This window comes from Chenopodium album, chromosome 1 (assembly GCF_948465745.1).
Source record: "Chenopodium album chromosome 1, dcCheAlbu1.1, whole genome shotgun sequence".
Taxonomy (NCBI): domain Eukaryota; kingdom Viridiplantae; phylum Streptophyta; class Magnoliopsida; order Caryophyllales; family Amaranthaceae; genus Chenopodium; species Chenopodium album.
The window spans coordinates 90,637,441-90,759,336 of NC_137834.1; the positions used below are offsets into that span (position 1 = coordinate 90,637,441).

At 34.7% G+C, this 121,896-nt stretch overlaps 22 protein-coding genes and 1 non-coding gene across 27 annotated transcripts in view; 14 read left to right on the forward strand and 9 right to left on the reverse strand.

Moving 5' to 3' along the window:
• LOC145626600 (TPR repeat-containing thioredoxin TTL1-like) overlaps positions 1-1,225 on the reverse strand; it is a 5,457-nt gene extending 4,232 nt beyond the window's left edge. The window contains exon 1 of the mRNA XM_081679060.1: positions 1-1,225. This exon is cut by the window's left edge and continues 711 nt beyond it. Within this exon, the coding sequence (XP_081535186.1) occupies positions 1-347 (347 nt within the window). The 5' untranslated portion in view covers positions 348-1,225.
• A 1,084-nt stretch (positions 1,226-2,309) lies between these two features.
• LOC145562965 (protein HCC2-like) lies at positions 2,310-8,993 on the reverse strand. 2 transcript variants are annotated; one of them, XM_081623385.1, is made up of 8 exons: positions 8,728-8,993; positions 6,820-6,967; positions 6,567-6,633; positions 5,642-5,839; positions 5,467-5,556; positions 5,215-5,347; positions 5,015-5,131; positions 2,310-2,641 (listed from the first exon to the last, which is right to left on the reverse strand). In XM_081623385.1, exons 1-7 carry the CDS (start codon positions 8,790-8,792, stop codon positions 5,017-5,019), a joined length of 816 nt encoding a protein of 271 aa, XP_081479511.1. In that variant the 5' UTR covers positions 8,793-8,993; the 3' UTR covers positions 2,310-2,641; positions 5,015-5,016. The 2 variants fall into 2 exon arrangements, with proteins under 2 accessions (XP_081479511.1, XP_081479506.1); XM_081623380.1 differs by having other exon boundaries at positions 2,310-2,690.
• A 1,700-nt stretch (positions 8,994-10,693) lies between these two features.
• On the reverse strand, positions 10,694-11,988 carry LOC145626609 (succinate dehydrogenase [ubiquinone] iron-sulfur subunit 3, mitochondrial-like). Its single transcript, XM_081679073.1, has 3 exons — positions 11,608-11,988; positions 11,219-11,457; positions 10,694-11,122 (listed from the first exon to the last, which is right to left on the reverse strand). Exons 1-3 carry the CDS (start codon positions 11,926-11,928, stop codon positions 10,738-10,740), a joined length of 945 nt encoding a protein of 314 aa, XP_081535199.1. The 5' UTR covers positions 11,929-11,988; the 3' UTR covers positions 10,694-10,737.
• Positions 11,989-12,570: 582 nt separating this feature from the next.
• LOC145626617 (mediator of RNA polymerase II transcription subunit 30-like) lies at positions 12,571-15,699 on the forward strand. Its single transcript, XM_081679084.1, has 4 exons — positions 12,571-12,829; positions 13,970-14,352; positions 14,955-15,035; positions 15,373-15,699. Exons 2-4 carry the CDS (start codon positions 13,987-13,989, stop codon positions 15,475-15,477), a joined length of 552 nt encoding a protein of 183 aa, XP_081535210.1. The 5' UTR covers positions 12,571-12,829; positions 13,970-13,986; the 3' UTR covers positions 15,478-15,699.
• A 5,144-nt stretch (positions 15,700-20,843) lies between these two features.
• Positions 20,844-22,916, forward strand: LOC145626629 (uncharacterized). Its single transcript, XM_081679094.1, has 2 exons — positions 20,844-21,179; positions 21,329-22,916. Exons 1-2 carry the CDS (start codon positions 21,176-21,178, stop codon positions 22,642-22,644), a joined length of 1,320 nt encoding a protein of 439 aa, XP_081535220.1. The 5' UTR covers positions 20,844-21,175; the 3' UTR covers positions 22,645-22,916.
• Positions 22,917-29,516: 6,600 nt separating this feature from the next.
• Positions 29,517-33,983, forward strand: LOC145638786 (uncharacterized). Its single transcript, XM_081689819.1, has 6 exons — positions 29,517-29,911; positions 30,000-30,065; positions 30,115-30,805; positions 30,902-31,068; positions 31,712-32,045; positions 32,094-33,983. The coding sequence occupies exons 1-6, from the start codon at positions 29,517-29,519 to the stop codon at positions 33,981-33,983; spliced, it is 3,543 nt and encodes a 1,180-aa protein (XP_081545945.1).
• Positions 33,984-35,913: 1,930 nt separating this feature from the next.
• On the forward strand, positions 35,914-38,284 carry LOC145626635 (uncharacterized). The gene is made up of 3 exons (XM_081679106.1): positions 35,914-36,364; positions 36,797-37,548; positions 37,664-38,284. The coding sequence occupies exons 1-3, from the start codon at positions 36,077-36,079 to the stop codon at positions 38,196-38,198; spliced, it is 1,575 nt and encodes a 524-aa protein (XP_081535232.1). The 5' UTR covers positions 35,914-36,076; the 3' UTR covers positions 38,199-38,284.
• Positions 38,285-39,310: 1,026 nt separating this feature from the next.
• Positions 39,311-41,728, forward strand: LOC145626645 (uncharacterized). Its single transcript, XM_081679116.1, has 4 exons — positions 39,311-39,598; positions 40,166-40,914; positions 41,002-41,437; positions 41,562-41,728. The coding sequence occupies exons 1-4, from the start codon at positions 39,311-39,313 to the stop codon at positions 41,577-41,579; spliced, it is 1,491 nt and encodes a 496-aa protein (XP_081535242.1). The 3' UTR covers positions 41,580-41,728.
• Positions 41,729-43,526: 1,798 nt separating this feature from the next.
• Positions 43,527-45,296, forward strand: LOC145626655 (uncharacterized). The gene has a single exon (XM_081679125.1). The coding sequence runs from the start codon at positions 43,698-43,700 to the stop codon at positions 44,985-44,987; it is 1,290 nt and encodes a 429-aa protein (XP_081535251.1). The 5' UTR covers positions 43,527-43,697; the 3' UTR covers positions 44,988-45,296.
• A 5,839-nt stretch (positions 45,297-51,135) lies between these two features.
• LOC145638793 (uncharacterized) lies at positions 51,136-51,774 on the forward strand. Its single transcript, XM_081689833.1, has one exon. It carries the CDS (start codon positions 51,136-51,138, stop codon positions 51,772-51,774), a length of 639 nt encoding a protein of 212 aa, XP_081545959.1.
• A 950-nt stretch (positions 51,775-52,724) lies between these two features.
• Positions 52,725-56,044, forward strand: LOC145562978 (uncharacterized). The gene is made up of 5 exons (XM_081623393.1): positions 52,725-52,918; positions 53,078-53,151; positions 54,531-54,663; positions 54,761-55,072; positions 55,473-56,044. Exons 1-5 carry the CDS (start codon positions 52,799-52,801, stop codon positions 55,746-55,748), a joined length of 915 nt encoding a protein of 304 aa, XP_081479519.1. The 5' UTR covers positions 52,725-52,798; the 3' UTR covers positions 55,749-56,044.
• Positions 56,045-56,432: 388 nt separating this feature from the next.
• LOC145626664 (annexin Gh1-like) lies at positions 56,433-58,539 on the reverse strand. Its single transcript, XM_081679134.1, has 5 exons — positions 58,389-58,539; positions 58,071-58,216; positions 57,483-57,701; positions 56,960-57,172; positions 56,433-56,872 (listed from the first exon to the last, which is right to left on the reverse strand). Exons 1-5 carry the CDS (start codon positions 58,462-58,464, stop codon positions 56,576-56,578), a joined length of 951 nt encoding a protein of 316 aa, XP_081535260.1. The 5' UTR covers positions 58,465-58,539; the 3' UTR covers positions 56,433-56,575.
• A 575-nt stretch (positions 58,540-59,114) lies between these two features.
• On the reverse strand, positions 59,115-59,187 carry TRNAR-ACG (transfer RNA arginine (anticodon ACG)). The gene has a single exon. It is a non-coding gene; the product is annotated as a tRNA-Arg (tRNA).
• Positions 59,188-59,331: 144 nt separating this feature from the next.
• On the forward strand, positions 59,332-62,651 carry LOC145626672 (uncharacterized). Its single transcript, XM_081679142.1, has 8 exons — positions 59,332-59,618; positions 59,946-60,526; positions 60,638-60,710; positions 61,260-61,340; positions 61,429-61,492; positions 61,782-61,869; positions 62,131-62,215; positions 62,347-62,651. The coding sequence occupies exons 1-8, from the start codon at positions 59,505-59,507 to the stop codon at positions 62,428-62,430; spliced, it is 1,170 nt and encodes a 389-aa protein (XP_081535268.1). The 5' UTR covers positions 59,332-59,504; the 3' UTR covers positions 62,431-62,651.
• A 358-nt stretch (positions 62,652-63,009) lies between these two features.
• On the reverse strand, positions 63,010-69,689 carry LOC145562988 (asparagine synthetase [glutamine-hydrolyzing] 2). The gene is made up of 14 exons (XM_081623401.1): positions 69,347-69,689; positions 68,008-68,146; positions 67,527-67,628; positions 67,247-67,388; positions 66,804-66,899; positions 66,606-66,700; positions 66,139-66,300; positions 65,599-65,679; positions 65,278-65,499; positions 65,065-65,199; positions 64,491-64,571; positions 64,231-64,317; positions 64,009-64,116; positions 63,010-63,805 (listed from the first exon to the last, which is right to left on the reverse strand). The coding sequence occupies exons 1-14, from the start codon at positions 69,424-69,426 to the stop codon at positions 63,665-63,667; spliced, it is 1,671 nt and encodes a 556-aa protein (XP_081479527.1). The 5' UTR covers positions 69,427-69,689; the 3' UTR covers positions 63,010-63,664.
• Positions 69,690-71,516: 1,827 nt separating this feature from the next.
• On the forward strand, positions 71,517-76,523 carry LOC145626683 (UDP-N-acetylglucosamine transporter ROCK1-like). The gene is made up of 7 exons (XM_081679152.1): positions 71,517-71,797; positions 73,451-73,499; positions 73,579-73,805; positions 74,369-74,567; positions 74,645-74,788; positions 75,383-75,457; positions 76,002-76,523. Exons 1-7 carry the CDS (start codon positions 71,655-71,657, stop codon positions 76,161-76,163), a joined length of 999 nt encoding a protein of 332 aa, XP_081535278.1. The 5' UTR covers positions 71,517-71,654; the 3' UTR covers positions 76,164-76,523.
• A 782-nt stretch (positions 76,524-77,305) lies between these two features.
• Positions 77,306-78,273, forward strand: LOC145626695 (uncharacterized). The gene is made up of 2 exons (XM_081679161.1): positions 77,306-77,507; positions 77,599-78,273. Exons 1-2 carry the CDS (start codon positions 77,385-77,387, stop codon positions 78,025-78,027), a joined length of 552 nt encoding a protein of 183 aa, XP_081535287.1. The 5' UTR covers positions 77,306-77,384; the 3' UTR covers positions 78,028-78,273.
• Positions 78,274-78,414: 141 nt separating this feature from the next.
• On the reverse strand, positions 78,415-84,479 carry LOC145626706 (BTB/POZ domain-containing protein DOT3-like). 2 transcript variants are annotated; one of them, XM_081679170.1, is made up of 6 exons: positions 83,789-84,479; positions 83,527-83,596; positions 82,099-82,988; positions 81,427-81,691; positions 81,218-81,346; positions 78,415-79,531 (listed from the first exon to the last, which is right to left on the reverse strand). In XM_081679170.1, exons 1-6 carry the CDS (start codon positions 83,914-83,916, stop codon positions 79,163-79,165), a joined length of 1,851 nt encoding a protein of 616 aa, XP_081535296.1. In that variant the 5' UTR covers positions 83,917-84,479; the 3' UTR covers positions 78,415-79,162. The 2 variants fall into 2 exon arrangements, with proteins under 2 accessions (XP_081535296.1, XP_081535304.1); XM_081679178.1 differs by having other exon boundaries at positions 83,799-83,918.
• A 2,149-nt stretch (positions 84,480-86,628) lies between these two features.
• Positions 86,629-90,468, forward strand: LOC145562999 (ras-related protein RABH1e-like). Its single transcript, XM_081623411.1, has 6 exons — positions 86,629-86,919; positions 88,279-88,349; positions 88,758-88,846; positions 89,149-89,260; positions 89,532-89,622; positions 89,933-90,468. The coding sequence occupies exons 1-6, from the start codon at positions 86,803-86,805 to the stop codon at positions 90,074-90,076; spliced, it is 624 nt and encodes a 207-aa protein (XP_081479537.1). The 5' UTR covers positions 86,629-86,802; the 3' UTR covers positions 90,077-90,468.
• A 147-nt stretch (positions 90,469-90,615) lies between these two features.
• LOC145563011 (uncharacterized) lies at positions 90,616-93,096 on the reverse strand. Its single transcript, XM_081623422.1, has 5 exons — positions 92,939-93,096; positions 91,971-92,219; positions 91,767-91,863; positions 91,316-91,424; positions 90,616-90,876 (listed from the first exon to the last, which is right to left on the reverse strand). The coding sequence occupies exons 1-5, from the start codon at positions 92,960-92,962 to the stop codon at positions 90,798-90,800; spliced, it is 558 nt and encodes a 185-aa protein (XP_081479548.1). The 5' UTR covers positions 92,963-93,096; the 3' UTR covers positions 90,616-90,797.
• Positions 93,097-97,972: 4,876 nt separating this feature from the next.
• Positions 97,973-102,884, forward strand: LOC145563021 (putative mitochondrial adenine nucleotide transporter BTL3). The gene is made up of 4 exons (XM_081623432.1): positions 97,973-98,509; positions 99,732-100,035; positions 101,447-101,914; positions 102,066-102,884. Exons 1-4 carry the CDS (start codon positions 98,076-98,078, stop codon positions 102,135-102,137), a joined length of 1,278 nt encoding a protein of 425 aa, XP_081479558.1. The 5' UTR covers positions 97,973-98,075; the 3' UTR covers positions 102,138-102,884.
• A 74-nt stretch (positions 102,885-102,958) lies between these two features.
• On the reverse strand, positions 102,959-109,055 carry LOC145563029 (cyclin-dependent kinase C-1-like). The gene is made up of 12 exons (XM_081623438.1): positions 108,819-109,055; positions 106,413-106,494; positions 106,137-106,227; positions 105,988-106,026; positions 105,790-105,899; positions 105,615-105,687; positions 105,420-105,537; positions 105,168-105,285; positions 104,515-104,654; positions 104,350-104,407; positions 104,062-104,132; positions 102,959-103,905 (listed from the first exon to the last, which is right to left on the reverse strand). Exons 1-12 carry the CDS (start codon positions 108,932-108,934, stop codon positions 103,401-103,403), a joined length of 1,521 nt encoding a protein of 506 aa, XP_081479564.1. The 5' UTR covers positions 108,935-109,055; the 3' UTR covers positions 102,959-103,400.
• A 1,966-nt stretch (positions 109,056-111,021) lies between these two features.
• On the forward strand, positions 111,022-121,688 carry LOC145563040 (calmodulin-binding transcription activator 3-like). Of its 3 annotated transcripts, XM_081623463.1 has the most exons (12): positions 111,022-111,239; positions 113,830-113,949; positions 114,552-114,667; positions 114,947-115,035; positions 115,371-115,413; positions 116,531-116,726; positions 117,161-117,441; positions 118,583-118,972; positions 119,090-119,763; positions 120,341-120,926; positions 121,027-121,350; positions 121,451-121,688. In XM_081623463.1, the coding sequence occupies exons 1-12, from the start codon at positions 111,200-111,202 to the stop codon at positions 121,553-121,555; spliced, it is 2,964 nt and encodes a 987-aa protein (XP_081479589.1). In that variant the 5' UTR covers positions 111,022-111,199; the 3' UTR covers positions 121,556-121,688. The 3 variants fall into 3 exon arrangements, with proteins under 3 accessions (XP_081479589.1, XP_081479583.1, XP_081479574.1); XM_081623457.1 differs by lacking the exons at positions 111,022-111,239; positions 113,830-113,949 and having other exon boundaries at positions 114,640-114,696; XM_081623448.1 differs by lacking the exons at positions 111,022-111,239; positions 113,830-113,949; positions 114,552-114,667 and adding an exon at positions 114,675-114,763 and having other exon boundaries at positions 114,813-115,035.
• The last annotated feature ends 208 nt before the right edge of the window (positions 121,689-121,896 follow it).

The window sequence follows — 121,896 nt, forward strand, 5'->3', positions numbered from 1 at the left end:
TGATGTTGCTGCTGTTGCAATCGAACAGGAGGGCATTTTTGTTGAGGTTTAGGGCCACCGCGGCTAGAGGAAGGTTGAGAGGAGACGCTGCTGTTAGCATCAAGGTCATCAAAACTGCCTCGTCTCTTCTTGGAATTGTGGCCAACACTCGGAATTCTCTTGGGGCTGTCTACGTCATTAAGGCTACCATGTTGGCTAGGAAGGGAACCCGTTGACGTAGTTCTACTAGGCCAAAACTTTTTTGTTCCTCCAAAAACAGCCCCCAGCAGCCCACACCCTGATTTCTTCTGATCTGGTGATGACGCGCCACTGCTCATGTTTTCCTTTGATTTTTTACCAAACAACATGTAACAACGATGACTTATTCCCGATAATTTTCCGAATCAAACACCATCTATTTCAGCCTACTCCAGGAAGAATTTCCAGCATCCATGCATGTGAAATTGTAAAAACGAAATTGAAAGTTTCAAAAATGAAAAGGATGAGAAAAAAAAAAAACAACCCTCCCTTACAAAGCAGGGCTGTTCATCTTATGTTATCATCAATCATCTCATTTTATCATACAAAAAAGAGATGAGACCAAAAATGCCAAACTTATTACCTTTGATTTTCTCCTAATTTGATCACCCTTTTTATTCTTTGTTCAGATATTCAACCAAATATCGACAATGCAATGCAGGAGAGAGAAAGAAAGAGGAGGGGGAAAAGAAGGTGGGAGCCAACTTATGTTTTGAATAAATAATAAAATAATTATTTCAAAGATTTTGCTCAAAAAAGTTTTTTACTTGAAGGATTTTTTTTAATATAAAATGTTTATTTTATTTTTCCTTTTGTTCCAAATTATTTTTCCTCACTTGTCAACTTAATTTCCATTTGGAAAAAAAAAATTTTGGGGTTGGTGGATGGGAAGGAGAAAAGCTAGGAGACCAGGTCATTTGGGGATAATCAGGATCTCTAGATTTTTAGAAACCAATTTATATTTCTCTTAAATCTAATAAACAAATTAAGAAAAAAACAGCCTCATAATTTTTGGCGTTGAGTCCTTGTTGTCCTCAAATTACACACAGAAAATATAGGAAAATACTTTATTAAAAAAGATTGGAGGGAGGAAAAGGAAGACGTAATTACGTAAATTTTATATTAACTCCAGGTATGATTACTAGCTCCTTTACTACATGATTTCTCTCAAAGAGCTGTCAAATACAAGTAGTAAAAATATTTTTTAAAAAACTACAGCAGTTTTTTTTATGGCTCATTTTCAATAAAAAATATACTCGGTACTTTGTAATAATTTTTGCAGTAATACAAAGTATATTAAAGTCATTAGTAATTTTTGAACCATAAATTAATGTGCAAGAACATACGGAGTAGCAATTTTTTTTTTTAAGGACACATAGCAGTTTCAGACTGTACTACTTCAGTAAAAGGCAATAAAATCCTAGTTAATGTTCTATTTTTATTTTCCAGCTGGAAATTCAAATCCCAATCAAATATGACGTGTATTACCTTATAAAAAAAAATTCTTATCACATATGACGTGTAATCAGCTAATCTGATAATTATCTTCACCTGGCCACATACTTAACAATTTCAAGATTAGAGCACACGAGATTTCACACTATGGAGAGTACCTGTGCAATTAGTGCAATATGATTTCTTACCATTTTCATCATTTGCTCACGAGAATAATTCTCTTTCAGTTGTATATGGCATAAGGTAAGAAAACACCTATACTAAAAAATTACTCCGTATTTGCAAGATATAAATGTTGCACCTTAAGAAAGGTACATTCCAACATTGTCAAGGTGAAGCGTATAAAATACACGTCTAATATTATGTAAGTTTAAACTATCAACAATCGGCAACAAAATGTTGGCTCACTTAGATGGAAATCTCAATCAATCAATCAAAGCCTTAATCCCAAAAGTGTGATTGGCTCACTTGGATGGAAACCTCACCAAGCTTTCAAAAAAAAAAAAGAAATAAAGTACTTCGAATGTCACTTTAACAAGCCTGAAAATAAATCAGCCTAGCTCGCTGAACTCAACTTGGGTAGGAGATTGGTTCAAACACAATGGGGCAAACCTGATGCTACTCATGCTATCAAAACAAGCCTATAGTTTAAATACCGAATCACATTGCATCAATTCAACCTACAATCGCCTCTACTTCTAAGAACTCTGACGATTAGAAATGTCTAAATTTAAATTTTCATGATAAGATAATCATTTGTTTTTGACAACATCAATCATTTCATTTGCAATTAAACATTACTCCATCTGATAAAGACTAGAGAGTAGTCAAGTGAGTGATTACACAAAAATTGGTAAAACCACGAGGATTAAAAAACTCTACAATTGAGTCAATGACGTAAAGGGAAGTTCTCTATAATATTAAAGCAAATCAAATCACATTTGATTTGTCTTAGGCTACTTATTCAATGCTCAACCTACGTTAATGAAATGGCAAAATAAAAAATGCCAGCTTGGGTAACAATCAGTCTTAAAATCCAAATAACAGGAACACACAATCCATAAGACTGAGCCATGTCCTCCAAAGTAGGTCTAATCTGAGAAGTTTCCAAGAAGCTAAAAATCAGAAGGTAATTTGGCGTCGTGTATCTTCCCACCTAACTACGAGCCTGAGATATCCAAAATACTTGATTCCATCAGAAATGGGACCTTTGCATCCTAAACCAACAAGGAATAAGTGGATTAAAAGAAAAAAAAAATTGAATGTGTTTATATACTTTATAATCATTAAATAACAAGAAGATTATTATACAATTAGGGAAGGTATATATAATACTTAATTACTATATACTACGGAGTAGTAAATAAATTATTCCTCATTATATACCTTTGTCATCCATCCCTAGGCTGAAAAGACATCTTACCAAAATTGACTTTGTATCACAATAATGATGAGAATTAATTCAGGACCAGGTCGTACACTATTTTGCAACAACGTGCAGGTCAACAATATACCATAAGCAGATAATCCATACTTTAAAGAAAGTACAGAGATATCTAGTTACCTACATTGTGTTGAAAAAAGTTCCAACTTGCATTCCGACACCAAGATACCCCAGAACTTTATTCTGGAAATGATTGAGACACACAAACAAACATCCTTTATGGTAAGGTCAACTGCATCGGCAGTTCGCCATATATAGTTGCTACTCTAATATCCAGAAAGGATTCATGCCAGAGAACAATAGTAGGGACGTAGTAATTACGGATGTTTATAGGGTATTATACTTTTGTAATTCCAGTAAATGACTTGCAGCTCCTCAACTGTCATCATAAAAAAATGTCAACCTCCTTTACACGAGTTGCATTTTTCCGAGTCTGGAAACACGTTTTTTTACTAAAACTCTGTAAAATTCTTCAAGTAATTGAATCATAGTATCAGACCTAGAGTTCTTTCATCCTTAAGATCTCTACTTTTCCATAGCTGGCTATGCTTTCTAAAAATCATTCCTACAGAAATGAAAATGACATGATAGCCAACAAGCCTGCCTCACGTCATCTATAGTGAAAATTGAAAATGTTGCTGAAATCGATTTCTATATTAATTGGTAATTAGAAGTAGTATTTTGTTTTATATATTTTGGATTTCATAATCTAGATCTGCTTGCTACCTACCAAATCATTTTACTGCTCCCAGGCCATATATTTATGTGACATAGTTCCAACTCTTCCAAGTCTTGTGAAAATAATGAAATCACTAGCCTATAAAGCTTTCATCTTTCATACTTCCTTTGTTCATCATTAGTTGCAACAATTTCACAAATGCAGGACTTGAACCACTAATATATTAAAAATTATTTTTTGGTCAAACATTAAAAGTTGATACTAAAAAGATATGTACTTTGACAAATCCAAAAAGATCTGTCATTGCTATATATTTTACTAAGCATAAATCACCATATATGGTCAAATTGTTGCATATAAATAGTGTGAAAGTCATATTGTTGCAACTTATATAAATATTATGAATTTGTATATAAATTAAACCAAAACTATAGAAAGCTGGGATAGTCCTCTAGCTTTGATTCCCCATCCCCCCCTCTAAAGTCACTCTCAAAGAATGGTAAGTAGCTAGGTAACGGATGACATTATTTGTTTTATACTTTTGCATATAGAATATGTTGGTAAGAAAAGAAAAGTGATGTGTTATTTGTGACTGTTCCTAAGGACTTCAATCACCCGTCCACCTAATATTTACCTCCTTACTCCGTCCTCCCACCCTGTACAACAAAAGTAAGATAGAGATATCATTGTATACTAGACAATCCTAATAATTGTGATGTATCTCTCATTATAAAACTTGCTATGTGGGTTCAATTATGCTTTGAGTTCAGCTTTAGTCTAATTTCTAATCCAGAATAAATACTCCAACACTTCCTTGATCCAAGATACTAGTAGGTTAAATAACATGTCTCTCACACATGTAAACTCAAAGATTATATTAAGACCTTTAGTATCACAAAATTACAAGACTTCAATTGCAATTTACACACTTGATGTCAAAACCTCCAGTACTTAAGAGCAAAACACAGTTATCAACTCATAAATGTAGCTGGCTAGCTGCATATCATCCAGACAAGGTACAGACAGCGCCAAACAAGTGGATGAAGATCTTAAAAAAAAAAAAAAAAAAAAACAATAAACAAGCTACATTACAGCAATTCTCACATAGCATGTGCCAACAAGAACTTCCCAAATGGAACATTTCAAAATCATTACCTTTCTACAAAGGTTTTAACATATGGTATCATTATACTTCGTATTACTTATAGAGGGCCAAGGCTGCTTGCTTTTTATCGAAATGGATAACCTAAAATTTCGTGAATCTTAAGAGTTACAAGACACATGTACCTATACCACAAAATGCATATAATAAAGAATTTTGGAGATGGGCAGGCTTAAGCTACAATGAAAGATGAGCCAAATAACCCCCCCCCCCCCCCCCAAAAAAAAAAAAAAAAAAAAAAAAGCATCTCTCTTACCTCTAGGAAGATCCAGATCGCATCTTCAACTCTTTGCCTATAGCATCTGCCAGCTCTGTTGCATTATACTCTACCCCAAAATATCTCATTATTTCCATATTTGGGCTTATCAAGTACCTACACAATCCATCACATCCATGAAAATGCAAACTCACAGGACAGAAAGTGGAATAAAAGGTTTCAGAGGGAATAAAGTTTACATATTATGGGATGATTCAATTAGATAGTCACTCCCGTCCTCTTCAACCTTCTTAAAAAAAACCCGATATTCTTGTGCTATTTGCCTTATAGAGTTAACAGATCCAGTTAACCCCACTATTCTTGGATCAAACTCTGCATTCTTGAAGGAGTCGAAATGAGGCATCAATCGTAAGTTAATTTCAGCTCTCAACACATAATATAATAGATTAATAAGTAAGAATGAAGACACTTATATGGAATATGAAACCCACCTCCAAGATACCTTTTTAGCTGTTGAGGAGAGTCACGCTGGGGATCAATTGTGACAAAAACAGGTAGAAGCTTAACATTATGTTTTGACTCTAGTGACAACAAATAGAAAATGTCAGAGATTTATCACAATCAAGAACAAAAAAGCATTGATGAATTAAGGTGAATGCATTGAACCTAATATGTCGATGGCCTTGGCCATTTTCTGCACTTCCTCTGGCCCAATATCAGGTGATGATGTATAACCAAAGTATAAGAGTACCCAGTGTCCATGAAGATCCCGCTCAGTAACTATTTGGTGATCAGTATTAATCAATTCAAAAGGACCACCAATAATAGGCCCCTTGACAGTCATTCCTTCCCTTGATCCTTCACCTGATGAATTGGAAGAGGGAAATGACAGACATGTCAATCAAAAACATATAATTTCACTGCTCCAGCTATCATGATTGTATAACTCATTGCTTGAAGAAAGGGATTGGTCAATTATCAAAAGTGTTAAGCCACCCGAGCTAACTTGCAGACTCTCAAAGAGGATACTTCCCAAAAAAAATAAAATTAGGTGACCGCACATGTATTAAAAATTAGAAACTTGACAATTATTGCACCAGTATCCAAATGTGATCATCAATATTCCTTTTACATTCTAAATAGCAAATTCGGTTCCACTAAGGAAAACTGCATTAGTCTTTTTTTTTTTTTTTTTTTTTTTTTTTTTTGAATAGCCATTAGAATTAAAAAATGACGAGTACTAAAAAAATCATAAATAAATAAGCTACATCCATTAAAGAGGAGAAAAAAAAAATACGCAGGGAGCATAATTTGTGAGATTCAACAAATTATTTTTCAAGTCGAAAAAATCCAAAGTACTAGTAAATTGACCAGGAAATCCAGGGACAAGCTTAAATCCTCTTTCATTATCAGGCTAAGGATTTAACAAAGGAATTCTCTATATCCCAAAGATATCAAAGAAGCATAATTCAATGAAATTTACTGGCCTCAAACATTGAGTGATTAGGTTTTCCAGCATAGATAAAAGAAATAGAGTATTCATCAAAATAAAATACAATTAAAGCAAGTGCTTGTGTGTGAATCAATGTACCTTTTTGGATGGCTCTTCTCTCATCATTGTAACGAGCATAACCAGCCAGTCCAAGCAAAGCAACAGGCTGAATATTTTAATTAATTGGGCACGATGAGAAACCTTTAAACACAAGAAAGAAAGAAAGAAAGAAAGAAAAAAAAAAAAAAAGACAGCAAAATAAAGCAATCTAACAGAAAAAATTAGAATGATAAAGATCCGCGAAAAATAACACCCATGTTTTGGACTGGACATTGGAGTTTAAGATACATACAATAGCAAGAGCCATCAATGGCTTATAATTTGTAGTCTTGGCACTTGGATGCATCTCTGACTGTAATTCATGGCTATTTGATCTCTCAGAAGACTGTCTCGTTGATTTAGCATAACCACGATACAGGTACCTTTTTGATGGATCGAGCCTAAGAGGAAAAGGAAACATCCTAGTTAATTGAAGATATATTCAGAAGTAGAGCATTAAATACATAGCTAAATTCAAACTTTTGATATTTTGAATCACAGCATCAGACATAAGAACTTAAGATGATATCAACACCAAGGAAGAATCTGTGGCTTTAGTGAAATTAAGAAAGGCCACAGATACAGGACATGTCGTTTGATATTGATGAGCTCTCATGAGTTTGCACTATATTGAAGGGAAAAATTAAAATTTCTGATGCCTGGACCAAAAGATAACCTTGATACATAGAGTAATTTCAACTAATAAAGCCGAAATTCGCTAAATAGAGAGCAGTTAGTCTAGAAACAGAGCAGGCACCACCTAACAACCTTGTAGAACATTAATAATTGGTCATGCACAAATTTCTTGTTAGTATGAAAAAAAAAAAGGAATAAAAAAAAAATCTCTAACAAAAATCTGCAACTTAAATCACCAATAAGAAGGTATACATATTCTTTGTCATAGAATTATCTAGACTGTGCATTCATTGTCTGTCAATGGCAAAGTATGCACATCGACATAATAAGACAGAAGATAAGGAAAACACCCAAACCCTGAAGTTGGGCTTCTAGTGCAAAATTTATTAATGGCTTGATAGAGGAATTAAACTGTATACAACCAAACCGGAGTAGATGGTTTCTGCTGTTCTGCAGGCACAATATTAACTAATGCCAAAAAGAGCAAGGTCCTCTGCAAGACACCTAAATCGTTCCTCTGCAAGACCCCTGAATCTCGAAGATGAGAAAATATTCCAATCTCTTTCACATACCAAAAAATACAGGGTTCCCTCTAGTCTACTTGAAGGCCTGAAGGGAGATCATGTAACAGACAATTAATTTCACATATGCGGCCATTGTAAACTTATGATTTATAATAACTATAGATTATGAGCATAATGTTGTTGATTTGTCGACTACCTCACCAAATATCCATATTGCAGTCCAAATTAAAAACTAAACCATTAAGTGATCACGTGGAAGTACAATGGAGAGAGTTCATCCCGCATTGAATGATGATACAGCCTAGAACACATAGGACTTGTGAGTTACACTAGCCACTGGCAAATAGCAACTATATGGTTGAAGATGGAGCCCTACTTGGACATGTATGCACTTCAACGAGTTGAGACAAGGTCGATTTATGCTCCTCATCTATTACTTCAGCCTATATAAGCAACAGAAACAAGCACAACGTTCCAAATTATTTACTCCTACATCATAGTATGATTCCAGCTATTTTTAAAACCGCAATATTAGGCCGATTGCTTCTTACTACATACTAATTGATCATAGCAAATCCATTGCAAAATAATTACCTCAACACTTCAACAACAAATTCTGAGAAATTCCGAGTGATAGAAAACAATGGAATAATCAACAACAATATCAAAACCTCTACAATATTGACCAAACAAACTCGTGGAATCGGCTTTCCGAATTAAGAAAGTCAACGAATTACTCTCTGAGAAACTTCAATCAATCATAAACCCTAATTCTGAACCCAATTTACACAGAAATTACCTTAAATTGTAGCATAAAAACATGTAAATAAGCATCTGTAACTCAACCCTAGTATCAAAGAACTCTCCATCAATAAAACTGAAAATATTAATTCGATTACGAAATTGAAGAAGAATGCTGCATATTATCATAATTATTTAAGAATTTGAACCAAAAACTGAATTGAAAAAAACAAAAGGAGAAAGATATAACAATGACAAACCGTTGAAGTTGATTGACCGCCGGCTTAGAGCGTCCTCGAAGAGAGAGAAATGCTGACCTAAACATTGATCAACGAACTAGCCGCACGAAATTTTGAATCGATTGAATAGGGTTTTACAGAAGAAAATGAGAAGAAATTGGAATTTTCATGGAAAAATTGTTGGCAGCTAATCGGAGTGCTCAATTCGCTAAGCTTCGTTTCAGTTGGCTCACTTGTTTGCTGTGTTGAAGAAACTGGACAATTTAGGCGTGTTTTGTTGGATTTTTCTTGAGAAAGGAGTCACCTCATGATTTGGCGGCAATTTCTTTTCATCAATTTGATAATAACCCCCTTTAGGATTGTAGTTTCAAATTTCTCCCATTGTTTTCATTTACTTGCGGGTATGGCTAGTTTGGTTGAATGTAGTAAATATAAATTCCTTGGAGATTTAGGGCAGAAATTGAAAATTAATGAAAATTGATAAAATAAGTAGTGGAAAAAGTAAAAATGAGGAAAGTGGAAATTCATGGGAATTTCAACTTCCTACAAAACATGGGAAATAAATTACTTAACCTCCCTAGGTAGTATAAACTCCTATGGGAATTAAATTTCCATATCAACCAAACAACTCCTTATACTAATTCGCAACTTTGTTTTAAAAAAAAAAAAAACACCTTATATTTCCATTAATTGTGAAAGTAGAAATTTTCATAGAAAGTTCCACTTATTCAGATCTTCTTTTGAATAAAATACTTCTATTTTGTAGGACAAAAACTTTTGCATGCCCCCGGTTTACAATAATTTTATTGTACATCGAACATTTTTCGAAAAGGGACCTTTTTTACTTACAAAAGTGACCCTTTTTTTTTTACAAAAGTGACCCATATTTTCACAAAAGTGACCCTTTTTTTTCACAAAAGTAACCCTTTTTTCTTATAAAAGTGACCTGTATTTTTACAAAAGTGACATTTTATTTTCACAAAAGTGACTCTTTTTTCCACAAAAGTGACCTTTTTTTCCGCAAAAGTGTTTTTTTTTTATTTTCATAAAAGTGACCTTTTTTTTTCTTCACAAAAGTGACTTTTTTCCCAAAACAGAGTATCAAAATCAATAAAGACTTGAATATGTATCATAATGAAGTGTGCGTAAAGACTTGAATAGTCCTCTCAAGCTTAAGTGGGGGCAAAAAAACTCCCGTCAAGCTTAACGCCAACCATGTTATCCATTCCTTCATTACTCTCTCCTTCAAATTCACCCCTTTCTTCATCTTCTACAATACCCTGTTTTCTCTCTCCTCAAAACCACTCAAATCTCCAGCACTATCACGTATTAAAACCTTCAAGCAGTTGGGAGTGGCGAAAGGGTTGGTGGTTTGATGGTGGGTGTTTTTCTCGGCGGTGACTCCATTGCTTAGAGTTGATGAAGTTACATGCCCAGCCCGATTTACACTAATTTAGTGTAAATTGGATGTTATTAAATATTTGTAGTGAAAATTCATGAAAAATCCTGCTTTCCCTAGAAATTTCAACTTTTCATAATTTTTTCTTTGTCAACCAAACGACACCTTGAAGTTCAGATAAGATAATGAGGTGCATTTTAATAATTTCATTAGCTTAGGACGGAGTACTCCAGTACATTATTTATCGTTCTTGTTGCATTTCTAATGAAACTTTAGCTTTAAAAGCTTCTGATAACTTATGGAATAAGAAGAAAATCATATCACAAAAATATGACACCTACTAGGTCTGTCCCTTTCATTTGATTAAATCTCCATCCTACAAAATTATTTTACCCTTGCACCCCAAGTCATTTAGTCATTGATCTCAATTCAAGTCATTTGATTATGTACCTTTCATGATTGTATGGTAAACAACATTGTACAATCGAACTCTATCTTACCAATTACCAATTTAATTACAATTGCAAGAAAAAAACTTGATGATTTCTAAACGAACGGCTAAATAAACTTGGAGAATAGCTTAGAGCCTTAGAGAAAGATGGTACAATAGCAAATGGACATACATTATTTTGCTACTTATTTTCATAGTTAGAAAACCTATCCATCATCTTCATTTTGTCAATGGCAAAAGCAGGATCTAAGCTCTTAGGACATGCTGCAGTGCAATTCTTGATAATCCTGCAGCTGTACAATTTCATATCATCATCTGTTATAGCCTGTAATCTTTCCTTGGTATAATCGTCTCGAGTGTCCGAAATCCATCGATATGCATTAATCAAAGCTGCTGGACCCAAGTACTTCTCTGGATTCCACCAATATGCAGGGCATGAAGTGGTGCAACATGCACACAATATGCACTCATACAATCCATCAAGCTTCTTCCTATCTTTAGGCGATTGCCTATGTTCACGCCCATCCTCCGCTCCCTTCTTCGTCTTTAGCCACGGCTCAATCGACCTACACAATTTCATGTGTTTAACTAGTTATTAAGATCAGATCATCAAGAACATTGTACTTGTACAAAAAATCGGAATGTGTTAATAATATATATACTTGTATTGATTATAGAAATTGGTGAGATCGACGACGAGATCCTTGATAACGAACATATGAGGAAGGGGAGTGATTGTGTTAGGCTTAGTTATATCAGAATCAATGGGCTTAAGGCAAGCCACAGTGTTAAGGCCATCAATATTCATAGAACAGGACCCACAAATTCCTTCCCTGCATGATCTTCTATAGCTTAAACTTGAGTCATCCTCTGCCTTTATCTTTTGCAAAGCATCCAATACCTATCCAGTATCCACATTAGCTCAATGCAAGATACTCCGTAAATAATTAGTTAACATTCTTACAAATTAAGTCAGATTATTATGATGAAAATTTTATAGTGGTCGTTTGAAATATGACTATTAGAGTTGCGAAAAAAAAAATGTATGTACCATGGGGCCACAGGTAGAGAGGTCGACGAAGAAAGACTGAAGAAAGGGTTTTTGGTTGGGCAAGTCAGGGTTCCAACGGTATATTTGGAACTCTTTCGTCAGCGGTTGAGCCTGAGTCGTTGTCGTCGTTGTCCCCGTTGTGTGTTGCTGCACTCTCCTTTGTGATGTTGCGGCTTCCTCAGCATGAGTTTGGGCAGCAGGGTGGCCTTCAAGTGTAGGAAAATCGTCCCTTTTAGTAGAGTATCCTCTTACTTTCTGTACTCGCCCTATTGCTAATCTCTTCAGCCCCTGATTCCCTCCAATAATCCACCTTTTCCACATCTTTAATGTCTTTCTCTCCAAACTCACACGCCCGTGTTGTGTATGACCTTTTTTCACGGCCGTTTGATATATTTTGTAATGAAAGGAATGAAAGATAGTCAAGGATAAAGCATGTATGCGGTTGATTTGATCATGATATGTATGTGAGTATGTGACACATGGTTTGTTGCATGCTTAAGTGAAGCCTACGTGTACCATTTTCGCTGCTCTTCAATGCATTCCTCATTGCACTTTTAATCTGTTTGATTTTTTTTTGTGCAACATGAATAAGATTTTGGTAAGAAGAGCAAGCTCTTTGGAAAAAAAACTGAGTAGGTGTTTCTTATATTTATCAAAATTAAAAAGACCTAGTTAAGTTTGGTAAAATTTAATAACTTCAAAAAACAAAGTTAAATTAACCAAAAACAATCGCAAATAACTAATTGTCAAACAAGATCTATTTTCCGAAATACAAAGTGAATTAAACCGATCATAGCTTATGGAGTATATAAGATTAAACTTAAACTAACTTGAAGTTTTGAACATTGTGAAAACACAAGGGTAAATAAAGGCTAACCAGTTTTGAATCTTTTGACCATACTTTTATGACCCACATAAGCCATAAGTTAAATTGGGTCTCAAGTACTGTACAAGTAAAACGAGTCTTCAAAAAAAGGAAAAAAAAAAAACGAAGAATTGGAGAAAGCAGAACAACCGCAGCAACAACAGTAACACCGAACGGCGGCATCAGAAGGAGAGAGAGAGAGCAGGCGGCGGGTGTTGAGCTGTATTCTGCGGTCTGGAACTCTCCAGACCAGATCCCTTATTTGAAGGGATGATGGTTGCACTTTAGTTCTTTCAATTAGCCGCTACTACTAATCGGACGCTGAAGCTTTCAAAGATCTCTTACTCGTCATTTACGGTAGGTGATTTACCCAATTTCTAATTAGTTTTAATGCTCAATGGAATGGCAAATTTCCCAACTTTATTCTTGTTTTGCTTCCTGTAGTTTTTGATTTTATTATCAATTCTTTTGATTTGTTTTTGTTATTTGATGAAAACAATAACTTAGAGGCTTTTCCAATTCATGTGTAGAAAATGTTGAATCTTTGTCTAATTAAAGATTAGGGCGTAACCTAGTTAATTTGGTGGAGTAGTAATTTTCTCTTCTATATTTCCAATTACATCTTCTATTTTCTTCATATTTCTGACTTTTTCGTCCAGTAAATTAGAGAATTGGGTGTGTTTTAGTATAGTATAGTGGTGTATTTAGTTTTGGGGGCTCTTATGAGTTGTTGACATACTTGATGCTGCTGCGATTGCATTTAGCTATTATGTTTGGAGCTGTTTCATTTCGAAGACAAATCAAGAGTATGATAAGTTTATAACTTGTAAACCGCGATTTCATTCTGCTTTGGTCCTCCCAAATGTCCATTAATTGCCAGTGTTCATGTCATTGTAAGGAATCTGAAGTTGCTGTATGAGGTTTTGGTGAGGATTCTTGGTAATTCATGAGATAATTTACTCATTTTATCAAGAGTCTATTGCTTTAGAGGCCAACTAAGGGGCTAATTTGACGATTTTGTTGCTAGTTACTCCATATAGTGTACTCTGTACGATATATCTTTAATTGAATTAGGGCTAATGCTGCTGCATTCTTTTGAAACTGTTGTTAATAATCTTGATATATGTGCAGTACATCTGATGTGTGTGGTTCATGGGATTAATGTGTGGGAATTGGGACTGAATTTGTCAAAAAAAACAAATGGTCATGTTGGAGAAATACTAAGGCGTTAACTTGAACGTTTTAAAGCTTGTAATTTAAGATATTTATTCATGAATCTGAGAAAATACAAGTTTATCTTTGTGATAAACAAATCTGAGAGGCAAAAATAGGCAAAACCTTTGCTCTCCGTGATAAAACAAGTATCATTAATTGGGGTGGCCTCAATGAATCCATGGTTATTGTGCTCTTCCCTTGTGATAATTGATAAAAAGTAAACAGCATATTAGGCAATTAGGGAATTTACAGAGCTTGATAGGGTTTGTCTTATCTCTGAAGTTATCAACAGTACAACAATGGAAGACCAAGTAATGAGCGATGAAACCGTGAAATCAGCAAAGGAGCTTGCATCAGAAGGTCAGAAGCATCTAGAAGAGACAGTTGAGGCAGCATTTCAGATATTGTCTGCAATGAATGATGAGCTTTGCAACCCAACCTTGTGGTCTACAACTACCTCTTCTCCTGTTGCCATTCCTGATACTAGTACTGCCGCTACTATCAGTGCTAATGGGCATAGTGAGGGTTCAAATGGTGATGTTTCATTAGATTCAGCCCACCACTTCGATATGGGTGGTGGTGCTCTTGAAGAATCTCGTCTTCGTTATAAGTCTTCTGTTGCTTCTCTTCGTGCTGTTCTCAATGCCTTGCCTCAGGGAAACAAGGTAATTTCCTCTTTTATTGCAAGTGTCTATTCATCTATAGAATTTGGCGGTGAGTTTTTTCATTAACTTGATGTGCACCACCCCCTAGCTGATGATTGAAGTTTTTTTCTTATACTGTTTATTCTGAAAAGTGAATGACAATTGTTTAATAGAATCTTAGGAATGTTAGGATTGTGAATTTTGTATCAAGTAAATTCAGAATGTGAGAGCTATAAATGGAATCGAGTTTAAAACGCTATTTGTACTGGACAAAGGTTTAGATGAAAGTAGTATCAATCCCAGGTAATCACGTTTTCAAAATGTCTTCAGTTGGTTTGTTAAAGCAGAAAATAAAGCAAGTTAAATATTTTCTTTGGTGGCTATAAAAAAATATGATGCATTTTCCTTCACATGATGAGGGGAGTGGTTCTGTTGTTAGGAGTTACTTTGTAGGCCATAGCTCATAGGGGTTGACTTTGATGTCGATCGTAGTTATCATTTATTCTTGTTTGCTTAATATTTTGCCCCTTCAATCAAAATTCAATTATTGGATTTTCAAACAATAGGGTTACTGCTGCCGTCTGTAGGTGTCTGATTTGTTTAATTGTTTTCCTTTTGTTCAGGAAGACATGGATGATTCTGCCTCAGTTGAAGATGAGGCTGAAATCGGGAAGTTAGAAGAGCAAGTATCTAATTTAAAGACGGTAATGTTAAAGCTAAATTACTTTTGTTTTTATTTTGGAAAAAAAGTATTGTTACAAGTCCATATCTTGTGAATTATTTCCATTTTAATGGATGCATGGATGTTGAGTGCTTGTGTGAGGTCACGGAGTTTATTGTGGTGTAGTAAAGAATAGTGTTAAAATAGCACAACCGATCCTCGTGATTGTTAATCAATGGCTAGTTACTAATGTGATTGATGGGATGGGAGGATGGGATTTGTTTAAGAGGGAGTCCTTTTTAGCTATTTTGGTTTGCAGATGATTGTGCTGGTTTGGAAGAGGAAAAATCTATATTTATTTTCTACTTTTGTAATTGCAGGATCTTGCTAATAAGAATAAGCACCTCAAACATCTGATAGATCAATTTCGAGATCTTATAACGGATATATCAACATGGCAAAGTCCTTGTTCTGTTGCTAGATAGCTTGTTTTGAAAAAATGGAAATGCACCAGCAAGTTCCGTACTTGTTCTGTCTAAAGAGAGCCTCCATCATAATCTTGGCAGTAATTAGAGGAAATAGACTTCGCCTGTCAACTTCTTAGCCATCTATTGACGGGATATAGTGATTGATGCATTTGTTATTTTTTGTCGGCAATAATTTTGATCACAGAAACCCCTTATCATAGCAGCAGAGCTTTCATTCTATTGCATTTTGTTGGTTTGACATCAGGCTTGGGAAAATTTACCAAACCCGAAGCAAAATCTGTCCCGTACAATTATTTGATACATGGTAGACGGGTTGGCTCAAAATGACACGTACCGATGTCCACTGAATTCGAACTATCTGGACTGTGGACTCCGGTAACCAAGTTGTTTATGGGGTCTGTTCATAAATTGTTTCAGCTCAGGTAACTGTTTAGAATCGTTGACATTACTCAGAAATTCAATGAGAATGAAAAGTAATAAAGGGGGGAGAAAAAACTCAAAAAGTTGCTCCATCTACCGACCAATAATCATCACAACACGGTTACTGCTACAAGCACCAATTGCCGGTGTCCCCGACAATAAATTGAACTGTAACATCACCAACTGCATGAAATTGAGTGGCTTTTGTAAAAAAATTAAAAAAACTACCACAGATTGTGACGCTTTCCTATTCTAGCAACTAAGTACTATACTAAGATAATAAACTCTGCCATTGAAATTAAGTGAACAACTTAATTCGATATAATGTGAACTTTTACATATTTTAAGATTACATTAGGATGATATGCTATGTGTTGAGCTTTTTAGGAGTTAATGAGAATCGAACCGTACACACCGACACGGGTTGATAGAGAAATGGCATGTTAAGGTTTTTTTTATTACTCCGTAGTATGCCATCCCAGCTTCTCTTTTAAAATGCATTTCATGACAATGCTACCTATGTCAATTTAAATATTTAATACTTCGTATTGTTTATAAGTATGTAATATGTATCCGGCATGACTTGGTTCTCTATTATTGTTATACTCAATTATATGTACTATGTATATCGATTCCCAATGGAAGTAGGGAATAACGGCAAAGGAAAAACAAACATTATGAAAGAAAAAACAAAAAATATATATATTCTGATTTGAAGAATATTTTTTAAAGTTGCAATTATAATGGGCAATCGTTTCTTGCATAAGCTTTAATAAGCACTTAATCAAGATAAGTATATCATAAATTCATAATTAAGCAAATCTTGCTCGGGTTTTGAATCCCCCAATCAATTTGGAGAGAATTATTATGAATTCCTTTTTCAATGATCATTCAATATCATAGTGCTTAGGACAATCTTTCGTTTTACACATGCACCCCATGAATACTTGAGATTACAGATTTAAAGATCTGCTATCTAATCCATTTCCCGTAAATTACCGACCCTTTACTTTTTAGTTAAATGACTAAGGGCATGTTCTTTTCAGCTTAATTTTAATTCAATTCAGTTTAGTTTAGTTCAGTTCACTTCAATTCAGCTCCAATCAGCTCAGTATAGCTCAGTTCCTAATTACCTTCTCTCATAAACAAATCATTTTAGCCCTATTCAGTTTAGTTCAATTCTATTCAGCCCCTATCAATTCAATATAGTTGTTTTCAGTAAATGAAAACAGGCCCTAAGTCATTTGTTCCACTCACTAGTCTCCACTTTCAAAATAATAGACGGGGTCAAGATCTAAACATTCAACCTCTAACTAATTTAATAAATACTCGGGTACTTAACTTTTGGCAACAAATCTTAATGTAGAAGATCCTCCTTGTTTCCATAGGATATTAGGATCTAAGCATTTAACAACAATGGTTTAAACCCCAGACGAGATAAATTTTGTCCACATTATTGTTTTTTGTGTTTCTTATTAGATAATTTTTGTAAATTATTAAATGTAAACTCATCATGTAATGCTCAAGATTATAAATTTTAACATAAAGTACTTACCTCTAGAATTAGGATTAACCAAGAGAATTTTTTGTTCTTTTGCCTACATTTAGCTCATTATGGATCCTAGTACTTGACTAACTTTATTAGCTTAGAATCAAATTTTAGGATTATTAATTGGATACAGTTTTTCTCTTTAAAAAAAATATAAAGTATTTTTTTTTAGGGAAATTGGATACAGTTTGAATTACACCTGTATTGATAACGCGTTTTAGCTTTACATAAAAAATGACAAAACAAAAACACAAACAAACGAAATAATGTTGTGAAGCCAAAACTAAAAGAAGTTGAAAAGGAATATAATTATGAATTTATGGGATACATTGCATTACGGAAATAAAATAATGATGAGTAGGCCCACTTACCAGCCCATTGTTTAGCAAAGCCCATATACGGCTTAAGTCAATAATTTTGGTGCGAGCGTGCATCAAACACTTCTAGGTGGTACACTCGTACATTGCTAACATAAGTAAATAGTAAAGCGTTTTCCTTTGGTTGATAATAGGTGCACCCAACTTTAGATTGCTTCTTGTTCTACTGATGAGATGATAAGAGGTATTGAAAGTTGTCTTTAAATATGGTATCCGTAAGAGGTCATTTTCTCCTTACGATCATATATTATGAGACCGTCTCATACAAGATTTTGCCTTTACGAAAAGGTAGAGTTATATAAAGAAAAAAAAAATACTTTGATATTTCTCTGTCTTTCATCACTTACTTGAAAAGTTATATAGTATCTTGTTTGGCCCCCTTATCCTACGATAAATTACTAATAAATCTTTGGAACTGATAAGAATGCATTTCTCATTCTTAATTGCCCATAAGAACAAAAAAGGCATATAGATCCCTAAAAGGACCTTATGTTGTCAATAATAAGTTTATTTTCTCCTACTTTGATATATAATTTGGGTTAGTGACCACATAAATTCCTCTAAAATTGATAAGTATATATATACACATTATAGGTGATGATGTCAATTAAAGACGAGTGATTAATGTGCAAGGAAAACAAAGATTCGAGCTCAAAGGCATGACTAGATTACTATTAAGGATTTGTTAAGCTGAATTCTTTGTTTTGTCAATATTAGATATTGAGGTAATTTTATTTTCCTGTTTAGTGAGAGATGTAGAACCTTGTCACATTAGATTAATAAAGTATAATTAATGTCAAAACTGAAGTTATTGATATTGACTCATATCTACTACACGCTACTATGGCACTATGCTACTATTAACTATTTTGAATAAGTCAAAAGTGGAGTAATTACTAATTATCAACCATAACTCCATAAGTTATAAGATTTTATTATTTATTTATTTATGTTTTATCAATTAAGATATTTAAATGGAGAGGGGAAGGGTTTTGAAGGATCTCCAATGGTAATAGAGAATATCAGATGGTTAAAGGTTTCTTCTCATACGTTGAAATTCAGTTCAGTTCAGTTCAGCTCCTAATTTTCTTCTCTTATAAAATATTCAGTTCAGTTCAGTTCAGTCAATGAGAACAGGCCCTAGTGTGCAAATATTCAAGTCATGCCTTGCCATTAATATTAATGAGCTCTATGCATAACATTTTAAAGTGTTTTTTTTTTTAATTTTTTTTTATTATATTTTTTTATCTATATCAAAAAACTTATAAGCTTGTCAGTCTTACATTACACTATGTAAACATAAATTCAAAAAACTTGTACATAACCTTAAAAGTGTAATACTGATCCTAATTGGAGAGAGAATTTGTAAACGTCGTTTGGGAATTTGATCACAACTTGTTAGTTCCTAGCTAGTTTGATTACCAAATTATATGTGTTTTGCTTGTTTGATCATCTTATCTAATCGAAAATTCTAAAAGGTATTAGATGTACTCTTTAAATTAAAATTTATTCTTAGTCCGAAATTCGATTTAATCTATTATACTGAAATATAACGTCGTTATTCTCTATGCTTCCATATAAAGTAACCTATTGGTGGAGGTCGTTCTGCCAAATAAAGTTGCAAAATTGAGGATTACTAAAGTTCAGGAATCTTCTATGCTAAGTTGCTAACTAGTTTATGAGAATAGCCTTGGAATGTTACTTTGTATAGTTTAACATTGTGACTAAAAGTAGAAAAACGGTTTTACCTAATTTTCAATAGTAGTTGTGAGTGAAAAATAACTAGAATTGAGTATTTATTTGTTTGTTAGTTTGACTAGAAATTCAAATATTAGCTATTATCGATGAAATTACATGTTTGTGGCTCTTTTTGGTGCTTTCTACCTAGCAAATTAGAACTACTAACTTGTGGATTTTTATGAGGATACTATAAAAGTCATCTGAGCCATACCAGACATTAATAGAGTGATTAATTCGTTTGACCAAATGAAATTATAATTTTATATCTCAACATCATAGGAGAATATGACAATAGAAAAAATTAACCCTTTAACCTTAATAAGTGAAGCTCTCTTAGCTTTCATGTTACTTTCCAAGAAGATACAATATTAAGGTTCGATTCGAGTCAACAAGTCAAGTCAACCTTTTCAATCTATAAATGCAGAGACCATTGAGGCTTTGAGGGAGTAGTTAAAGTTGTAAAAATACTCCCTTTTTTTTTTTTTTAAAGTGACATACTTTATTAAATACACTTCCAAGACATGAAAAACATACTATGAAGTAATATTTTAAATTACCTCTCTCCTTCATTAGCCTCCATTAACAAACTAATAAATCCACTCTTTCTTTCTCACCACACATATTTCACTTTTTATCTAATTAAACTAAATATTTTAGTCATCCTATACAATTTTCTTAAAAATTTACAAAAATTATACTTTTAAAGTGCATGGAAAAAAAATTACTTCTTCAGTTTTTATTTATTTAAACAACATTTTTTTTATAATCAATCATTTTTTTTATTACAACACTCCCTTCATTAAAAATACTCAATAATATTTTATTATATATCTCTATTGATCTCGTAATTGTACTCACACATTTTTATTATTTCTATTCTATTACAATGCTTATTATTACATAAACTATTTACCCATTTTCACTTTTTTTTTTACTCGTAGTAGTTTTTAATTATTCAATAAATTCAACTTATTTTAACAAATTCAACTCAACTATATAAAACTTTGTAATTGAAGAGAGAAAGAGTAAAGAGTAGTGTCATCATTCACTAAAAAAAAAAAAAAAAATTAAGTTGAAACGTGGGAAAGAGTCCCTTGTTTAGTTGCCTCCTCCTCACTTTTTATGTTATCAACTTTTATTTATTGTTATTATTAATTTACCTTCCATCATGGTAAAAATAAAAAAAAAAGAAAAAAATAAAAAAGAAAAGGGAAATAAGTCAATAAGTAGTCCCTTGTCTACTCAAATCCTTTCCTTTTCTCCTTTTTCATCCCTTTGTTTGTTTTTCTCTCTCTTAATATTCATCTTCTTTTCTTTCGGAATACGAAATCCCTAATTCAGGCCATTGCCAATGGACCTGGTTTTTCCACTCTAAAGCCACCACTATCACCTCCCCAAACTAACCAAACCCATTTCTATCTATTCTTTATTATTTTTTTTTTCTTCAGAATTTTTGCTTCCTGAAAAGCTCAACTTGGACATATATCTTCTGCTGCTTTTACAACCACCCTTTTTGCTTGTTTTAAAATAAAAAGCTTAATTACTCGATCAATACCCACTTTACTCGATCACCCAGATCGTCTTTTTCCAGATCTTCGTTAAAAGCTTCATGGGTAACTTTCTCTAACCCCTGATTTCTTTGTCTCCTTACTTTCTACTGATCGAGTCAACGAATCTTATGCTGTTGATGATATACTGTATTACTAGTACTATAATTTTTTTTTTTTGAATAACTACTCATCTATCTGAAATTATATATCAGGAGATATGGATTCAGGGAATAGTGGAAGTATACAGTCTTCGAGCACGGGTGGTGGCGGCGGCGGCGGTGGTGGTTGTGGTGATGATCAAGAATACGAGTCACGCGGCGGCGGCGGCGGTGAGTCTATCTCCGCGTTTTTTAACTCCTTCAGCAATATGGGTGGTGGTGGTGTTCCGCTTCAACTTTACTCTTTGAGTAATGGATCATCTTCGTTTACTAATAACAACAACAATCAAGTATCCAACTATTTTGATCAACCACCTACTTTATCACAATCTTCTTCACTTGAGTGTCCAAACTTTATGATTAACCATAATACTACTACTACTAATAATAATAATAATGGTACCAATAATAATGATAATAATCAGCTAGACATGGTGTGGCCCAACAAATTCTCTTCAATTCGACCGTCTTTGTCAACCGATGATGCCAATTGCACTGAGGGTCCTTTTGGCTACACCATACCCAACAACAACCACCACCACCAACAACAACAACAACAAAACCCACCTCGCCCACTTCCTTTACCTATACCATCCCCGCCCGTGACCTCGCCACTGTCCTCAACAGCACCAACTATTACCGGATCAGGTCGAAACCCCAAGAAGAGGTCCAGAGCTTCTAGGAGAGCGCCTACTACTGTGCTGACTACCGACACCAACAATTTCAGACAAATGGTCCAGGAGTTTACTGGCATCCCTTCACCTCCCTTCACCGCCTTCTCCACTCGAGGCCGATTCGATCTTTTTGGTGGCTTAGGTGGTCTTACTAGCTCCGCAGTGCCTCCCCCTAGTTACCTTTTAAGGCCTTTTCCACAAAAGATACCTTCTATTCAACAACCACCGTATTTAGCCAATCATAATCCCTCTCTTCCTTCACATACTAGTAATAATACTAGTAATACTATTGATGGTCTAGGATTGTCCGCGACTCCAAGTTCTACTACGGCTAGCACTAGTATTAGCACCAGTGGTATAGCAGCAGCACCAGCTTCTGCCAATTTTCATATGTGTGATCCTCAACAGTTTCTTAGCACCAACCCTCAGCTCAGCTTTCAGTCTCTCCTCGAACAAACTTCTTCTGCATTAACTGATCATCATCAGCAAGATTCGAGCATGAGTCTTGGGTGTACTACTGTCACACCTCTTCAGACTAGCTGCTCTGTTAATCCTGCAGCTGGTAACTACCGCGGCATCAGTGCTATTACTTCTGCTGCTGCTGCTGCTGCTGTTGTCAATGGCGCCTCGGATAATAATGTAGGTGCCACTAAGGGTGAAGGTATGGTAGATTCATGGATTTGTTCATCTGATTAATTTATTAATTAATTAGTCGATCTTTGTTATATTTTGTGTATTTAATTGATTATATATGTAGCAAATTAAACTGTAAGTTTTAAAAAAATGATTATTAACTAGCACTAATTGGGGCGGGTTAATAGTTTTTTAGCTAACTAAGCTAGTACGAATCATTGAAGTATAGTATTGTATGTAACTTATTAACCATTTGAGGATCTACAATCATCTGTACTGTGTATATATTGCTAATATACATGAGTTCTGCTTCATTTGTTATACTATTATATGAATTCTATCTCAATTTTATTTACTAAATTATTTGAGCTCAAAACACACATCACTAGCTTAGGTTATATTTAATCACATAATTAGTGGTAGGAAATTAGGGGTTATATGCATATTTGTTTACTGTGTTTTACACTTAACTCTTATATCATAAGCGTTAAAGAAATACACATACTCTATACTTTTCAACTTTTGTATGACTGTATATTTAAAGTTTATCAACTTTTTGTCTAATATATTCGAGTAAATACAGGTAAAAATCTATTTGTAAGAAAGTCGAAAGGATTACGTACCTTGCTAATTAGGTGTGTTTGTTTTTTCAATTACTGTTGTTTTTCTACAAACACATTTTTAATTGTTTATAGTTTTTTATTTTAATACATTAGCTTCATATGTAATTCAATTAGTAGTGCTACTAATTTTCATAATAATATCTTCACTCTTATATATCGGACTAGTTACAAAATATTCAAATTTATTAAACATATTTGTACGTCAAAACAATATCTAAAGTACTTGCAACAATGAGTATTGCTATACTACCCCATTTTTCAAAATTCTAATACATACCCAATATTTCATTTTTTTTGTCCATGATAGTTCCTAAGGAGTTAGACTTCCTTTGTAATTATTTTTGCCTTTTTTGTAAACACTATTTCACCCTCACATCTCACAATAATTATATATTTCATTTTCTTATACTTTATCTAATATATACGGAGTATTTTTTTTTAATACAATCATTAATCATATTAGATATTTCTTACTCCATATTACATTTCATATTTTAACTAGTAACTTTTTTTTGTCTTTTTTACTCATTTTCTTAGACTCGTATCACTTTATCTACCATTTCATTTTTTTCTTACTTTGTATTTTTGTTTCCAAACAGTAAATGTTACTAGTAACACTTTCAGAAATAGATATTCTAATATTATCTCAATTGTTTGTAAATTCTACTCTTATCTTACTTTTTTTTTTTTTTTTTTAAAGACTTTATTGATGGATTAATATTTTTTGTATGTAGATATGAGAAAATAATTGAAAAATGGATTAAAATAGCAAATAATGCAATCTTAAACGGAAACATCAAATTGAAAAATAGAGCAACCTTTAAAGCTAATCCGGAGTGCTTAGTGGTTGTCACTTTATTTTCGTCCTTTCAAATTAATTAATTGATAGAGTACTACGTAGTAAAATTTTGACAAAATCACAGAAACTTCCTTGTATTTAAGGTAGTGAAGTGAAGTAGTTATTGTTGGGTTCTAGGAGGAGTAACTGGCCCTTAGTCCCTTACTGCTAGGAGATTGTGTAGCAGCCAATAACGAACCCATGATTTCTTCCTCGTACCCGTATATGTGTCCTATGATTTTAATTTTTCTTTTAGTAAATTTAAATTAGTATTTAACTTCCTCAAACAAAAAAAATAAAATAAAATTAAATTAAAGGGGTGGTTTAGAGCTAGGGGTGAGCAAAAATTCCGGGTACCCGGAATTGGAACCGGAACCGGTTAGGAACCGGCGGGTCCGGAACCGAGATTGGACCCGGTGGTTCCAATTCCGGGTAATAAATTAAGGACCCGTTTATAACCAATTCCAATTCCAATTCTCAACTTTTTGGACCCGGAACCGGTTGGGTACCCGGTTACCCAATATATCCTAAACTAAATAAATTTTAAATAATAAAAATATGTTAAATGTATCTAATTTGTACAATAAAAAAAGTATTATTAATACCTAACATGAATACAAATAGCTTAATGCATATATAAATATAAGTATTACACACTAATAATGATACTAACTAAAATAAGAATTATAATTTGTATTATTATTTTAACAATTACATACATAAGTGGGTACCCGGAACCGGAACCGGTACCCGGTGGTTCCAATTCCAATTCCTAAAATTTAGGACCCGGTTAAACCAATTCCAATTCCGGTTCCAAATTTTAGGACCCGGTTCCAACCAATTCCAAGTCCGGGTCCTAAAATTTTGACCGGGTACCCGGTTTGCTCACCCCTATTTAGAGCAATGGTAAGAAGCAATCAAGCAAAGATACGCCGTTGTCACGGAGTGAATGGTGGCGAAAATTGGGGAAATTATTGGTCGCCACAATCTTATTATGCTCAGATTTACCTCTCTTATCAAACTGACCATCTTTTTTTCTGGATAAGGTTAGGTACAATTAGACACATTAGCGTATAATTTAGTTGTTGCTCTTGTTATTAATACTACAATTATTATAGTAATTGACAATCATGTTACTTGTTAATTAGTGGTTTGTTGCATTGCAGGGTACTGTTTATACTGTAGATACTTGTATAATATTGGTACTCAGCTCAACTAATTAATTTGCTAATTTTGTGATGTATATAGTCTTGAAAATAAAATTAATTCTGAACATAAAGTATTGAGTGTGACGGACTCGTTAGGTACTCTGTGTTTGGGGTGACAGATTTATAATCTGAGACTTATAATGTAATATGTGATCGAGATTCATTGTTTATAATCCAAAAACTAAAATATGAAACTCGTTGCCGAATTGTATACCCGTTGCATGAGTAATTAACTAATTTTAATTTATACAGCAAGAAGTGTCCATTTCTACATGAAATAGTGATGTGGTCCAACCCAAGGCATAGAAAAGTTGTTTTCCTTTTTGTATCATCGATTAAAAGATGATGATCTATTTTTATTTATACCCCAATTATAGAACTTCCCGGCACCTTTCATTTAAATTTGGGTATTAATTATAGCTATGCTAGTGAAAACAAATTATACTCAGCAGACTTCTAAGTTCTAACTGTAGTAAAAATTTGCACAGTAGTAAAATAGTAAGTTATTCTTTTTTTCTTTAATTTGCTTTTCATCCCTTTTAATGATCATCCCTGTTAAATCACCAGGCTACCTCAGAATTATTTGTCCCCCTTACAAATGATTATTATTGATTGGCCAAGTGTTGTGATTGATGTTATGTTTAGCTTATTTTATTTTTTTTAATGGGTAATACTCTGTACATAATAATAAGTTTGTGCAACTAATATATATTTGGATAAGTTAATTCAATATACTCCGCACAAAATAAGTTATAATAACTTCAAGGAATATATGTTGAAAAAACAACAAATAAGTTCACATAAATTTAAATAAAGTGAAACAAGTTGAAGCGGACAAACACACCCTTAACTACTTAAGCACTTAAAAGCCTCTAATGCTAAACTACAAAAATTAACAAGACTTATGGTGAAATTTTGTTACAATGCATTACAACTCTTGGTCTCACAATACATCATTGTAATTTTTAAATTTGTCACTCTGCCACATACAAGAATTAGCCTTTGACCTATAGTATATATAAAGTGCATTTTTTTGAAAGTTATTTTTTTAAATAAAAATAAGTAAATAAATAAAATCTTGACATTATATGATTAATATCTAGATGCTAGAAGAATTGGGCCAAGCTATTGTTGGTAGCAATGATGGCTAATATTCTAAATCCATCTCTCTACTCAGAGAAAAGAAGAACACACGCTGTTTATTTTTAGCTTATTTGATTTTACATTTTTACTTTTACCAAGAGGTTGTGTAATTCCAATTTGCAAAATCTGTAAAAAGCTGGAATAGTATGGTTAACTGGCAAAAGTGCAATTATATCTATCCCTCTTTTATAACATTACAAGTTTACAACCCAATAAATATTACTACTATATAGACAACAAATGAGTAGTGTAGAGCAATAACAAGGAGAAGAAGGAGCCTTTTGGCTTTAGGCATCAACGATTCGCATCAAAAAGGCTGGCAAAAAATATTTTCTCTTGCTTGAAAGTTGAAACGAATGGCATCATTGTTCATCAGGGTGAAGCTGGATGCATATATTCAAATTCTCAACATTAGATGACAAAGAATGATATAAAATGGACCGTTTTCAAAAAGTATAGGCGGAGAAATAAAATACTACGTATATTACGTACAATGTAATGTTATTTTTTGTTTTTTGTCATTTATAATAACTACTCTTTTCGCCTCATTAATTTTCATGTTCGTCTAGTAATTTAGTGATAGTTGACATAAAAATTTAGTATAATGGATAGAGAGAGATCGAAAACAAGTAAGAGAAAGCAAATATTTGAATTGTTGAGTTAAAAAAAGTAAATAGAGCCGGTTTTTTTTTTTTTTTTTTTTTTTTTTTTTTTTTTTTTTACGTATAATTAAAAAAAAAAAAAGAGTAAACAGATAATTCATAGTTGACATGGTCACATGGATTTAATATATCAATGAAAAAAAAAATGGAAATCTATGACCTACTTTTTATTCTTCTTTTCTTCATTTTTTTTTTCTCCCTCAAGGAGTCAAGGAGAGTATGTTACTTATTTTTGCACATAGCTTCTAAAAATTGTTGTAAAAATATGTACTCGTATAAGTATGGAGCATGCATATAACTAATAACTAGTTTTAATTCTTTTAAAATAAAATTAAAATATTCTTTAGGTTAAACAACTTCTCTTATAAGTGTGTGGTCTTTTAAAGTTTTAATGTTATACAGATAGGGAGAAAAAGAAAAGTTGATTGAGTAGTACTCTTACTTAACATGTGTCATATTCATTTTCGATATCTTTTAAGAGTTTGTTTTCTTTAACATATATTTTTTTTTATTTAAAAAAAATTTCTTTAACATATTTTTCAATTGCACTAAACTTTTTATGTATTTTCTCTACTTTTCTAAACCTTTTTTTTTTATTCCATTCGTAAAAACAACAGTCATAGCTAATCCATGAATTTATTAGCCTATTATTTCTCTACTAAGGGAACAATATATGGTATGCTTAATTATATCTTCGGTCTAATTTTAGGATTAATTCATTTATATTAGCATCATAATATTTCATTTATTGTCAAAAAGCAAAGTTATAATTTGATGAAAATTTACATTTTAGATAATTTTATATTCCCCTTGTTTTGATAGGCCGGGCCCGGGAGACAATGGCAATAGTTAGGAAAAATATATGCTATGATTACACATTTACACATTACCTTTATTCAAGGTAGTGAGATCTTAAAAAGCCTCATTTCTGAATAATATTGTATAGTAATGATAGCACAATCCCCACTGAAATCTTTGAAGTGGGGGGTGTAAAGGAAACTGGCTATATTGATTTCAAATATATTAATAATCAAAATTAGCACAAGGTCAATATAATAAAGTATAAAGAGGAAGTAAATATATATTATACTCCATAGTAGTATAGAGAGAACCATCTTTAATTTGATTTATATTATACGAGATTACGAGTACAGTATTTCAGCCGTTATGAAGAAGGTTCTCATCACCTTTTCACCTCCCTCCCAAAGTGGCTTTATTATGGGAGTACAGTTTGAAAGAGATGTTGCTAAATTAATATTGGTACTACTATTCCAGTCTTCCCTAAACATGGCTCTAGTTATAGTACGGATAAGATATGGCCGCACATGCGACATGCCTGCTCGACAAGCCATGTTACGATAAATCTTCATTGAGTTTTTCGTTGGATAATCATGACACGTCCAGACATGATAGCCGCTAAAAATAAATTAAAATTACACTTAAACACATATGCTGGACATGTGCACAGATGTACCTTCATTAGTTAACCTTTAATACGTTGTGGCTCAACACAAGGCACAACCATTGCTTCATATTATATAAGCCGGTTATAATTCTAAAAACTTCATACACACATTTAAATTAATCTACACATGTAGAACATTTGCTTTTTATGAAAAACAAATGTATTCCGTACATGATAACCCATATATAGCAATTAGCAATATAGCAATATAGCATGGTGGGTCAGAAGTGAATTTCACGAACCAACATTGCCTGCCACTACGCCATCCTTACAGCAAGCAATATTGGGATCTTCTTCTTAATCTGTCTCTTTGATGGCCCCATTTTCATCCTAATTAACAAATCTTTGTGTATCTAATTGAACACTTTAATAGTCATAAAACTTTGTGAAATCTAGTTTGTATTGCTAAGGTGGGACAATACAGAAATTGTTTTTATTTTTATTTCCATAACAAATTAGTATTATCTGCAAGATTGCAAGTGCAAAAAATTATAATTTTATCTATGAATTAACCTCTCACACATCTTTTGTTTAACCCCAGCAATTTTGATTTGTAACATATAAATTCAATTAACAACTAAATCCTAGCACATTCTAATTCAATATTTGACTAACGTCGTCACTTAAAAGATAATACCCCCTCCGTCTCTAATAAGAGAAAGAGTATTAGGAAAAGATAAGATAAATATTGTGAAGATAAATATTGTGAATATTAGAATATATCTTAGAATATATTTTGTGAATAACTTGAGGTTATTTGGCTTGCCCTCCAAGTACCCTAACATATATATAATTGTATGTGGCCTTTTATGTAAGGATGAAATACAGAGAATATTATTCATACAATTTTACATGGTATCAAGAGCCTTGTGAGATCCGATTTTTTTTCTACATCTCTGTTTTTCATAAATATATTCTGTGATTGTGCATTGTTTCTGTGCGTCTCAAATCAATTCAATTTTTTTTTTCTCTCTTTTTCATCTTTGTCAGTGAGAGATGCCAGGAGGGGATGAAGGGAAGCCAAAGGTCGACTTGACCTTTCACCTAGATTCGAGTGACGGACCAGGCAATGTTATCACCCCTATTCAATTGAAGGGTGATAATTATGATGAATGGGCTAGGGCTGTGAGGACGGCTCTAAAGGCTAAGAGAAAGTTCGGTTTTATCGATGGCACAATTGTAAAACCGACTGCATCTGAGAAGCTTGAGGATTGGGTGGCTGTTCACTCTATGTCGGTTTCTTGGTTGTCAAATACCTTGGATCCGATTGTACGGTCAACTATTGGGGATTATGATGATGCGTGCTTGCTGTGGACGAATTTGAAGAACAGGTTTTGCGTGGTCAGTGGCACTCGTGTGTGTCAATTGAAGCGTTCGTTGGGTGAGTGCAAGTAAGGCTCCAACGAAGCAGTGGCTGTGTACTTTGGCCGATTGTCCAAAATTTGGGATGAATTGACATCGTATGTCTCTGTCCCAAAGTGCTCGTGTGGTGCGTGCACGTGCAACATCGTGGCTCAAGTTGAGAAGATTAGAGAAGAGGATTATGTACATCATTTTCTCATCGGTTTAGATGACGCATATGCATCGATTCGAGGCCAACTCTTGGCGCAAGAACCTCTGCCAAGTGTGACAGAGCATATCAGCAGCTTGTTCAAGCTGAGCAGCTGCGTAGAGGGGAGTCAACTCGTGATAATTCACGAGATAATGCTGTTGCCTTCAAGCTTCAGTACGATCCAAAGGCGAAGCCACGAGACAACTCCGATAAATTTTGTAAACACTGCAACCGTGAAGGGCACGATGAGGCTACGTGCTTTCAACTTCATGGGTTTCCTGACTGGTGGGGTGACCGGCCTCGAGGAGGCCGTGGCCCAGGACGTGGTGGTTCAACTGCTGGCCGTGGAGGACGTGCAGGGGGGAGGGGCAGAGGGTCATATTCCTCTGTTCGAGCGAACAAAACAGGTGGGCAGGCTGTCTCACAGAGCAGCAGCTCTGCTCCTCCTTCGAGTAGTGATGCGGCAGCACTTGCAGGGGTTTCGGCAGCTCAGATTCAACAGCTCCTTGACCACCTAAACTCTCTTAAACCCAAATTGCACGGTAAGAATGAATTGGGTTGGATAATTGATACCGGAGCCTCAAACCATGTGACTTGTGATCTCTCTTATTTGGAGAATGTGACGAATGTGACCCATTGTCCAGTGGGATTGCCGGATGGAACTTATGCTGAGGCCTCTAAAATAGGCACAGTCACATTGGATGGCGGCTTGATGATTACAAACGTCCTTTATGTGCCTCAATTGAATTGCAATTTAATTTCCGCAACTCAATTAAGTGATGAATCAAATTGTATTATGCAATTTACTAACAAAATTTGTGTTATACAGGACCTAATGACAAGGAAGGTGATTGGAGCGGGTGAACGTGTGGATGGACTTTATTATTTCCGAGGCGTTCCAACAGTGAAGACTTTGAAGACAGATGGGGATCAATCTACAAAGTTGTGGCATCAACGTTTAGGGCATCCTTCGGGAAAAGTTCTTGAGCAACTTCCGTTTGTGAGTAGTAGTAATAATTTTAAATATTGTGATGTATGCCCTAGGGCAAAACAACATAGGAGTAGTTTTCCTAAGAGTCAAAATAAAGCTAGTCGGATATTTGAACTAGTGCATTTAGATTTGTGGGGGCCTTACAAGACTCCTTCGTCTTGTGGTTCGTATTATTTTTTAACTATTGTCGATGATTATTCTAGAGGAGTGTGGACCTATTTATTGAAAAATAAAACGGAAGTTGCATACATGTTTTATAATTTTGTTGCTATTGTGAAACGACAATTTTCTCAAGAAATTAAAATTGTGCGTAGTGATAATGGTACGGAGTTTAACTCTTTGAAAGAGTATTTTTTTTAAGAATGGGATACATTTTGAGACATCGTGTGTGGGCACACCTCAACAAAATGGGAGAGTTAAACGAAAACACCAACATATTTTAAATGTAGCTAGAGCCTTGCGATTTCAAGCCAATTTACCTATCAAATTTTGGGGGGAGTGTGTGCAAGCGGCTTGTCATCTAATCAATCGAACCCTTTCTCGCTTACTTGATTATAAAACCCCCTTTCAAATTTTATTCAACAAACAACCTTCATATGAGCATATTAGGGTGTTTGGGAGTTTATGTTTTGCATATAATTTACGTAGTAAAGGGGACAAATTTGCTAGTAGAAGTAGGAGGTGCGTATTTGTTGGGTATCCTTTCGGGAAAAAGGGGTGGAAAGTCTATGATTTGGAGACTAAGGAATTTTTTATTTCGAGAGATGTGACGTTTGTGGAGCATGATTTTCCATTTATTAGCCCGCCTACTACTACTACGTTGCCTGTCTTTGTGAGTGGAGAAGAAGGGGCAAGTGATGATGAGGTTAGTGTGTTTGGTGAGGGATGTGTCGGTGATGATGAGGGCTGCCATAGAGATGTTGAGACAGCCCAACATGAGGCCGAGACAGAGCAGTCCACAACCCCCCTGCGGCATGAGCAGGTTGTTCACAGCTAGGCCGTGGAGGGCACTGCCCGCCACTCTGATCAGCACGCTGGCAACCCTGCGGGTGCTGGTGCGGAGTGTGAGGAAGACAGCAACGCAGGTGAGTGCTTCCAGCAGTCCGTGCCACACTCACAAGCCGAGCAGCAGCAACGAGGTGCTCTAGTAGAGCTTGGCAGTGACAATGCCTTGGGTAGAGGCATGAGACCGACAAAAACCCCTGGTAAATTCCGTGATTTTGTGATGCATACTATCCGAAATAAAAGTCCATCTACACCAACTCAGAGTTCACTCGTGATATCACCTTCCTCAGGTACTGTTTACCCGATAACACATTTTGTTGATTCTCACCGTTTTTCTGTGAACCATAGAAAATATATTGCTGCTATTACAGGAGGAAATGAACCCAAAAGTTTCAGGGAGACAATGAAACACGAGGGTTGGAGAAAGGCAATGGCAGATGAGATAAAGGCACTTGAAGAACAGGGTACTTGGGTGCTAGAAAAATTACCACCTGGTAAAAAGGCACTTGGGAGCAAGTGGGTTTACAAAGAAAAATATGATGAGCATGGGAACTTGCAGAGATTGAAGGCGAGGCTAGTCATTTTTGGTAATCATCAAGTTGAAGGTTTAGACTACAACGAGACATTTGCTCCAATAGCAAAAATGGTGACAGTTCGAACCTTCCTTGCAGTAGCGGCGGTGAAAAATTGGGAAGTTCATCAAGTGGACGTCCATAACGCATTTCTTCATGGTGATTTGGAAGAAGAGGTATATATGAAAATTCCCCCTGGTTTTGAGAAACATAATTCTGATAAAGTATGCAGGATGAAGAAATCGTTGTACGGGCTCAAACAAGCTCCAAGATGTTGGTTTGCAAAGCTAGCTACAGCTTTGAAAAATTATGGCTTTAAACAGTCATACTATGATTATTCTTTATTTACTCTGACAAAGGGTAAAGTGCAGCTTAATGTGTTAGTATATGTCGATGATTTAATTATTGCAGGCAATGATAAAAACGCTTTGCTCAATTTTAAATCATATCCAGGAGATTGTTTCAAGATGAAAGATCTTGGAGTGTTGAAGTATTTTTTGGGGCTAGAGGTAGCCCGGAATAAACAGGGAATTTTTATTTGTCAGAGGAAGTATGCTTTAGATATTATTACTGAAGCTGGATTACTTGATGCTAAACCTGCAGAGTTCTCTATGGAACAAAATCATAAGTTAGCATTGTCTCAGGGAGAATATTTTCATGATATTGAGAAATATCGGCGCCTTATAGGTCGATTGATTTACTTGTCTGTTACGAGACCTGATTTAGCATACTCTGTGCATATTTTATCCCAATTTATGCAAAATCCCAGGATTGATCACTGGGAAGCAGCTCTGCGAGTCGTTAAATATTTGAAGAAGAGTCCGGGACAGGGAATTTTATTGAGATCTGATAGTGCTTTGCAGTTGGAGGTTTGGTGTGACTCAGATTGGGCAGGTTGCTTTCTCTCCAGACGTTCCTTGAGTGGTTGGTTTATACTTCTTGGTTTGTCCCCAGTGTCATGGAAAACTAAGAAGCAACCCACTGTGGCTCTTTCCTCATCAGAAGCTGAATATCGCTGTATGAATGCAACGACTTGTGAATTGAAGTGGTTGAAGCGACTACTTGGTGACTTAGGTGTGAGACATGAGAATGGGATGCACCTCTATTGTGATAGTCAGTCTGCGTTATATATTGCGCAGAATCCAGTGTTTCATGAACGAACAAAACATATTGAGTCAGATTGTCACTTTGTTCGGGATGCAATTACAGATGGGACGATTATACCCTCGTATGTTCCTACGACGGTTCAGTTGGCTGACATTTTTACAAAAGCTTTAGGAAAAGCTAAATTCGAGTTTCTACTTCGCAAGTTGGGTGTCCGAGTTCCGTCCTCTCCAACTTGAGGGGGGGTATTAGGAAAAGATAAGATAAATATTGTGAAGATAAATATTGTGAATATTAGAATATATCTTAGAATATATTTTGTGAATATCTTGAGGTTATTTAGCTTGCCCTCCAAGTACCCTAGCATATATATAATTGTATGTGGCCTTTTATGTAAGGATGAAATACAGAGAATATTATTCATACTATTTTACAAAGAGGAATGTAATTTAGGGACGGAAGGAGTATCAATTTGGATACTCTTGTAATCTTGTTGATCAATGAACAAAGAGAGTAGAATGGAACTAATATCATCATTATTCCAATACTTGAATCAATACTTTCATGAATTGAAGATAGGAATTTTATCAAGAGAGGGTTATGTGGTAATATTTGATCAATTTGAAGTCATTGTCAATTACATTAGGTGATATTTTTTTTCATCATTTTGATAATTACAATTTGTTGTTCTAATAAGTTACACGTACGTTGTTGTTGGTAAAGCTTTTGTCTTCTGGAGTACCAACTACGTAGCACATTGGAGAATTTAGAATTGCAGTGCAACTGGCCCATGTAGAAGAAAAAAAGGCCCATATTATGTTTTTTCATTAGACCAAGGCCCACATTGATAATGATCCAATGCAGAGCCCAATTGGACTGGATTTATCTGATTTATCAGCTAAAATCTAAGCGACCTTTGCTGAAGATAACTCAAGCGGCTTGTAGCAGACCTGAATCTCTAACTTTCAAGAGCTTCTATACAGTTACGAGATGTATGTGTAATTATAATAGCAAGTTTTATTTTGTGAGTTTAGTTAACGTGACTTTAAGATCGTTTCCTACATGAGTTTGCTGTTATTGTAATCCCATTTGCTATGAACAAACAAATAACTACTTATTTATCAAGCACTTTATTACAACAGCTAATACAATTAATTTTAGCTTTTACTAATTTAAACAATTCAATACAAATTTATTGCCTATTAGTTTATGATTAGGTATAAATTACTCTGTACTTAATAATTCTTGCATTTGGGATAGATGTCTACTGATAAAACTTTTTCTCCCCTAACAATTTTTATTTTTAAATTTTTTTTTTTTTTTTTTTATCTTTAATGTCACCTACAAACTAAAGCAATATTTTTTGGTGCAGCAAATCACACCATGCGGTAAGGGTTACTCGAGTTTTTTTTGCTAGAGGTTACTTGAGTTTTTCAGTCGGGGGTTACTTGAGTTATTTGGTTAGGGGTTACTTGAGTGGTTCGAATAGAGGTTATTCTAGGGGTTCTTTCAGCTAAGGGTTAAGGGATAACTCGAGTTTCTTGGTCAGGCCGTATACAAAAAATTGTGACTCGAGTAATCCATGACCGAGAAATTCCTCTGACCAAGAAACTCAAGTAACCCCGAAAACTTGAGTAACCCCACACTGAGAAGCTCAAATAATTCCGTAAAACTCAAGTAACACATGACCGAGAAACTCAAATAACCCCTGCTGTACGGTATAACCTGCCGCATATAAAAATTTGTGAAATTAAACACCGAAAAGAAGGACCCCATTCCATTTGACGCATTACCAATACGGCAATACCAACGAAGAATCAATGACCAATTAAAAAACTCTGATTCCACTCCAAGTCAACAAACAGAAATCAACTCTAAAACTGGAGAAACTTAACAAAGTGAACTAATGCCCAAAAGCCAGAAAAATGAGAGCAGAGACAGTAACACTGGTGCTATACAATAAACAAGACCCATAACTAAATGATGCACTAAAGAACAAATTTCAGTCATTTTCAATTTCATATAGATTTATTGCAATTAGTTTATTAGTAATAAATTACTTAATAATTCTTAATTTCTTATAGTTGGGGTGTCTAGTGATACACCTTTACCTCCCCTAACAAGTTTTAAAAATTGTCAACTAGAAATTAAAAAAATTGGTCAAAAAGAAGGACCCCATTCACAATATGTTGGAAGCATTACCATTACCAAGGAAGAATGACCAATCAAAAACCTTAAAAACACTCATTCAACTCCAACTCAAATAACAAACACAAATCAACCCTTAACAAATTAAACTACAGAAACTTAACAAACACCAGAACCCAGAAAAATGAAATCAGAGACAATAACACTGGTGTTAGTAAACTTAGCAGGAATAATGGAAAGAGCAGATGAATCATTACTACCAGGTGTTTACAAAGAAGTTGGAGCAGCACTTCATACAGACCCAACTGGGTTGGGCTCACTAACACTATTCAGATCCATTGTTCAAACCTCATGTTATCCACTTGCTGGTTATCTTGCTATTCGCCATAATCGAGCCCATGTTATTGCTCTCGGCGCTTTTCTTTGGTCTGCTGCTACTTTTCTCGTCGCTTTCTCCTCAACTTTTTTCCAGGTCTCTGTTTTTTTTTTCATTGACTTTTCTGCTTTTGATTGATCTACCTTACGTTGACTTTTTTTAACCAACATTTCATGTTTAGAGCCTAATTCACGAATTTTGTTCTAATCAGAGACCAATTTATTTACTACCAAGTATATAAGTAAGGTAATGCATAATGTTAGTAGTTTGTTTGATTCAGGGATTCTTAGGACATAAGGTATCTTCTATAAAGGTGTTGGATTGGATTTGGATGGTTACATTTTATAATAAGTGATTTTAATAGTGATGAAAAATTTAATTGTATCAATTGGGGACATTGTACTAGTAGTAAAGTTCTGAAAATTTAATGACCTGAAGTTTTGTTATTTATGGACAGCTCCCATCCATAACTCAATTGCTGGATCACTATTATGAATCTTCAATTCTGAGTTCTGATTGTATAATCAGGTGGCAGTGTCAAGGGCATTGAATGGTATTGGACTTGCTATTGTTATACCTTCAGTACAGTCCCTGGTTGCAGACTCCACTGATGACAGTAATCGTGGCACGGCGTTTGGATGGTTACATCTCACAAGTGGCCTTGGCTCAATCCTTGGAAACATCTGCTCAGTCTTGATAGCCTCAACGACCTTCATGGGAATCCCTGGCTGGAGGGTTGCTTTTCATTTAGTCGGAATAGTTAGTGTAATAGTTGGCATTCTAGTACGGCTGTTTGCCAGTGATCCCCGCTTTGTAGATGAGAGTGAGAAGGCAAAAGAGGGGAATCCGCGAGTGTCTTTTTGGGAAGAAATGAAGGAGGTGTTAGAAGTAGCAAAATCAGTAGTGCGAATACCATCCTTTCAAATATTTGTTGCTCAGGGTGTTGCTGGTTCATTTCCATGGTCAGCATTGTCATTTGTACCAATGTGGTTGGAGCTTATTGGGTTTTCCCATAAGACTACCGCGCTCCTTATGACTATATTTGCTATTGCCGGTGCTATAGGGGGGTTTTTTGGAGGTAGAATGGGGGATATCCTTTCAAGACGTTTGCCCAACTCTGGACGAATCATTCTGTCTCAGATAAGCTCTGGTTCTGCCATTCCATTGGCAGCAATATTGTTGTTAGGATTGCCGGATGAACCTTCCACTGCCTTTTGGCACGGTTTAGTTTTCTGTATTATGGGACTTATCATAACTTGGAATGCAGCAGCCACAAACAAGTATGTCCTGTTCCTCACTTAGGCCCTTTTTTTTTTTTTTTTTCTTTTAATTGCAAAACCATTATCTGAACTTACCTTTTGGCTTGTACATTCACTGATGGTTATGGTTTATCAGCCCAATCTTTGCAGAAATAGTACCTGAGAAACATCGAACAAGCATATATGCATTGGATCGCTCTTTTGAGACTACACTAGCCTCATTTGCTCCTCCGGTAGTTGGTATCCTAGCTCAACATGTTTATGGATATAAGCCAGCTGAAGTAGGGTCATCAGATGCTGCAGTTATTGAAACTGACAGAGAAAATGGTGCATCACTTGCTAAGGCACTTTACACCGCGATTGGAATTCCATTTACAATTTGCTGCTTTATTTACTCCTTCCTTTACTGCACATACCCCAGAGATAGAGAGCGAGCGAAGATGCAAGCTTTGATAGAATCAGAGATGCAGTTAATGGAAGATGGCGTTTCTCCTACTCTATCAGAAGACTCCCCACTTCAATTTTCAGAATCAGATTATCAAAGTTTTAATGGTAGAAACTCAAAAAGTACTGGATATGGGGGTGATGATGGTCTTGAATTTGATGAAAATGATCAAAAGACCCTGCTTCCACCCCATGTACCTCTGTCAGATTCTAGAAAACCAATGTGATAATTGTAAGGTCATCTTTTTCTTATAAAATAACTTTTACAGCTTTACTACTCGAAAATGTATATACATGTCTTACTTTGAGTTTGAGAATATTCATTACTCATATTACATGCTTCTCTACTTGACTACTATCATTTTTGTAAGGGTGTTGCAAAATTGTAATACTAGAAACATTGTGTCTTAAAATTAAAGCAATCAGTTCTGTCATTCCATTAGCAGCAATACTATATAGCTAGGATGTAATTCAAACTCTGATAAATTCCGCGATAATCTAAGGATGATCTACTGTATCCTTTGTTACTAGCATATTTTTATTATCTAAAGGCAGCAGTTAATACTTAATTAAGACGTGATTTATCCAATGGACTTGTCTTCACCCAGATGGCACTTATATTATTCAGTATTTAGTTTCTACTTGTGATATCTTTTGTTTTTCTTTTTATTTTTTTGTCGTTTATGTGTAGCAAAGCCTTGAAAGATGAAACTTGTCTGCCAAATTCATGTAAGATCTGCAACTTTTAACTTGTTAGATAGTATAATTGAGCAAATATATAAGAAAGCTTAATCTACTCTTAAGAAATAATTAACATTAACCTCTTAGACAAGCTATGTGGAATATTTTCACATGCTAATGTGATCTTCCAGTAAAATACTGGAGTACAGTCCACGCATGAAACAAGCAATGAGTATTTATTTTTTCAATACTAACATATTATATGCCCAACTAGCTCCTTAAATTAGTGCTTAATCTTGGTCTTTTTACTAGGAAACTGAGACTGATCTATTTCATTTGAATGTGATTTCCATTCTTGGTTTATTAAGTGTCAAAATGCGCGAACTCCCTGTGTCTGGTGACCTGTAACTCCAGCTCCGGAAGAAACTATTTTAGGCTCTCATCAAAGCCTAAAAGACAGTGAAAAGCCTGAAACTCAAAGTCATTATAGTATTATTCCCCAAAATGAACCAAAACACTACCTACAAGTCCTATAAATTCTCAAATTACCCCGCGATTGGCAAACCTCGTGTAAGTCCAACTTGTTGCTAACACTAGAACAAGAAATTATATTACTCCCATAAGTCATAAGAGAGGAAAAAGAAAAGGTGTTACAAAAATGAGTCCTGAGGCAGTAACACTGCTGCTGGCAAATATAGCAGGTATAATAGAGAGAGCAGATGAGTCATTACTCCCAGGTGTATACAAAGAAGTCGGAGCTGCCCTGAATATTGATCCTACCGGTCTCGGCTCCCTCACACTCTTCAGATGCATAGTGCAGTCTTCTTGCTATCCTCTTGCTGCTTACCTTGCTACACGCCATGATCGAACCTTTGTCATTGCTCTTGGTGCATATCTTTGGGCTGCTGCCACCTTTCTTGTCGCCTTCTCCTCCACCTTCTTCCAGGTCTACCTCCTTTTCTTGTTCTTGCTGTAAATTTTCAAGTTTTGTGGTTTCGTTGCTTGCGTTGACTTTTTTCTGCTGCAATGATTTCTGCACTCTGACTGATGCTGGTGGTAAGTAGTAGAAATGATGTGTTTAAAATGATGTAAAATCAAATCAAATCATAGGGAACACAAACTTAATTTTTTTTTTTTTTTTTTTTTTTTTAAGTATCAACATTCAATATCAAATATGAAATTGTGAATTGACCATTAGCCTTCAGATAAACAATAGAAAAAGCAGATTGTTTCTTCAGGGCATTTAGATGATAATAAAGGAGTAATAATCAGATGATCATGAATTTGATTGACCGTGTCACCTCTTTCAATAACAATTAAGACAATTACTCTAATGCTGTCTTCCTAGTATTAGTCCTTTTTTTTTTCCACGCCAAAGGAGCAAATCAAAGGAAACAGACTGTTTGTTGCTTTAATATGCTGCAATTTCACCATTCATTATCATGATTAGCCAGTTGCCACACACAACTGATAGCAGTCTAAGAGTATTCATCAAGATTTTCTAATTACTTAGGTGGCGGTATCAAGAGCACTTAATGGTATAGGACTAGCCATTGTAATACCTGCAATTCAGTCACTTGTTGCAGACTCTACAGAAGAGAGCACCCGCGGTATGGCATTTGGATGGTTGCAACTAACAGGAAACATGGGAGCCATCCTAGGAAGTGTTTTCTCTGTAATGATAGCCTCTAAATCTTTCATGGGAATACCAGGATGGAGGCTAGCTTTCCATTTAGTCGGGATCATAAGTGTTGCAGTTGGCATTTTAGTCCAAGTTTTTGCCACTGATCCGCGCTTTGCAAATAAAACTAAAAGAGATAATGCTTCAAACATGTCATTCTCCTCAGAATTTAAGGAGGTACTCTTGGAAGCAAAATCTGTTATCCGAATTCCATCATTTCAGATAATTGTAGCTCAGGGTGTTGCTGGAACGTTTCCTTGGTCAGGGCTATTCTCATTCGCTCCCATGTGGTTAGAACTCATTGGCTTCTCCCATGAAACAACCGCGTTCCTCATAACCATGTATGTGATTGGTAATTCTCTTGGAGGTTTATTTGGTGGCAAAATGGGAGATATCTTATCTAACAGACTGCCAAACTCTGGGAGAATTATTCTGTCTCAGATAAGTTCAGGGTCTGCAATTCCTTTGGCAGCAATTTTGTTCTTAGGACTACCAGATGATTCTGCAAGCTCTTTTAAGTATGGTTTGGTATTGTTCATCATGGGACTCACCACTTCATGGAACGCGCCAGCCACAAACAAGTATGTTTTTTGTTACGAATTTCATATTTTGAGTAAATAATATGAAATTTGAACATAAAAAACTGAATGTTTATTGCCTACTGTCAGTCCAATTTTTGCAGAAATAGTACCTGAGAAACATCGAACGAGCATTTATGCATTGGATTGTTCCTTTGAGTCGGTACTCAACTCGTTTGCTCCACCTCTAGTTGGTGTACTAGCTCAGCATGTATACGGCTACAAGCCTGTCCCAGAAGGATCATCAGAGTCTGCAGTGAAAGAAACTGACAGGGAGAATGCTACCGCGCTTGCAAAAGCTCTGAACATCAATTTCACAATCACAATGACTGTTTGCTGTGCTATCTATTCCTTCCTTTACTGCACTTATCCTAGAGACAGAGAACGAGCAAGGATGCAGAGTTTAATAGAATCCGAAACACAACTAATAGATGGCAGTCATTCTAACAAGCTTCAATTTTCAAAACTAGAAAAGCAAGATTATGATGATGATTCAAAGGATGAAAAGACCCTTCTAGCAACACAGGTACATGTATGAAAATCAATATATCAGGCAATGTAAAGTGCAAATACTGTCACTGTTTATTAAGCTAAGTAAGCTAACTCATTAGAGTTCTAATTCTAGGCATCTGATTGTTTTTTTATCACAGGTTTCAGGCCAAGTGTAAATATCTATTACTAAGCTATTCCGTTACACATAAGGGTACAATCACGACTCATTTGATAAGCGGTAATAAATAAGCCCTTGCAACATAACTATCGTAATTAATCGAGTAAATTAAATAAGCCTGGCTTCGTCATATAATAGATGCCGTGTGTAAAGACAATCATATATGAAGAAAAAGAAATGTGAAAACGGTGTTCAACCTTTCTTTCTTTAATCATGTGGTAGCTAAGCATATCTTTGAGTAGCTCCCTTCACTTGCTGTCATCATGTCACATACTCACATGTGTTTTCTTTTAATGTACTACTGATTCTTTCTGTTATTATAACATGCATCTACTTGTAATGGGAAACACTACTGAATTATTTATATTAATTAATTTAACAAACAAATCTAGGTTAGCTTAATTATATAAAGTAGATGATTTGGAGTATGAGTAAAGTTTGGATTAAAAGAATAAAAAAAGAAGGTTAAGTGATTAGTGTTAATAACAAAGATTATGGAATTGATTAACTGAAGATCAATAGAGCAGAAGATACTAAGAAAGATCTGGCTAAGCACTTATTGGGTCTAAATAAGTGAATAAAAAGTCAATAGATTGGACTATTATTAGTGTTTGTCCACACTCATCGGTCAACACCGTCATTACTACTTGACTGTCTAATGTCTACCCTTTATTGTCACCACCAGACGCAGCATGCAACCGTGGAGTTTAATAAGTAAAATCAAACAAAGTTCTCACTCCGATCCCTTGTAATGAGTATGGAATATTAAGGAGTAAATTGACTTTTGACTAATCTGCTTAACTCACTAGTGTTCTTGGTTACTTAGCTTGCATATCTAAGCTCATAAAAGTAGAAAACTATCATTGTGTAATTCGAAGTTATAAAACTAGGAGCATTTTTTTTAGAGCATTGACTTATCAAAATATATTTCTTCTAGTTTACAACGCAACTAAAGCATAGAGTACTCCATAGTTTTTTTTGTTTTTTTTTTTTTTCTCTTTTAAATGAGTACTCCACAGTTAATAAACATATAGTGTAAAAATGGAAAATGATGTATTGTGAAATCCAAAGATATATATGGAGTCAAAAATTTTCATTATTTGATAAAAACAATCAAAATAAAAGAAGCTAAGAAATTACTTTGTGGAATGACAAATAAAATTAATATAAGTTCAGATAAATCAAAATATTGTCTTCGTTAAATACTCCGTATTACTTACAACTTTGAAATATTATTTGTGAGATATAAACTAATCTTAAGTTGCTACTACGAGTAATATTTAACGGAGGTAATAGATAAAGCGTACTTAGGTTCATCCCAACTTTACAACCCTAAAATTAAGTAATTGAGTGACATAATTATGGATATCGAGAAGTCCCTACCCTATCACAGGAATGGGGGATGAGGATCGAACCTCCAACCACTTAGAGAGAAGATAGAGGGACTTATCCAACCACTTAGGAGGGAGATGGAGGGACTTATGTCCTCGAGTAGTAGTCTATAGTTAATACTCCACTACACAAATAGTGTACATAAAAATCATGTTTTGTGAAACTCAAAAGATGTACAAGGAGTAAAAAAAAATCGCATTATATGTTAAAACAATCAAAACAAAGAAGCTAAGATATACTTGTACGAGTAATAAATAACAATGAGTTTACAACAACTCAAAATTTTAACAAATTAAATTAAGATAAATTCAGATAAATCAAAATAAATAAAAGTGTAGTTAGATTCATCCCAACTTTACAACCCTAAAATTAAGTAATTGAGTGACATAATTATGGACTTTACACAAGCACTTTAGCTAAAGATTAGCCCACACTTCCCATAAAACCGCGTATCTTTAGCTCTTATGCCATGTGTGACCCCATCTCACTTTCTCCTCCTCTGCCACTCTCTCTGCATTAAAATCTTTGCCGTCACTCCCTTCTTTCTCTCTCCTCATTCCCTACTTTGCTTAAATCCACCCATCTTTCTTCACTTATTCCTTCCTCTTCCCCTCTCTCTCTCTCTCTCTCTCTCTCACTTAAGATCTAGTTCGAAACTATCACTCTTTATTTTCTAGTACACTCCACTACTATTCTTCACCATTTGATCCATAATCATAATTCTATGATTATGGCTCCACTTCCTCATTTCTTCAAAAATGTCTTCTTCTTTTACTTACTATTTATTTCATCTTCATTTCTAGTTATTGCCACTTCTCAAAATCAACTTCTACCTCGAAGAGCTTTGCTAGAAAAAACACTAATCCAAGATGATGAAGATGAAATTCCCAAAATCAAAATCAAGAAATCTTCCACTTCTTCTTCTACTAAAAACCAAACTAAACCTATCATCAAATCTCCTCCTTCTTCGTCTTCTTCCTCTAAAAACTTAGTCACTAATAATTCTTCCAAAAAAAACCAAACTAAACCCATTTTAACTACAACACAAAAAACCTCGTCTTCTTCCAAAAATAAAACCTCCTCCAAAAATGTCGGTGCTTCACCTACTCTCACTAAACTCAACCTTAACTCCACCAAATCCAAACCCAAACCCAAACCCAAATCCGCAGATCTGCCCAAACCTAAATCATCATCATCAACCCAAATTACCAAAACACCCTCATCCGATCCTTCCAAAAAAACCCAAAAACAAAAAACAACCCAGAAACCTCCTTCAATGTTAAGCAACAACAACGATGAAGAAGACTACGATTTCATGGCAGAATTCCGAGATTTCACAAACAAATTCCATAAAACATTCATCCCAGATTTACACAAATTCTCAACGACTTCCAAAATCTACTTAGCAAAAGCAAACAATGAGATCACAAACAATTACATCAAACCATATGTAGGTAAACAATACCATTCTTCAGCATCAACCGTTATTTCATTCGCTTTTATCATCCTACCATTTTTACTGGTATCTCTACTTTTTAACCGCATTACTGCCTATTTCTCCCTCCAAAAACTCATCATTTTTATCCAAATTTACCTCTCAATTTACTTCTCAATTCTATGCTTCTCTAGTTTAATTACTGGGTTAGAGCCGTTGCGGTTTTTTTACGTTACTTCGCAATCAACCTATGTTTGGTTGCAAGTGTTGCAGACTCTTGGATATGTAATGTATTTGTTGATGTTGATGATGTATTTGATTCTAGTGTTTTCTACTGAATCTGGGTTGGGCCAGAAGTTCTTGGGCTTGGCCCAAACTTTTGTGGGCTTTGCTGTTGGGTTTCATTATTATATGACGGTGTTTCATCGTGCGGTGTTGCATCAACCCCCTAAGACTAGTTGGAAAGTTCATGGGATCTATGCCACGTGTTTTCTTGTTATTTGTCTGTTTGCACGTGCTGATCGCACGAAGAAAGCTTACCTTGATGAAGAGGGTGTTGAAGAAGGCAAAATTAATTAGAAATTTACTATTACACTCTTTTTTTTTTTTTTTTTTTTCTTTTAATTACTCATAATTTATAAAGTCAAATAGTGATTTTTTTTATTCGGTCTTATAAAGTGAGGGAAAAAAATTCGCTTTCCTTGCTTTCTTTGTTAGAATTTTAATTCTTAATAATTTACTATTATGGTCTATTGAGTAATATTATAAATTATTATTGTAGCTTCTTAGTTTTAAGATCTTACAATTGTACTTAGATCATACCTTTGCCAACTGTATTGTATAGTATTTTTAATAAATGTCATGCATAAATGATTTTACTTTCTTCAATTCCTTTTTTGGCTCTTTCAATTGTTTAAGTTTTTACAAAAATTAATGAACATGAATAAGAGACCACCGCTATAGTCTACATTTATTATATTTGATCCACCAACTTAATCAATGAATAAAAAGGACAAAGCCTTAAAGAAAGTATATTTTAAGTGTTAGTAACTAAAAATTGTAGTCGTGATTCTACAGAGGCTTCATAAATATGAAGTACTCTTTATATTCTTTATACAAGTTCTTTATAAAGTACTTGTGCAAAATAATAAATAGCTTTTATGGCTTGTTCTCTTCAACTTAATTTTAATTCATTTTAGCTTAGATTAACTCAGCTCCAATTAGTTTAGTTCAGATTAATTCTGTTTCTAATCTTCTTCTTTCATAAACAATTTATTTAAACTTTATTCACTTCATTCACTTCAGTTCAGTTCAACGTACTCCAATCAGTTCAGTTCAGCTCACTTTAGTAAATCAGAACATGCTCTTAATAACCTATTAAGTAGTTTAAAAGTGTTGCTTAGATCCATCACTTTCATCTTGTCCATTTTGGAATTTGGATACATTTGATTGATTTATTAAGAGCACCTAATTATTTGTTTTATGTGCATTTTTTTCTTTTTTGGAACTTGTCCACATGTGATAAGTTACTTACAAAATTAATAATTAATTCTAACTGTTTTTTATAACGCTCAAAAATATTATTAGTTCTAAATAATTGTGAACAACACAATTATATCATTTTAGAAGAAAGTTGGATGTAACTTTGGAATTCTTTTACTTCCCATGTTCTATTACTATTGCATCATGAGGGGAATTATAATATAATGAAGAAACAACTAATACAAGTATATACTAAAACAAATATAATAAGACTTCATATAACTATATTTTAGAGTTGTGCAACTCACACTATGTGGTTGAAAAGGATCATAAATTTGTAAATGGTGCAATAATCATAGAACATAGGAAATATTTTTGATTGAATATAAAGTTGGCTAGACATAAACTTTTCAAAAACAAACAAAAAAAAAAAAAAAAAAAAAAAAAAAAGTCAATAAGATAGATGTGTGTGTGTGTTTTTTTTTCCCTGTCTTTTCAAAAAAAAAAAAAAAAACAATCAATTAGATCTTTTCTAGTGTATTATAACAATTTAGTCCAAAATTAACGGCTCAATTCTTCTTGCTTATAATCATGGCTTACATACTTCAAGATTGGTTTGTTTTGAGTACCGCCTCACCGATTCGCGAATGCTGGTCTCTTGATGTAGTGAATCCAGTGGCGTACAGCGGTACAGTATGTGCATATGTGATTATGTACTACGAGTAGTGTATAAATCCAATATTAATAAGCTTTGGGCCTTTGGTCCCTTTTTCTATTCTTTGGGCTTAGCCCAGTTATGCATGCTACCAAAAGAATTTACTTCGTATGTCTTTTACACAATTTTTTTGGACCTTTTTTTCAAGGTTTAATTATACGGAATAGTGTAGTGAGAAACTAGTTAATATCCAAGCGATGTTTCTGAACCAATATATTCCTTCAAAAAAAAAAGAAAAATATTGAATATGAAGGAGTAATTTTTAATACAGTATAAATTTGGTATGGATATTGAGAAAATTTTATTTTGAATGCAAAAAGTATAAAATTGAACAAACCATTCATATCCACAAATTCAAGGTAGAACAACTCGAAAAATTTCCTCCCTTCAAAAAAATAAAAAAATTTACTTGGATATAGGGAAGGAGAAAGGAAAAAATGAAAAAAAATAAAAAAAACTAAAATCCCTAAATTATAGTTGGTGGAAATCTACAAGAAAAAATAAATAGTTTGGGCGAGATAATAAGAATTTACGGAGGAAAAAGATGAGTTAAGGGGATATTATTAGTATAGATATAAATAAATAGATTAAATGAAGTCCGCAATTTAAACTAATTCCCACCATCACTCTTTCTGTCATCCCTTGATGTTGTCACGAGGAAGCTAAGGAGAGTGTCGAATCCATATAAGTGAGGACTTTTTTTTATATAATTTGAAGATGAAACCGCATGCAAATCTTGTTTTAGATGTGGAGGAAGTGTCCAATCCTACAATTCCATCACAACATTTTTACGCGATTTAATGCAAAAAAGTTTATGGTTTATAAAAATAAATGGTCACTTAATCTTGTTTATACAAGTACATAATAACAAGATTCCACTTACAAATGATCTCTATTTGTTGTAAGAAACACAGAATAATAAACAAGTATATAATTATTATAATAATTTGGTCACTCAATCCTATTTATCTTTGAAAGACATATATAGTAATTAACAAGATACTACATTACATGCATCCTTATTACTTCAAGATACTTACATTACATGCATCCTTATTCCTTATCTCAAGGATGGAAGTTTTTTTTACTTTGTATGACTCCTATATTATCTTTCTATCTCAATTCTTAAGTAATTGGTTGTGTTAGAGTGTGACCAACTTAAGGGTCGATGCTATAAAATTATAGAGCACCTCAACAACATAATAAATAATGAAAAATAGTTTACTTGGTGTAGCTTGTAATGAGCATTATATAATAATACTCCAACATGGATAAGAAAAGTTGAAGAGCTAAAAGAAAATGGGAAATTTATGGCTGCCTGTAGAAAGGGAGCCTAATCCATTTGACCCCCCTAAAAGTATGCATTTTAGTAGTAAATAATGATATAATACATGTTAATATATAACAACTATATATATATGGCTGAGTATGTACTAAAGTGATGTGTTCTTTGTCATTGTAGTTATCTAAATTCTTGTTTAATTACTTTAGTGTGCCTCTAATCTAATCGTAATAAAGGGTTTGCCGCCTTAGTTTTAACTTGCATGGTTAACCAATACCAAATTAATGACCATATAATATACTCTCTTTTATTTCAGATAACCTTCTATATTTAACCGTACATTTTTAGTAATATACAAAGACAAATTCAGTGGTGGAACCAGAATCTTTAAGTGAGGGGGGCCAAGATCATATCTATGTATGTGTAATTTCGCAAATTGCAACTACTATTGAGTTTGTTGATTACATTTACTATAAAAATATAAAATAATAATAATAAAATAAAAAAAAACAACAAAATGTTAGTTAATAGGTTTGAACAGGGCAAAAACCAACTCCTCTACACTACAACTTATAACAAGTTTAAGCTAAATTTAATACGGGGTATTTATCTTGAGCCAAGGGGGAGGCCATGGCCCACCCCAGCACCCCCTTTGCTCCGCCCCTATATATAGATTTATCTCAATATATCAACTTTTTATAAATATATGTATTAAAATTTTGCATAAGTAATTATATATAAATCAAACTGTTGCATTTAAATATTAAATCCAAAACCGAGAAGTATGTTTAATTGCATACAATATTCGCATATTTATCGATCCCTGATTCTACTACGTGTAGTATTTTTGAATTTCAGCATTTCTTGCAGCCGCCCCGTCCTTAGCTTAGCCTTGTCTGATCCAACTTGGTCTCCATTATCATGCATTTTAATTAATGGTATAATTTGTACTTTTATATTACTAAACTATATAGTGGAGTATAATTCTTTGTTATCCCCAACGATTTTATGATATATTGTGTAATCAAGGCGGATTTTTACGTTCCTATAGCAGATGGACATTCTTCATATGAGACATAAAGCGTATATTCTTATTTCAAAAAGTAAAGTGGTTGTGATTTTATATTATGTTTGTTTTAAGCTCATTGGTTAGCCAGGTGTTTTAAAAGGGGACTAATAACTTAGTTTATGACTAGTGACTGTTGAGCATGCATGATTTGATAAGATCGAGCAAATTGTGAAGTTACATACAGTACATAGGAATATATTACTAAATTTTTATATGCCTGTTTTCAGATTCGTGGACTATGTACTCATAATTCATCTGATCTACGCAACAAGGTGCACATATGACAAGCTAATTTTATTTATTTATTTATTTTTATTTTAGTGATGATAAGCTAAGGATTAAGGAGAACCCTAACTAAGCTAGACCTTTAATTTGCTTTTACAACTTTGTGATCTAGCATGTGTGATCTAAGCTAGGCACTTGATAGTAAAAGAATAAAAGAATCCTTACTACATACAGTGTCAAATTATACACGCTCACATCACTAAACAAGATACGAGTTTCATACCTATACCTCTAAGATATACGATAAGACCTTAGCACCTTACTTATAAGTGAGTCAAGAGCCTTGTTTAGAGTGACATACAAGTCATCATTTGGGTGCATTCATATTTTTTATACAGTATCATAAATGTATGTAATACTTCGAATGTTATATGATATTGAATATTATATATTTTTTTTATTAATAGTTCGCATTTAAATACATATGACCTATAATAATTGACCTCATTGGATTTTATACAAGTATACTCTCCGTTCGTTTTTGTTCTATTCACTTGCATTTAATTTGTGTGATTGTGAAAATTTGTTATATAATACAGATACCACACATTAAAATAAGTTTAATTTAACAAAATTTCACATGATAAATTTATACTATATCTATTATTTGGGGTCAATTATTCTCTTTATGTTGGAAAAAAAAACCTATTAAATGGAGGATGTTAATTGTTTACACGTATAATTTGAAAATTTAAGTCATGAAGAAAGTAGAATTGGCCTCAATTGCCCTCGCCGCCCAGTATAGTGTATACTCACCAATCACTAATGATATTGCTAAGAAAAAGTTTTCAAAATTGGTCCCCTTAAGTAGTCAATTATCAATATAGAATTGAACCCAACATGTGCATATGTTGATATTCTAATTTGGTGGAGAGGTTTGTGCTCTGCTAAACACAAAAACAGTTTGTGCTTCATTATGTAGGGACATAGTTGCATGGAAATAGATTTTTCCATTTAAAAAACCTTCTATTTCTAGCTACTATATTTGATACTTTCATCGTTAATAATACGGAGTAACACATTTTTTTCGTGATCCAGTACAAATTTGGAGTATCAATATCATTATTTTTGAGAAATTACTCCTTTGACACATACAAGTATATTTTTTTTTGGTGTAAAGAGACATACAAAAGGTGATTGATGATGTGTATATAAGACTTAATTTCATGTTATGTATTTCCTTCAAAATAATGAGTTAAGTAATTTATATTCATATACATATATACATATCTGTTTAGAAGAGAGTATGACCACATATAAAATCAATAAAATTCAATTTTATATTGGGTTTTAGTTGTATGTATCATTAATTTTCTATCTATTTTTTCAATGTGAAACAAGTGGTACCAACTCACATGTGGGTTCGTTATTTTTTATCGGTCGGTCCATTAACTGAATGGTGGATTTAACTCAACTACCACAAACCACCACCACCACTAACAAAGAAACCGTCATACTTTCAACAACTCAAATACGGAGTATGATGAAAAAGCTAACAACAAAATGCAAGGGTCAATATAGAAATTGGATCCCTTCATGTGATAGAAGGGGTGAATTACTGTTATAAACTATATGATTATATAATCCCTCCTAAAAATCTCCTAAATCACAAATCCACTCTATTTCAATCATATTAAAGGTGGAAGATTCAAAGAAGTATACTTTGCCACTAGTTTTTTGTCAAGTGTATCTCCCTTCCACTTCTAAGTTGATTGCCTTCTCATCACTTTAAAAGCACCTTTATTCTCCCATATATATATATATACACAGTTTTGCATTATTAGCCTCAACTCAAACTAAACACAAAAACATACCAATCCAACCCTATTTCATTATTTCTCAATATCTTTATTATTTCGAGTATTATTATTGTTTTATATCTTCGTATTTTCTAATGGCTTCCTCCTCCCTTAAATGCGAGTTAAAGATCATTGGAGCGAAAAACATACAAGCAAAACACAAAGGTAATCTATTCATTAGATGCTACCTTTCAGTAGGAAGCAACAACAGAAAAATTCAGGTTAACACAAAAGAAATAAGTTCTGCTCATCAAAAAGATGATTACATCTTTTGGGATGATACTTTTTCACTAGAGTGCAATGGTTCAGAGGATTCAATCAATAATCTCAAGGAAGCAAGTGTGTTATTCGAGCTTAGGTGGCGAAACACCAAGGCTTTTCTAGGGAAGATTGGCGGGTCTCAGCTCCTAGCAACAGCTGAGATGCCTTGGAAGAATGTCTTTGATGCGCCGAAAATGGAATTTCAGAGGTGGGCTGTTATGACTGTCAATCATGATGGTAATAAGTTGCTTAAAACTTTTGAAGACGGAGTTAAGCCACCGGCGTTACAGATAGCAATGAAGGTAGAAGTTCCGGTGGTGAGCGTGGCGTCCAAGGAAGAGATGAGGAAGATGAGAAGAAGAGAGCGTATGAATGGATGGAAAGAGTGTGGGTGCAACTCTAATGAAGGGTGTTGCTCTTCTTGTGTTGATAATGAGCTGATTTTGATTGGTGCAACTTTAGATGGCTTTTAGCTATTGTTTACACTTTGTTATTTTTGGTTTAGGTGATTAGTGAGTACATGTATAGAATTTCTAGTGCACTAATTTAGATGTTGATTTGGTAACAATCAATCAATGCAATTCTGATATTATGCTCATATATGTATCATGGCTCTGATTTGCATATACTTCAATTCTTTTGCAATATTTACTATTCAATATTCTTCAACTGCAAGATTGTTTAGATTTTAGGACTGCCCATTTAGCATGTACCTCAGTAAGAAGTTGGGCCATTGGGCTAGCTAGCAAGACCATGTTGGGCCACTTTATGATTCTAGAAATGGAGACCAAAGCCTGTTACAATGTAGAGTAATAATTACTACAAGTTTATCTCTTGTTTATCACGGGAACAAAAGTGTAATCTTTGTGATGAAAATGGGTAAAATTGCTGCGATTTTTCCTTGAAACCGTTACTTGAGGTGGCGTTTTTGCCTAAAAACAACCGCTACTTGAGATTTTAAGGTTAAACCGCTAACTCCATGATTGATTTTGCTCAAAATGGCTACTTGAGGTAGCAGTCTTACACTCTTACTCAATGATTGTTTATCACGGAGATTAAATGGGACAGTCTCTGAATATATTACTCCGTTGTAAATTTGTAAAAATTACTCTGTAAAATTACTCTTTTTTTTTTTTTTTTTTTTTTTTTTTTTTATTGGGAAGGTAATCGTAAAAATCCTAACCATCACATTAATGACTTTGAACAAGTAGATAGAGTACACTAGCTCCTTCATTCACCAAAAGCTTGTGACTAATTGACTAAGAAAATCTTTACAGAATAAAATTTGAAGTTGATTAATAAAGCAATCCATAATTTAAATATTTAAAAATACAGTAGCAGCTACTTAGAGTACATTACAAATTTCAAATTCATTTGAAAAATCAAATCATAATAAAACCCAATAAAACTCATATGATCTCACCTTCTTCACTCATTCAGTCCTAGCTCAAAAAAAAAAAAACAGAGGAGAGAGAAAGTAGAAGAAGATAGAAAAAAATGGCGGAAAGAGCAACAGCTGGTAAAAAATCTCACACTTCAACAGCTGATCTCCTTACTTGGACTGAAACTCCTCTTCCTCATTCTCCTGCTCCTTCCTCTACTCCTCGTTCTCACCAGGTTCTATTTTATTTTAATTTTATTTTTGATTTTTTGTTCATTTAATTTCAACTTTATGTTTTTTCGCATCATGCTCTCGAGTGTAAGATCTAATTTGCACCTGATTTAGGGTTTTGTTGATTAATTGATTGAATGTGTTGTTTGAATGTTTAATTTCAGCCGTCGGATGCGGTGAGTAAGGTGTTGTTTGGTGGTCAGATCAGTGAGGAGGAAGCTGAGAGTCTTGCTAAGAGGTATACGATCTGCTTGTTTTTCTCCAAATTTATTACCTTTTTTTTTCTTTTATTTGCTATATTCTTTGCTTAGATTCCTTTTAATATTAGTTTAATCTTAAACAAAATTATAGTTGAAAAATAATTTTAAAATAAAATAAAAAAAAAGGTTCTAACCAGTACAAATGTGGATTTATTTGTAGACATTACATTTTGTTGTGACGGATTATTAATTCTTAAATTGGATATTAAATTTGATTTTGTTTAGATGTAGCAATGCCTCCATAAACCCTACCAAATTATATAAATTAATGGATTTGAAAAATGGCTTAGTTGATGTTCGAGTTATTTATTTATTTTATTATAAGCTAACTATGTAAAGCATAAGGCATGATTCATCTGTACTTTTGATGGATACCCGATTAAAAGATGTTAATGTTGTGAAAATCAAGTTCTAATGAGGGCTAATAAGTTTTGATGAGTTAAGTTGGCCGATAAGGGCTACCTAAGTTCAATTTACAACTTGAAATTCTAGAACACGCTTTATTAGTACATGGAATGGAAGCATAGAAATCCATAGATTTAAAGTTGCTTTCATTAAGAAGCTTCATGACCATGGTCGTTGCTGTTAGCATAGAAGTCCATCTTCTATAAGCCTCCTGCATGTAATAGAACCTATGCAATAGTTCATTAACCTGTGGAAACTCCTACTTTCTATATAATGGTGCTAAGTAGTACGAATGATTCAAGACTCGATTACATTGCTCCCAGCTGGCTATTAATCTATAATGTGTGTAAGTTACATCCCATACCAGACCTTTCTGTTTGTATAGACAAAACCCTGCCATGCATGTATGATGTATCTAAGTTTCTTGATACCTTTTCTATCTCCGTTTTTGGTAGACCCAATATGTCTTCCAAAGAGGACTAACTGCAATGTTGATATTGGCGCTCAAATTGCATCCAAAAGCTAATTGATAGGTGTTACAACTTACAAAATTACTCATTGGTTAGTAAGTGAAGCTAGATGATAATCCGTGAATTGTAATTTTAGCTTTTCATCAGTTTGGCTATGTAGATCTAGCTACATGACCTACATCAATCTTGTTTTGCTGAATACCTATATGTCAATAAAGACATTGACTTCACATTAGAGAATGCCCAGCCCAAACCTTATTAGTTCATCACATGGACTATATGCTGACCCAGCTACATTCTGGTTGTGTTCAATATCTTGTATGATCCGAATTCAGCAGCTCTTTTCTTTTTCATATTTTTACAAAATAAGCCTTGCCCTTTTCATATTAGTGCTGGATTAATTGTTTTTATTAGACATTAGGTTCTTGAGACCTCTGCATCATTTAGTTCTTTGCATAACACCTATTCATTTGCTACTTCAGGAAGCCTTGTTCTGGATATAAAATGAAGGAAATGACTGGAAGTGGAATATTTGCTGGGTCTGAAGATGATACTACAGCAGAATCTGGGAGTGCTAATCCCAATTCGAATAAAACTGGATTGAGAGTTTATCAGGTTTATTTTCATTAATGTACTTCATACAAAGTATATTTTCTTGTAATGACACACCGGATCAACTCTTGACCCTTTCTCTTGTAACTGCCAATTGCAGCAAGCAGTCAATGGAATTAGCCAGATTTCTTTTAGTGTCGATGAAAGTGTGACCCCCAAGAAGCCTACGTCTCTGCCAGAGGTTGCAAAGCAACGTGAATTGAGTGGCACTCTGGAAGCTGAGGCAGACTCAAAGATCAAAAAGGGACTGTCAGATGCCAAGTGCAAGGAACTCAGTGGAAATGACATTTTTGGCCCACCTCCGGAAAATCTTCCTCGATCATTGGCTGTTGCACGTTCATTGGAGTCAAAAGAAAAGGACATGGGTGAACCAGCACCACGAACTGTCCGGACATCTGTTAGAGTTTCCAATGTGAGTATAATTAGTTTTTAGAGCGTGATTCAATCTTTTCTATTCTCTGGCTGTACTAAGTTGGTTTCCCCCTTATGTTGTTCTGTTTGTGTGGTCAGCAATTCGGGATCACTTGTTTAATATAACCTTTATTGTGCATTGCCTTGAGTTTGCTATCTGTGTTTGGAGGACAATGATTGTAGGAAGGTAGGTTCTAGAGGACCGTAACAGAGAACATTTGCATATGAAATTTATATGCGTGTTAATTGAATTGCCTGATTAGTGACTACTATACTGATAAACTTGACAGTATTTTCAAAGGATAAAAGTTTATAGCTGTAAGTCTAAAGTATTGGCATCTATTTTAGTATTTGAGAAGTTTTCTTGCAAAGTAGATCATTAACATTTTCTCTTTTTGTAGCCTGCTGGAGGACAGAGTAATATTATGTTTGGTGATGATCCTGCTGTCAAGTCAACAAGGAAGCTTCATAACCAGAAGTTCCAAGAGCTGACAGGTAACGACATCTTTAAGGGGGATGCTCCTGCAGAGTCAGCAGAGAAGCATCTCAGCAAGGCTAAGCTGAGAGAGATGAGTGGGAGCAATATATTTGCTGAGGGAGAGAAAGTAGAACCCCGAGATTATTTTGGTGGTGTGCGCAAGCCTCCTGGTGGAGAAAGCAGCATTAGTTTAGTTTAAGATCCTGTGTTAATCAGTAATCATGGCTATATATTGACCAACTGTTATCTGATAGGACTGGCAAGAGCTCTTCCTGCCTTTTGTGCAGCTCCCCTTGAGGGGTTTGTTAGCTAGCTAGCTAACCAACACGGTAGTAGGTTTTGACTTTGTACCCTGAATAAATTAGCTTAAGACTTGCCATGTAATGGCATTATGTTAATTATTAGGATTTCTGCATGTTTTGCAGTTATTTTAGGACTTCATCAGATCATTTAATGTATGACTATATGCGTTTACCTTGAGTTCTTGCTGTTTGAGTGCTGTATTCTGATTACCAAATGGTTGCTCACCATCTAACCCTGTGAGGCTGTGATAACCTATGCAGTTATACAAGTTGATTTTCGGTCATCTTAAAGTAAATTAGCTTTGAATATCACAAGCATTTTATGGTCATTTCAACCAGAAAATAAGTGTGTTATGTTTCATTAGAATTTCTTGTGAGTTCCATTAAAAGAATTTTATGGTAAAATATAGTAGCTTAGTACTATTTTATAGACTTTTAGTATTTTTGTGATGATTATACTCTTAAAAATATTACTGTTTGATTTGGGCCGATGCATAGAGGCAGGTAAGCTCAAACTTTACCTTCTCTTGCCTGATGTACATTAGTCTCAATTACTCTCAAATTCTCCATTGGACTAGAAGTATAAAACCCATATACTCAAAACTTTATTCAACCGGATTTTGGATTTTTGGAAGTACAATAAAACAGCAAAATCCAACCATAACAGCGGCTAGTACAAAACATAAAGTATCAACCAGAGCAATGACCATCCTCAGGTAGGTGTTTAAGCATTCTCAGAACCAACCAGCTCAATCAGCATTTTCTCGTAATCTCCGTGAGTGTCCTTAGCAATAGCACGATCAAGAGGAACACTGTTTCTGCGATAATACTCTTCCTTGATGCGCTGCATATCAACTTCAGCCCGGGTGGTCACAACTCTAGTTAGAGCTGATTCATCTGTTCCCGTCTTGTTTATAGCAAGACGAAGAAGCTTCTCAAAGTATTTCTCAGGACAGGTCAGGCACTTGACAGTTGCCCTTAGCAACTTCAAGTAATCATCCTTAGGATCCTCCTTAAGATCCTGCAGATAGTTGACAGAAAACGGTCTTAGATTTAAGAACACTATTAATAACATAATAGTAGCACACTGAAAGACAATAATTAGTACCTTGGTAATAGCATGACCATACTCATTGTTGTAGGTGTTGAGTGTGGCGCTTAGCTGTGCTGTGCTCCTTGTAGCGATGATTCTGATGAGATCGTCATCAGCATAAGCCTTGTCTGAGATCTTCTCGTGAAGTATCTTAGCCTCTGATTTTGCCAGATGAGTGTTAACCTCAGGCCCTTCGTATCTGAACGAGGTCAGCAGAGCAACCAGAAGCTGCAAAAGATAATTGAAATGCTTCAATTTAATAGACCTTTACTCATAAGAACATGATTACAGCCAAATATTCCATCAATTTGTATAATTTGCTATCCAAATTTGAAATACTTCATCCTAGACAACTGTATAACTTCTAGTTACAACATACAAGCATCAAATGTAGTTCATGAGATTTAAGTTTAAGAAAGACAACATGTAAATATGTAATGACTATGATATAAAACTTAATAAGTATGACATTTTGTTCAATTCCTTAAAACTGACTCGATCAAATGCAGTATATAGGGAAAATAGTAATCAACTGCACCTTGCGGAAGTCACCAGTGGTGTGTTGAGCCACATCTTCTTCAATCGATTTCTTGTAACGAGCATGGTAGGCTCGCCTAGCATTGAAGAGATCTTCTGAAGATCGAGTACAAGCAACTTCAATGAGAACCCAATTGCTGGAAGTGAACTTCTTAGTAGCTTCATTAGCCAAAAATGCATCGCGCTCAGGAGGATCCAGGGTAAACAAGTGAACTGCCCTCTGTATCATTCAAACAAACATTTTGCTTCATACTTTCTTCTAACATATTGTTTTTTAGACCCTAGTCACCCAACTCATACAAGAGATTCTAATATCACCAACTATTCACAATTTTTAGTTGACATGCAAGACAATGATGTAAACGAGATTTGATCACAGGTACACCAGACTAGGCCAACCCTAAGACTTTAAACAATTTCTTGGTGATCAAAATCGAATTTTATAGTTCTATCCTCTAATACAGGAGATCAAAACAACAATTGATCATATATTATACATTACACCATTAATTTTTATAAAAAACCCAAATTTATTCATCATCATTTAATCATTGTCATATAAATCAAAGAATTTAAATGAATAAATCACCTCAAAGTCACTAGTTAGCTCTTTGTCCAGAGTTTTAAGGAGATCTTCACCGTAGGTTTCCTGGTAAAACTCACGGATCAACTTGCGTTGGTACGCATTCCTATGAGCCAATATTGTTATGATCAATTCCTCATTCGTTCCCCATCCTGCAACAATGTAACAAATTTATTTTACATTTCCCATCAATGAATTGTAGACGGGATTTGATAAAGGCAGTACGACCAAAACTTTAACCAACTAAGCTAATTAAAAACGACGACAAATTTTCAAACGTCAAATAGAAAACAATAATCAATAATAAAGATTAAGAATATAGACCTGAAAAGGCTTTGTGGAGTTGCTCAACATCCTCAGCAACATCAGGGAGAGCAGCAGGAACAGAGAGGGTAGCCATTTTTGTTGAGATCTTAGTTTTTTTTTTTTTTGGTGATTTGAATGATGGAATAATGTGGATCTCCTGAGATGTTGACTGTTATTGATATGGGATATATATATATAGGAAACTAAAGGGGATGAATGTAGGGATATTCAATCAATTTTTTAAGAAAAATAATTTATTACAAAAAAAAATGAATGATGCGATTGGTATTACTTTTAGTACAAAATTGTAACGATCAGACACCTCCGCAATTTCGCAGGGATTGCTTTACTCGGTTTGGGTTTGTCTAATTGTCATCTTAAAGTCTTTACATTTTTATTGCACTGCTTGACGTGGTGATCACTGCTAACAGATCATTCACCTTTTTTAGGCACCTCTTTTTTTCTTTTTTCTTTTTTCTTTTTATAAATGTATTAATTACTAATAAGTCGCAATAATATACTTTCGCTTGAGTGTACTAATATTGTAATTGTATATTAAAATGTTTTTTCATATCAACACGGAAAAATCTAATTAAAAATTAAATCCCTTGTCCTTCCATACGCTTATGAACCAAAATAATTGTTGCCTTGTTGGTACATTAAAAAAAAAAAATAAAAAAAATAAAAAAAATAAAAAAAAAAAAAAACTATTAAAAAATTTGATTGAGCCAAGAAAAATAAAAACGACTCCACTGGGGATCGAACCCAGAATCTCTGGTTTCGTAGACCAGCGCCTTATCCATTGGGCCATGGAATCATGTTATTAATAGAGTCTCAATTTTAACTAAAATATAGGACTTCTTACGGAGTATTCGGTAACTTTGTAATGAAGCCAATACAGAAAATCTGATGAAGACTAGCTACCTAATCAGGGTTTGGGCTTCTCATTAAAATTCGAGTTAAATAAATAGAAAGGTCAGATAATCTCATTTGACAATTAGATAATAGACAAATTTTCCAATTTTGGGAACAATTTATCCATTGTTTTTTCTCATCACTTTGCTGTTAAATGATCTTGTGAGATGTTTGTTTTGGGTATTTGATGATTGGTAATTTCTGGGTTGAACAAATGAAATGGGAAAGCAACGATCTTTTCGTAGTAAAGCAGTAAATCTCGTCTCAGACCTCACCACTGTCCTTCTTAACCCCATTTCTGATAAAATCTCCAAGAATCCCCCTTCTCCTCCTGTATGTCTTTTTCTCTCTCTTGTTTTCTGTTGCAATTTCTTGGTTTTTTATGATTTTTTGAAATTTTTCTGCAATTTCATTTCATGGATTTTGTTGTTATTTGAGCTTAATTTGAAGCAATTTCATGGGTTTTATTGTTTGATTTGAGTTTAATTTAATGGGTTTGATGGTACTTGAGCTGAAGTTGAAGCAATTTCTATTTACCCATTTCATAAATTCTTGTATTTTTGTTATTTTTTATGCTTTAGGGTTTATCTTAATGGAAATTAGGATTGTGGGTTTTTGTTTAAATGTGCATTAATTAATCCATTTTGTTTTTATCTTTAGGAGAATAATGATATTGACTCAGAGGAAAGTCAGCTTGAATCAATTTGTGAAGAGGGTTCTGTAACTTCAGTTGATGGACCTGATACCTCATCTTTCACTGCATTCCTTTATTCTCTTTTAAAAGATGATTACTTTAGTGCCGAAAGAGATGACGGGCAGCAGAATAATATTAATGCACCTGTAAAAGATGAATCTGCATCTGAACCTGAAAGTGATATTAGAGCTGAAATTAAACCTGAACATGTAAAGGCAGAACCCGAAAATGTGAGTGTTGTTAGAGAGAGTGGTGGAAAGAGAGGGTTGATTTCTAAGGGGAGACAGTCTATTGGTAAAGCTATGAATTATGCTGCCAGATTAGCATGGTTTCGAAATCAAGCATCGGAGAGAATGCCCAAGTCTGAAGCTAATACTGATGGTAATGATGGAAGTCAGGATGGAGGAAATATAAGGCCGATGGAGAGTGTAGCTGAACTCCCAGACATGTCTGATAAGTCATTGCTTCTTTCGCAGAAAAACCGGATCATACTATATGCTTCCCTTCCATCACTTGTCAAAGGGAGGAAATGGGTGTTGCTCTACAGGTGTAGGATCATTGTCCTAATGCATTTAGATTTTGGTTTCTGAAATTTTTGTTTGGTTCACTGTCTAGTGTTTGATGATATGTATTCTGACTGTTCTATTGAGTCCTGCAGCACATGGAAGCATGGCATATCACTCTCAACCCTGTACCGGAAAAGCATGCTCTGCACTGGCTTGAGTCTACTGGTATCTTCTTTTCCACTTATTATTTACCTATCTCTATTTTAAGAAATACTATTAGTGAACAAGAACTGAAGGACCTTTATACCCCTTTTTTTATAATACAAGCCTAAAACTCTTCCACTCATTCCAATGCCTCAGAAAGTTGATTGTTCACCAAAGATGTTCATCTTACAATTTGCATTGAGTGTGTTGGTGTAAAAAGGTCTGGCTTTGTTTCACATCTGTGCCGTGCCCTTTTAATTGAAGTAGTTTTGCTTTTGAACAGTCCTTAAATCGGAAGAAAGATTCATTTATGTGAAAGATTGATTGGACAATTGAAATTTAATGTGTTTCTGATTGTGGTTTTCAGCCTTTTAGCTCCTGAATTTGCATTCACTATATTTGACTATTTGAGTAACTGATTCTGGTGAACAATTGAACATTAGGACATAAACTCATCTTCACAAACACTTTTTCACTGGCCAGTTGCATCTTATGTAACTTTAGGAATGTTTCTTATCATCTTGCTCTTGGAAAACTTAGTTTTCATCATGATCTGGTGGTATTGGACAGGTGGTTGGTGATCGAGGTGGTGCAGTTTTTGGCGGATTGGTTGAGGCGCCTCTTAAACCTTCTAAAAGCAGGAGGTATCAGGTGAGTTTGACCCGTAGGCTTTCTTAAGCTCGTGGTTTAAAAATTTTGATTTCTGCAACGCTAGTCTAATTCCTCGATGCATACTCAGGGGTCAAATAGCACATTTCTTTTTACCGATGTACCTGGCCAGCCGATTATATATCGACCCACAGGTACCAATATTGAAGCTGTGCTGCATATTTAAAGTACTTCATTAGACTATGGTCTATCAGTATGTATTTAGGAAGTCAGTACTAAGTTACCATGAGAGGTGGCTTATGTTTAAGTCATGTTTAGAATAAGTTCACTGCTATCTTGCTTTAGCTTATAAACTTAAATGAGGTTGTAGCTATGATTTGGAGCACTGTTCTTGTGCATAAAAACTCTGTCTGATTCTCGACATGTCATTTTATGCAATCTTCTTTTTACTGGATTCAGATGAAATATTTCATGTGTCTGCAGGTGTAAATCGATATTATACAGTGTGTTCTCCTGATTTCCTAGCAATGGGCGGTGGTCGTCACTTTGCACTCTACCTCGACAGTGATCTGTAAGTTTATCTCATGTTGAGAGCCATCTCTTCTTAGATTGCAAGATTTCTTATTTTATTATACTTCATTTTATTTATTTATTTTGAGGTGGTAAAGATGGTTAAGATGTATTTGTATAGAAGTAAAAAAGTAATGTAGAGGACCTAGCGGCCAAGGGCCTTCGAACATGAGGAAAAAAATGTCTTGATATTAGTCAAAAGATATTATTCCATTGAATGCCGAATATATTATAACTCCCATTTCTTGCTATACTTGAACAGATTAAATGGATCAAGTGCAGCATCTGACACCTATGGGAATTCTTGCCTTGCTCTTTCCGAAGACTTTGTGGTGAAAGAAGTTGAGGTATTATTTGACTTATCCTGGATACTCTTACTTGTACCATTCATGTCTCTGTTATATGTTCAAGTTTCATAGTGAAGTTTGAGTTTTGGAATGAAACCAAACCTTTAACTAACTGCTTCTACCTTCTACAGTTATGGGGCTTTGTAAATGCTTCGAGGTACGAGGAAATTCTTGCTTTAAGTCAGAATGAGCTACCTGGTATTTGTAGATGGTGACTTGTAAACAGTTAATAATGCCGGAGTGATTAAGCTTCTGGAATCACGATTTTGCCAGGTTGTAGGTGTTGTTTGTTAACTAACGCGTTAATGCCCAACAGTGTATATATTCAACTGTATCATCTACTGTTTTACCATGACAATGGGAAGAGACTTTAAAGCTACTGCTTTTGTACATAAATATAAAGTTGTATGTATAGAGTACCAGCAACATTTACTGCTGTGGGATTACAGATTACTGATTTAGTTGTAGCCAATGTCCTCATTTCTCTTGAGGATTCCAAATGAATTAAGCTAGCTATTTACATGTTGTGAAAAGTTTGCAATGCACCTAATTTAGCACAAACTCTGTTGGCCTACAATTTTAATTTATGTTACTCATTTCATATCTTTAACACCAACTACTTTTCTTTTCTCCCTATTCTCTCCCTCCTATAGACATTCATTAAAGGAATGGATGCCTAATAGCCTAGTTTATCATTGTGATGGACTTCATTTTTGCATCACATCCAGATTGTACGGATATATTGCAACGAAACCATGTAATCATGTAGTACAAATGGGGCAAGAAATTGTTCGTAGAAAAATATACATAACTACTTTCGAGTGAACATATACAAAATTTCAACAACAGTTGGTACCATCAAGAAGTGTGATATACTTCTTGCTTGCTTTGTCTAACTCGATAATAAACTTGAACTTACAATGTTAACACTACACACGAAAGCACCTATGATCTAAACACATTTAGAAATCTTAAGCAAGTGCTTTAAGTTTCAATTACTGAGGCTTATTTCTAAAATTGGTAGAAGAGCAACAACAAATTCCACAAATTCCAAGGAACTGTATTCAAGGTTACAAGCAGCTAAAAATGTTATAACTTAGAGATCTGAGGGGAAGAGGATTCTAAAAGACCGATTTCAGCCAAAATAAAAGGGCCATAAAAGTGCAGAACCAAATTATCAAAGAAAATCATTCTCAAATCAGAATTAATCTTTTGCGCCATATAAAGTTAAAAGAAACAAGGAATGCTCCACCCTTTCTTCCCGAGCAACCCAAAGTCCATGCAAAATATCCCCCTGGAAACAAGGCGCCATGAGATTGCTTCTCAAGAGAAAATGCACCAGCGACCAGAGTCCTCAATTTGACAGCTTTGGCAGTCTTTGCTAATGACTCCGTCTTGATCTCAACAGTTGACGTAAAGACTGGAATAGCATTTGTATACAGCTTCTTGCTAGTAAGCAGATTCATGAACCCCAAGAGCAGCACGACCAGATGGATCAAGGTTTTTCGACCATGCAGCATCCCACTCCACTGCTTTAGCAGTACTGCAGGCAACACTTGGACCACCTGGAACAGTTTGTCTAGCAGCATTCTGCTCAAACAGAACCATCAAAAGACATTTAAAATGATCATATATATACATATATAATTATAACAGAGACCAGGGCTAAACATGGATGAGAACAACACGGGAAAATTGAAGTGAGGAGTCAATCAACACTAGATAGTAATTACATTACAAACGTGCCCATATCCACGATTGAGAGAAGGCCAAAAGAGGTTAATTATCCTTACCTTAGGAAATAATTTTTCAAAAATCGCCCTGTAATAATACCCTTCTTTAGTTGTTGGAGTATTTTCAGGGTAAATAAAATTCGCATTTGCCAACATTGAATCTGTAACCTGAAAAGGTTTGTTGTCAAAGTTTATTATTAACAAGTGAGATATCGAATAGAGTGGGCAGAGGCCCAAACTGATGAAATTGAAGGCTTTAATCACCATAATCAAGACTCATACATGTTTGCTAGCATGATCTTTCAAGCCATCAATCCAACTGTATCCCACTCCATCACTGAACTGTTCCTTCTGCCGGTACAATATGTGCTAAAGCCAAAATTGCAAGAATATAATCATCAGTCTCTTTGGTGCCCCATAAATCAGTAAGATCACAAAATTATCAAGAAAAGACCCCTATAAAAATCTTGGAAGTTGGAACGAATGTCCTACTACCCATTGACTCAGAAGGTACAATAAATATAGCCAAAGTAGCAACACACCTTGGGCAGGTACGGTTTCTTTTCATCATCAAAAGCATTCCTTAAAATCCACTTCTCAATCCTCCCTTGATCACGTTTTATCTGCAAATTTTGTTAACATATATGAAAATGCATACTAAATTCCATCCTTACGGATTTTCATCAATCATATCACAATGAAACCTTTTATTCCTAAATATCCATCCAGTACAAGGTTTCATTGTGCAATATATGTTAAAAAGCACATGCATTGCTCTTATAATTGGTTCATACAGGAAGATTTAAGCCAGATAAAAGTATAAAACAGTCAGTGGGGAATTTTTTTTTTTTTACTAAAGCAATATGTATGAAGTAAGAGCAAATAGTTCCAACACTATTATCCATTTCCCCTTCCTATAAACCACCCCCAAAAGTTATAAAGGGAAAATAACAATTATGCAACAGGTGCGTCAACAGTGAGCAATTCATTATCAATCTCAAGGAAGCTTACTTGAGCAGTAGTAAACTAGTAGTAAAGTATATTGGCAACAGAAATTGACATTAGTTGATGTTTCCATAGAACATTAAAAAATATGTATAAGAAATTTTCAGTTACCATTTTCCACTCTGGATCAATACTCATTGCAACATTAATAAATTCTTTATCCAGAAAGGGAACACGTGCTTCAACACCCCAGGCTGATGTTGACTTATTGGCCCTCAGGCAATCATACAGATGGAGAGCTTTAATCTGAACAATACAAACACCAGATCAAAGACACAATCAAAATATTGTAATGAAAAGAAAATATACACAGCCAAGGAATACCTTTCTGCATGTTTCCTCATGGAGTTCCTTCTTGTTAGGTGCCTTGTGGAAGTACAAGTAACCACCAAAAATTTCATCAGATCCTTCACCAGAGAGAACCATCTTTACTCCAAGGGATTTGATTTTGCGAGACATCAAAAACATAGGGGTGCTGGCTCTGATAGTTGTAACGTCATAGGTTTCTATATGATATATAACCTCTTCAAGTGCATCTATGCCTTCCTAAATTTGAGAAGGAAAACTTTAGTTGTCTAGTGTATATAGAGTGAAACTTGAGTTAATCTTATATCTAAATCAGGTGAATTCGTAAAAAGAAAGTACCTGAACAGTGAAAGTAAGCTCATGATGACGAGTTTTAAGATAATCAGCAACCTCTCTTGCAGCTGCGAGATCCGGAGAACCCTGAGTAGCTAAAGATGAGTCTAGTTCCAAGATTTCAGACTGACTAAAGCAAAGATCAGCTTATTTACACATCTGGTCTACGCATAGACACAGTCGTGCATATCCAAATTTAAAATGCAATGCTACCAAATGTCACTACTTCAATATTTTAATATCCCCATAATAAAATTGGATTTAAATCAATTTAACTAAAAAGACCTAGGTACATATAGTAATATAGGAGCATAACATCGTAGATACGTGAAATATTGTTACCAGTCAACTTTCTTCTTTCCTATCCAGAAGAACAAGTTTTATGAGAACCAATTATCTGGATTCCCCCATGGAAGCCAATTTCACCAGACCCAAGATGAATAGTTATGCAATTTATGCATTGCTACGATACAAGTGATTGTAACAAGCACTACTGAAAGAGATGAACTGTTGATATCTGAACTCTGAAGTACAAAGGCATGATACCTTCAAACCAATGCAAAAGGAATGCAACTGTGAACCCCATTGGTATGCTCCTTCCATTTCTTCCAAGTGACGTGATGCTACAGCAGCAACAAGAGATGAATCTAGTCCACCCGACAGAAGTACACCAAATGGGACATCTGTCATTAATCTCTTAAGAACAGACTGTATATAATTATAAGAGAAGGTTAGCAAATCAGAATGTAAATTTATTACAAGATCTAAGTAAATCACAAACCAGACAGGAAAAAGAAATCTAACAAATACAACAGTTACAATTTTGCATTCTGCAACAAGAGAAGATTTCTTCTCTTTTAAATATTAAAAAATTAAAAAAAATTAAAAAAAAAAAAAAACGAAGTCAGGAGCAAGGAAAAAAAGGCTGTGTAGTAAAGTGAGGGACAAAGGAAAAATGTCGAGATATTAAGTACTGATAAATAGAGAACAGTTGATTATTATTTATAATATACCTTTTCAAAAGCTTCACGTAAAACTATTGGATCATATGGAGCTGAAGGTATCTGTTCTGAGAACCATGGTGGGTTGTACCACCTTCTTAACTCGCCTGTAACGCGTTAAATGAAACAGTATTAAATTCGTTAATCCTTAATCTTTAAATTTGAATCACATCTTAGCCAAGATAGCCTACGAACTAGATAATAGCATACCCTGTTTGCTTGAATATATATGTCCTGGGGGAAAAGAGATAAATCGTTCACAATCATCACTTAAGGCCTTCATCTCAGAAGCAAACCAAATGGACCCTGCAAAGAAAACATTTTTATTGTAAATAAACTCATGACTGTGAAAGATAAAAGTATCTGTAGCTACTGCTACATTTTTGTAATTGGGAGGGAGGAGGGAGAACAAAAGAACACAAAGGTCAACCCAAAAGAGTCATAATAGTCAATATTCTTGAGAGAAAAAGCAATTATAGGATAGCATGCCCATAATGTATATGAATGACAGCTAGTATCACACAATTAAAACATCATAACAAAGTGGAGGTTAAAGCTTTAAATTTAAAGACATCAAAGCAATCAGCAAAGCATCATAAGATTGCATCACCACCATAATGAATCAATGAAACATATACTATAATTTGGCGTACCATCAGGACCCCAACCCATGTACAGTGGGGTAATTCCAATACCATCACGAGCAGCAATGAAGCTTTTATCGCGTGTATCAAGAAGTACAAAGGAGAACATCCCATCGAGCATATCCACAAACTCTTCCCCATATTCTTCATACTGCCAAAGAAAAAAAAAAAAAAAAAGCAGCTCACATTCAAGGATCCAATGTCCCATAACCAAGTGTTTTCAAATTAAATTTGGTGAGTGTTAGGATGGTATACAACAAGAAAGAGTACATAACATTAAGGTACTTACAAGGTGAGCAATTACTTCACAATCACTACCAGTGCGAAACTGATGTGACTTCAGCTTCAGCTCCTCTCGTAACTGTTTGTGGTTGTATATCTCTCCATTGACCTGACAATGATAAATACTCTATGTATCATATAAAGGCTGAGTTTATTATGCTTAAGTGTGTACTTTGAATCTAATAGTTGATAATCCATGCATCCTGATGCTGGATTTCAGAAAACTAACAACAAAGGAGATATATATGCTTGGGTGCATACTTTGCATCTAACAATAAATAATATATACAAGCTACAACATATTACAGATTGAAGATGAAGATGATGAAACAGAAATATTGTTCCTAGTAATAAATAAACTTCACATCATTCCAAAAAGGCAAGGATATGTGAAATAATCACTGATACACATTTCTATATTAATTTATTTATAAAAAAAATTAAAAAAAAAAATAAAAAAAAAAAAATCAGATGGAAAGTGAAATTACTGTGACAACAATGGTCTTGTCCTCGTTATAAAGAGGCTGATCTCCCGAAGTGGGATCAACAATAGCTAACCGCTGATGAGCAAGGTAACAATTCTCAAAGCAGTGTATGCCACTCCAGTCAGGGCCTCTGTGACGTAACCTATCATTAACAGAAGACTAACAATCAGGCAAATTTATACACTGATTATAGTGTCCTTGTCACACAAAGAAAGACACGATGAATAAGTAAACAAGTTCATGATATACTATGTACTAACAACAAACTTTCTTGACTAAACCATCGCATCTCACACAAAATAGGGATAAAATAGAACAGGCATTAGTGTGAAAAAACAGATACGGGCAGAAGTACTATTCCCTCCCTTAGACAACCTCATTTCAACTAAAACTCTTGTCCCACTTAAAAGCCCCATTTCTCAATTTGGGTGGAATTTATCATCCACTAATATCTGTTTTTAATCATTTTGAATCAACAAAGCCCTCTAACCCCTGCATATTTGATCATGTGTAGCATGTAGATTTTTAGAGCTGGAAACATGATCACTTAAGTAATTCTAGCATAGGTTGACAGATTTGAGGGGTATGGTATCAATTTCCCGACCAAAGATAATTTTGTCGGCTCACTTATTACCCTCTCCAACCCACCAGTGACAAATTGTGTTACTTTCCTCAATCTCCCTTTTCATTACCCTTTCCCTCCTTCACTAGATTCCATTCCATCCTTCTTCCTTTAACCATACCAAACACACCCTAGAGGTGTATTTCAATCAACAAACTGAACTTATCTTATCTGAACTATCTGAAATAAGCTAAAAAGAATCAAAACCAGCCGCAGACACTCTCAATCGGTCTCACGAGTGAAGTTTTTATAATTCAACGAATCTTTCTCAGTCATTTTCATTGACATGATCCATTTCACTTCTATCTCACCTCATCAACTTCACTGCCAAACACTTCTTCCTTATCCGACCTTCTCACAATTCGGAATAGAGATATGCCAATTCAAAACAATCCAATTTCACTCCTAATTCATAATTCATGAACATCTTAATTCTTAACAATCTCCAATAAAAAATTCAACAAAATGTCACATACATTCAACATTATTATCACGTAAAAAATAACAAAATCATCCTTAGTGCATTACATTGCAATTATAAATACATTTAAAATAAAAAAATTAAAAAAAAAAGTCATATAATTAATAAAAACTAATTGTCTATTACTGGTAACATTATTAACAGAAAATGCCTAATTTCATATCATCAAACCAATAAATTCCCAATCACAATAAACAAATTATTCTCTAAAAAAAACGGTGAAAATAACAATGCAATACCTCCGAGAAAGTTCGATGATTCTAGACCTCTTAATGTGAGAAGTATCGAGACAACCGAAGACGGCAAGTATGCCACACATGATGATGATGGCGGCTTCTTTCTCTCACTTACTTTCTCTCTCTAACTTTCTCTCTCTTATTACTCTGTTATTTAATTTATTACCAAGTCAGAAAAAATGAAGGTACTCTGATGCTAAAATGGTGCAGGATATATAACCCTGCCAATCGGAGCCGTTGATGATTACTGGAATCACAAAGATTCTATTTTTTTAATTTTTTCATTTCATTTTTTTATTTTTGGTCTAAAACTAGGGTTTTGCCTTTTTGGCAACTCTAATTTTTTTGTGGGACCTTTTTTCGTTAAAATAAGGCAATTGGGATGAGGAGAGGGTTTAGATTCTGTCTCGACTCTCAAGTGTGAAATTGTCTTTTAGTGAGCGGCTCAGCGCCCCTTAACCTTGACCATTGCTAGTGGTTATAGCTTTATGGAAAATATTACCTAGTCACTCTAGTTTATCGGGGTGTTTGGTAGGAGGGATGAGGGATAGGTAAGGAAACCTGTCCTTAAATACTTTTACTACTACGGAGTATCATTTTTTTTTAGTTGACATGTGTTCTTTTTTAGGAAATTTTTTTAATTGATACGTTTTCTTTTGGGGTAATTTATTTACTTTGGATTTATAAGCTACTCCACTTGTTTTTTCATTTTCTCTCACTCTCACTCCTCTCCTTAATATATGTGCCTAAATCAAACGCGTCAACTAAATAGAAACGGAGGAAATATATTGAAAGATTTGAACTTTAAATTTCTTTAAGATATGAGATAATAAGTCTTATCAAGTGAGTCAAGCCTTACTTGTTTCGAGAAATCTTTGCTTACACGTAATCTATTTTATTTTCAAACAAATGCATCGTACCAATGGTTGTATTGGTTGAGATTATAAGTTGTAGACATTTAGATAGTTGTTTAATACGCCAAATTATGCGTGAGTTTCTTGTTAATTTTGTTTCATGTATGGTTTAAATAAGTTATCTATCTATATATTAATATTTGTTGTAAATAAAGTGAGTTTGCAAATAGGTGAATTATATTGAGTAATACAGATTTTGATTGTAAGAAAATTCATCAAATGGTTTTTTTAGAAAATCAATGGACTTTAATTACTAAAAAGCATACTCGAGTTGGTAAAAATTTGACATAGTCTTAATAAATCATTGGTGATATCTATTCGTTTATGAGATCAGGCTCAAGCTTATGCTGGTTTCATCTCATTTTAGCTTTTTGTGTTTGGTTGTTTAGAAAATATAAATAAAAAAAAAATGTACTCATTAATAGAAAGAGAGTTATCAAAGTGAGTCAAATCAAACCAATTTTGAATGATCACTAAACTTACCTCGTATTAGATTAGCTTTATATTGCTTCGATGGATTATTGACTCAATGATGGTCTTTTTTTTGGGGGGGGGGGGGAATAAGGAGAATGACCCTATCGAGCCAAAACTTTTCACAGGTCATCCGAATTCAAGTTATTAGGCTAGATACTTTGGGAGTTGGGGGGGTAAGGGAATCATCACATCAAGGTTGGGAGATGCAAACCTTACCACTAGATCAAGTTTTGCTCGGTAAATAGGTTGTCATAATGATTCAAGTTGAATTTCGTGATAACTGTATTTACAAATCACGAGTCCACAATGCACTCAACTTTTGTATATTGCATTGGGGCATTAGTAAAATCACATTTGGTCTCATCGAATAACACATTGATCTGGTTGATACTAGAAAAGAAAAATTTTTAGATAGACCCAAAACTATTTAGAAATGAATAATCGTCTTCTTTATTACGATAAAATCATGTTTAATTTTGTAACAATTCATTCTTTCATTTCATTATATCATAAGAGAAACTAAAACTTCATAAATCCAAGATAAACAAAAAGTGAAAGTCAAATAACTTACTTATAATTAGGCAAAAGCTAACGTACGCCCTAAGAGCGTTGGATAAGATAACTAAAAAGTAGAAAGATTAAATGAAAATGAACATTAATGTGTAATTTTGTCATGCTTTTCTAAATTAATACTTTGTAATAAATGTCATTTACTCATTTGTATTAGTGACACTTTCGAAGAGTGGAATGATCTGTTCCTCATTCAAAGATTAAGACCTCCAAAAACACTACGTATTTGAGTATTTCAAATCTAGAGTGCCTTTACTTTACTCAAGGTCTCTAAGTATTGAAGGCAAAAGCGTACATCGGCACCCAATCGCATCAATTCTGAATTTCCAGGACTTGGCGCGGGTGGCCCTCAGATGGAATCCACCAAAGAAAACACCTCCAACACGTCAACCGCTAGAGAAGAGAGAGAAAGCTCTGAGAAAAAAATATGGATTTTCTCTGCTTTGCTCACTCTCCAATATGGTTCTCAGCCTTTGATCTCCAAGCGCTTTACCGGGTTTCTCTCTCCTCCTTTGAATTTTTATTTATAATTTTGTTCATGGTATTTGTTTTGATTACATACTGTCTTTTATCTAGGAATTATATGCCATAGTAGATGGTAATTGGAATTTGGGGCTGAATTTTTAATTTGGAATTTTATTTTGTGTCACATTTTAGAAATAGTTGATGGGTAATTTTACAGTTTTTTAAAAATTGTTTGTATGATTTTACCTGCTGATATAATGTTGGTTCAATTAGAACATACTTTTATGAAATTGGTTGAATTATCCATTGGAGAATGTATATAAACATATGAAAAGTACTGGGTCGGTAGGCTCTTTGTTGAATGTCAGACAATGTTCTTCCTCAATCCAATTATACTGTCCTATCTGGTTCAATGTACCATACTACCATGAATTTTAAAGGCAAAGTTGGCTTCGAAGCCCTAACCTAGAGCTTGGGTGCACCCCCACCAAATACCGATTGGGGTGCAACGCATGCCATTAATGGGCGTTTTTTGGCATTCAAAGTGAGACGTATATGGTAATTAATGGAAATTTTAAACGTGCTATATAGATACTCGAAATAACCCACATGATTTTGAATTGTGCAATCTATGTTAGGAAAATAATTCAAATGTGAGTTGAGACTATTGAAAAAGGAGAGAAAGATTGACTAACATATAAGATTGGCAGGGTTCTCCACTTATCAGTTAGCCACTTATTTGTTCAAGGATGGAACTTGGTTGAGCTTGTATGTGGTCAGACTTTCCTACTATGTGGGCTTGTGCTCGGCAGTGAATTCTATCTATAGCCCATACTAAACCTTAACATTGATAGGGATAAAATTTAGCCGCTAGGCTAACTCATCTTGACTAATTTTCATGTAGGGTAATGGATGGCACCATTACTACATAATTGGGGTGCTGTCTTATATTGTACTTTTGTCAGTGTGATATAGGTCAATTTAGCTCATATACATGATGCTCTTAAATCAAATCTATGTAAGTTTGGTGCAAAATGTGCTTTTACTTGCATGTTTCAAATTAGGAGGAAAAAACTTTGAAGTTGGGGTGGGTTGGGACTGATTTAGTGTTAATTACAGAGTTAAACATAAGCCTATAGATAATATTACGGCCTGGCATTTTGTCAAATAGCACCAAACCTTAATTTTCGTTTTTCGTTTATTTATATAAAATTATCATAGACCATAGAAGTTTAACTAATTAAAACTTAAAAGACTAAATTGGTTCATCATGTTCCCAATTTCATACTTGAGGTTCAAAAGCTAAATGAACAAAACAAGGTCTTCTGTCAAAAAAAAAAAAGGGGGGTTAACTTATACATTCTCATCAGTTTATAGTTTATGAGTTTTAGTAATTGTCATGTATCGATGTCTATGTTTGGTTTGGTCATTTTCCCACATATTTTTTAAAAATTCTAGCCAAGACAGCAAATCCCAAATTTTGATGGAAACATTGCATCCCATTTCCAAGTCAGACTCTGTATCATGTCATGACCATAGCACTTGGTGCTGTTTAGTATGCAATTTAAATTATGCAGCTAACAAAGTTCTGTCTAAAAACTCTACAGCAGCTATTGTTGTTTCACCAGTCTCCATAATTTTTCTTCACTTGTATCATCTTGTTGAATGTTGGTTTTTCTTGTAGGCGAGATGTAATCGTGACTTCATCAGTTTTGGCATGTGAAGTTGCAAAGGTGATCCAATTACTGTATTTTTAGCTTTCCACCATGACATTGTATTATTATATGATCCTGAATTCTTTTTATCCTTCAGGTTATATGTGCTTTCACGGTCCTCATATTCAATGGTAGCTTGAATAAATTATGCAAAGATTGGTCTTTACTCAGGGCATTGACCTTTTCTGGACTCCCAGCTGCGATCTATGCACTGCAGAATAGTTTGCTTCAGATTTCTTACAAAAATCTTGACTCCCTTACATTTTCAATGCTAAACCAGACAAAATTATTTTTCACAGCCTTCTTTGGGTATATGATATTAAGGTAAGATTTCAGTAAGCAATGTTAGTGCCTATCTTATTTTCTGATTTTTTTCGAGTCAAAGAAGGGTACAATGGGTACTTTGTGGCTTGTAGTTGGAGTGGTGGTAATTTATGGGGCAGCTTACTTTTCAAGCTAAAGGATTTTGGTTATATTGGACTATTAGAGTGGTCTAGTTGTGTGGTTTTGCCATTTCTGGTATGCCCACAACACCCTCACTTGTTCTTTGAGTCCTTCAATCATTTGTGGAGTCCCTTAGATGTTTTGATTTATGTTGCTTGGGAGCAATGGGGTGTTGATCCAAGGGTTTGATCCTTGGACTTTGCTATTGTAAGGGCATTTGTTTCTTTTTGGTCAATTTTGAACTTCTTAATGTCACTTCGTTTGGTGTAAGAAAATCAGGCACAAGTACTCTTATTACACAAAAGGTTCTTTGTAACAAAGGCTTAGAATTTGTTGAGATAGATAAAATAATATTACCTCTTAAAATTATATATTGCAGTCCTTGTGTCGTGGACCTTTGATTTTTTTGGATAGCTCAAATTCCTGATTGCAATCATTTACAGGCAAAAACAATCAATTCAACAAATTGGAGCTCTATTCCTTTTGATATTTGCTGCTGTACTTTTAAGCATTGGTGAAGGCACAAGCAAAGCTTCTAAAAGCCGGAATCCCGAAGAAGTGCTATTTTACGGAATTGTTCCTGTCTTGATAGCCTCTGTGCTTTCAGGTCTAGCTTCTTCTTTGTGTCAATGGGCTTCTCAGGTATCTTTAGCTTCTCTGTCACTCAGGTATCTTGAACTTCTTTTTGATCTTGATTTATATTTGTTTAATCTTTTCAGGTCAAGAAACACTCCTCATATTTGATGACCATAGAGATGTCAATTTTCGGAAGCCTGTGCCTGTTGGCCAGCTTGTCCCAGTCCCCTGATGGATATGCTATGAGAAAGCATGGCTTCTTTTACGGATGGACTCCTTTAACTCTGGTATCTTCTTTTGTCCTCGGCTACTTAATGTATTATCAGTTATGCTTCTTCTTTGCCTAGGAATTACATTCTGAAATCGTAGCAATAAGTAAAATGATAGTTCAATTCACCAACGTTATCTATTTTAAGGACATTGGCCCTGAATCTTCACTAAACCTAAAATAACACTTCCCATCTCTTAAGATGTACTTGATTGAAGTCCATCAAATTCTTATGTTTACAATGTTGGGATGGATGTAACCACATGTTTGATGTTTAGATGAAAAGGTTCCACCTTTTGTATTCACCTGTTATACTTTAATTTACGTCTCCCCTCACTTACCTGTTCCCTGCTGGCCAGGGCTTGGGCTGAGCAGACTTGGCCATTCCCTGTTGGCCATTACACTCTCTTTTTCTTATCACAAGTAAGGCCAGCCAGCCAGGAAATGAATCCTGGGGCGCTGCATAAGGTGGCCTTGATGTTGTGTGAGCTAAGAGTTCAATGGCAAAATTATTATTATTATTAATTTTTTTTGGTGCAAATCTCAATGGCACAGTATCATTGTGAACATGAACATTTGTGACATGAAATTTTGCTCTTTTTATTTCTTTCAGGTCCCTGTAGTAGCAAATGCCCTTGGTGGAATTCTTGTTGGGCTCGTCACAACTTATGCTGGTGGTGTCAGGAAGGCAAGTTTGCTTAGATTGAAGAAAACTGTCTTCAAAAAAAAGTAAAAAGTCTTCAAAAAAAAAAAAAAAGATTGAAGAAAACTTATTTTTAATCAGTATTTTATTTTATTATTTTTTTTAATAATAATGTATTGTCATTCACATGATAGTAAATATTATTGTGTTTGTGAAGTAACTGAGACCCATTGGAGCAAAAATTTGATGGGTAATTGGGAAGACTTTTGTTTAGCTTTAGGCTCTAAATTACCACCTTCCCATAGGCTTGTTAATGGAAAGAATACCTTCATCGGCTTCATGTGAACCATTTTGAAGTTTGTTTTTAGTAAGATTTGCATATTAAAAAACTTAAAAATAGAATGAATAAGGAGAACGTTATTTTGTTGGGTCGGAACGAGTTTATTTGCATATAGACCGCACTATTTTTCACTATTCCAGCTTTATATTAGCTTCCTGGTTTTATGTCAACTGGTCCTCGTTGCCTAATTTGTATCAGACTCTTGCCACTGAAAAGATTTAACATCTCACTTCATTTTATGTTTTGCAGGGTTTTGTCATTGTTTCTGCGCTTCTTGTGACAGCCTTGCTGCAATTCATTTTTGATGGTATACCACCTTCACCATACTGCCTTGTGGCTCTTCCCCTAGTGATTACAAGCATCTCAATGTATCAAAAGTACCCTTACCGTGCCAAAAAGAAGGAAGCTTAGACCTAAATCGTTCTAAGTTGGGGAGGATCATTTTTTATTTTTCTTGCCTCAACTGTATGTCTTGGATGGTGGTCTGTTCAGATTATAATTCCTCTGGCGGACACGTGATGTCAATGCTGTAGGCAAAAAACTAATATGCAGGCATTGTGTTTCTTTTTCTCTATTCATTAGAATTGTATTAAAGTCTGTCGGACATGCCTAAACCGTTACATGATGAATATTCATTCACTAGAATGTATAGCTGAATGTCTTTTACCTGACATCCGAATGGCTTTTTGGATATCCAGGCTTCATTTGGGTGTCAGAACTGGAAATTGTAACTAATCTATATTACTGAATGAAGTATGTCTGTGTTTCAAGTCTTCACTCTAACAATTTACTCTGTATATGGGGACTATTGAGGAGAGGTAAGAAAGTCAGGCCAAGCTTACCAAGTTACCAAAGGAGTGCCAGCTAAAGCGTAATCAAGTAATCATCATAAAGTTTTTGAAGTAATCATCATAAAGTTTTTGTTCACTTTCGTTAAGTAAAGTCGTGGATCTTGTGGTATAGGGTATATAATGCATTTACTCTTTTAGGGAAATTGATTTTGGCACACCCTTAATTGATTTTAGCACACCCTTATGTGAGAAGAGAATAAAAAATTGTATTCTCACATAAAAGTGTGTCAAAATCAATTTTGGTGTGCCAAAATCATTTCCCCTATTTTAGGTGGGGTTTGGTATGGGGTAATTACAAAAGGGAAAGGGAATAAGAACTAATTCTGTTGTTGTTGTTTGTAATGCCATTTAATCACCCTCTTCCTTAGTGCGAAAACCAATCCGATTAATTACAAGATTGTCATTTGACAAATATCAAATGCGAAATTTGGACTGCCTCTGTAACAAATATGAATTGAATCGAGTTGAATCATATGAAGCCCCAATCCAAAATTTCAATCAAATAGTTTTGGAATTTCCAATTGATAATTAATTACTCCATATTATTTCCTTTTTCTTCCTCAAAAGAATTTTTTTTCTTTAAAAAAAAAAATAAAAAAAATAAAAAAATTAATAAATGAATGAAAATTGAAAGCATCACTATCACTCTCCCAAATTCCCAATCTCTCCTGACTAGACTCATTTTTCTGGGGTTTAAGCTGGGTTTTTGGCAGCTTCATCTGCAACTCTCTCTAAAATCAACTCTCTTCACAAAAACATCGAAGAAGAAGAAGCAGCAGCAATGGCGGGAAGATTAGGAAGACGAGTAGTACACTTCGCCAACCTCCCAATCAAGCTCCTTATGCCTTCTTCCTTCACCAACATCACCGAAATCTCTCTCAAAACAATCCCTTCTGCTTCCAAGGTATTTTCACAATTTAATCTTCATCTTCATTTTCCTCTTAATTTCTTCCCAATTTTATCGATTTTAATTTGATCAATTTCAATTTTTGCAGATCGAAATCAAGAGGGTTTTGGAATCATTGTATGGATTCGAAGTCGAAAAAGTTCAAACCCTAAATATGGAAGGAAAGAAGAAGCAAAGAGGTGGTATTCTTCTTGCTAAACCCGATTACAAGAAAGCATTCGTAACCCTAAAAACCCCTTTATCAATTTCGCCTGATCTTTTCCCTATTAAGGTGATTGAGGATGATAAAAAGGAATTGAATAAACAGTCTAAGACTAGCATTGTTGAGGCTGAGGGTCAGAAGAGGTCTCATTGGCTTGAAGGCGATGGAAACCGACCCGATAAGGCCACTCCACGATACCGCCGTGGTGTTGGGGGATTTGCTCCTCCACGCCCTCGTCGTACTGCTGGTGGTGCTCCTGAGACGGCGAAATTCCCGTGGACTAGTATGAAGAGGACCCCTGCTGCTTCTAGGTAGATGCTTTACTTTTGGTATTTTGTTGCTCATTAGTTTTAAGCATGAGGAACTTGATAAGGTTGTTGTTTATCATGATATTATCTATTAGAGTTATTTGAGATTTTTTTGCTGCTGTTTTAGCGGTAATGCTGCCATTGATGTTTTGGATTACTGGGATCGTGGCGACTTATATTGATTGTTGAAAAAGTGCCAAATTGTTGGTGTTCAGTAATAATGTTCTCACAGCTATGTGATTCTCTTTGACAATCTGTTCTCAAATCTCAATTGTTGATGCTATCTATGTTATGAATTAGCAATAGTATGTACATAGTTATGACATAGTTTGTAAGTGTCGAATCCCATTTAAGTGTGCTAGTTGTACGTGTGAGATTATCCTCATTGGATAGAAGGTAAGAAGCTTACCACCTTCTACTCTTAGGGAGTTACATACTTAATTCTCCCTTTATCTTGCAATTTATCAAATGGTTTTGGGGTAGAAGCTTACTTGGGCATTTAGTGGGTTCACTCTCCTCTTTCTTCATGGTCTGATGGGCTATCCAAACAACAACAACAACAAAGCCTTAGTCCCAAAATGATTTGGGGTTGGCTAATATGAATGGTCATAAGGAACCGTTCGGTATAGAAAAAGGGACTAATATCCAAACCCATTTTCATATTTTAGAAAAATTTAGTAGTAAGCTTAATCTGTAAAAGGCAATGAGTGTTGTGAATTTCTTTATATTTTAAAGGAAAAAAAAACCCCAAGCTCGTCATTGACATGGAGTTGAGATGTTTATTGTGAAACCTATCTCTGAAACTAATGTAATAGGCATGCTAGACATTACGCTATTGTACACCATTTTTATATATATATATTTTTTTTAAAATTTGTATTCAAGATATCTTGAGTGCTCCATTATCTGCTTGGTACTAAAATCTTGTGCTCAACTTCTTCATTGTCTTATTGTTTTGGTTCACTTACAAGATCATACATAAATTGTACTTTCCCTTCTTGGAGATAAAATACTTTTGTAGTATGACAGCATGGGCTGGGCTGTAACTGATGTGGAGAAGACTTTTTGGTGATTACTATGATGACGAGAACATAATTTTTCTAGTGACATTTTTTATCTCCTGACTTCACGTAGATAATTGCTCAGTGAATGGATTGTCTTCTCCCAGTATTAGGTGTGCTTCTCTCTTGGTTGGATATTTGTTGATCTCCAATATCTTCCATGGCCTTTTCTGTAAAAAAAGATAGATTCTTTATTTTCTTCCATCGAAAAATCCAGCCTGAGTTGCTCCGTTGCTTGTTGATTTGCTTTATATATTCTTGTTGGAGCTCAGAGTAGTCTCTCTGCAGTTCTGACATCCTATCTTTTACTATCTCAAGCTCAGTTCTAAGAGTCGTCATCTCTTTCTTTGTAGTTGACCAGCTTTCATCATTTTCACGATCATTGCCATCAGTTGTTTGTTCCTTGCTTTGCATAGCCGCCCTCATCTTCACTTGCTCTGAGAACAGAACCTGTTGAAGATTTGGATAGAAATTTAATTATGTTTGAGATTCTTCGTGGCTATTGTCTTGAGCTTCCTACATCTTTATCAATCAATCAATCAATCAATCAATCAAAGCCTTAATCCCAAAAGTGGGGTCGGCTAACATGAACCAAATTTGATTATTCCGTGTAGTCATCAACATAAATCTTTCTCCTCCATCCCTTACGATCCAAAACTTCATCCTCACGTAAATCCATGCACTTCATATCCTTCCTCACTCCTTCCAACCAAGTCATCTTTGGTCTCCCTCTTCCTCGTTTAATCCCTCCATGGTCCCACTCTTCCACTCTTCGCACCGGTGCACCCTCGGGTCTCCGTCTTACATGTCCAAACCAACGCAGACGATTTTCCCTTAATTTATCTACAATGCCCGCCACACCTACTTTCTTGCGAATAACCTCATTTCTGATTCTATCTCTTAAAGTGTTTCCACACATCCACCTTAACATGCGCATTTCCGTAACCTCCATCTTTTTAATATGCTCTTTCTTAGAAGCCCAACATTCTGTACCATAGAGCAACACTGGTCTTATGGCAGTCCTGTAGAATTTTCCCTTCAACTTTAAGGGAATGCTGCGGTCGCATAGCACTCCCGTGGCCGCTCTCCATTTAAGCCACCCTGACTTAATCCTGTGGGTCACGTCTTGATCAATGTCACCATTCTTCTGGATGATCGACCCTAGGTACTTAAAACATTCACTCATGGTCAAATCCTTTCCATCCAAACTCACCACTTCATTGCTTGTCCCCCTCTGAGTGCCAAAACGACATACCAAATATTCAGTCTTACTCCGACTTAGCTTAAACCCTCTAGATTCCAACCTTTGCCTCCATTGCTCCAACTTGACATTAACCCCATCCTTAGTCTCATCCACCAAAACGATATCATCTGCGAACAGCATACACCATGGAACCTCATCTTGAATTGGTCTAGTTAATTCGTCTAGAACCGTTGCAAAAAGAAAAGGGCTTAATGCAGACCCTTGATGCAATCCGATTGTAATAGGGAAATCTTTTGTCAACCCTCCGCATGTCCTCACATTTGTTGACACATCCCGATACATATCCTTAACTAGGTCTACATACCTTCGTGGGATACCTTTCTTCAACATTGCCCACCAAAGTATCTCTCTTGGCACCTTGTCATATGCCTTCTCTAAATCAATAAAGACCATATGAAGATCTTTCTTCTTTACCCTATAAAACTCCATCATTTGTCTTATCAAATGGATTGCCTCCATAGTAGATCTCCCAGGCATAAAACCAAATTGGTTATCTGAAATGCTTGTGCATGCCCTCAACCTTTGTTCAATCACCCTTTCCTACATCTTTATATAGTTTTTAAATTAAAAATATGTATGGAGCACTAGATTTTAAAATTTTCCTCATACAATTGCCAAGGCATTGAAATTGGAAGCTGTTGCTTCTTTTCCCTCCTTTTGGAAGCTTGAATTGAATGACTGATGGAACATAGAGCTTGTGCTCATGTTTATCTGATTTTCATTCTATATTGCAAGGCTTTGTTTTATGCAAAGACTTAAGTGGATTCCCCCCCCCCCCCCCCCCTTTTCTCTCTCTCTCTCTCTCTCTCTCTGCCTATGACTTGTGATGTGTGAAAGATAGGACTAGCTGCTTCTAAAGCTGAAGGTAGTACCTGTATAACAGTTTTCAAGGGCAGTCGATCATTCTGTGCCACATGCATGCAAGCATCAAGTGACAGCCTCTGACAATTCATTATCCTGCACAGCCTTCTACGCTCTTGCTCCATTAGTGAAGGGTGGCTCTGATCCAGTGAATTTATAAGTAGACTGTATAAATTGCTTCTCATTGAAGTTGGCATAGAAGTTGGGCTGGAATGCTTACCTTTAGATAGGTGTCAATTGATCTATATAGACCGTCATGACATAGTCTAGTATTTGCTGGCAATGCTTCTGCCAGAACTTGGAACTTCGAGATAGTGAGATTGGGGTCTGTTGCAATTTCAGCTAAATAGTTGTCTAGAAGCTTACTGACTTCTAGTTCTTCAGTCCTCTGCTGCTGCTGCTGTTGTTGCTGTTCGTGCATCAGAAAGTATTCCACTATTCGCTGCACAGTGTCTGTGTTGTGTATTGTCTTTTCCTCTGGTGAACTGTGCCGAACACTGGTATGGTTAGTTTAATGTAAATTGTTGAACCACCAAATTACTTCTCCATATAACCTAGTTTGGCAATATTATGACTTATAATCTTAAGTTTGTGTTATTGACGAAAATAAGATTTCTTAGATCAAATCATAAACTCATAATTCAATCTGACAATTGAGTATTTTTGGCTTTTCAAGTCATAATATGGCCATATGGGCATTTCAAGTCTTAATTCTATCAATTATGATTTGAGCTATGACTTGACATCTAAGAGTAATCAAGGTGCCTAAATGAAGATTAAACTAGGTGAGTTTTTTGCTAAGTGTCTAAGATCTTAAGTTATTCCCAATAGATTAAAATTTTCTAATCTTGAGAGAAGGTGATTCTAAGATAAAGTATAACCTTGAACTTACTTTATCAGCTTCCCTCGATCTTTGTTATTATATCTTGGAATTAGGAGGTCTTGGACATCGGCATCTTGCAAGACTGACCCTACTCTCTTTTCAAGCTCTGAGATTAAAGCTGGTGTTGCAGAGTATATCATAGCCATATTTAGCATCCATAACAGGAACTTACAGGAAACAGCTTCTTTCTGAGGTGGCAGTATGCTGATGATGCTTTCTATAATCATCTTTTGCTCCTTATTTTGGCTGATGTCACCTTCTTGGTTCATCCCACTTATAATACTGAAATGCCGCTCACTTTTTGCATACCAATGCCGTCCTTTCCCTTCTACATTCCCATCCATGCTTGGCAACCATTTTTCTGCATAATGCTTGATACATGAACCTATGATATCTGGTTTAGTACCTTTGGATTTCAATGCTGCTATTATTCTGCCAAAGTGGTCAATCCGCAAGGTTGTTATGTCATCAAACCACCAAGCCTCATCATCAACTAACTCATTCTTGTCTTGAAAAGCTTTCCACGAAATTGAATCACAACATCTTCTTACAATCTGGAGGTTCTCTGCCCAGGGAGATAGTTTCTCACAAGCTTTGAGAACTATAACTGAGTCTCTCCATGAAGCTAGTACTATAAATGTCAGAAAAGCTTCTGTTTTGGATATTAGATTTCCATCTTCAAATTCCTCTGTCATTTCTAGATATTCTGATGCACATCTCAAAGGGGCTACATTGTTAGGGCCTAGATCTATGGGAAGGCCATAACAGAATTTCGCTACTTCTTCAAAAGCTGCCGGTCCTCCTGGAAAGTTGTCAAGTTTGATGTTGTGCTCTAAACTTGAACTTGTGGGCTGAAATGCTACCCGGCTTATGTAACCACTCTTTGTAAGTAGTGCATACTGTATCAATATAAAACTGTTAAGGTAAGTGATAAATTGATATCAAAACCAGAAGTGGATTAGGAGATTATGTATATCTAATGGAACCTCTGGGATTGGGAAAGTGCTGCTATTTTTCTTGATTGAAAATCTAATCTGAACATACACCATTGTTTAACCTTTTCTACCCTGCTCCCTAGCATCCCTAATCTAAGTGTCATACCAAATCACAGTTGTACCCTTAATTTGTGGACCCTTTGTGGAGATGTATAGTATTACTGGCTGAGATCCCCCCCCCCCCCCTCCCCCCTCCTCCCTCCTTTTCCCCAAAGATACCCAAAATGTAGAAGGTTTAATACTCTCAGCTTTATACGACGTTGCCAACAATTTTATAGGTGCACTCCTAAAGCTCAAATTGGGAATTGGAGATAATTATACAGAGCATTTAATTATGGATATAAGAAAATTTTGGGATTTAATAGCTTTTGTGAATCATTTTTTTTTGGTTAGTATAAAATTTTTTGGTTTCTTTAAACAACATTCAATATGTTTAGTTTACCTTATGCATGTGAAAGGTGTTTTCTTCGATTTGAATTGATAGATCAGTCTGGATATCAGAAGTCACGAACCTGCATATAACAAAAAAGAAAAAAGCACTTGTTGGATGGAGTCAATGCAATAGAAAAACAATGGTATGTAGAAGAAAATTGGGGGGTGGGGGTGTGTGTGGTGCTCTGTGAAATGTGAGAAAAAATGCTCTTGTAGCCATTGTTGGAATTCACCAGCTGCTACAAGTTACGTAAACAAATTATTGTCTTTACCATGAATTACCGTTCTTCTCAAATGTGTAATCTACATTGTTGATTCTGGTGGGAAGTATGATTTGATCTGCGTTATTGCTGTCATTCTCCTGGCTTTTTGCTTCAACTGCAGGTACTGGGCTCTTCATGGTTACCTTTTCACAATGAAGGTTTATAACTATGAGGAATTTTTTTTGCTGGTCTTATTGAACGAAATTCAGGGGTGGGATAGGGCTGTAGTAAATGTATGATTGATGAGTTTGTGGTTTTTTGATGAGAAGACAACTTGAGGGTAGTTGAATGACTTGTATCTGTCACAGATATCGGATCACGATCAGACAGTAACAGAAAACTTGAAATATTCTTTGGGTTGAGGTATAGTCAGTATTGGCTTTGAGGTTATACAACAATCAACTTGATACTTACAACTCAGATTGTTGCTTAGAACATCTGTTGCTGCACACCACACAATTTACAGTTCCAACAGAAGATTATGCTGTGGTTCAAAAGTCACATAGAAGCTGCATTAATATTAGAGAATGTTGCATGGGGTTGTTGGTCGACAATAGGATAATGCTGTCTCTACTAAATTTGCTTTCAAAGGTTCAACTTTCATTTTTGTCATAAACTTTGCATTTATTGATTAATATGGTCCATAGTGACTCATACAGTCATACATTGCCTGATTGAGCAAAAAACCAGCTGAGACTTTTGGTAAGATGGATTGTTGTTCTTTTTGAGTTTGGTGTCTTCAGAGACGCCAGAAGAAGTTTTCTAACGTTATTGGTATAGGGCCATTTCTAATGCCGTGAATGTAACTTAAATGAAGCATGGTATTGAGCGGAGTGTTTTTTGCAGGTTATGGTTACCAGTTGGGGTAGATTGTAATTATATTAGGGCTTAGGGGGCATGTAGGAGATTACTGCTGTATAGTTTTGGTTAATTTTACTGCGCATAAGTAGGTAGATGTCTTGAAGGTGTGTGCATGTGCAAGAACGCATATTATAAGGAGCTGCTTTTGCATTCCCTTTGTGTAGATATCACTGCATCTGATTTTCCTTTTTTGTTTTTTTTTTTTTTTTTTCTTAATTATTATTTTTAAATTTAAATTTAAATTTTTTAATTTTATTATTTTTACAACAGCAGAAAACAAAAGAACAAAGAAGGAACTTAAAAAACATTTAGGCTTGTTTAATCTAATGTCTAATTATAATGCAATAGTATGCTAATTGCCAAGTACTCTGCTATGATTGTGTGCGTGGTTGCATTGCTTAGGACGTTCCTTCTTAAATACTCCTAACTTGTAATCTTACAATTATTCATAAGTTTTTTTTTTTTTTTTTTTTTTTTTTTTTTTTCCTCAAAAAAAAATTAAGTAATTATGTTACTTCACATCAAGATCTTGTACCAAATGATATATGCATTCCTAATTGATTATTACAATTATTCATAAGCTAATTTTGTTACTTTGTATTTAAGATTTTGTACCAAATGATCCATATAATTTCCGAACTGTTCCAAGTTTCTCTTGTTTGAGCTGCTTTCGTCATGTTAGAGAAGCTTTTTCCCAAGTTGACGCTTAACTTTCTTAACTGATCAAAATGGAATAGTTGATTTAACTTCAATGATCTCGCATTCTATCATATGACTTATAATGATAAGTTATGATCTCTATTAGCCTCAACAAAGATTTGGCATTGCTCCCGAATACTTTGTATGACTTTAAAATAAAGAGGAATCACAACCTAGACTTATACAAGTGTATCAATTCGTTCTTCATTTTAAAGATGACAATGAACTATGGAATCATACACTTGATGTATAATAACAGGATATGAGAGAGTGAGGGATAGCTCAAGTGGTTAGAGCTTCCCTCCCTATTCTAGGAGATCTTGGGATCGATTCTCACCCCCGCCCTTGTAGCTCTTTAAACACCCAAAAAAATAATAACAGGATATGAGCATTAAGCTTTATCGTCTTAAGACTTGGGGTGACATCATTAAATTGAGTCTTAAGATTTATACTTAAGACTTTTCCCATTTTTCTTCAAAATTCTCAAGCAAGTCTCAAGTTGAGTCTTGAAATTTCAAGACTCAACTTAAGACTTGAGATTGGGACCCAATTCACCCACTTCACTTTTATTTTTATTACCCCTTTTTTTTTACACTTTTTTACATATAATATGTCAAATAATTAAGTCTTAGGGCTAAAGGGATAAATTTGTGTGATTCTTAGTGAGTCTTAACAAGAATTTGATGACATCATTTTCAATGGGGACCACAAAAAATGATGTCATATTTAAGTCTTAAGACTTGGGGCCTAAGCTTATTTGCTCTAAGCTTATTTGACTTTTGCTTAAAAATTTTATTTTTCTTATAAAAAAATTGGTCAAATTAATTTATTTTTGTTATACTTATGTTATTTTTTTTTTAAGTAATACACTTCGTATGAATGATAAAGAATAATGCTCTTATGAGTTGTAAAATCCAATTTAAACCTAGTATAAGAAAAAATGTTATACTATTTTTAAGTGTCCTATGTTATTTGATATGAAAAAAGATCTTCATCTTTATCACACAAGAGTCACTTTTAATCACCCTAATTTCTATAATTTTACATGCACCACCACCAACAAATTACCACGCTGTCATGGTTAGAACTTAGAAGTAGATGAAAATATTTATGCTAGGCTAATCGGTTTTTATTCTTTTATAAGTGATCACATGGTGTAATAAGCCGCACATAGAACACGTTATTTTTCCTACCCCGTATTACTTAAGGAAGGATGATAAAAGGGGGTCAAAGTTGAAAAAAATAGAAGTTAATGCCGTCCGTTGGCGGTTTCTTCTCCCACGCTGTATAAATTCCCCCGTTTAAACCAACCTTGTTTTGCACACCGCGTCCATCCTTTTTCCCTCTCTCTCAACCATTTTTGGCAGATTCAGATCTACCATCTACCTCTCAGAGAGAGAGAGGAGGAGAGAGAAAAAAATATTTGAAATTGAAATTGAATTTCTAGCTTCAAGGACTCATCAATGGCGGTCGTCTCACCATTAGCCAAATACAAACTCGTCTTCTTAGGCGATCAATCTGTTGGAAAAACCAGCATCATTACTCGTTTTATGTACGACAAATTCGATACCACTTACCAGGTTTCCCTCTTTTTATTATCAATTTATGGTGATTATCATAATTTTATTTTGTTGCAAATCCTTCCAATTTCTATTGCATTTTGACTGAAATGTGTTGGATTGTAAATTGCGGTTGATCATTTATTTTACGTCAGTTTTAGGTTTTTCGTCATTGATTTTTTTATTTCCTTTTGATCGGTTCAAATTGAGATTGATGCATGCTGGAACTGTTGCTGAATTTCAGTTTTGAGGTTTTTGAAATTGATAATAGTTTGTCTAATTGTCCTTAAATGATTTTTTTTTTTTTTTTAATAGATAATATGATATGTTACATGCCTAATTTTGCTGTTTTTTTAATTGAATTGTGTATTTGTGCCTAACTTACCCTGTTTCACGCTAGGATTACAAATTTTTAAAGAGAATTTTCATTAATTTAAGATACAATTGCAATTTTATTATAATATGGAGCAGAATTATAATTTATCAAGAGAATTGTCATTCCGCAATCAAGTGCATGGTTCTGTAATTTGTTGACTGATCATAGAATCAGAGGCATGACTCCAAGTAGGGGCTTTTAAAGGTGACAATGGGGTCATTTTGTTCTGTTTTGGTCTGGTGACTTTAATTTCAGGTGCTAAATGGGATCAATCCCAACCTTAGTTTTAGGCAGGATAAATTTGGTAAGGATAATCTAGTTTCAGGTATGATACAGATACTGGTCATTAAAATTGATTTTTGTTTTTCGTAATTATATATACTAGTTTTTGGAAATTTGGTATATTGCACCATCAAGAAACTTGAAGGTTTAAAGTCAAATTAGGACGTCTTTGATGAGACCATTCATACTACCAAGTTGTATTTCTAAAAAATCTTCTGTGGGAGGCATAAATGATAGTTTGCACTTCATTGCCAACAATATAGTTATAGGTTGCCATGATTTTTTATGATGATATCAGCCACTTTATCATAGGAGACGAGTTCAACTTCCTGTAATATAATTTGCAGTTCCTTGTCAAATTTGTATGCTTTACTTATGCAGTATATTTTTCTCATTCTAGAGTTGGACCGTTTAATATATATATATATAATATATAGTAGAGATCTCTCAATATTTAATGGGCAAGTTTATAATTGGAAATCAGTGGGATCCTTATATCCTTTGAGTATAAAGTATAAACTATAAAGTAATACTTCAAAAAAAATTTGGCCTTTCAAACTTCTGGATTTGTCATTATGAAATCATGCTGGTATAGCCGTATGTGCAACATTTATACTTTTGGTATTGTTTAATGTGTATTTGATGTATATTGAAATCTAGGAAATACATGCATGTGTTTGACTTATTAACATTTTTTTTTAATATTGTCAACTTAATGGCAGGCTACTATTGGGATTGACTTCTTGTCGAAAACCATGTATCTTGAAGACCGAACAGTGCGCTTGCAGCTCTGGTATGATACTTTAACAAACAAATTTCATTGCTTATACTGATTATGTGTATTCATGTTAAATCAGTAAGACAGTAACAAACAAATTTTTATTCTGAGAATGTATACATGTTAAAACAGTAACAAACAAATTTCTATTCATGTGTTAAAGCAGTAACAAACAAATTTTTTCTGAGAATGTATATTCATGTTAAAACAGTAACAAACAAATTAATATTGATAATGTATATTCATGTTAAAGCATTAACAAACAAATTTCTTAAGCACCCTGAGCTCATTGCTTATACTAGCCGAAAAATACATATCCAGATTTCCCATCTCATAAGTCATAATGACATTGATTTACCAAATAATTTGGTGTCTTGTATATGATTCTATCCCATATTCTGAACCTTTAACTGCCAATTCCAGGGATACTGCTGGGCAGGAAAGATTTCGGAGTCTTATTCCCAGTTACATCAGAGATTCTTCAGTTGCTGTTATTGTCTATGATGTTTCTAGTAAGTGCTTTGTATGCTAATGACTTCAAACTTGATCATTTTTACATGTTAATGCTTTAAGGACGCATGAACGATTTACGTATGATGTAATTGTCTGACTGAAATTCTTACATGTCTACATTTCCTTAATGCACACGTACATGGGTGAAAGTGTGAAACTATGTACTAGTAATGTACTTCTATCAGTTCTATGATGATTGTTTTAAGGAATGTTTCTGCTGAAACTCGCTTGTTCTTGAACCAAAGTTATTCTATTTGGTTTTTTTGTTGATAATTAACCTGTAGCCAATTTCTTCATGCAGATAGGCAATCATTTCTCAGCACTACAAAGTGGATTGATGAAGTACGGACAGAACGTGGCAGCGATGTGATTATTGTTTTAGTTGGAAATAAAACTGATTTGGTTGAGAAAAGGTGGGGATTTTGTTCACTTCTGTGTATATTATTTGCTATGATCTATGTTCTCTCTTTCATATGTTAATCCACCATTGATTATTTGAGAAATGCTATCACACAAAAGTTCTACTTGCCATCAGACAGAGGGGAGAACCAGAATACTATATTTTCCTGGGTTTCATGAATGATAAGATCTGTTTTTACTAATAACAAGATAAGGCCAGGGTTTGGTTGCATAGCATTTTAAAGTGTTTATGCTAGAATGTTTTGACATTGAAGATTTGAACAGGCAAGTCTCTATAGAGGAAGGAGATAACAAGGCTCGTGATGCTGGGGTAATTTTCCTGGAGACCAGTGCAAAAGCAGGATTCAATATAAAGGTATGTTTATTACTCAGTCAGAGTCTTTTAATATTCTAGGATGTCCAGATAAGGGGTTATCTTTTCTTATGTAAAATAATTATCTATGACTAAATTAGCAAATATGCACAACTTAAATGTAAGTAATTGGAAGAGAACAGAATTGGTTCAGCTATCACAAAGTTAAGTTAGTACGTTCATGTTATATTCTCGATTATAAGTTTAGAGTTAATGTTTCCATTTTTATTTACTCCGTATTACAGTAGAATTCTGCAGCAATGATAAGCATGGAAATTTAACGTAACTAATGCATTGACTAAATATGTCACAGCCTTTATTCCGTAAGATCGCCTCATCCTTGCCAGGGATGGAAACCCTGTCATCCACCAAACAAGAGGATATGGTTGATGTGAATTTGAAACCTAACAGTAGTTCATCCCAATCAGAACAACAGGGAGGTGGTTGCGCTTGTTAATTTGTAACAGATCAAGGATTTTGTGAGGTAAAAGAAGCTGTTCATAAAAGGAAACGAGGAGGTGAACATAAAGGGCCAAGCTCGACAATTAAGGGTCTGAGTTCGTTGCACCAGGCCCCATTTCATGTCCTATATACTAATCAACTTGTTCTACACTTAAAAGGTACATCTTGTAAAAGGTTTGGCTTTGACTTTTTGAGGCCAGCCGTTCATTTTGCCCACTTTTTGTAAACATTATAGCTTCCTTTTTTCCCACTGTTTCACTTACACCGATTCATTATTGAACTATATATTTTGTTGTTATGTTTCGAGGATTTCTTGTAATGTAGTCTTTGAGATTGTTAAGTTACCATATCAGTTATAGAAATGATACTACATAATTTCACTTTGAATCCATATTTGTATGCTAATAAAGATCTATAGGATTGTATTTCTGTGCTCTATAGTCTATACAGACTGTCAAATTGATTAGATGTTGGAAATTTAATACATACAAGTATGATTTATACCATCAACTTGTGGAACATTGGAACAAAAAATAACGAAAGGAAACTGCAGATCTGCAGCAAACACTAAACTCGGTATATGTACACCGGAAAAAAATGAGATAATGCCCAAGCAAGAGTAGATACAAATGCCATAGAGCAATAATCTCCAAATAAAACTAGGAACAGGAGATTTTTTAATATAAAATAAGATAAAGAAACAAATCTGCAGTCGCTTAGCCATGAATATAGCCTTCACTGACTTGTCTAACTCGGAGTGTTAGAAAAATCAAGACTATTGTACCCATACTCGACCTGGAAAAAACATGGAAACCCACTTCAGTAAATCATTAGATATATGGTATTTGGTCAAGTGTAAGATATAGTTTAAGGTTCTAATGGTAAACATAATTATAAATTATACTTGTATGAGATATACTTTTTATAGTTAGATCAGATCAAATAGTAGATATTATTCCATTCTTGCAGAATATATAATTGTTCCAAAAGTGTAAAGATAGCAGATCAAGATGCTCATTTATCTATTTATATTCTTCCTTTTCCCTTTTTATTTTTATTTTTTTAATGGTAGGTGCTTGTCAATAGAACATAATACTTTAGGCTTCATTATCATATCATATACTGTATGTTGGTGCCAGACAGCCAGCAGAAACATGTGAAGTAACCGCACTCAAATTTAAGACTGTAATTAGAAGCGAATGTATCAAGGGAAGAGCAAGATCTTGGAGCTTACAGAATGGAGAACAGGAGGACAATACGTCGTGAATCAAATAAACCTGTACGTTTATACTTTCTCCATCGGTTATGAGTAGCATCGTATGCCTTCTCCATTGGTTGCCTGTCTATCAAAAATAAGCAAGAAGAAGAGTTAGTCGAGTTTAATTAACCCCCTAGACATGCTGAAGAATTCGTACACTAACGCACCAAAACAACCTCATAATCGTAAACTAAAATACAGCAAATCTATGTAAAAGCAAACAAGTTCCTGAATAGTGGCACCTAAGCTTTATCTGCCTTTACAAAACTCATGCTCCGTACAAGAAAAGTACAAAAACCCACTTAATTACAAATTTCTAATTCTAAAGCTTATAATTGATGGGATCATCAAAACTTATTTCGAACCATTAGCAATTTGCAATCATCAACAGAGCACAAATAGTGGGGAGTCAAAATGTGGGTTTTACCTTTGGCATTAAACTTGAGCAACATGAGGATGTGGTTCATTAAAGGTGGTATGGATTCTCCTCCTGTCTGTATGCTGTTCTGTCTCCTTAGCGGTTTCTGAAAAACAAGACAAAATACAGGATAGTTAGCCTTTACGAAAGGCGGATAACAGTGCCAATATCCATCCACACACACTGTGGTCTGTGGGACTGTGGATTACTTACAGTCAATGAAATCTCAGTTTTGATGCTCCCACAAGTGTCTTGGTCGATTTTCAAAGCATCGTTAACACCCTTTTCGATATCAACTGTAACTAAGCAAGAAGGAAACGAGCCTGAATTCTTATCATCAACAGTTTTGTGGCATATCACTGAAGCATCCACACATGCCTGACTATCTGATTGCAACCCACATTTTGTGTTTGCAATGCTGCCTTGCTCATTATCACTCCGCACCAAAATTCGACAAAAATCCTGTGATTTAATCCAATAATCAATCAATCTCACAAACTCAATACAAAATTATAATTCGATAATACTCCCTTCGTGTCTAAATGTTTTTATGGCAGAATTCTTACTCCCCAATCAAGAAGGATGAATTCTAACAGCTCAATTTCATCCTATCAACTACAACTTTATTAAATGAATCAATAATAAATATTTCAAAAAAGTAAAAAGAGAAATTGATTGCTAGTTGTCAGAAATTCAGCGTTGACATTTTTAGAAATTTGTAACACCAACCATCCAACTCAAAAAAAGCTGTTAACACAAGTTGAAAATCACAACACAAAAGTCACAATCATCGAGCACTCCGCCTCCAATCCTCCATAAACTAATGAATTGTTTAAAATACACTTAATTCTTTATAATTCATCCCGGAAATTGCATGTTTAAATATTCATAAATCTGAAACATTCAAATTTAACAGAGTAATTCTTAAAAAGGCTAAAATTCAACTTTACAGAACAAAATTCAAATATGATATGATCATACAATATTGATGTGCATTATTATACACCCGAATGTTCCATGCACAAATACATTGATACAGACCCAAATTAAGCTTTTTATTTTTCCAATTGAACCTCTCTCAAATGAAAAATAAAATAAAATAAAATAAAATCAACTCCTATAATGTTGTAATTAAAATTGATAAAAAAACAAAAAAATGAAAATGGTTAGAGAAATGTGACCTGGTCGGCGGAAGCAGTCGCCATTGAAGGGAGAGGAGAGAGAAAAAGTGAAATTGAGAAAGAAAGAAGGAAATTGAGGAGAGAGAAAATGGAATGGTGGAAAAAAATGAAGTGAACGTTACGTTGGGATTCTTAGAAGAGCAACTACTACTCTGAAAAAATTGAAGTGAAGTGCAGCTTATAATAAGAGTAGCAGAAAGGCTCCTGATCACGATGTTGATGATCACGACAAACATTTTACTCTGATTTTCTCTCTTTCTTTTTTATATAAAATTAAAATATTATTAATTATTATTATCAAGTGGGTGTGTTGTATGACCATGACTGTAATTAGCAAATCATTTGTGAAATTACAAATATTAATTACTTGGTTAATGTACAAACTTTAACTGCTTCTTGTCTTCTTCCATTTTAGATTTGATGCTTCAATTTTAATTACTTGCTTACTGTATTACTTTTCTACTCCCTCTACTGAAGGCATGTAGTTGTAGCCTTTGTAGGTGTTGTACATTGATAATTCACATACTTTTATTACTTTGATCGTTTTTTTATTTTGGTTATAATATAAAATTAAATGTTGATAATTAGGTAAGTAAGATGTAATTGGAATTATATACAGAGTATAATTTTATAATTCTTAGTAATATATCATAAGATATTAATAGTCAAATTTATTAAAGTCAAAATGTGTCAATTATATTATAAAACGAACGAAATAGGAAGTATAAAAATATGTAAGTATGAACAAAGAAGTATTCTACTCGGTACTATTCTTTATTGCAAATAATATAAATTAGGACAACATTGTTAACAATTTTTAGTACGAAATATCATTAAATCATAAATTATGCATAATTATTATTGGAAGTTCTAAAGTGCATATTAATTCTTATCCCATTTTATTTTATGTAATCTAGACTTATAAACTTTTATACAGACTTAGGGCATGTTTCGATTTACTGAAAACAACTGAATCGAAATGAACTGAATAGAGTTGATTGGAGCTGAATTGAACAAAACTGAACTGATTGGAGCTGAATTGAACTAAACTGAACTGATTGGAGCTGAACTGTGAATAGAGTTGATTGGAGCTGAATTGAACAAAACTGAACTGATTGGAGCTGAATTAAACAAAACTGAACTGATTGGAGCTGAATTGAACTAAACTGAATTGATTGGAGCTGAACTGAATAGAACAGGCCCATAGTAAACGAACCATATTTTATTTTCTAAATATATCTAACTTATTAATTATTATGAAGTATATTACTACGTATTTTATTTGCACTTACTTGAGGGATTGGTCCCAACCTACTAAGTAATAACCACATCAACTTACCTAGCTTGATGGCTAATGCATTATAAAACGAACAAGAGTCATTGTTGAGATTGGGGTAATCTAGTACATAAAAATTGTCATTTTGATAAGATGTTGCATTCAAGCTTTATTAAATCCATGTGAACGGTAAACTAGAACAACAAATATTTGGGCTGCATTTGAATCATAGAATATGACATTAAGGGTTTTAAAAATGTGTAAATTAGCAGTATTAACAACACTCACGGGTTGCCTACTGTTTTTTGTCCTCCAAGACGCACAAAACACCAACCCAATTACCTGTTTATTGTCTTACTTTTAATCCGTGAGTTGTTTCTATTCGAGAATATCTTTTGTCACCTTCTTTCAGTCGTGTGATTACCAACGCCTAAATCCGTTGATTCTTCTACTAAGAATCTACCGATCAAATTACCAATTGTCTGTCTTTGTCGAGTTTCATTGTTATGGAGTGTCACTGTGTCAGGATAATATAAACTCTTTGATTAGAGTGATTTCCATTGATCAATATTTATAGGGTTACAATGAGAAACATAAGATATGTATAGATATCAAAGATAATCTTATATACAAAATATATCCTAAACCTTGATTTAAGTAGCTTTGTTTATGGTCGTTATAGTCGAGGTTCATACTTTTTAAAATGTGTCTTTCTCTTACCTTTGTGCATATATAGTTTGTATAAGGGAAGGAATTGATCATTTTTCATTTTGTATATCTACACTATCTCAAAATTTATTCGTGCAGGATAACAAAAGTGGTAATCGAACTTACAAAAGTTGAATCATTTACGGTTTATACATTTAAATTATGTTTTTTACGTCTCAAAATTTCCCATTTTCTCCAATATAAGACAACTAACTTATATAAATTCACTGATAATACGATACACAGCATTTTATTACTTTACATCTACGTGTGATATGATTGAAACTTTGCAAACAAAAAAAGATAAATAGAATCTAAAATTATACTAGAACCCATGTATCATAAACTAGGCCAAATTCAAATGATATGATTAATTAAAAACTAAAATATATGATGAGTGATCAAAATGGATTTTAATACCATACATACATGTTAAAAGTATATATTGAGAAAACAATACACCTCTTTTATCTTTATTTAGTGTATGTCCTTAGTGATCATACTTTTTCTATATTTTAATTTTCCTTTTAGTGTGTCCATTTTGGTTGGCTAGTGATTTGGTCCGTTTATAAAATGCGGTGATAATGCACTAATGGTGATCGAAATAAATTTGTAATAAATAAATAGGACTCCAAATATATTTTTAATACTCGTACACCGTACCCTCCTTCCTTGCCATACTGAAGATGATCTTTTAAATATTTGTAATAAAACATGTGTTTATTCGGATCCATTATCCATATATTGGTTGGTTGGTGGAAAATGGAGACAGTGAAAGTTCTATCCCATACTTAAGCTCAGACCTATTTGTGCTATATACTTCTGCCACGAATTTTCCACTTCTCATCTCACCATTACTGTCAAGTTTATTTATGTATGGTTGATGTTGCACGGTGTTGTGGTCAACTTATATTATCGAATTTAATTTTGTAAGGTGTATCAAGCAAAGTTTAATCTATCGGTAACAATATGAATGTGTGTCACTGTTTATGACTTAAAGGTCGAGATTGAATTTCACTAGGAGCTAGTTTGGGGAGATTATTTCATTTTTGTTCCTCACTTTCAATTAGCTAGCTAGCTTGACTTATGTTGCTCAACTAAGCTGAATTAGCAATATATTAGTATGTGAAAAATATTATTTTGATAGTGTTCTTCTCCTTTATCTTATAAAAAGATAATATTAAAATTACAAAGTGAATAAGTATTGAATTATTTCTGTTATTTGATCGTGCTCTACTAACTAGAAGGATTAAATAACAAAGTGAATAAGTATTGAGTAGTAGAGATTCCAAATCATCAACTTCTTTTATGAGTATAATTACTTTACAACTATACACATTTGTTGGCTTGTTGCTACTACTCATAATTAGTACGAGTATTAATTATTAATAAATACACTAATACATCTTAAAATTAAAAGCAAAACAACTAAATAGAAATTCTGAGCTATAATAATAATGGGGAAATATGGGTCTATCAACTTGAAAATATGTGCTCATAGTCGCACCTATATTTCAAAAATCTGGTAAAGAAGCACTACTAATCAATGTTTATGGCCTGTTGGATAGACACACACTGAGAGGTGGGAACACTTTCTAAATCAGAAAAGCCCTAGCTATTTATTGCTAATTAATAACTCAGTACACTAATTGTACACTCATTGTACTTTTTTTTTTTTTTTAAAAACTTATGGGCTTATGACTCTTGAATAGGCTGAATTACTACATGTTTAATGTTTTCATGGGCTTTGAGAATTGGTAATCTTCTTGGACTAGAAAACCAGCCCAAATAAATAAATTTCATTGGTCTTAAGGCCCGCAGCCTAAAATCCATGGACCATGGGTATAATTGCGTTACAGCCTATATAGGCTTACAACATTTCTTTAGAGGTGTCAATTCAGACATATAGGTCGAGTTTGGTGAGGTTGAATCAAGTGAGATAAGATATATTTTAAATTTAAGTCACTTAATTGTTATGTTCAACTGTTCAATGGTTTATACAAGTTGAAATCTAAATCGAATTTTATTCAAGTCGGTTTTGAATTAAGGTCAATCGGATCAGTTTTTAGGGGTGTCAAAAACTTACCCGACCCAAAAGGTTTACTTGAAACCGAACTGTTTTCGAACTGGTTGGATCCAAAAAAAATTCAATCCAAATCCGATAAGGAATCAACCCGAAGTTAACTCGAAATCGATTTTACCCGATAATTTACGATCCAAACCCAACTTGGTATCGACTCATTGTTTATCTAAAACCAATAAAACCCGATGATTCAAGACCTAGATTAAATTTAACCCGAAACCATTTATACCCGAGAATACCTCATTTAACCCAACTCTTATTCAACCCGATCCAAAACTACCCACGACCCCATTAAACTCGACCCAAAACTTATTATTTAATTAGTTATCGACTTATTGATTATAGTGGAGACCAAAGGGGGATTTTAAATATAAAGTGTAGTTAATGAGGGTTATATTTAATTGTTAGTAGAATAGAGAAATTCTAAAACACTTGTTAAATAGGGTTGATATATAGGAGTGAAAAATAATAAGTTTAAAATTACATGATTGATTCAAAACTAAGTTTTAATCAAAATTGAATTCATTTAAACTGAGACCTGACTGAATCTAAAATTACCTGATTCAAAGTCTATTAAATCCATTTTGACCCAAATAAATCCAGTTAAATCAGGCTCCGAGCTCACCTAAACTTGATATGACCCGAATTCGAATTTGACTTGACTCGAATTTGATTTGTATTTGATCATACTTGGACTCACCTTTGACTCGAATAATATAATAATTAAACTTGACCCGACTTAATTTGATTTATTAGGATAAAATGATCTATCATTACCCGATATAAACACCCCGACCCATTGTGGGTCAACCCAAACTCCATCTGGATACCCGATTTGACACCTGCTCTTCCTTTTGCTTTAGCCAGGTGAAAAATCACATCAAACACTTGGAAAATATTCCGTTACATGTCATGATCAAAGTATCAAACATGTAATATGCTCTCAAATTCACACCATTTTATATTGCTTCCCACCTAAGTACCTGACTGCACTGTTGTGTCACTACCCTCTTCTTCCCCAAACTTTTTCACCCAACATTTTCTCTCTCATCTTTCACAATTTTTATGCAATGCTTGAATTAGAACTCCACAATGAACTGGATTTCTTCAGAATCACAAATTCGGCCTTTTTCATCAAATCACCCACTTCTTTTCTCTTACACATTTCATCGAACAATTCGTCGACATTCCATTCAAATTCTCTCTCTTCCTCTTCTTCCGCCTTACGAATTAACCACCGGCGAAAACATGTAGTGGAATCGGAAATTCGTCGCCGTTTCTCCGATTTCTTGTCTGTGAGCTTGTCGGTCAAAGATACTGATGATGGGTTTTCTGGGGATTCGTCTCAATCATTGGGGCAAAATGGGGATCGTAATTCTGAATTTATTAGGGTTTCTGAGTTACTTGAAGAAACGAAGGAGGAGGAAGTAAAGGTCAGATGTTCTGGTGCATTCAATACCACTAAACATTTGTGGGCTGGTGCTGTTGCTGCCATGGTTTCAAGGTTTATTTCCTTTTCTTCTTTCTTTTTAATTTCTGTAATTTTTTTTTATGGGTTTTAATTTGCAATCATATTAGTAGTTTAGCACTAATGCACCCGATCCCATCAGAACTCCGCAGTTAAGGCTATGTGGTCGAACAAGTTTGTGTAGTCCACCTTTTTTCAGCAAAATGTAGTTGCATGATCCGAAATGTGTAATTGTATAGCTCTATTATTATTTATGCCTTGAAAAAAAATTGAATCTTGCTGTTTATAAAGATATCAAACTTGCAATTAAAGTTAAAATCTAGATATATATGGTTAGTAAAAGCTGATAATATTGATAGATTGATGAATATTTCAATATTATAATCTATTATCTGAGACAAAGGGAGTAGCTTTATGATATCAATATTGGAATTTGGAACTCCTTACCATTTGTATTTTATAATCTATTATCTGAGACAAAGGGAGTAAGTATTGGGATTTGGGTTCTAGATAATTCCGGCTATAGTCATCTTGCTCTTAGATTAAGTGTATAGTGATTCTCTGGAAAAAAAAAAACCCTCTTTTGGGTTATTTTGAATGAATGGCAAAGATTGTGTAGTTTTAAATATTTGAGATAGCTTCCGATGTTCAATTATTTTTGCCGAAGCCATTAAAAGTAAAATTGGTGCTGAAGCTCTAGTCTTGCAAAAAGGTGTCAGGGTAATTAGGTTTTGAGGAATAAGAAATTTGGATAGTAGAGAGAATTTTTGTGTTTTGAGCCTTTGGAATTTGGGAAAGTTCAATGGAAGATTGCTGATATCATGGAAACTCTCTATTAGAACAATTCAGTAAGGTTTTCACCAATAATTGTAACAGGGAGACTGCTCATATATTGTCTAACCATAGGAAGCATATCCATTTTATCTTATTTAGGTTTGATGCTTTTAATGTTTATTCTTCATCTACCATCTGAAGGCTGAATAAGGTTGGTCCCTTTTGTCCCAAAGCAATTTCTCATTATAAACTGGCCACCAAGGAGAAGAATTCCAAAAGGGGAAAATGGGAAATTTAATTACAAAAATGTATTTATATGATGAAAGTTTTTTTTTTTGTTCTCTTATACCTGAAATGAATGACTTACAATACATATAAGGAAAAGTCATTGGAGCTATTTAAGTAATCATAGTGTTGTAATCCTTAAGTGACACTTGTTTTGTGAATGGATTAAGCTTGTGAATAACCTCTTATTTTGTTCCAGGACCTTTGTTGCCCCTCTCGAACGATTAAAATTGGAGTATATAGTTCGCCATGAGCAGAAGAATTTGTTTGAGCTCATCCAAACAATAGCAACTACACAAGGAATCAAAGGCTTTTGGAAAGGAAATTTTGTCAATATCCTTCGAACTGCTCCTTTTAAGGCGATTAATTTTTATGCTTATGATACGTATAGGAATTACCTTTGCAAGTTATCTGGAAATGAGGAGGCTGCAAATTTTGAGAGATTTGTTGCTGGTGCTGCTGCTGGTATTACTGCTACCTTACTCTGCCTACCCATGGACACTGTATGTGGTAAAAACAGAAATTTCACTTGCTTTAATTACTTCATTGTCTGAAAGTTTTTGTGCATTTTGTTTCTGGTTTTGCCAAAATATTGTTATTTGACAAAACCTTCCTTAACTTCTTCTCCTCATTACTTGAAATTTTACTCTGCTCAAAAGTAAAGAAATGTCTTTTAACTGTTAAATGTTGAATCATTCTGGTTCACAACTTGAATATGTCTGTGTCTGACAAAACTGCATCATCAACCAGTGAATGAGGATCCCTTTGGAAGTAATTAAGTAACGTGAAAAAGGAAACCTCGTACAGAAGTAATGTGAAAAAGGAAATCTCGTACAGTAAAGCAGCATTGCATATGATCCTTTTGATTATCAATTAGGATTGTTTGGTATCTGGATTAGAGAGATCCTGTATGATTATAGCATATAAGTCATTCTTTCCAGTATGAAATGGGCAAGGACAGAATCCTATTGTTATGTATTAAGCCCAAACTTATGGGGATTATCTGTGTCACAGATAGTGGAAGATGTTACTATTGTCTTCAGAAATTCTTTTGTGCACCTAGGTGACCCAAAGATAAATTTTGCTCATTTTAAGAATTTGAAAAGAGCAGAAGAATACCCTTGGGTACCTAACTGTAGGTGCACATTATAAGAATTTTCACTTTTGTCTTAAATTGACTCTCTGCAAATATAGGCTATTCCAGAACCCCCTATTAAACCAACCTGGCCATAAAGGAGAAGAATTGTTTGTAATTAAAAGAATTGAAGCATCGAGAGTCAAATATACGGAGTACTTTTTTTTCGTCCTGTGTTTCTTTAATTTCAAATCTATACATTTTCGTTAGCGTAGCTTTCAGTTTCAATGAATCTTGAAACATATTATTTGCTGGCTCTGGATTTTACTCAGATGGCTGATTAAGCCCTGCACTTCAATTTTGTTAATTAAAATAATCTGTATGCTTGTTACGGTTCAGATCAAAGTTTGTGGGAAAAGTCCTCTGCTATGGGGGATAAGTCTGTGTTTCAGATCTGGACTGTTTCCTGAAACATAAATCTTCATAACATCTCTCATCACTTGTAAAAACATAAATCACATGTTTTTGTTTTTTTTTTTACTACGTATAACTTTCTCATTCCGGTGCGAAGAGTGGAAGAGTGGGACCATGGAGGGATTAAACGAGGAAGAGGGAGACCAAAGATGACTTGGTTGGAAGGAGTGAGGAAGGATATGAAGTGCATGGATTTACGTGAGGATGAAGTTTTGGATCGTAAGGGATGGAGGAGAAAGATTTATGTTGATGACTACACGGAATAATCAAATTTGGTTCATGTTAGCCGACCCCACTTTTGGGATTAAGGCTTTGATTGATTGATTGATTGATTGATTGATTGTATAACTTTCTCATTGTTTCAGATCAGGACTGTTATGGTAGCTCCAGGCGGTGAAGCTCTGGGTGGTGTCATTGGTACTTGCCGCCATATGATCCAAACTGAAGGATTCTTTTCTCTGTATAAGGGCTTAGTCCCGTCACTTGTAGCAATGGCTCCTTCTGGTGCAGTATTTTATGGTGTTTATGATATATTGAAAGCATCTTATTTGCATTCACCTGAAGGGATGAAAAGAATAGAAAACATGAAACAGCAAGTAGGAGACCTTAATGCTCTGGATCAGCTGGAATTGGGTCCTGTTAAAACACTGCTTTATGGGGCAATTGCTGGGGCTTGTTCTGAAGCTGCTACTTATCCGTTTGAGGTTGTTAGAAGACAGCTTCAATTGCAGGTGCGGGAAAGAAAGTTGAATGCTGTGGCAACTTGTGTCAAGATAGTAGAGCAAGGAGGTGTTCCAGCACTGTATGCTGGATTAATACCAAGCTTATTACAGGTAACTCATTACTTGAGCTGGGAAGTAGAATGTAAAAAGAAGATTTGTGTTATTATTTATATACTGTAAAAATAAATATAAAAAGTGAAGTATCATACATCACTTGTGGCAATCAAGGAAGCTATCTGACTATATGCTGTAACTTTTACAGGTTTTACCATCTGCTGCCATTAGCTACTTTGTCTACGAGTTTATGAAGGTAGTTCTCAAAGTGGATTCATAGTTCTGCTATTTTGCAACAATAGAGCAGCAAGTCATTCTTAGTTGCTTGGAAGTTGCAGTTATTACTTTCGGCTCAGCTGATGAATATGGACATGTAAACATGAAGAAAGCCAGTATAATTTCACCATGCTTAGTCTAAAGTATCTTCTCACCGACAGTTCTTTGTCAGAGCTAACGTTGATGATTTGCTGGAGAATGAGGATAACATCGTGTCATGATTATCTTCCCTTATTGCTTAGGAGTTCAGAAGTTTGGAATGATTCTCAAGTAGTTGTCCTTATAAGATTATATTGTAGCTGTTGGACATGAACCACATGGCCACATATATTTTACAAACCAGATGTGGATGCAGCTCACTGGTGTCAAATTTTAGATGTGTTGGATGCATTGTTGTCTCCAAAGACAACTGATACAGAGCTTCACAGAAGTTTTGATGGTGTACTTTGCTCACAGAAAGAAGTATATGTGAGCATTCTACAATTGGGTTCTTAATTTGAAGTTTACAGTCAACTCTTCCGCTGACATTAGATGTAGAGCCTTGGTACTAATCTTGTGCAATGTCATAGCTGACATTATTTGATATAGCTCTATCATCGAACCAAAGAAATGTAACTTGTCATCATCACTTAAGAATAGAATCGTATCATTGGTTGTTCGCTCTATTACATCATTTTCAAGTTGGATTATAGACTCGTGTGTCAAGAAATATTGAAAAAGGTGTGTATAAGAAGAATGTAGATAGGGTAAAAGGTGTGTCAAAATAAAGTAGAATCATGTAAAAGATATTAGATATGGGAGTAGAAATATGAAAATCAGGTAAAATTTATGAATTGAACATTTATATACCCGAAAATGGAAAGTGAGTCAACAATTATGTACACATTTACATAGAAATGCATCCAAGCCAAATTTGCATTTTTTGTTACCTTGACTATTAAAGAAGTTTGGAGTCTTACTCACCATGTCCTCTAAAGTAATATATTTATCAGTGCACTACATCAACTAACACACCAATTTCTGAAGCTACAATTACAGGGAAAGCCTTACAGACAAGATCTAGTTTGAGTAATACTCAACTCATTAAAGAACAGAAAAAAAAAAATGATTGTACTTTGAGACTCCCATCTATACAAGTGAGAAACCACACTTTGTGGTCTAGCTCACAAAGTCAAGTTATAAAGAAATTTCTACCCTCATTGCTTCACATTATGATATATATCATAGTATCTTATACCAAGCAAAGGTGCAAAACTACATACACCTTTCACTGTTGCCATCCATATTGCTGATTTCGAATATTAGTTATTGGGTTTGGACCTCTATGTGAAAATCCTGGCGGTCCAGCTGCATAACAAGGAGTGGTCGATCGGTTAATCATATTACTTGCAGCATATGGACCAACCCGCCCGTGAGGAGGATATGCCCCTATAGAAGTACCGACAGCTTGAGCCTGGACCCCATGGGTCTGGTTGTATCCAGCAGTCAGATTTATATTGGGGGGATACCTATTTGATAATCCAGCATCAACAAGAGGTTCACAATACGGGTTGCTAGGTAAGGTAGGTAAGGGTCGTTGCAACTGGTTCATGGAAAGGTTGCGCTCAGGCTGATGCTCTTGTTGGACCTGCCCACTGTGTTGAATAGGAGGAAGACGAGCATGTGGTGGTGGGTAACGCAAATTCTGTCTTTTTGCAGTATCCTCATTCAACTGCTGCTGTTGTCTCTTTCTCTTTGTTTGGAACTCATGCGATGCTTCATATTTGGGTAAGCTGCACCATCAACAACTATTCACAAAACTCATCACAGCAATAGTTCAATCACCTAATTAGAAGCCAGTATAATGTTCTACATGACTTAGAAACTATGACATTCATTTGCAGTATACAAATACAGTTATTAAAGATAAGAAAAACAAAGAAAGACACCTCTTTGGGTCGCAAGGTAACGGCTCCATCTGGAAATATTCAGCAGCAAGTGCATCTTTGGCAGATATCCTCTGTATACAAAAGAAACTTAATCCTCATGACAAAGCATTAAAAGGAAAGTGGGAAATAGTTTATATCGCCATTCAAAAAACCAGAAACTATCAAGGGGGCTGCAGATATAGAAGTTTCAAACAAAAAATTCAGGAGGAGTCTAACCCTCACTGTCATCCTAAAGACAAGACAGCACACAACAAAAAGGTTTTTGAAATCTGAATATAGTAATTATACCTTAGATGGATCAAGGATCAGCATTTTGTCCAGTAAATCAAGTGCATGTGAGTCGAAACTGTTAAAGGCAGCAAAAAAAGTAATTAAGTTTAGGACACTGTAGCAAAATACATAATGGGTTAGAGTAGGTAATGGAAAGATAGCATCAGATATAGACTAACGTACTGTCTCAAAACCTCTCTCAAACGTCGACGCATGGGCCTTGCAGGCTTGAAGTTATTATACCAACGAATCTTGGAAACACCAGGCCAATTTACTTCATCAGGACTTCCACAAAGTTCAAAAATTTTGTGCAGTTGCTCTGGCTATATAATGGAACACAGGAAATCCATGTAAGAAATGAGATTGATAAAGGTGCATCCAAATAGGAAAAAGTAACATCATGAACTATATGCAAAGATATATGATGCGCTCCACCTAATGCATTCTGCACAGGACCAAAATTTCATTAAAGTTCATTTTCTTAAAGCAAGGTCTCATTGAAATAGAGCCTATGAATCTATGATGCATAAATTTTGGTCCAAACAGCTCCTAAAATACATAGCTTCTACAATAACATTCAAAAGTGCAATCACAATTATTCACCTCAATTATTCAACTTTTCTGGAACAAAGTGAGTCCTACTTAATTGTAGACTCATCGTCTCATACATGACAACAGAATGAAGATCACTACTAGTCTCATGCATCTTTCCATCAAATATTCAGCAAAGAGGAAAACGTGTGGACATTACCAAAAAAGTTTTAAGTTTTAACCAATCTCCGAATGTCAAGCTCTATACAAATAATACTGAAAAGAATGTATGCAGCAAGTCTGACCTCATTTCTTCCTGACATGATGGGTTTTCCTTGCAAAAGCTCGGCAAAGATACAACCAGCAGACCATATGTCAACAGCTGGACCATAATTTGTGGCTCCAAGCAGCAACTCGGGAGGCCTGTTCAAACCATATCAACTAGAATCAACTAAATGAGACATGGAGTACATTTGGGAGAATGGCACAGTATTAATACATGAGTGTCATCGACAACAAGACCTTCTATCCTTTAGAATTTAGATGTAAAGAATTACCTATAAGGTAAAGTGACTACACGATTAGTAAAATTTTCTTTGCGAAGATAAGAAGAGCATGAAAGCCCAAAATCAGCAAGCTTCAAGCTTCCATTATTATTTAGTAGAACATTGGCCCCTGCAGGAATTTTTTTAAAAAAAAATCTAAATTAAAAGTTTTAGAGAAGGGGATAATCAGACTCATATGATACTTACCTTTAATATCCCGATGCAGCACTTCATTGGCATGACAATAATGGAGCCCAGTGAGCAACTGCTTCATATAACACTGAGATAAACAACATAGGGGGGGGGGGGGGGACACAGTTTTAGTAGGCACAAGAACAATCCAAAAAGTCACAAATTTAAGATACTATGAGTGTACACATACCTTAATCTGAGGAACAGTAAATCTCAGGCCAGGACGATCTGAGAGGCCTGTCAAGTCATGGTCCATGTACTCGAACACCAAGTAGACGCCACCATTGTACTTGTTATTGTCTGTTTAAGAGGGAAATCAAATTCATAGGCACGTCAAATTACACATGTTAATGCAATCGCTCAAAAAATAACCAGAGAGATATTTTACCTGAACTCTCCTTAGTTGCAGCTAGTTGGTTATTTCCATCTGAATAAAATTCGAAATAAATATACGAGTTAAGCTACCATAAACAAAAAACATCAAATCATTAGATACTGTTCAACTAACTAAGATATGTTAAGCCAAAGATTATATACCTTGAGAAATCACAACCTCTTTTAATTTTACAATGTTTTCATGATGCAACCTGGTCAAAACTTTGATCTCCCTAATTGCACTAATAGGAAACTGCATTAAAAATAACGCCGGAATTAGAAATGTAAAATGACTCATACATGCCCACAATTAGTCTTTCTGAAAACAAGTGTTAGTAAATTGATCATCCTCTCTTCATTTAATGTAAAAAAGACTTAAAGCATTTTGTTAGTGAAAGTGCTCATTACAGGAAATGATATAAATAGACAAGAATATACCCCCTCCTTTTCATTTTCTGTTCTTATTTTCTTCAAAGCAACAATTTCCCCAGTCATGACTTCTTTGCCCATGTACACCTGTCTGGCAATCAAACCAAATGCAAATAAGATAGCTCCTCCCTATTCCACATTGTTGTCTTTACAGCACCAACAATTGACAGATTAGCTGAAAATGCATAATTACAGTACTGAAGGTCAATCATAGCTTTCTACAGTTGAAAACAAGCCAATTACTTGCACGTTGCAAATTCTCAACATATGAAAAGCTTATTCCTGACACTTGGAAGCGGATTTGCAATGCTCATGAAATGCAAGAGACGTTATGGACACTCAAACACTACCTAGACTCTTGGCCAATTCAAACTAAAATAATTTGTATCTAAACTGACGGAGGTGAGAAACAAATAATACACTAAAAAGGTTAAGAAAATCTAACAATCACTCGTAAACTTTAAGTTCTGGGAAAGTAATCTCCTTGATCCCAGAATCCCAGATAAGAAAGTGGCTATTATTGTTGATAAAGGAAGTTAAAATAAAGAAGAGGATCTTAATATTATTGCTTATGGGTATATCAACAGCTTGATAAGTATAAGATTGACGATCTTTGGACTAAAAATCACCACAAAATCTCAGCTATACTTGTTACTCTGTTAGGATTCAAAAAGATAGGATTATATATAGAGATTATAAAGATAATCACTCTTTCACCCCTTGACCTGATTTCTTCATACTCATCTTCCCTTGTCAGTGATAAGACATCAGAATTCTAAGAGCTAAAAGACTTCCATAATTTTAGGAATGCAGATTTCAATATCATAATCCCCTGCTGATTCTTTTCAAATTGTCATATCTAGAGAGATTAAAGACACCCTAACAAAAGTAACAAGTCTGTACAGCAAAAAAAAAAAGAACTATAGCCTTGAGGCAAGCCAATAAAAGGGGGGCTGTGGGTGTTCACATGCATCGTCTATTTGTCTCTTCACTCCGATTGCATTGTTAGTGGCACTTCAAATCACCTTCCACTGAAAGCTAAATAAATATAAAGTGCTCCTCTCATCCATTAGCATGCAATAGCAAACTTTATTTTAAAGAAACCTGTCTAAACTGGACACTTAAAATAACGAATCTAAGCGTTAAATGACATGTTGGAAGACGATGATCATGCTAGTAGGAGTAGTAGGGCCTTCAGAACACGCTAAAAATAACATTATCCTAATATGCACCCGGTTCTGATTTACCTTATGCTGGCCAACTGTAACTACAGGTAACCACTAAAAAATGCTGCATTAGTCTTGAAGTTTATTTCAAACCCTTTTGCCATAACACACTTTTCCAGCCTTGAACAGGTCTAAATTAAGTCTAATCAGTTTCTGCCATCATTGTTCCTGTACTTTCTGTTATAGCTATTGTTGTTACACTTCAACCTACAAGTCGATCACCATTACAGTCTCCATTTTCCATTATGATATAAAACAGAAGACTACTTTTAATCAACCTTTACATTAATGTTCCATAGCCATCTAAACAGAATACAAGCTAATCAGTGCTTAAATTGTCCACACTTTAGCAGTGATCTGCACCATTTCAGGGTCACTTGAGTAATCCTTCAGTCAATGTTTTTACCACAGAATCTCCGAATCTTAATTACACTCCAATCTGATACATATACTATCATAAACCTAAATTCTATTTCCTTAAATTTCCTCCCTTCCTTTTTAAGGTCAATTTTATCACTTTATAGGGTTATTTTTTTACTTCAACACAAACATGCATGATGCATCAGACTAGATTACGCAAGAACGAATTAGCCAAAAAAAAAAGGTCTCTCTTTTACAACATTATCTTATATGTATACCAAATTTGACAATGCACAACATGAAAGTTTACCATTCACACCTTTTTCTCATATTATCTTTAGCTAAATTGTTTATCAATACAGCAAAACCAAAACTTGAAAAAATGACAACTCTCCCCCCCCCCCCCCCCCCCTGCCACACACAAACCCAACAGCCAACCAACCAACCAAAACGTGAAAAAATGGCAATGAAGTGAGTTTGTTTACTTTCTTCCTCATTTTTATACTGATTCTGAATCTTTTTTGATCTTTAAAAAATGAATTCTTGTTTTCACTTATAATTCTTTCAACAACTTATTCACCAAGACATTCAAACACCCAAAATCTTATAACAAGACCTTAAATGATGCAGAATTGCAGATAAAAAACTAAACCATTTTTATAAAACAAATCATCAAAAACCCAATTCCACAAAAGATCTAAAATGATTCAAGAACATACCCGGAACCCCAAATCGCTAAAATTGATATAAAAACATAAAATCAAAGAGGATGTCCAGTAAATAAACAATGAAAATGGAGACAAAACAAAGAAGAGAAAATTGAAGTTACCCATAAGTTCCTTCACCAATTTGCTCCAATTTTTGGAAGCAATCAAGAGTGCGAGAAGATCCCCGCAATGGCGGAAGTTCATCGAGATTTAACTGCCCAAGTTGTGCAACAGTCATCTCTCTCAAGTCTCAATTGTCTTGTTTGCTCTAATTTCTCAGGTTTTTCAGAATTTTTTCACTACTTTGTCTTTTGTCTACACTATTTCTTTAACCCGTAACTCCTGTTGTTATAAAATGGGGCTGTCTACGCTTTGTATTAGGGGGGAAAAGAAAAAGGTAAAAAGAAAAGGGTCACCTTGAAACCCACGAATATTTTCTTGACTAACTTTGCGGTTGAATGGATCGATCATACGATCCAAACTCGTGATAATCCCATACGGAGTTACGGAGTACGACTGTACGAGTATTTTGTTTTATCTTAGACATGTTTTAAGCTTAATCCATCTATTATAAGTACATCATACTTAGGTTATATGGAAATTGAAACGATCCTTTTTTTATCCTTGCGTTTAAGACGTCTTGTCTGCAAATTCGGATTGAGTTGGCTTATAAAAAGTTCTAAGATGATAGGGCACTTTTTTATGGAAAAAAATGGTATTTATTCTATGTATTTATAGAATTGTAGAAATTTATCTATTTGCAAGTTAGATATATTTGAATTTTCTTAAAATGTATCAACTTTTCAAAATTATTAACAATATAAAGTAAAAGTATTAATGGTCGAGAAGTAATTGCTTTTCAATCACTTAATTGTGAACTTGATCCAATTTAGGCCTTTCTAAATTCTAACTATGTTTAATTATTTAACAGGCTATTGGTAGTTTTGGCACTACTATATATGTTCATTGTTTCACACACCACCCGATGCTTTCCCCCAACCCGCCTAATAACCAAGACTTCTCATTACGAGTCATGAGTCTTGTCGTTCATCACCTTAACAATAATGTAACAAACAAGGTGAATAATAATAAAATTATAATTGTAAATTAATGCAAAGTCATCAGTAGATCAAAGGTACATCTAAAGATGACACTGGACCAAGCCGGCTCAAAGCCCGACACGAAAAGGCACAGCATAACACGGGCACGACAAAAGCACGACACAACACAGTACTGTGTGTGGGTTGAGGGTTGCCTTTATTTGGGAGAAGCACGGCTCTCCCGGGCCTGACACGACATATCATACTAAAATCAATGCAATTTTGCTTAAATACGCAAACCTGGCACGATGACACGTGAGACTAGGCCTTGCACAGGCCAACCTTTTAAAAACTTCGATCTGGCACGACACAAATTTTTAGCTGGTCTTGTAGATCAGCCATAGCCCATAGCTAGCTGGTTCTGTGCTACAAAATTGAACATTTACTAGAAAAAAAATGAACATTTTAGTAATTGAACATTTACTATTAAAAAATGAACATTTTCTAGCTTGGAGCGTGTGGGGGGGGGACCCGCCTTTTCAGAACAAGAATACTCCATATTGCATCATAGACAAGCGAGTTTATAGGCTCATTGAAGAGCATGGAAATTATAGCAAGCTCGTCTATGGGCTCTCTCATAAATCCCATCAGTCAAGTCCGAAAAGATGGACTCCACCGCCTGATGGGGTCATCAAATTGAACACATATGTTACTTTGTCTAATGATGGTTGTGTGGGATTGGGAGTCATTTCTCATGATCATGAGGGAAATGTTTTGTTTAATGACACAAGAAGAGTTAAGGCGTGGTGGTCTATTGAAATTGCAAAAGGTAAGGCAATGACAATGGCTATTCAATTGGGCAAGCAATAAAGGCTTCACAGAATAATTTTAGAATGAATATCATACGACATGGAAATGAACAGATATTTTATATTAAAAATAAACATCATACTGCATAAAGATAAACATTTAATTATTGAAAAATACAAAATTATTGTAAAAAATGTTCAGTGAAAAAATGTTCAGTGAAAAAATATTCATCTTTGTTATAGTAAATGTTCATTTTTAAATGAGGGACCATGAATATAAACCTGATCTCGAGACCATCCTTCAACAATTGCTGGTACGACACGAACCTCGTGAATCGGGCCTGACATGAGGCACAACCCGATACGGCCTAGGAGGCTAGGACCATCTTTAGATACATCAAGCCGTTCCACATGGTGTCTAAATAACGAGAAAATATCCTACGGTGTAGTCGCTAACTCTGTACTCAAAACGCGGCTCCGCGGTCTTTTGTTTGTTTTTCCCCTCAAAAAAATCTTCTTTGTTTGCCTTCTTCCGCGGTGGTCACTGCATCATTTTGTTTGAATTCCATCATCTTCTCATTTCTTCCCCAAATCAAACGCCTTAAAATTTCAAAACCCTTTCTTCATTTTCGCTGATTATTATTAGGGTTTCTTATGGCTCAATCGAATCATTTGGAATTCGGCAATCAATTAGGTGAGATATCTTTCATCTCTTTCTCTCTCTTCAGCTCTTCACCCGAATCAATTAATGTTATTGTAAATTAATTTAATTGCAATTTTGCATTGTATAATGACGTAGAATTGTATTATATTCATTTTTTTTTTTGGAAAATTGTAGGAGTGATTTCTTAATTAATTGATTGCTTGTATATACGATGCATGAATTTCTAAAGAGATGCAATATTGTTGATTTCATTTTATTTTTATTAGAAAGGGTTGCATGTGTAAATTGGTAATGATTAACGAGTATTAATTTTTGAACTGATGACAAACCATGCATTGATCAATTTTTGATTTAAGTGGTCAATATATCCACTTTTAGCTTATTATTTAGTATAAGATTGTTTATATGATTATATCATTCCTGTTATTATTAGTTATTTTGCTTAATGGTTACCTTTTTTTGCATTAATAAATAATTTATTCTTTGATGTATTGTATTCAAGAGAAACAATTAAGATTGATGATGAGGCATGAGTTGTTGTGTCTTTGATTTTGAGTGAATATCAGAAAACATTCTCGACAACTCAAGGATATTTTTTTTTAGATTCTTAGTGCAAAAACTATGGGAAAATGGGTAATGATGTTTAAGTTCATAGATATGACATCTAATTATGAAACAAAACACAAATTGAACGACAAGTCCAAGTCTAACTCCTATAATTTAGCACCAAGCAAGAGCTTGATTGAAGTCAAAAATTAAGGATCAATAATGATAATAACAAACCAAAGAAGGTTACATGAAGAAAAATGTTTTTTTTGGCTATTCTGTCACTAGTTATTGTAGAACCAACTCCGTATACTTACAACTTCTTTTGTAGTGGAAGACATTTACACTTTGTTTGGATAGGAAGAAATGGAAGGAAAAGAAGAGAAGAGAAATGGAGGGGGACAAAATCTCTTGTTTGGGTAAAAGATTGGGGGAAGGAAGGGGAAGGAGAGGGAGGGATCCATTTTCCCTTTCTCTATAATAACCATAATCTCTCCAAAATTGGAGAGATTTGGAGGGAAAATGGAGCTCACCTCCCCCTCCCTTTCTTTTCCCTTCCCTTCCTCCATTTTCCCTCCCCTTCTTTTCCTTCCTTCTTTGCTATCCAAACAAAGCGTTAAGGTATAGGAGAGAGATTGCTTTAAAAGGATATAATCCAAGCTATTATAAAAACAAAACAATATCTACTCATAGGAGGTTATAGTAATAGTATCATCTCAAGAACCAAAAGCAGTGGGTGTAGCACAATTCATGAGCATATATTACAGAAATTGTATCCTAAAATAAAATGTAATTTTTTAAAAAAGGGCTATTATCTAGATTGCTCAATTTTTAGTTGTTGAAGAGAAGGTGATATCGCGGTGAAAAAAGTGCTTAGCAAATGGAAAGCCGCTTTTGACTTTAAATGGGGCTTTCTGTAACGAGAATTTGCATAGGTGATTTTCTTTTTTTTCAACAGAAAAAGTGTTGTTCCTTTTGTAAGAAACAAAGAAAGATAATTGCAGTGTTTTTTGTCTTTATTTTTTTTGAAGAAGAAAAGGGATTAAAATATGGGTGCTTGCATGTTTTTCCTCTTGCTAAAGGTGATTTCTTCGGTTTAATTTGTTGTTGGCCTGTTGCCTATCCCTTCTGCCCATTGTTTCTTGTGTGCAGTGAATTTGTGGGTGTGTGTACATGTCCATGGTTCTTGCATGTGAACTGTCGAATCAACTCCTTTGCTTTTATCTTATCTATCATTTCGAATATTTTGGCACTGACATTGTATTGAAGTGTGTAGATTCTCCGGTTCCCCTTATTCTCATGGTCTCATTGATCGTGCCTAGTCTGTATGTGACATCATTATATTTATATGACATCATTATAGTCAAATCACACACATCACATCATTATACTTATATGACATCATTATATTTTAAAATTTCATGAATTTCAAAATAGAAACAAAACTCATTCTTGGTACTTTATAGACATCTTTATAGGTGTCTTATGGTTTCAAACCACCTTATATGACCCCAGGACTCACCCCAAACATTCACTTCATTTTTTGAAAAAATGTCAAAAATTGACCCAAAAGCGTGAATTATAGCCTTCAATTTTGGACATTTTTTCACTTTTTTGGACCCGGAATTTTTTCCCCGATATACTTCCCACGGACCCTCTGAGAGTCCATTTGGATGGGTAAAACCATCCACTATGCCTTTGAACTGTCAATTTACCCATTTACAACTTGCACCGATTTCATAAACTCAAGGCTACCTCGGACATTTATGACAACATATAATGATCATATATGGTTTCAAATGACATTAAATGACCCCGTGATATATTCCCTAGTATTTCGAGACTTTTCGACATCGGGCCCTGAAACCTCCGAAATTGCCCCAAAAGCGTGAATTATAGCCTTTAGTTTTGGAAAATTTTGACTATTTTTTACTCGGGAAAAAAAATTGATGAGATGCTTCCTATAGACCTCAGTATCCTCTGTTAGTCCAATTGGGTGGGTGGAACCATCCAATTCGCCTTTAAGCATCTAATTTACCTGTTTTCTTAAATTTGTACTTTGTGTGGAATGCAGACATTGAACAAATTCTCTTTGAAGCTCAACATCGGTGGTTGCGGACACCTGAAATTTGCGAGATTCTTCAGAATTATAAGAGATTTAATATTGCACCAGAACCTCCCAACTTGCCTCCAAGTATGACTGTTTGCTCTCCTGTCCTTGACTCCTTGTCTTATTTTTATTTGTGGTTTAGTATCTAATGAATTTTTTACATGTCATGGTAAAGTCTATTGTTTCTGTAGCTTGCAATATCCATGATCAGAGAAAATTAAAACATCTGGAGGTTTGAATTTTGTGCTGTTATGTGCCCAACTGCCCCCATATATTATGTTCTTCTGTTTGATTGCAAAACTTCTGTTTGTGCTGATTAAACTACAATTTTTTTTTCTCCCTTTACCAGATAATATTCTAGCACTTTAATTTGCAATCAATTCTACATAAATGTGTTTCATGTGTCTGTATATTTTCATATTTGTCATTACTACTCTTCTTTGAATCTCTCTATCCAGGTCTCCAGGATATATCTGATTCTGCTGCTATAGTTTTTTTCTTCTCTTCTCTTTGTGCATTCTTAATCCACTCATTACTTATTGATTCTAGTCATATAATTTTGTTATTATTGTATTATTATCTAATATGCTTTTCTTAGGTTGAATTGCTTTTCAACTGGTGCATCAATTTTGAATTTTTATTTAGGAATGTCATTGACTCATTGCTGATATGCAATTTCATTACAGGTGGTGCACTCTTTTTGTTTGACAAAAAAGTGCTAAGATACTTTAGGAAAGATGGTCATAGTTGGAAAAAGAAAAAAGACGGAAAGACGGTTAAAGAGGCTCACGAGAGGCTGAAGGCAAGAGGCAGATGACTAGTTACTTTTAGGTCATTCGACTCTGTGTTAACTTATTATGTTTCATTTTGATATTATTTTCTAAGTATGAATTTGGAGGTTGGGGGGGGGGGGGGGTGGGGTGGGATAGGGGAGGGCTAGGTTGTAGGAGCACTTTTTTATTTGGCAAGACAAACTTGTCGTCTTGATATGCTGTCATCTTATCTGCCAGAAATTCCTTAAAATGCCTTTTTCTTTCACGTTAAATCCCACTTTGTGGTTATTAGTAATGTCAATGTGTAGGCAGGGAGTATCGATGTGTTGCACTGCTACTATGCACATGGAGAAGACAATGAAAATTTTCAGAGAAGAAGCTATTGGATGTTAAAAGAGTGAGTATAACAAGCTCTTGAATTATTGAACTGCTAGTCATATTTGATTTCTGGCTTGCACATATGGCCATCTGGGCATCCTCGCTTTAATTTTTGTACTACCTTAATGTCCATAACACATTTACACACTCAATAGTATACAATTTGCAATATTATTATTTGATTGAAATCGAAACAGTAGGACTCCTGAGTTCCAGCTTGTTGACTAGGCAACGAGATTCTCATGCTGAATCATTCGTAAACTTAAAATTATGTCAGAGATTCGTGGTCTCTTTGCTTTTATTGTGTGCTGTGTTTGATGCGTCTCAGTTTTCTTAACCTTCTTTTTTCTGCAGGGAGCTCTCGCACATTGTACTTGTTCACTATAGGGAAGTGAAGGTTAGCCCCCAAACTTTGTTGTTATATTCACAAGTTACTACAATAATGCTTGCATGATGCCACCGTGTCAGATGTTAAATACAAGTTGAATAGATATGGATTGCACTTCTGTAAATACTCTCTCTATTCAAAGATACCAAAAAACACCATAATTCTTACAAAAATGAAAATAAAATAAAAGGGCTAATAAATGCGTGCAACCACCGAGAGATTTTCCTATTTCTCTTAACTTTTGTATTAATGCTCCTTGTAAATCTTAAATCTGGGGTATCATGTGTGAAAAAGGTGTAATTTCGTGGTAGGGCTATTTGAGAAAGAGGTAATAGTTTCATACTTGCAACAACTCTTTATTTAATTTCGAGTTTTTAAATGATAAATTGATCTTCATCATGTAAATAAGAGCTTCTAGTATAAATGACTTTTGCAATGAATGTGTTATTCCTTTAAAGTTGTATCACTTGGTAGCTATGTTACTCGGACTCTTTCATTTATCTCATGTGTCCGTGTCGACATGACACGTGTCAGACACAGACACCGACACCGACACTTGGACACTTGATTTTTAACTAAAAACACAACTTTTTCCAAGAAAATGGGCGAGTCCGATGCTTGGACACCCGTGTCTAATTTGACAGTTCATCCGAGTCCAAGTAGCATAGCTTGGTAGTAAACTTTTAACATATGGAAGTTTTTGGCGTTACCATATATATTTGTTGAAGAGGGTAATTGGCTCTATATGAATGTGCATTTGGGGTTCTCTGTTCTCTATGTGAACGCAAAATCAAAGGAAAAACTAACATGAGAGAGCAATGACTTTTGCTTTGATTAGTAGCATATATGGGTTTTCCTGTCCAATTATAAGCTTTTCTCAAATTTCAAAGTTATCTTGTAAAAGGACTGCTGGACCCGGATTTACTGCATTAGCTCGGGTGGTAGATGGATAATACGAGAAATAGTGTTTTCGCCTCTTGTGCAGTAGCTGCTCTTAACTCTCTTCACAACTCCTGTTTCTGGTTCTGTTGTGGGAAGGAGAAGATTATTAATTAAGTCTTTCACAATCCATTTGTAACATCTATAGTAAACCATAAGCGTTTCTGTGTTGTCTGTCATTTATTAGGGATACAGGACAGCCTTTAACCGCTTTAAAGAGACTGAAGAGGATATTGCAAATACCCAAAATAAACAAATTATATGCAATTCTGAGGCAGAAAGTTCCTTAAATTCAGGCCTGCAGCAAAATTGTTGTCCAATGCTTTCTCAAAACAATGATAGCAAAAGCCCTCAAGCATCAAATTATGAAGATGCTGAGTCAGGTATGCTTTCTGTCCATTACATGTTCTGTAAATCTTACACTGCCTAAAAAGCTTCTATGAAAAATCAACTTCTGTAATATTTTCACTTACAGCTTAAAGCACACCTTTTTTTCTTTCTTTTTTTTTTTTTTTGGTATTCCTCTATGGAGTGAGTATGTAATAAAAAAAATGTCCATTGACCTAAATTTGATATAAACTGACATGTTTCACAACACTTACTACTTTACTAGCAAGTTCAAGACATCTGTTGGAGTCGCTGTCATTTAGTTTGATAAATGAGACCCTGCTTGTTCATTTTCTTTCTGGAACTGCCTTGTTTTTTGTTTCTTATTGCTCAAATAGTTTCTCATTTTCTTTTGTTTTAATTCTCAAATTATAGCCAAGTCATTAAGGATATACATCATCTGAGCTGTGGAATTTGCACTGATTAACAGGGAATCAAGCAAAGTCAACCACTGTTTCTTCTCTGGAGATTGATGTAGATAGACCAGTACAAAAGCATCAGAATGAGCCATGGGGATGGGAAAATGTTTTGGAAAATCATAATGTCAGAGTGCAATTTGCATCATTAGAATCCTCCATCTTAAATGTACAATCAGATTCTGTGCACACCAACTCTAAACAAGAAAATGTGATCACAAAACTTTTGTTGACAGATCCCTGTTGTGAAACCCAGGCATCAAGGGATCTTGCTCAAGGCTCAGAAGAGTGGCAGGTGATACTTCTATATGGTTATGTTATGGTTTCTTCTTGCCTCAGATAGGTTGTCCTTTAATTAATTAGCAGCAAATGTCTGTAGTGGTCCTTTTTTTGTAAAATTCATGGCCTTTCAGAATTTAGCACAATAACTTTACTACCTAATCTGATTCTGCAACCTTTGATTTTGTTACCTATACTTTTTTAATGTATTGTATTGTTACCTTCCTGAGAGTTCTGACCATTCGACTCCCATACCTCTTCTATAGCTTTATCATTATTATTTGTCCAAAAAAAAAAAAAAAAAACTTTATCATTATTATTATTTATCCCTTTCCTTTGGGTTTCATCATGCTGTGTTGGGAATGGGGTGAGTTTTTTGGTTTAATTTTAAACTTTGTAGCCAAATAAATGACAATTAGGTGGCCAAGTGGACAGCCATGCATATGGGCGATATGTCTAAATGAGTATAAGATGATTAACAGCAAGCATTATAACTGAAAAAATTCGGGGAACTCAAGCATCCCCTCAAGTGAGATAAATCCTTTATTTATAATCAAATAGCTACCATGTCTACAGAAACCTCATTCTAAGTATTTGCATTTTAAGAAACCACCTTGTATAAGTTAGAATAATTTTTTTTACTCATATATTTAAGGATATGACCATTTTAGGTTGCTGAAAGTGGTAAATTCTAAAACAATTATTTATGAAGGGTGTTTTATTTTTTTTAATTTTTTTTTTTTTTTTAAGAATCTCCCTATATCAAGGTAATTTTAAAAAAAAATAAAAATAGATAATTTTATGTTTACATCTCTGTATTATTCAGTAGTGTATCTAAGCCCTTCCCAAATCTCACTGGCTATTTTTCTTGTAATCATCAAGTAGGATGGAGAAGCTTCCACCATTAGTGGTGCTGTCTCGATAGTTTATTATTCTCTTTAGGTCCAATTTTAAAGTAAGCAGAAAGTTTTATTATGGCATGACGTATTGATGTCCCCCCATTTTCTCTCCTGCAGTGTTGTTATAATTAAGGTATTTTATATGTTTTCAATGCTTTTGGGTAGCTATCAAGATGCAATGCATCTGTACTCAGCTTATACACTGAAACACAATTATGTCGATACCTTGTAATTGATACTATGTGTATGGATGAACAGGCTATGCATGCCATGGATTATCAAACTGAGCCTTCTGCTTCAGCATGCAAAGAAGATCAAGTAGATGTAGTGAGCAATCTGACTGGTGTGAAAAATTCTAGCCACTTTTCTTCTGCTAGAACTTTATTAGATAGACCTGTCAAAGATGAAACTCTACCGAAGATTGACAGCTTCAGCCAGTGGATGTGCAAAGAACTTGAAGATGTGGAACCAGTCAAACCATCATCTGGTGCATATTGGGATGCTGATGACAAGAGAAGTGATTGTCCAAATCTTCCTCCTCAAGACGAGTTCAACTCTTACACTGTTGGTCCCTCACTTTCACAGGACCAGCATTTTAAGATTATTGATTTTGCACCAAATTGGGGATATGCTGGCTCTGAAACTAAGGTATAATAGCTTGAAACCTTTTATGTATGCCATGATATTCGTAGGACAGTTTGGTTTGTATCATATGATTGCTAATATCTTTCTGAATAGTTCAATAATAATTTTCATCTTGTATAGGTTTTAATTACTGGGAAATTTATGAAGACTCGGCTAGGTGCAGAAAATTGTCAGTGGTCATGTATGTTTGGTGAAGTGGAAGTACCAGCTGAGGTTATAGCTGATGGTGCCCTACGTTGCCATGCACCCCCACATTGTGTGGGTAGAGTTCCGTTTTATGTAACATGCTCTAATAGATTAGCATGTAGTGAAGTGAGGGAGTTTGAATACCAGGATAAGTTTATGCATGGTGTTGATGCAACCTCTTTGATTCAAATAAAATTTTGCAAATTACTCTCATTGGGTTCCAGCTATCGTCAGAATATTGTGCCTTGCAATGGGGATGGAAACTCAGATTTGGATCATGAAATCACGTCATTGCTGAAGGGAAATGACAATGAATGGTTCCACATACTGGAACTTTCTTCCAAGGAGGAGTTTTCTCTGGGTGAATTGAAGGATAGGCTTGCTGAAAAGATTATAAAAGAGAGGTTTTGTGAGTGGCTTCTATGTAAGAGAACTGAAGGTGGAAAAGGTCCCCGTGTTTTGGATGAGAATGGCCAGGGTGTGCTACATTTTGCAGCTGCTCTTGGATATGACTGGGCCATCTCCCTAACTGTAGCTGCTGGTATAAGTATCAACTTCCGTGATGTGCGTGGGTGGACTGCTCTGCATTGGGCAGCATATTATGGCAGGTAAGAGCGACTACAAGTTTTGTATGTTTTATAATCTCAGTGGTATGCATTGTATTATTCTTTCTTTTGTTACCTTCTTTAAGATTATAGTTCTATATCCTTAGTGATGGCTTTAACTAGGGATTGAGAAAATTCTTCAATTTGTCTGGTTTGATAGTCAAACTAGTTGAATTTGCAGGGTTTAGAAGGAAATTGGGTCCTTGTATTTTTAAAATTGAGATTAGTAGTCCTTCTCAATAACTGTGGTAGCGAAGAGTTTTTTTTTTTTTTTTTGCATGGTTGCGTGCTTACAATATCTCACCACCATTCCTACCCCCTACCAAAGAATAGGAAAAAAAAAAAATCTCAATCAAAATCCACAAACATAGAAGATTGCACTTTAATACTACTGTGTGATTCTCTTACAGCTGTCAGCCCTCTTTCCACCCCTTCCCCTCCTCCCCTTTGAATTTTGAAAGCTAATGTGATCACTCTGTAAGTCTGTATTGGCTTGCTAGTTAAGAATAATTTTTATCTTTGCTAGTTAAGAATAATTTTTATCTCTCACTGTTCATTTTTATTTGAATTTTGGGTCAAGGGAGCGTACAGTTGTTTATCTCATCTCTCTGGGTGCATCTGCCGGGGCGTTAACAGATCCTTCCCCAACATATCCAATGGCCAGAACACCTGCTGACTTGGCCTCAGAAAATGGTCATAAAGGGATTTCTGGATTTCTGGCAGAATCAGCCTTGAGTGCCCATCTCGAATGTCTGACATTGAAGGATAAATTCAAACAGGACAGTACAGTAGAGGTACTTGGAATGACCTCTGTATTAACTGCGACGGAACGGACTGCTACCCCGATCAGCAAGGGAGTCAATCTTGATGGACTTTCATTAAAGGACTCTTTAGCAGCTGTTTGCAATGCCTCCCAAGCTGCTGCGCGAATTCATCAAGTCTTTAGATCACATTCTTTCAAGAGGAATCGGAGGAGGGAGTTTGGTAATGATAAAAAGGAAACCCCAGATGAATATGCTCTCTCAGCAGTTACCTTGAACTCCCCCAAGCGGGGTCAACATGATGAGCCGGTGCATGCTGCTGCTGTCAGAATACAGAATAAGTTCCGCAGTTGGAAAGGCAGAAGAGAGTTCATTACACTCAGGAAAAAGATTGTTAAAATCCAGGTGAGTGTTGTCTTTATTAATACTTGGCTTTGTAGTGTTCTGCCTGAAGTTCTTAATAATTAATCAGTCCTGAATTAATATTATATTTCTATGGAAACAGGCCCATGTTAGAGGACACCAGGTAAGAAAACACTACAAAGCATTTGTATGGTCGGTTGGTATTGTGGAAAAGGTAATCCTTCGTTGGAGAAGAAAAAAAAGTGGGTTACGTGGGTTTAAATCCGAGTCATTGCCTGTGACAAAGCCACAGTCTGAGGGCAAATCTTTCGAGGATGACTACGATTTTTTCAAGGAAGGTAGGAAACAAACTGAACAAAGACTGCAGAAAGCTTTATCCAGGGTAAAGTCAATGGTTCGTTATCCAGAAGCAAGAGACCAATACCGCAGGCTGCTTACCGCTGTCTCAGAGATCAAGGACATGAAGGTACGTAGGCACTTAACTATAGCATGCAAGTGTATAATCCGCCATCACTCGTGTTTTTGTGCTAAAAAAATACAGTTGGAAATTAATTTTTTTTTGGTAGGATGGATGTAGTAATGCTATTGATGGGGCATATGCTGCAACCTCAATGGGTGATGATGACCTGGTTGATCTTGATAGATTGCTGAATGATGGCACCACACCTTAGGAAACAGCAAGAGATGTATCTAACTTAGTTGACTAAGTAGCACCAATAATTGTATATATGTTCACTATGAGAGTAGGATTATGTATATTGTTTAAGTACATATTAAGATGTTTCCAACAATTTTTTACTTTAATTTTTTTTTTTTTTAAGTTTTGACATTCAATAGAGAAATGATACAATTATTTACTAACAGAACGTTCATGTGGCACCTAGAGCTGTCAATTCGAGTAAACGGGTCGGATTTGGGTCGTGTAAGAGTGGACGGGTTAACTCGGGTTGAGTCAATTCAAATTAATTCCATAACCTATGCGGGTTGGGTTTGGGTTGGGTCATGCTTGATT

Coding starts and splice junctions, on each gene's coding strand:
- LOC145562965 (XM_081623385.1), bottom strand. CDS start 8,792: ATGTTTAGGTCAGCATTTCTCTCTCTTCGAGGACGCTCTAAGCCGGCG. Junction 6,968..8,727: donor GCGGTCAATCAACTTCAACG/GTTTGTCATTGT, acceptor TTTTCCTCTTAG/GCTCGATCCATCAAAAAGGT. Junction 5,840..6,566: donor GAGAAGAGCCATCCAAAAAG/GTACATTGATTC, acceptor CCAATTCATCAG/GTGAAGGATCAAGGGAAGGA.
- LOC145626609 (XM_081679073.1), bottom strand. CDS start 11,928: ATGTGGAAAAGGTGGATTATTGGAGGGAATCAGGGGCTGAAGAGATTA. Junction 11,458..11,607: donor TCTCTACCTGTGGCCCCATG/GTACATACATTT, acceptor GATACTGGATAG/GTATTGGATGCTTTGCAAAA. Junction 11,123..11,218: donor AATTTCTATAATCAATACAA/GTATATATATTA, acceptor GAAATTGTGTAG/GTCGATTGAGCCGTGGCTAA.
- LOC145626617 (XM_081679084.1), top strand. CDS start 13,987: ATGGAAGACCAAGTAATGAGCGATGAAACCGTGAAATCAGCAAAGGAG. Junction 14,353..14,954: donor CCTTGCCTCAGGGAAACAAG/GTAATTTCCTCT, acceptor CCTTTTGTTCAG/GAAGACATGGATGATTCTGC. Junction 15,036..15,372: donor AAGTATCTAATTTAAAGACG/GTAATGTTAAAG, acceptor TTGTAATTGCAG/GATCTTGCTAATAAGAATAA.
- LOC145638786 (XM_081689819.1), top strand. CDS start 29,517: ATGCCAGGAGGGGATGAAGGGAAGCCAAAGGTCGACTTGACCTTTCAC. Junction 30,806..30,901: donor TGATTACAAACGTCCTTTAT/GTGCCTCAATTG, acceptor TGTGTTATACAG/GACCTAATGACAAGGAAGGT. Junction 31,069..31,711: donor AAAGTTCTTGAGCAACTTCC/GTTTGTGAGTAG, acceptor TAATTTACGTAG/TAAAGGGGACAAATTTGCTA.
- LOC145626635 (XM_081679106.1), top strand. CDS start 36,077: ATGAAATCAGAGACAATAACACTGGTGTTAGTAAACTTAGCAGGAATA. Junction 36,365..36,796: donor TCTCCTCAACTTTTTTCCAG/GTCTCTGTTTTT, acceptor TTGTATAATCAG/GTGGCAGTGTCAAGGGCATT. Junction 37,549..37,663: donor AATGCAGCAGCCACAAACAA/GTATGTCCTGTT, acceptor ATGGTTTATCAG/CCCAATCTTTGCAGAAATAG.
- LOC145626645 (XM_081679116.1), top strand. CDS start 39,311: ATGAGTCCTGAGGCAGTAACACTGCTGCTGGCAAATATAGCAGGTATA. Junction 39,599..40,165: donor TCTCCTCCACCTTCTTCCAG/GTCTACCTCCTT, acceptor CTAATTACTTAG/GTGGCGGTATCAAGAGCACT. Junction 40,915..41,001: donor AACGCGCCAGCCACAAACAA/GTATGTTTTTTG, acceptor GCCTACTGTCAG/TCCAATTTTTGCAGAAATAG.
- LOC145626655 (XM_081679125.1), top strand. CDS start 43,698: ATGATTATGGCTCCACTTCCTCATTTCTTCAAAAATGTCTTCTTCTTT.
- LOC145638793 (XM_081689833.1), top strand. CDS start 51,136: ATGGCTTCCTCCTCCCTTAAATGCGAGTTAAAGATCATTGGAGCGAAA.
- LOC145562978 (XM_081623393.1), top strand. CDS start 52,799: ATGGCGGAAAGAGCAACAGCTGGTAAAAAATCTCACACTTCAACAGCT. Junction 52,919..53,077: donor CTACTCCTCGTTCTCACCAG/GTTCTATTTTAT, acceptor GTTTAATTTCAG/CCGTCGGATGCGGTGAGTAA. Junction 54,664..54,760: donor CTGGATTGAGAGTTTATCAG/GTTTATTTTCAT, acceptor TGCCAATTGCAG/CAAGCAGTCAATGGAATTAG.
- LOC145626664 (XM_081679134.1), bottom strand. CDS start 58,464: ATGGCTACCCTCTCTGTTCCTGCTGCTCTCCCTGATGTTGCTGAGGAT. Junction 58,217..58,388: donor ACTCCACAAAGCCTTTTCAG/GTCTATATTCTT, acceptor ACATTGTTGCAG/GATGGGGAACGAATGAGGAA. Junction 57,173..57,482: donor CCACTGGTGACTTCCGCAAG/GTGCAGTTGATT, acceptor TATCTTTTGCAG/CTTCTGGTTGCTCTGCTGAC.
- LOC145626672 (XM_081679142.1), top strand. CDS start 59,505: ATGGGAAAGCAACGATCTTTTCGTAGTAAAGCAGTAAATCTCGTCTCA. Junction 60,711..61,259: donor GCACTGGCTTGAGTCTACTG/GTATCTTCTTTT, acceptor GGTATTGGACAG/GTGGTTGGTGATCGAGGTGG. Junction 61,870..62,130: donor CTCTACCTCGACAGTGATCT/GTAAGTTTATCT, acceptor ATACTTGAACAG/ATTAAATGGATCAAGTGCAG.
- LOC145562988 (XM_081623401.1), bottom strand. CDS start 69,426: ATGTGTGGCATACTTGCCGTCTTCGGTTGTCTCGATACTTCTCACATT. Junction 66,701..66,803: donor TATATATTCAAGCAAACAGG/GTATGCTATTAT, acceptor AACGCGTTACAG/GCGAGTTAAGAAGGTGGTAC. Junction 63,806..64,008: donor TTGAAAAATTATTTCCTAAG/GTAAGGATAATT, acceptor CTGTTTGAGCAG/AATGCTGCTAGACAAACTGT.
- LOC145626683 (XM_081679152.1), top strand. CDS start 71,655: ATGGAATCCACCAAAGAAAACACCTCCAACACGTCAACCGCTAGAGAA. Junction 74,568..74,644: donor TGTGTCAATGGGCTTCTCAG/GTATCTTTAGCT, acceptor TAATCTTTTCAG/GTCAAGAAACACTCCTCATA. Junction 75,458..76,001: donor ATGCTGGTGGTGTCAGGAAG/GCAAGTTTGCTT, acceptor TATGTTTTGCAG/GGTTTTGTCATTGTTTCTGC.
- LOC145626695 (XM_081679161.1), top strand. CDS start 77,385: ATGGCGGGAAGATTAGGAAGACGAGTAGTACACTTCGCCAACCTCCCA. Junction 77,508..77,598: donor CAATCCCTTCTGCTTCCAAG/GTATTTTCACAA, acceptor CAATTTTTGCAG/ATCGAAATCAAGAGGGTTTT.
- LOC145626706 (XM_081679170.1), bottom strand. CDS start 83,916: ATGAAGAGCCCAGTACCTGCAGTTGAAGCAAAAAGCCAGGAGAATGAC. Junction 81,692..82,098: donor GATCGAGGGAAGCTGATAAA/GTAAGTTCAAGG, acceptor TGTTCGGCACAG/TTCACCAGAGGAAAAGACAA. Junction 81,347..81,426: donor CAATTGACACCTATCTAAAG/GTAAGCATTCCA, acceptor TCACTGGATCAG/AGCCACCCTTCACTAATGGA.
- LOC145562999 (XM_081623411.1), top strand. CDS start 86,803: ATGGCGGTCGTCTCACCATTAGCCAAATACAAACTCGTCTTCTTAGGC. Junction 86,920..88,278: donor AATTCGATACCACTTACCAG/GTTTCCCTCTTT, acceptor ACTTAATGGCAG/GCTACTATTGGGATTGACTT. Junction 88,350..88,757: donor ACAGTGCGCTTGCAGCTCTG/GTATGATACTTT, acceptor TGCCAATTCCAG/GGATACTGCTGGGCAGGAAA.
- LOC145563011 (XM_081623422.1), bottom strand. CDS start 92,962: ATGGCGACTGCTTCCGCCGACCAG. Junction 92,220..92,938: donor CGACTGCTTCCGCCGACCAG/GTCACATTTCTC, acceptor ATTAAATCACAG/GATTTTTGTCGAATTTTGGT. Junction 91,864..91,970: donor AAACTGAGATTTCATTGACT/GTAAGTAATCCA, acceptor CTTGTTTTTCAG/AAACCGCTAAGGAGACAGAA.
- LOC145563021 (XM_081623432.1), top strand. CDS start 98,076: ATGCTTGAATTAGAACTCCACAATGAACTGGATTTCTTCAGAATCACA. Junction 98,510..99,731: donor GTTGCTGCCATGGTTTCAAG/GTTTATTTCCTT, acceptor ATTTTGTTCCAG/GACCTTTGTTGCCCCTCTCG. Junction 100,036..101,446: donor TCTGCCTACCCATGGACACT/GTATGTGGTAAA, acceptor TCATTGTTTCAG/ATCAGGACTGTTATGGTAGC.
- LOC145563029 (XM_081623438.1), bottom strand. CDS start 108,934: ATGACTGTTGCACAACTTGGGCAGTTAAATCTCGATGAACTTCCGCCA. Junction 106,027..106,136: donor AGAGGTTGTGATTTCTCAAG/GTATATAATCTT, acceptor AATTTTATTCAG/ATGGAAATAACCAACTAGCT. Junction 104,655..105,167: donor TCATGTCAGGAAGAAATGAG/GTCAGACTTGCT, acceptor TCCATTATATAG/CCAGAGCAACTGCACAAAAT.
- LOC145563040 (XM_081623463.1), top strand. CDS start 111,200: ATGGCTCAATCGAATCATTTGGAATTCGGCAATCAATTAG. Junction 115,036..115,370: donor AGCTATTGGATGTTAAAAGA/GTGAGTATAACA, acceptor TTTTTTCTGCAG/GGAGCTCTCGCACATTGTAC. Junction 120,927..121,026: donor AAAAGATTGTTAAAATCCAG/GTGAGTGTTGTC, acceptor CTATGGAAACAG/GCCCATGTTAGAGGACACCA.